The sequence below is a fragment of the Schistocerca serialis genome, chromosome 5 (genome assembly GCF_023864345.2).
Source record: "Schistocerca serialis cubense isolate TAMUIC-IGC-003099 chromosome 5, iqSchSeri2.2, whole genome shotgun sequence".
NCBI classification, from domain to species: Eukaryota; Metazoa; Arthropoda; class Insecta; order Orthoptera; family Acrididae; genus Schistocerca; species Schistocerca serialis.
Genome location: NC_064642.1, coordinates 322,446,749 through 322,590,927, shown reverse-complemented (window position 1 = coordinate 322,590,927; position 144,179 = coordinate 322,446,749). Strand labels below are relative to the sequence as shown.

Genomic DNA, 144,179 nt, shown 5'->3' with positions numbered 1-144,179 from the left:
CCTCAACGGAGATTCGGCATAGATTCCTCAGAGTGGTTGATCGGTCACTTCGTCCATAAACAGACCTTCTAAATCTATCCCAGGGTTGTTCGATAGGGTTCATGTCTGGAGAACATGCTGGCCACTCTAGTCGAGCGATGTCGTTATCCTGGAGGAAGTCACTCACAAGATGTGCACAACTGGGGCACGAATTGTCGTCCATGAAGACGAATGCCTCGCCATTATGCTGCCGATATGACTGCACTATCGATCGGAGGATGGCATTCACGTATCGTCCAGCCGTTACGGCGCCTTTTATGACCACAAGCGGCGTACGTCGGCCCCAAATAATGCCACTCCAAAAATCAGGGAACTTCCAATTTGCTGCACTCGCTGGACAGTGTGTCTAAGGCGTTCAGCCTGACTGAGTTGCCTCCAAACACGTCTCCGACGATTGTCTGGTTGAAGGCATATGCGACACTCATCAGTGAAGAGAAGGTGACGCCAATCCTGAGCGGTCAGTGAGGCGTGTTGTTGGGCCCATCTGTACCGCGCTGCATGGTGTCGTGGTTGCAAAAATGGACCTCGCCATGGACGTCGGATGTGAACTTGCACATCATGCAACCTAATGCCATAATCCGTAGGTAGCGGTCATCTACTGCAGTAGTAGCCTTTGGGCGGCCTGAGCGAGGCATGTCATCTACAGTTCCTGTTTCTCTGTGTCTCCTCCATGTCCGAACAACATCGCTTCGGTACACTCCGAGACGCCTGGAGACTTCCCTTATTGAGAGCCCCTCCTGGCACAAAGTAACAATGCGGACGCGATCGAACCGCGGTAATGACCGTATAGGCATGGTTGAACTACAGACAACACGAGCCGTGTACCTCCTTCCCGGTGGAATGACTGGAACTGATCGACTGTCGGACCCCTCCATCTAATAGGCAGTGCTCATGCATCGTCGTTTACATCTGTGGGCGGGCTTAGTGACATCTCTGAAAGTGAAAGGGACTGTGTGATACAATATCCACAGTCATCGTCTATCTTCAGGAGTTCTGGGAACCGGGGTGATGCAAAACTTTTTTTTTTGATGAATGTATTTTGCCGAACAGTACCAAGAAAACATACATTGTTGTGAAAAAGGTTTTAAAAAGTTGGGTGTTTCTATAAACTTTTTCTGTGTTTATCGAGAGAGCATTTTATACGCTGATAATCTATTGCAGGATGGCTCAATTACAATTATTTTGTCGATGCTGCTAGTGGGAGTGTGACACAAGCTTACTGAGATGTTAAAAATGGAATAAACAAACTGTTACTGGTATCCAATAATTTTAATTCGTTAACGTAGAATATTGAAGCACACAACGGGTGGAGAGTAAGGAATTATGACCACAAATGGTACTGAAAAGCGGAAATGGAAAGAGGTATGAAGAGGCAAGCCTGTCCAGGGGGAGGTGATGCTGTTGGCACTGAAGTAGTACACAATTTGGGAACCAGAATTGGAGGACAATAAATGGGGCTGAAAGAGGGAGCAAGACCTTGTCAAGACTGGCGAAACTTCAGGGTATTTCGGATAGTGTACAAACCTGGATGAAAGCGGATCACACACAAAGCAACTCAGGGAAGTACCCAGCAAGGAACAGGGAGAGGGGCATCCAAACCTCCCCCCCCCCTTCCCATCCGAAAATAAATCTTACTAAACTGAACTCGCATCCTGTCTAAGTATAACACCAACAGTTATTAATTTTCAGTTGTGCGTGAATTTCTAAGGGCTCAAACTGCTGGGGTCATCGGTCCCTACCCTTACACACTACTTAAACTAACTTATGCTAAGAACAACACACACACCCATGCCCGACGGAGGACTCGAACTTCCGTCGGAAGGGGCCGCGCAATCCGTGACATGGCGCCTCTAATCACGCGGACACTTGGCGCGGCAACAGTTATTATTAACGAAAGTACTGTCATATGGCGTATAATAAAAAATTAGTGTGTGGACTGGGTGTGGACTTCCTAATAAGGAGGACGCAGCACGTTATCTCATATGGAGAGTGTAGAAACAGCTTCAGTTTGGCCCACCGATGCGTGTTGGACCTTTACTTTTTATGTTGCATATTAATGATCTGGCATAAATATTAATAGTTGGCAAATATGGACATATTGACTTCAGAAAAGCTTTTGATATTGTCCCGCGATGACATCTAGTGAAAAAAGAAAAGAAAGTACGAACTTACCGAGTACTGAATCCGACTTGCGACTCTGTTCAAGAGTTCCTCTCAGATAGAATTCAGCACCTCGCTCTTAACGGAACAAAATCTACAAACGTAAAGATAATTTCAGGACTACCTCGATGAAGTGCGATAGGGCCGTTACTGTTTACAATATACATAAACCAAATGGTTCAAATGGCTCTAAGCACTACGGGACTTAACATCTGAGGTCATCAGTCCCCTAGACTCTGAACTACTTAAACCTAACTAACCTAAGGACATCACACACATCTATGCCCGAGGCAGGATTCGAACCTGCGACCGTAGCAGCAGTGCAGTTCCGGACTGAAGCGCATAGAACCGCTCGGTCACAGCGGCCGGCTATACATAAATGATCTAGTAGCAATCGTCGGAAGCTCCAGGTTGAGATTCATTGGGAGAGTCCTTAGAAAATGTAGTCCATCAACAAACGAGGTGGCTTACAAAACACTCGTTAGACCTATACTTGAGTATTGCTCATCAGTGTGGGATCCATACCAGATCGGGTTGACGGAGGAGATAGAGAAGATCCAAATAAGAGCGGCGCGTTTCGTCACAGGGTTATTTGGTAACCGTGATAGCGTTACGGAGATGTTTAGCAAACTCAAGTGGCAGACTCTGCAAGAGAGGTGCTCTGCATCGCGGTGTAGCTTGCTCGCCAGGTTTCGAGAACGTGCGTTTCTGGATGAGGTATCGAATATATTGCTTCCCCCTACTTATACCTTCCGAGGAGATCACGGATGTAAAATTAGAGAGATTAGAGCGCGCACGGAGGCTTCAGACAGCCGTTCTTCCCGCGAACCATACGCGACTGTAACAGAAAAGGGAGGTAACGACAGTGGCACGTAAAGTGCCCTCCGCCACACACCGTTGGGTGGCTTGCGGAGTATAAATGTAGATGTAGATGTAGAAGATTGTTTCTAGTTGATGAGTTGTCTATAAGACGGTAGCGATGTCAGCAGGTTGTATGGATCTCCAGAAGGACCTACAGAGGACTGATGTATGGTGGAGACAGTGGCAGTTGACCCTAAGCGCAAGTAAATGTAACATGGTTCGCACACACAGGAAAAGAAATCCACGACTGTAGACCTACACTACTGATGACAAGTTGCTGGAAACCGTATCTTCCTTAAAATATCTAGGAGTAACCACCCACAGCGACCTTCAGCAGAATGAGTGCGTAAAAAACCTAGGAAAAAAAGATGTTAGTCTGAGTTTCATAGGAAGAACGTTAAGTAAACGTAATTTATCTACGAAAGAAGTGGCTTACAGAACACATGTTCGACCGATTCTTGAGCATTGCTTATCAGTCTGGGACCCTTAACTTGTCGGGATTAATAGAAGAGGTAGATAAAATCCAATGAAGAGCGGCGGGTTTCGTCACAGGATCGTTAGGGCGGTACAAGAGCGTTACAGATATGCTCAACCAACTCCAGTGGTAGGTGCTACAAGAAAAACATTGTGCATCACGGAGAGGTTCACTACTGAAATTCTGGGAGAGTACGTTCCAGGAAGAGTCGGACAACATATTACATCCTCCCACATACGTCAACTGAAATGACCACAACGAGAAAAAATCGAGAAATTAGAGATATTACGGATGTTTACCGACTCTCATTCTTTCCATGCGCCATTAGCGAATGGAACTGGTAAGGGGCGACTAGTTAGTGGAACCATAAGTACCCTCCGACACACACTTCACGTGGCTTGCGGAGTATTAATGTATTTGTCACAGGGAGTTATCAGCGATCTTTATTTATACAAAATAGACTTACATTCTGTCTGTACATCACTGATTATTTCAAAATGACAATTTGTCCATCTTCAGATCATATGCCGTAGTAACAGAGTAATTTTGTCCCAGTGGAACTGCCAGTTCACTATCACATAAACAAAATAAGTCTACTTTCAACATTAATCGTAACCCCTGACTGCTTTCAGGTTAAGAATGTATGTATAATGAAGCAATGTCTGAAAATAAAACTGCAATAAATATCCAGTGAGATAGGAAAATATAGTCCTAAGACTACACTGTTCACAGTTAGGAACAGTCAACTCCAGTTAACTCCGTCCCAAGAAGTCTAGGAAGTCTCAACTGTACTGAACCACCGCCGTGTCATCCTCAACCTATTGGGGTCACTGGATGCGAGTATGGAGGGGCATGTGGTCAGCACAACGCTCTCCCTGCCGTTGCCAGTTTTCGAGACCGGAGCCATTACTTCTCACTCAAGTAGCTCCTAAATTTGCCTCAAAAGGGCTGAGTACACTCTGCTTGCCAACAGCGCTCGATAGACCGGACGGTTACCCATCCAAGCGCTAGCCAAGCCCAACGGCGCTTAACTTCGGTGTTCTGATGGGGGCCGGTGTTACAACTGCGGCAAAGCATGTTGGACAGGTAGTATTGAAATGCGTTCCAGGAGGTATGCAAGTCGATGACCATGGCTGAGGAGAAAGAGGGGGGAATACACGGACGGAGAGCTGGGAAGGAAGAGATATAAGTGATCATGGGTGAAGTTGTGGATAAAAAGCTAATGTATTATTTAAATAAAAATAAAATCTCATCAAAATGTTTAAAATCCATTGAGAAATTTTTCACTCATAACACAGAGAAGCAATAAATAGTTATTTAAATAAAAATAAATTTTTATTGTAATATGCTTATAAATAGGACGAAATTGTATAAAACATTTCTCCTTGCCTCATACAGATAACTAATCCCATACAGATAACCCCGATAACTTTTGCTTGTTAATTTTTAATAGCCATAGCATTACAAACAGTAGATAACAGAAGTTGAACTATAGTTGCATTAGTTATGGATTGTAGTTGCCCCACATTTTTCGTGATAAATGTTACAACTATTGTCGTATCTATTAAACATTCACAAACACAAATTTTCAGGACTATTTGTATGCAGCTTGGACTGTGTATAGGCTAGGAGAAATCATAATATGCCTTTTAGTTCGATTTAAAAAAGGCTTCATGTTAAAAAATTTATGTATTTAATAATTATTCTCAGCAAAGGCAAAGAGGAAAAATATCTCAATGCATTACTTGATTAGAAAAAGTACCTAGGTACAACACTGTTCCCTGTTTCCCAGTGGAAAAAATACTCCATGTAGAAAGATACATAATAAAGTTTCGATGGACGGTACCTAGCAGTCTTGACGTGTAATGTAATCAGTATAAGATAAAGCAGAAACAAATTAAGAAATATTTTCATACACACCTAGTGGTATCATTCAGCAACTACCTCAGTAAACGACTTTGTTTGCTCATGAAGGTTCGACATTCTACAGCCAAGCATTCTGTCTCCAAGTAACATGCTAAAGTGGAGTTAGGAATTAAGAGTCCCCCACTTAAGTCGGGTGGCCATGGCGCTAAATAAATAAATGCTAGAGCAGTGTAATTTTGGTTGTGTGTCAGAAGCATCGCCGATAATCTCTTTTGTTGCTCTTTGTCCTAAGCAGTTTCATATCCCATTTCAAGTTGGTGGAAATTTGGTTGGCAGGGTCCTAGCCGCCTGTCTCATTGTATGAAAAAGGATTAGGGATAATTTGAGACAGTACAGAAAAATATTGTGTGATGTTGTAAAACCTGAGTCTGTATTATGCCTAGCCCTATATTATTGTGAAGGCTATATTTTTTACGTACATAAAAAATAAATAACATTGTGACATTGATTTTTTATGTCGAAGTACTCAGATTCACGTCCTATAAGGTCTGAACAATTTTGATCTTTAAGGTTTAATACCAATCGGAAATTATAGAAATTCTAAGAGTTACGCTCAGTTTCGACGTTCCTGTAGAAATGAGTATGTTGCGTTTTAACTCCTGCAATTTGCTATCATGATAAATAACAACATTTCAGCAATGGAAATAAGAAAATTGCAATTTAACTCAACACTCTTTTATGATTATATCTTTTATCATATTATTACGAATCATATAATGAAAGTATTTACACGGACCGATAGTAAGCCAAAAATAAAAATAAAATGTGCAAAGGCAAAGGCTTGGATTTTTGAGACGAAAAGGTCAAGACGCTTTCATCTTCATAAGCAGCGGAGATTTCGCAAAGGAGACTGCCGGTATATCGATATCGTCGTAGTCACTTTTTCCTGGATTAATACTGCGAGTCCGTTGTTGCAACTGCCTTGCAATTTACACGTGTGTCAGAGCAGTTTAACAATGCTTTCCTGCAACCATACGCCCCACTGTCACATCCTTTCCTGCATCAGCAAAATATAATTTTCAAAATTTCGTCAGGAGCGGGATCTATTCTTGAGTGTTTCGGAACTAGTATGTCATTCCTCCTCTTCCCACCCCAATTCTGCACCACACCATTTGGTTCCTCCCCTAGGAGGGAGTGTTGAGCGATCAGACTTCATGTTTCCAGTTTGTAGTGGAAGTCGTTGAGGAATTTTTCTATGGCTGGAGCGCCATACTATTGGAGATTACTCATGATGCCAGCTGTCACAATGGTGTCAGTGGAAGAACAACCGCTGGCAAATGCCCCATCAGCGGGTTGTATGATTTTGGACTTCTGATAACAGTTCGACAAAGCCCATTTTACTTTTTCGATACACTACGGTTATTGTGTCACAGCGTATGAATGCATATAAGAATAACAGATGGACATTGTACTTCATTTTAAGCTCCTGCAACAGCTGTTGTGAGAAATATACACTCGTCTTGACCTTTCTACTTCCAGGTTTTACCAGCGGAATGTCGCGATCAGTTGGGGTTTTGGGTGCCAAGAGAACAGCCAAATCGACGTCCTCTCCAGTAACAACAACCGAGGAATTATGCGATTTGTTGATAGCTGTGTTCACAATATCAACGTCAGCATTAGATGTCACTTGGTGCTTAGGTGGAGCGTAGCTATTTACCCCATTTTTCTGCAACTACAGCATCAACAGGTTTATCAGCTGGCTCTTATTATGAAAGTTGGAAAGGAAATCCTCTTGATTGACTTTAACTTGACTTTCCAAACTGATGTTGATGTCCACACTATTCCTGAGCCGATATCGTTGACTCCGTTCAGCTACTTTTGTGCTCTTTGATGTGCCAGTGTATTATTGAAAATCACTGTACATCTCCGACGACAATGGGTCTTCAGAAATCTAACGCAACCATCACAAATAGTTGATACTATTACCTTTTTTACCGAAGAACTTTGTGGATTAGGAATCCCCATCAACTACAAATTCAGATATAATTACATCAAAGTCCTCACGAGGACGCAGTCGGGGGGAGTGGGGCGCTTTTACGAGGCCTTCATACAAACAGTAATTGGTCTACAAAATTAAGCAAGAATACAGAGTGAAGTTATCATATTACCAAATATATGTATATTTGTATGTTAACAAAACAGTTCATTCTTACCATATAATGTTCATTATTGCAGAGCAGAAGAATCTTAACGTTGGCTTGAATAACTTAAAAGTTAATCGGGTTGAAATCTTCTTTTATAATAGCTCTCTTCCTCATACTACAGTATTGTATTTAAATTTATGATTTATCTGAAACACACCAAAGTAATCCAAGTTCCTCAATACAGCTTGAAATTTTATTGATGTTTCATACATTTTATTAAAATTATTCACTCCCAAGTACAATTTTTGGGATCTTAGCGTTGATTTGCTTACTAATTTCAGCTCAAAAATTAGTTTGCATTTATGCATGATAATGTAGTTATATTAGTCTTTGATGCTAATAAACTCCTCTATGTCGTTTGTACGACGTTTATTTTCAAATACCCTAGACACGTGATGGTCGGACCCATTATCCCAAAGATATTCCGAATAAGACGTTTCACAGCATCCCATTGTCCTTGTAGTGAAATTTGAAGACATGATATGTTGCCAATCCACAAGTGAGCCATCATCGTACATAGATGCATTGTACACAATGACGATCACTGGACGTCTTCCCATGTAAATATGGCTTTTAGTGTTGGAGTCTCCAAAGACATGTTCGATGCGGCATTGGCGTAGCTCTTTTCATTTAAGCAGAGAGGTTGCATCTTTATGGGAATTTGAAATTGTCAGTAAAGCAAGGAATGCCAAAGGAATCGGCTGTGGTCTATAGCAAGGGACCAACCAGGCATTTACCTAAATTGGAGATGGGAAACCACAGAGTACCATTTTCAAGTTTGCCAGCGGCTGGATCAGAGCCACCTCGCCTCCCGAATCTAGGGATTGGTAGCTCGACTCATTGAGCAGAGCAACTCCAGTCGGCGGTGAATTTGGAAAAAAAAACATTTGACAGTGCATGCATATTTTAAGATTTAATAGTATTTGGAATTCCTGGTTTCATTTATAATAATATATCAAGAGTATATATAAATTTTGGACGAAAAAGGCGGGGGGTGCAGGTTACAGTCAGCTCAGACGAATTCAAGCAGCTCCCTGAAAATTTTTTTAGACACGAGCACTGTCATCACATACCCTTGCGATCTCCACAAACTCCTCCCCATCGTTCTGTATCTGAACTGGTTTTTGTAATTGAGTACCTCGTGGGTGGCCAGAATGAATGATATTTTGCCATTTGGGCTTATAATGGTAGAATTTTGAGCAAGTTTTTTAAAGAAATGCAACCATCACCGTTTGGGCGATAGTTTAGTTGATCAACACGAATTCTGTGCGACACAAGCAAATCCAAATGTATTTTTATACGCTGACTTTAATGTAATGTTATTTATAATGATGTTTAATGCTGAAATATTGCAACCCTAAAGTTCTACCAGTCTTCAAATAACGTTTGCAGTCTAACACTAAACTGCTGTAAATAGGTAATTAGGATACTATAATAGCATGTACATATTTTTAGCTTACCATAGCTAGTGGACAAACCAAAATTGGTTTTCCTCTTCTTTGTTCTACTAACTCATCCAAAATCAGAAATTATCACAACAGCACACTGCACAAAAACAATAAACGGCAGCACTTACATTAAATTAAAATGCAGGTAAGAACTGAGCTGATTAACAAAACAACGGCTGAGCTCAAATAAGCCCAACAATGTGCAATAGTTGGTCTTGGCTAAAATAGGGATGGGCGATAGCTGGTAGTGCTGTAAGTATATCGATATTCTAAATCTTTTGATGGCCTTATTGATTATCGATAGTGCTTATCCCTTTTTCATTGAATGATTGAAAAATCGAAATATCCTTCCATAGCACTACACAGAAACAGCAATACACCAGTGGCTGTAACAGTTGAAATAATAAGAAAGAACCTATTGAAAAACAAGACAACGAGCAGACCAGAAATAATAAAGGTTGTATATGTACTTACTTTAGTAATCTCAGATAATTACTTACCTCTCAACAACAAAATTTACAAACAGGGCCTAGAGCTAGCAGTGTGAAGCCTTCTCAGTGGCCTAATAACAGAAATATTTAGCAACCATAAAGAGAATAAAATACTGACACTAGCAGATAAGATCACAAGTAAAGTTAAATTCTATAAAAGGTATGTGGATGACACCCTCATTCTATTTGCTGGTGCAGATGAAGGAGGAACAACCTTTCTCTACTAAATTCAACACTACATAAAAAATCCAGTTTATCTTTGAGCCTGAAGAAAACAGCACCATACTCCTTTCTTGACATGAATTGTGTGAAAAAAGAACCAAAAGATGTCTTTCAGTATTTACTGAAAACCTACTGGTACAGACAGCACTATACCAAACTCCTCTACACAATCTCCCTCCCACAAAAAAAAAAAAAAAAAAAAAAAAGAGCAATGACACAATGAGCTCACAAATTTCCACTTCAACATACAGAACTCCAACAAGAAATAGAAACCATAAAATGTAACCAATGCACAATGGATATGTTCCTTCACTCATTAAAAAAGTCTCACAACAGATAAAAAATAAACTGTACAGGCACCTACAGGTGACAGCACCCTAGCAGTTAAATATGTAAAAATTCGTGTCTGACAGTCTGGGATTAGTTTGCTTCACATTTTCACATGTTAAATCTATTGCATTAGAACTAGCTTAAGACTACTGAAGAATTTTGAGTTTTTGAAGTCGGTTATCTCATTAAGTATATTATCTCCATATTTTGTATTATAAGCGAAAATTTCCATTTCTTCCATGATACCCATTCCTTTAATTTTTCCATTTCGGCGCAAAATTTCCAGATTGTCTTCGATTTTCAAAGGATGGCCTTTGTCTTTAATGTGTGTTGCTACTGCTAAGTTGGCTAATTTTCTACATTTACTTAGAATGTAGTAGTCTATATGGCTTTAAATAGAGTTCTGACATCTCTGCCTGTTTGGCCTATACAATATTTGTTGTCTTCGCTGCAGGTATCTTTGTAAATGCCAGATGCAATAGGATCTGTATGTGGCCTTTTTATATTATGAATCAGCTACACACTTAAGTTGTTGTTGGTGCTCAAGTTGGTATTTATATCTGTATCTTCGAACAGCTTTTCTTATTTGTCAGACAATATACCAAGGTATGGAATTTTTACATATTTAACTGCTAGGGTGCTGTCACCTGTGGGTGCCTGTTCAGTTTATTTTTGTTTATTGTGAGATTGTATTAATGGGTGTAGGAGCATATCAACAATTTTGTCCGCCAAGAATCACTCTGCAGACCAAATAGGGACTCATCTCTGAAAAGAACATTGGCCCACCGTTCGACCGTCCAGGTGACTCCATCCTAGACGTTCCCTTCTGTGAAGACAACCCAGAGGTAAACAGACAGCAGATCTCTAACAATAAAGGCCACTCTGCTGAGGCCTTCTGTATACCGTTTGCCTCGATACAACACATCCAGTGGATGCTGCGAGGTCAGATACCAGTTGCAGTGCAGTACTAAGGCGGTACCGTCGTGCCCTTACAGAGAAATAAGATGTCACTCGTGGTCACTCCTGTCCTGGTCTCCGGGATACAGTTTCGGTCTCTATAAACTGTCGCCACATGCGAGAAACAACAGAAGATTTACTTTAAGCTACATCAGTTTGTTACTCCCCTGCTTCCATTATTGCTACGGCCCTCCACAGCAGAGGGACTGTAGGCGTCTTCTCTGTGCCATACTGCACCGTCTGTAGGACTGTGTACACAGCGATTGTGGATAGGGGACTACCCTGCAAAACTACCACGCTTGATAGGTGCCCTGCCGTCATTGCTGGCGTAATTGTCCATTGATCGAAATGCCATTTTCCGTGCAGAGCACGATCGTAACGACATCTGTTGGCAGTTCGTATAATTATATCGTAAATTAGACACAGATTGGGGAGATAGCAGTTTGTTGCTTTAATTTTAAACACCAGTGTATGAAGAAAAAATTATGCAGTGAATTACATAAAAAACAGTGACAAAATAAATAGTACAATAGTGTAATGTTACACAATCGCTAGTGTACCAAGGATGAAAAACGAAGCCTTAAGACACGAAAATCGTAAGTGGAGAACTGTCATAGAAAAAAGTGTGTCACACGATTTTCGCAACGTAATGCAAAACTCTGCATTCCACACAGGCTGTGGCGCCAATTATAATAAAAAAACGAAGGAAAGCTCCACACCAACAGAAGATATCACTTGACAAGGCCTTGACAAATATCACAGCAGGCACCCCAGCAGCGAACAGTAAATAAAGAGTGCTTGTTAATTTAGTTTAACACTATTTAGTTTGAAGTAACAACTTTTTTCGCATAAACGCCTGAAGATGGGCAGAACATATTCGAAACTCGTTGCAATAGGTTAACTTAAACATGAAACAAATAAAAGTGACTGGTAGCAGAAAATACGAATAAATAATAGGTAGGTATTGTGTAATTGCATTTAGGTTACAGGAGGTGTGGACCCCTATGTGTAGAGCTGTCTTTCTGCACTTCCTCATTCCATTTTCATTGAAGAATGCCAGGGGGATGGAAGCTACTTCATACTGCATGTAAATCTTCAGACCCTCGCTCGATTTCTTTGTGATGGAGATTCACCGAAAAAGCAAGAATGAATTCAAGACAAGTTTTTCATTGTCGAATTCACTGAGAAAAGAAGAAGAGGCAGCTTGATATCTGTGATCAACAAGTTTTCCATTTTTGCCATTACTCGTTTGGTAATTGTAACTGTATCATGACATAAGGTTGTATCATTTCCCACAAATTCTGTCGCTATTGACGTTATTTTATCGGTTCTCAGAAGAGGAGAGTTATTATCAAACCAATGTCTCTCCTGTCTCGTCTTCAGCAAGCTTCACAAAAATTCTTGCGGTGCTAACTTGTCGAAAACAAAACACCACAATATTCTTCGAATGAAGCACGCTGCCATCCCAATTACCCATTTACTGAGAGCTCTATCTGTCATACCCCTACTACGTGTCATGTCACCTCGGCATGAGAGTGACCGTATCAGAGTTGTCTCAATGGTCATGTCTGACCACATACAATTCCTTCTCATAGTGAAGTAGCCTTTGTTCACAAACTTCTCGTACTTCTTTGGAGTCAATAGAGTAGATAGGCTTTCAATATCCTGTACATATACATGGCAAGACTTGACATGTGGAAGGTGTCCAGCAGCCTGAAACTATGGTACCATTCACCTACAGCAGCTAAGTAAGAAAGCAAATTGACAAACCTCTCTGCATGGATGTACTCCTTTACCATCATTTGAATCATTGAATCCATAACATTGCAATGGGTCCATTGTTGCTGATTCTAATCGTCGTTTCACCAAAGTTGATACCCACTGATTCAAGTAATTTGTTTTGGTTCAAAGAGTTAACTGAGGAAGGCTAGGAGATGTAAGGGTACTGATGCATGTCTGCTCTTCATCTGAGCTCTTGAAATTATCTAACATAATCTTTGAAAAGGCATTTTCAACAAGAAAATGTCCCTGCACTGTTCTGGCAAAAGCGTGCCCATTCAACAATTTTTTCACTGGTATATGGATTATATACAATGGATAAAACTTCTTTCAAACCAGCTCTCATCATGAGATACCATACGCACCCCACAAATGACAGATGATTTCCGAGTAGAAGAACAAGACAGCTCGGTAGCTTAGAGCGTGATGTATTCATGGCAGCTGCAACAATATCCCTGGCTTTCCAATGTAGGGGTTGCTCAAAAGTTACGAATACATATTTTAGATCTGTTTCGTCATACAAATTAGGTGCATAGTACAGTGCTGTATAAAGTGTGTCATATTCTGATGAGGGGGCATTTATAAAAGGAACGGTAACCACTCAAGTCTTTTCACTTGTTTCTCCTATTGTTATACGATATGCATTCAATAAGTAATGCAACACATTTTTTTTAAAAAAAGGACGTTGGTTTTTTTCAGTGTTCCAAAAGACCATATTATTTCCCACTCTTTCGGCTACAAAACGCTATTTTTCATCACAATCGCCGTTAAATGTGACGACCTTATGCCATCTGACTGGAAGGGCCTTTATGCCCACATGTTACCACTCTACTGGTCGACGTTGCAGCCAACATCGTTCTGTATCAGTAATCTCCCCATCATCGTACTGCTTCCCACAGAGTACTCCCTTCATTTGGCGAAACATATGGAAGTCGAGAAGGTGCGGGATCCTGGCTGAGAATGAGAAAGAGTCCATTGAAGTCTAGTGATCTCCTTTCAGGTGAACAGACTTATGTGAGGCTTCGTATTGTCATGGATAAGGAGAAGTTTGCCTGCATTTTTGGGGAAACAAACACGCTTGAGTCGGTTCTTCAATTTCCTGAGGGTAGCACAGTACAGAGTTGACTGTTGACCGTGAGGGAGGATATCAAACACAATAACCACTTCAGAGTCTCATAAGGCTATCGCTATGACTTAACCATCTGAGGGTGTGACTTTGAACTTTTCTTTCGGAGGAGAGATGGTATAGCGCCACTCTATGGATCCCCATTTTGTTTCCAGTTCAAAGTGATGAAGCCATGCTTCGTCACCCGTGACGAAGTTCGACAAAAAGTTTTCACGATAGCCTCGTAAAGCGCATGCAATTCCGGACAGATGGTCCTTCGTTGCTCTTTACGGACCTCTGTTAGGCAGTAAGGAACCCAGATGGTACAAACATTCGAGTACCCTCGAATGGGAATATCCACTCGTTCTGACACAGCAGGAGTCAGAGCTGTGTGCGCCCAGCTGGCATATGGCAGACTGGACAGGTCTGTGCAACCTTGTTGCGACGATGATGTACACGTCGCAAAATGTCCCACTGTGCTTTTGTTTACTGCCAGGTCTCCGTAGACATTCTGCAAGAGCCTATGGATATCTGCAATGTTCTGGTTTTCGCCAAAAAGAAACTCAGTAACTGTTCGCTGCTTGGCAAGCATCTCAGTTACAGATGCCGTTGTGAAGGCCACATATAGAGCCGCCACCTATCAAATGGCAGGCCTAGGGATGACAGTGGAAGGGGAAGCAAGAGAGTTGGCAACACGTAGGCAGAATTGATGGAAACGGCCAAAGACAGAGATGGATGTTGAGTTTTCCTGGATGCCCTATGCTGGCATAGGAGCCAAACGACTTAGTCAAATAACTCATAGTGTGGAATGTATTAAGCCCTTCTAAGGTGTAAACACTGAAATCCACGTTATCAAAAACAAAATTGGTTGAATGCAGCTGGCTTGTAAATTACCTGAGCATGGGCCATCTCAGATAATTGCAATTTTTGTGCTTAATAGTATGACAAGCAGAAACTCAGATCTGCTAGAAGATCATAAAGTTCTTTGAGGCGCATTCCTCGCCGAGCAGAAGGGAGATGCCTTTAGTATTGGTACCAAGAAGGTATGAGACCTGACAACTGATGTAATGGCATGTCAAATGGCAACACACAACATTTTTTTAAATCCTAAGTCTATTTTTTTTTCTTTCAACATAAAGAAAGGTTTGGAGGGATTGGGGGAACGACTTTGCATTCTTCAGGAAATTACCTCTTCTCAGATATCACAATTTTATAACTGTTCACTTCACACTGAATATTATGCCTTGTTATCTCAGCAGCTTTTTGGATGGCTAAAAGTTGCTCTTCTTTCTCATTATTTTCGTTGTTATAATACAAAATATTGGTTAGCAACTTGTATCTAGTGTCTCTAAAACAAACCATTAGCACCTTGAATCAGTTGGATTCTGTGATCAGGATAACATGATCGTCATACCATTTCAACAGTTCTATTTTGATAGTCCTCCACTCAAGTTTTCTCTCAGAAATAACACCCATAATTCCGATTATAGTAAACTTACAGTCACTATTTATCTCCAATAAGTCACATTCTGTTTGAAACATAGTCTTAATACATGAATGTTTAGGGTTTCTGGTATAATGGCTTTACAAAGTCCTACCGACATTCATTGTGGTTCACGGCTCCCTCTGAAACTAAATCATTTAAGGAAGAAAGACAATGCATCACTTCCTGTCCTCATTGATCACGTCTAGCTCGAGCAGCATCCATACTCGTTACCTGAACGTCAGTTTTGTCACGTCCCTTTCTGATGTTACTATCTGAAAACATCGTCCTACATCTCTCCTTGGGTTTCTTTCACTCACCTTCAACATTTTGGGCACAAGAGAAAAATTTTGTTTTGAAATTGAATTGGATCTCAAAATTGGCAAGCTCAGGTTGTTCAGTTGACGATGAAGGTGCCTGTCTCTTTGAATAAACCTTGATGGATTAGAGTCTGATGTAATTGTGCCGACATTCAGTATGAATGGGAAAGGTGTCCAAACCTCTAACGGGGAGCTATTGCTATCTCCATTTCCCCTACATGTTTTGATAATTGATAACATTTTTTTATCACTGTGTAAACACAATCATCTGGTCCATCGATTGTTTTATAAAAAAAATATAAAAAATGACAATGAGTGGCCACTGTGTGCACTACAAGGTCAATGTTCGCTTAAATGTAAAGGAGGAAAATCCACAAAAAACCGACCCATAACACCGAAACATAGCTCGACAAATGTTTGAAGTGAACTGAAGAAAAGAAAGAAAGTGAGTGAGAACATGCGACCCCTCACCCCTCCCCTCTCACCGTCAGGTCATTTGGGAGAAGCCAGGTGGGTGGCTTTTGTTGTTCCTCGAGAGGTTCCCCCACTGTTACCGGCGACCTTGACGGCATCTGCACTGCTGACGAAGAAGAATGTGCCTCGATCCTTCCATCTCAAAAAATCCAAGCTGTTGCTGTGAACACACAGTTTTTCCATTTTTGAATTACTATCAATCCATGTAAATACTTTCTTTATTTGATTTCTAATAATATATTAAATGACATAATTATAAAAGAGTGTTGGTTTCAGTTGTAATTACCTTATTTCCATTGTTAAAATGTTGTCATCCACCATGATAGCAAATTACAGTTTTTCATGGAATTTATATGGCTTTCAGTTTTAAATGGAACTTTTTTTTCTACAACGAAACATTTCTGAGATATAAGTGAAGAACCAAATAGTGGGACGTTTCCACTTCCTTCCGCCTTTAGCCCACTGCTCAGGAATGGGGACTTTTGGTGTATTTACCTCCTAACTATTCCTACCAAAGTCCCGAAGTCAAAAATTCTCGCATTTTCGCATTTTCCGTGCATTCTACACCACCACTCTAACCCTTTTGAGCGCTCATTGACTGGACTACTAATAATTTAAAGCTTTGGCCTTGGCTGGCAAGGTGATGCTCACCTTCTTTTTCGATGTCTGAGGCCCGATGTCAGATACTTATCGAATTCCTCGAGCACGGAAAAACCATTAACAGTGAAGTGAACTGTGAGACACTCTGTAACCTACACAAGTCTGAGAGATTGCAGGGCACTCTCACTTCCGATTCAGTGTCATGCCACTTAATGTTCTTGGGGAAGATGATATTTATTATGATCTGACTTCATACATCATGATGAAATGGTGGGCAATAGTTAAATCTCTTGCTTGTGTGATCTAGTGAAGGAATAGCGGTAAGCTTTACCTGCGTTCTAAGGAATAGGGTGCCGATTTAAACGACTGCAGTAAAAGCGTACGGCAACTGAGAGCTGAGGGGAGGGCGTTTTTTCTGCGGAACCTGGGTGAAAATATTTCCGGACTGCTGAGTTCCACAGTCTCATTGTGCAGAGACATTGGTTGGTGAGGGTCAGTTGGTAGCTGCGTCCAGGTTGACTGACTAGCGCCGAGAAGTCGGCATTGCAATGGGCAGCACATTGTAGACCGGCAATAAAGCAGAGGATGAGCCCTTGTTAGGCAGGAAGTCAACGAGACAACTGTGAGCTTTCTGCGAATGTCCGTGGGGCAGGTCACTGGCGCCCAAAAGTCCAGACTCTGTTACAAAACATATTTGTGAAGGCACGAGGCTTTTAGCGAGTTTGTGGTCGTTCTTTTGAAATTTCGAAATGGACACAACAGGGGAGATAACAATCTTTTTATGGAGGGCTGTGGTTCCATCCTGGTCATGTTGTTAGCAAAAGACAAGGCGTAAACACCTGGGAAAGAGGCTGTGAAGCTGAATCTTTTTTTTCTTTTCTCCCAACTAACATTAAAGTCTCTTATTGGTAAAATCTGTGCATGCAGAGCAAGGATCAGTCTCCCAGCTTCGAATGCCACGCTCCAGCTTGTGATTGACTTGTGCTAAAGTGGGAGTAGTCTAAGATGTGAATGTGCTTTGCTATCGAACTGGCGAGGAAAGCAGAGAGGTCACTCTTGTACTGGCATTTCGCTAGTAAAGAACTGCAGGTCTCTACCTAAACGGTGAGACTTGTGCCCTTTGCTACTGTGCCACTTAGAGCCTGTGCCAGTCACCTTCCGAACCATCGGAGGTACTGCTTCTATCATCACGCACACAATGAGTGATGCATGGGTGTACTTAATTTTTCTTGAGTCTGCCATCTAAACATTTGTCATCTTGCGTCACGCATACTCATGGGATGGAGTCAAATTGGCTTGGAAGACCAGCAGACGGGCCCACCTACGCTCTGGAATCCACCGGGGTTTCAGAGGATCATAGAGAATTACCTGCATTCCGAATTAGCCGAACGCGAGACCGCCTACTTGCATTTTTCGGGCGCGCGCTATTAATAAGAGATTGCTGCCGTCCATGACTTCAGTCGCTGAATGCATCGTGGTGTGCCGCCCTAATCAGGAGAAGGGTAACGTATTCACTGCTACAGCGTAGGGCTCCAGTATACACTTCTCAGCACCCTGTTCTTTCGAACCACATTTTTGTTTTTGGAACAGTAGAGTATAGATTCTGGATGGTGGTGTAGTTTTTGTGCCATAACCCGGATTAACATGTATGAAGTCAGATAAAGCGATTAGTGTTCTGGTTAGTGTCGTGGGTCAATCCTCAGCTGATCACTTTTTCCACCATAGACCCCATATTAGTCAAAGCGTTTGTCAAATAAAAATGATTAGGTGACGTTTCTTTAGCCATTTCTTTGTCTTGTGAGATTTATAATGAATAAATCCATTGTTATTTAGACAACAACTCCTCCCTGTCTCCTGATTAACATTATCTTTGCCATTTTTATTAAAGTCTTGATTACAAAAGAAAGTAGCAAGCTTGCAAGTCCATCAAGAACAAACGGCTTGGGCTGCTCACTGAGGGAGTGATTCTGCTCGACGACAACGCGGCTATCACTCTTTGTGTGCACTTGGAGACGTGTGAACCAAGTTCACATAGGAGCGGCTTGAGAATCCACTCTACAGCCCAGACATGTCACCCTGCGATTTCCGTGTGTTAGGTTCGCTAAAAATATCTCAAACGGAAGCGCTTCAGCTCTCGGCTACGAACTGAAGAACACAGTGAAGGACTGCCTCCTGACACAGCCACATGGATTCTGGGAACAGGGAATCCTTCGGTTCGTGTAACAGTGGGATAGCTGTACTCAAGCCTCTAGTGATTACTTTTGAATAATCAATTATATCCACAGTTTTGTCTTAGACCTCTCTATTTGAACACACTCGTTCTTCTGCAGCAGAAAACACACACATTCACACAAGCACAACTCACACATATGGCCGCTGTCTAAGGGCGCTAGAACAATTTTTAAACAGTCTTTTTCATTGTGTTTGGCTGAGACTGAGAGCCTCCACTATATGGAAAGTATGCATCTCTTCGTCCAAAGTTAATCGAAGACCATGAAAGTCTTTTTTTCAGGGATCCAAAAATATGGAAATCGCATGGGGAGAGATCGCTACTGTATCGAGGATGTGAAAGAGCTTTCCACCATAATTTCTGCAGTGTTCTCACAACAGTCTTTGCTACTTGTGGGTGGGGCATTATCCTGCAGCAGAATGATGCCGCTCGTCAACATTTCTGGCCGCTTGGTCTTGATGGCGCGCTACAAAAAAAAAAAAAAAATGGTACAAATGGCTCTGAGCACTATAGTACTTAACATCTATGGTCATCAGTCCCCTAGAACTTAGAACTAGTTAAACCTAACTAACCTAAGGACAGCACACAACACCCAGCTATCACGAGGCAGAGAAAATCCGTGACCCCGCCGGGAATCGAACCCGGGAACCCGGGCGTGGGAAGCGAGAACGCTACCGCACGACCACGAGATGCGGGCGGCGCGCTACAGTTTTTGCAGTGACCACGTACCGCAGTGTGTTAATTGTGGGCCCGTGTTCCAGTATGTCAATGAGTAACGGATCCTTGCAGTGAAAGAAAAAGGTTATCATGACTTTACCTTAGCTGGGGTGCCTGTTGTTTCAGCTATGCTGCAGAAATTGCACTGGAAAGTCCTCACACATTCTCCACACAGTCCAGATATCTTCCCATACGATTTTCTTATTTCTGGGGCCCTAAAAAAAATCATTCGTGGCTGTCGATTTGCTTCAGACGAAGAGGTGCACACCTGGGTACAATTATGGTTCTGTAGAAAGGCAACTGCGAATATCTTTCCAGGAAGGCATAGACCATGTTGTCTGACAGTGGAAAAAATTATTAACATTTACAGTGATTACTTTTGAAAGAATAATGTTTACTGGCATTTTCCATCTGTATCATTTTAGTTTGACTGTCTTTTGTGTGTACAAGAACCAAGAAGAAACAATAGGAAAGTGAGGGTCAGAGAAAAGCACTCAAATTAAAAATGGCTTGAGGCAGGAATGTAGTGTTTCTCTCTTCTCTTAAACCTGTTCCAATCATTGAAGGAACTAAAAGGAAAGTTCTGTAGCGAGATTACAATTCAGAGTGAAAGGATATCAATAATAAAAACTCATGTACAACATTCCTATCCTCTGTGAAAATGAGAAAGAATTCCAGGACCTATTGATTCGAATGAAAGTTCATTGAACAAAGAATGTCACTTATTTGAAAGACGAAAGTATTGATGAAGAGTAAAAGTAAGACTAACTACAACCTTAACATCAAAATTAGAGATCACTCACTAGATAAAGATAATGTTTTCTTCTACCTTGAAATCAAATTCAGAGCAGTCTGCTATCTGAAAACTGTACTATCAGAAAATGGTGGAATGATGGTAATGACCATGAGGACAGAAGGAGCTGGCTAACTCAGGAAAAGAGAGCATTTTGTGCCAAAAGATTCCTCATGGTATCAGACATAGGCTTTAATTTGACAAAAAAAATTTTTTGAAAATTATATCTGGAGCAAAGCATTGTATTGCAGTAAATGATGGAATGTGAGAAAACCAGAAAAGAGGTGAAACATTTGAGATACAGTGTTACAGATGAATGTAGATAAGTTAAGTGATGAGATAAGTAACGAGAAGGATCTTTGCAGAATTGTCGCTACGACATCAGAGAATAGCTTACATTGACTACAGCGGGCCATAGAAGTCAAATAAATACAGTGTGTTTCATCTACCCCTCCTAATAGGTTTTTTGCTACCCACAACGACTTCAAAAACAATGTGGGGCATTTTCAAATTTTCTCGCTTACAACGCACGAACTAGTGGTCCTACAAAAAAAAAAAATGATCAGGACCTTTTTGTAAGAAATTTGATGCTGTAGTCTTCAGTCTGAAGACTGGTTTGATGTATCTTTTAATGCTACTCTATTCTGTGCAAGCCTCTTCATCTCCAAATAGCTACGGCAGCCTACATCCTTCTGAATCTGCTTTTTGTATTCCTCTCTTGGTCTTCCTCTACGATTTCCCCCCCCCCCCCCCCTTCCTCCCACACACACAGATGCTTCCCTCCAATGCTAATTTGATGATCCCTTGATGTCTCAGAACGTGTGATGTCAACGAATCCATTCTTTTGGTCAAGTTCTGCCACAAATTACTTGTCTCCCCAATTCTGTTTAGTATTTCCTCATTAGTTACGTGATCGACCCATACAATCCTCAGCATTCTTCTGTAGCACCACATTTCTAAAGCTTCTATTCTCTTTTTATCTAAGCTGTTTATCATCCATGTTTCACTTCCATACATGGTTACACTCCAGACAAAAACCTTTAGAGAAGACGTCCTAACACATAAATGTACATTAACTGTTAAAAGATTTCTCTTCTTCAGAAATACTTTTCTCGGCGTTGCTAGTCTACATTCTATATCCTCTCTACTTCTGCCACCACGAGAAAAACTCACAACTACTTTGTCTCGTTTCCTAATCTGATTTCTGTAGCATCACCTGATTTAATTCGACTACATTCCATTATTCTTGTTTTGCTTTTGTTGATATTCATCTTATACCCTCCTTTCAAAACACTGTCCATTCCTTTCAGCTGCTTTTCCACACCTTTTGCTGTCTCTGACAGAATTATAATGTCATTGGAAATCCTCAAAGCTTTTATTTCTTCTCCCTAAGCTTTAATTATTACTTCAATGTTTTCTTTTGTTTCCTTTACTGCTTGTTCAATGTACAGATTGAATAACATCAGGGACACGCTACAATAATGTCCCACTCCCTTCTCAACCGCTGCTTCCCTTTCATGTCCCTCAACTCTTATTACTGCATCTGGTTTTTGTAGGAGTTGTAAATAGCCTTTCACCCCCTGTATTTTACCTTAGCTACCTTCAGAATTTCAAAGAGTGTATTCCAGTCAACGGTGTCGACAAATATTATGAATGTTGGCCTGACTTTCCTTAACCTACCTTCTAAGACAAGTCGTAGGTCAGGATTGTCTCTCACGTTCCTACATTTCTTTGGAATCCAAACTGATCTTCTTCGAGATCTGCCACTATCTCATTTTCCATTCTTCTGTAAAGAATTCGTCCTAGTATCTTACATCGGATTATTAAACTGATAGTTCAGTAATTTTCACTAGCGTAGTTAAATTTTATGCCAGAATATGTTTTCGCTAAAGGCCAAAGTTTTCAAATTATTCAAGAATAACGTATGAAAGTGACCTTCAAAAGCGTTTTTCTTAGGTAAGTCGAGAAATGTGGCCTGCAGCGAAAAGACATCCCAATAAAAAATTGAAGTACCGGTCAATTTTCTCTGCAGGACTAATATTTGCACAATGCGAGCGAGAGAATATGAAAATCTCCTCTGTGGTTTTGAATGCATTGCGGGTTGCATAAAACCTATCATTAGGCGCACCTGAATCATGCTGTATACTAGGAGAAGACAAGGAACGAAACGTATACAGAGCATGTTCTAGTTAGAGATGAAGAAATAATATGAAGAAATCGTGGTTTGTTACATCAAACAAATCATTAGATTTTTGACATCTAACCACTCCCCGTATTTTAAAAGAAACGGGTTCTTCCTTCCCTGTATTTTACCAAGCACAGTCAATATTTCAAAACTCATAAATTTAAATGTTACTCGCATTTGGGAATGTCAATACTCGAAAGCCAAGCTGTATCCTTGTCAGGCGATTTTCTTTCTTACCTGCCAACAATGTTACGAGAGCGCCATGGGCAGTTGGTAGAGGGTCCTTGTTGTGCACTAGCAAATTCTGTTACCTCTATCTTCTAAAATAAAAAGCTCTCCATTATTGAGAACTTATTGAGAAATCTAAACAGATAGTACGTGTTCTGTTACTATACGAGCGGTAGTCATAAAGTTTTGATTATGTGTTCGGAAAAAATAAAATTACGTGATTCATTTTTCATTTCTTTACAGGTATATGTCCGCAGTCTTGGTATGCACTGATGAGGAGGTTTGTAAGAACAAAAAGGATAATACGGGACCTGCTGCTCAAGTAGGTGCAGGTAGCTTCCAACTGGTGATCTACATTGCGCCCAGCTGAGAGCTCTAGGTTGCTGCCCCTGCAGAGACAGGTAACGTATTTGATCCCATGGCAATGGGAACGAGGAGAGCCGTGGAGAATTGCCGAAAGAAAGAGCGGCCTCATCGGTTGTCGACGGCTTTAAAGCTGTAAAGAGAAGTACCCTTAGTTGTACGACCTTGCATCCGCCACAGCCAACGCGAATTTGAAATCTAGAGCTGCCAGTAGAAAGCTCTACAACGTCACACTTTGCTGCCTCCAGGACAACAATAAGCTGACGACTATCTTCCCTGGAAAAATGGCATTCCTTCCTGTATGTTTAGCAGTCGAGAAGACAAATTCTAGACGGTGGTTTTCCATAAGTTGCCTCTCATTTTGTGATAGTGAGTCTCAAGAAGATACTATAGACAGTGGACTTTGTTGGGGAACGAGAAGAGATACTTTCGGCATTGCTGCCATTTTCTAGTAAAAAGCAGACAGTTCTGTCCTCTGCTGCAAGTTTCTGAGTGTGATGTAACATTGTGATGGATCTGTGTAACAAAGTTGCATGTGCTGAAGTTTACTGTGTTTCCAATCCTCATTAACAACAATAAGTAGCAACATTTTGATGCGAAAAGGTTAACTGTTACAAAACGTTAAAGAGGATTTCACGTCACCGGCGAAGATTTCGAGCGGCTTAAATCTCGTCATACGATTACGACAAGCAACAGTCAGGTCGCTCAGGTAAGTCATGGGCGGCTGTACAACACTTGCACAAATGTTACTAATTGTTTGTTTACTGATGATGTTACTTGTTACACACATTTTGGTCGTAGAACAATATCGGGCAACAGGCATATAAATGCATAGTGCAACAAAGATCGTAAAACTGTTCGATCTATTAGACAGCGGCACTATCTGTAAGTAACAGCAAATATTAGTAAGTCGTGTAGATGGCGATTACTAGACAGCAGTGCCATCTGTCAGTCGACAGCGAGCAATTTTAAGGGTGGTGACCAGTACAGAAACATCCTCCCGAAGTTAGCAAAAAACTATATGTCTAATTATCGCAGTCACGATTCTCTCAAAACTAGGACCAAGCTCCAATGCGTCCGTTGTTTCTTCGCCAGAAGAGGGTTGGATTGGGTTGTTTGGGCAAGGTGAACAGACAGTGACGTCTTCGGTCTCTTCGGATTAGGGAAGGACGGGGAAGGATGTCGGCCTTGTCCTTTCAAAGGAATCATCCCGACACATTTGCTGGAGCGATTTAGGGAAATCACGGAAAACGAAATCAGGATGGCCGGTCGCGGGGTTGAACCGTCGTCCTCCAGAATGCGAGTCCAGTGTGCTAGCCACTGCGCCACCTCGCTCGGTGCCAGAAGAGGAAATTCGACATTATGAAGATCGCCTGCAGCAAACCCTAGAGGAGCTGAACACACTAAGTGATTCAGTACAGAATATGTTTTATGATACCGAATACGAGGGCGACATAGAAGCTTGCGACATCTTACAGACAAATGTAACGTGCCGTTTGAAAGGAGAAAGAGCCTTTCGGAGGAACACGTTCAGGTGACAAAAATACTGCTGACACGCGTTTGACAACCTAACAAGTTCACCAATACGTCTCTGTGGACATCATGAGGCCTACCATCAAGCTGCATCCTTTCTCAGATGACATAGGAGCAATGGCTTGATTTTGGTAGCATTTCACTGCTTACGTATACCAAAGTCCGATTGTGTCAGTTATCAATAAACATGTATTCCTCCATTGACATCTAAATGGAGAAACCAAGCATTTGGTTATCGGGACTGCTGTTACAACTAACACATATGAGCAAACGAGATAATGTGATATCCAGAAGAGGATTATCCAAAGCAGTCTTGACTTCTTGGAGAACCTAAGCGCTTCCACTTCAGCCAGTTCAGAGGCTCTCAACACCACCGCACTGTGTGCCATTAGCGGATCGATGAACTACGAGGACTAGGAAAGGATGTGAAATCTTAAGGAAGAGTGCTCGCCCTGAACTGCTAGTGCAATGCCAGAAATATTTTGGAGACGCCGGTTTATCCAAACCGACGGCAAAAGATCCAAGAAAGGAATCTTACACACCCTGGAGTTTAGAAACGAAGCGATCGAGGGAGCTATCACCACACGCAAGATACAGGAAATACCGCTACACAAGAGAAGTTTGTACCCACAGCATGTGAAGATTAAAACAGAGGGGAACAAGAAGACGAAACAGCAGAATCCAGAACATTTCTACGTGTTCTGCGAAAAAAAGGAGCACTCGTGGTTGGCTAGAATAGATAGCCTGAAGAAAATGCACTACTGCCTCTTATGTCTTACAAAGGGCCACCACAAAAATCAGTGTTTCAACTGGGGAAAAGCATCTGTCCGAAATGTAAGGGTGATCGCCACATACACAACTGCAACAGCCTCTTCCCAGCAGTGTACAAGACTGAAATAACGACTCCCAACTTGACATACTTGTAGATTGATCATGCGAGTATCAGAGGATTGGCTGGTAGTGGTAAACTGTGTCACGTAACGCATATTTAGGAGAGCTAACCGATCGCCCAGTGCGGGTACGAGGTAAGACGAATTTGTTGAATGTCTGAGTGCTGGCGGACAGCCGCAGGGCAGCCAAAGCGCCGCGGTCAGTCCAGAGATAGCGACCGTCGCTGGCGAGCCCAGCTGCGGGCACAGAGGCTCTGCCGAAAATGCAAAAAATCCCGGTATGGGGAATTTTGACGCTTAATAGGACAGACAATGTTCCAAAAATGACAGAGTGTCAGACAAGATTAAAGATGTCTTCTTATAGCTCTTTGAGAATTTATGATAATTAACAAACAAATTTTAAAGTAAATCTGAATACGTCGGCGACCCGAGAAAAATGAGGCGCATCCAGTGACACAATAATAATTTCAAGATATTTAAAACGACAAAAGTTAGCAATTTACAGTAACTAAATGTTGTCACAATGAGCCTCTGAATTAACAATTTTTAAACACTTCATGGGATTCCAACACACAGTATCTCAGATGATAGCATTGCACTATAATTACCATCGCAGCTGATAGCTACTTACCTGTATCTATTTTATTTCTTGACTTATTACGTTTTTTATACCTTTTCAGTATGCGAATCTTTGTTAGGACGTTGTATTCTCTACACTTACACAGCAAATGAACACAGCATCGGTAACTTATATTTTGTCATACTTGTGTTTTTATTTAGTGAAAAGTTTACTATTTTTCCAATAACTTTATTTAAATATTGATTGCAGGAGCTATTGGAAATCTGTGCTAATTTAAAAGTGGTCAATTTCATGTGTTAGCGGGCACCACAATTGAAAAGAGAAATGAAAGGCGCTTTTGTTAAGAAGGCATAAATAATAGTTTAATAACATTTAGCGATAATCTGTAGTTATTTAGTATGAATGTACTTCTGCAAGAATACTGGCTTATTTATTTATTAACCAACTATATATTTATCGGAGGTGAGAGGACTGTAACCAAATGTTTGGCATTTCTTTATTAAAATATTATTGTACTTTGTTAGGTTAGTCTGGGAAGTCGTCATGTTGAGTCAGATCATGCCTGTACAGCTTAAGAACGACGTGTTTTTGGTGGGGACGGCCTTCAGCCATCATCTACATTATATACATCATACTCCGCAAGCCACCTAATGGCGTGTGGCGGAGGGTTCTTTCGGTACCTCCAATCCTGCTCCACTCGCGAATAGTGCGTGGGAAGAATGATTGTCGGTAAGCCTCTGTATTGGCTCTAATTTTTCGAATTTACTGCTTGTGGTCAATGCGCGAGATGTTTGGGGGTGGGGGGTGGGGGGGGGGGGGAGTAATATGTTGTCTGACTCCTCCTGAGAAGTGCTGTCCCGAAATTTCAGTAGTAAGTCTCTTCGTGATGCACAAAGTCTCTCTTGTAATGTCTGCCAGTGGAGTTTGTTTAGCATTTCCGTAACACTCTCTCGCCAGCTAAACGATCCCGTGACGAAACGCGCCGCTCTTCTTAGGTTCTTCTCTATCTCCTCTATCAGTCCTACCTGATAGGGATCCCAGATAGATGAACAATACTCAAGAATCGGGCGAACAAGCGCCTTATAGCCCACTTCTTTCGTGGATGAGTTACATTTCCTTAAGATTCTTACGATGAATCTGAGTCTTTTCCCACTATCTGTTTTATATGGTCATCCCACTTAAGGTCGCTCTGGATAGTTACGCCTAGGTATTTTACGGTAGACGCTGTCTCCTTCTGCTTGTCGTCAATAGTGTAGCTGTACAGTAGTGGATTTCTTTTCCACCTTATGCGCAATATGTTACATTTATTTACATTCAGGGTCGATTGGCAGAGTCTGCACCATTTATGTATTTTCTGCAGGTAGTTCTACAAATTCTTACTATTTTCTGGCGTTGCTACTATCGTACAGACAACTGCATCATCTGTGAATAGGCTTAAAGAGCATCCGAAGTTTTCTACTAGATCATTTATATATATTGTGAACAGCAACGGTCCTATCACACTGCCCTGTGGTACTCCGGATATTACCTTTACATCTGTCGATTTAGTTCCGTTAAGAGCGACGTGTAGAGTTCTATCTGCAAGAAAGTCTTCAATCCAGTCGCAGGTGTGCTCCGATACTCCGTAAGCTCGTTTTTTTTATTATTATTAAACGGCAATGCGGGACGGTGTCAAATGCCTTACTGATATCAAGGAACACCGCATCAGCCTGAGCGCCGTTGTCCACTGCGCTGTGGGTCTCATGGAGGAACAGAGCGAGCTGAGTTTCGCAGGATCTCTGTTTGCGGAATCCATGTCGACTTTTACAGAGGAGCAGTTCATTTTCAAAGAACGTCATAATTTCTGAACATAAAACATGTTCCATTATTCTACAACAGATTGACGTCAACGATATAGGTCTGTAATTTTGTGGATCTGTCTTACGGCCTTTATTAAAAACGGGAATGATATGCGCTTTTTTCCAGTCGTTAGGTACCTTTCGTTGCTCAAGCAATATACGATAAATTACTGCTAGACGGGGAGCAAGTCCTTTCGCATAGACTTTGTAGAATCTTACAGGTATCTCATCTGGTCCTGAAGCCTTTCCACTACTAAGCGATTGTAGCTGATTTTCAATTCCGCGATCGGTTATCACAATATCTGCCATTTCGACGTTCGCACGACGATTGAAAGGAAGGACAGTGTTACGATCTTCCGCGGTGAAACAACTTCGGAAGACCGAATTAATTAGTTCGGCCTTCTCTCTGTTATCTTCCTTTTCGGTGCCGTTGTGGTCGCTGAGAGAATGAATAGGTGATTTTGACTCGCTTACTGATTTTACAGCTGACCAAAATCTCTTAGAGTGTTTACTCAGGTCGGCTGACAACGTCTTACTTTCGAAATCATTGAACGCTTCTCTCATTGCTCTCCTTACGCTCATTTTCGCTTCGTTCAGCTTTTGTTTGTCAGTTAGGTTTTTACTTCTCTTGAATGTGAGATGAAGTGCTCTTTGTTTACGTAGTGCTTTTGTAACACGGCTATTAAACCATGGTGGATCTTTCCCATCCCATAAAACCTTACTCGGAACATACTTGTTTAGGGCATATTGAACGATACATTTGAATTTTTTCCATTTGTTCTCCACGTCTTCGTCCTCATGACCGAATATTTGATGCTGACTGTTGTGATATTCTGAAATTTGTATCCTGTCACCCTTGCTGAGCAAATGTATCTTCCTACCTTTCTCAACATTTCTTGTAGGACCCGTCGTCATAGGTGCCGTCACAGCCTTATGATCACTGATACCTTCCTCTAAGTTAACTCGATAAGTTCAGGCCTGTTTGTTGCCAGGAGGTCTAAGACGTTACCCTCACGAGTTGGTTCTCTATCTGCTCAAGGTAATTTTCGGAAGTGGAAAAGCAGACAGTAGCGGAAAACTAAGGGAGTCAAATGGTGACTGGAACTTTTCGAATGTAATGCGGATGCTTCAGTTATATACGTGATTGATGCGGAACGGTGAATGGCGGCTACCATACTTTAACTTCTGAAGCGACTTTATATTTCGAGGGCTGAACGTGATCCAAAGTAGAACTAAGTTTTCTCGCTTGCATTGCAGAAATGAGGGTAGACAAAGTATGAGTTACTGTTCTTCGTATCACTTGTGTTAATTTGTGCATCATCGTGGTGAACTCCGAACTGTTTTGTGCTGATGAATTTTTTGTGTATTGTGATCACAAAATGGACTTACTTTACGTGCATCTTTGATGGCTATTTCTTTTTGTTAATTTGCTACCATTATCATAATGCTCTCTACGTAACTTCATTGCATTTGATAAGGGTATTTTCCATCTGCAATTTAAATATCTTAGGAACCCTTCCTGTTTATTTGAGAAGACTTTTCTTGAATAAATACTATTCAGCATAATTCTCTGTCATAAACATAAGTACAGACTTTGGAACAGAATCTTTGATATTAAATTATTCATTAACTTTTATTTTGCATTTATTTTCTATTTCATTGATTCACAATTCTATCTAGTACATAGACTATTTGACGGCAGGATCACAGCTACAGGTAATTATTTTCTCCGAACTTGCTGTGGCGCATGAAAGCAGACTTGTACGCCACAGACCTATGACAACATTAAGCTATTAGTTTTAAACATGGCCATGCATAGCCTAAGTACCTAAAGTACGAGTAATGAGAGGTAAGCAGACAGCTGGATTGCTTGTATGAAATGCTGTTTGGAAGAGCAACTACACTAGCAGTAACAGACAGACACTGTCACGACTGACATGTGCAATCTTAGACACAGGGAGTTGGTCATATTTTATCCATCAGTCGATGATCGAACGATCGAACTCAATGTCACCTAAACCTAAAGTTTGTTTGAGTCATTCTTGCTTACAATCCTGTGAACGAGGAAGTTTTATTTTGATATGATGGGATACTGTACCAACGCCTGCAGCCCTGTGACAACTTGCGAAAGCGGCAATAAAGTCTCATAACAATCAACAGTACCACAAGGCGTAGGAGATATGGGCATGAGAGAGGAGACTGAAGATTTCCCTATTGATTTCTTCATCACAGCAGATTAATACTGGAAAATTGTAACGTCGGAACTAACAGTTAATGTATCTCCTTCTGTGGTTCTTACCAAAATCTCAGGACATGTTTTTAGTGGAAACAGAAGTGATACTGCAGTTAACCAGATAACAGTCGCTTTCAACCAGGGGAACTTCAATGAAACGTCTGATGAGCCAATGCACTATTTTCTTGAACTTGGAGATAATCGACATAAAGGAGCATCAAGAATGACCATTGACACCCGTCGTCAACACTGTCTGGCGACAGTTCCGAGAGCCATACAGCATGGAAATTGGCCATAGAGTAGTAGGCAAGCCTCGGAAGGAGGACATTCTTTTCTCCAGCAACTTCCTACTGTTGGGGCACAGCTTCGCTTTTTACAAGGAAATGAAGAACTGAAGCTTATTTATCACAAGAACACGTTAAACTACATTAAGAGGGATCAGGTAAAAATTACAAATAAGAGCTATAATGTTGGAACTGTCACATTATATCGTCAAGAAATTCAGTAAGGAAGTATCAAATGTAGGCTCGTTAGAAACTATCAGAGCTCTTCAAAATAATCCAGCACACTAAAATCCAGTAGTATTGTGACTATAATGTAATTACCTGGAAGTAGATACCATGGACGGCTTGGTGAGGCGGGTGGCGGTGGCAACATGTGATATCATCCTTGAAGTGCTGCTTGATGCAGGTGCTTGATCGCTCTCAAGTGGCTGAAGAGAGCCTTAACACTATTTACCTAAAAATAAAAACTGCAGTAAATTGGAGGCCCGTCAATCAAGAACAGAGTTGGGATTGACACTTGTCCACGTCCTAAATGGTGGCAACCTGGTTAAATGGTTCCAATGGGTCTGAGCGCTATGGGACTTAACATCTGAGGTCATCAGTCCTCTAGAACATAGAATTACTTAAACCTAATAAATTAAGGACATCACACACATCCATGCCCGAGGCAGGATTTGAACCTGCGACCGTAGCGTTCACACGGTTCCAGACTGAAGCGCCTAGAACCGCTCGGCCACCCCGGCCGGCCAACCTGGTTAACATTCCGTGAGGGCCAAGACTACCTACTAGGAAGGATTTACCTAGGGAGTTCTGTCTGAGACAGATGTTCAATGAGGACGTTAGGTGTAGATTGGGAAATTGATACCTTTTGGTGCTAAGACAGTACCATGAGATGAAAGGATATCCATCAAGAAGAAGACCAAGAACTGGACTAGTTGATCTACTTCAGGAGGACACTTGTGGAAGAGAGCTGCGTTAGAATAAATGCAGCATGTCAGAGACGACAAAATCAAGTGCATCGTTCTATGGCAACTAAATTGAGCAAAGATCTGTCAAGTAGTCCATTGGTCATCCCCCTTGAGATAGACCATTAGTTGTACTGCCCTTTCCAGCAAGTTTATGTGTCTAATATAGCACTGCGATGGATACTATGATATAAAATTTTGTGTACTTAAGTTCACTACGTTTTCCTTTCTCTTAAATACAGTAACTAGCAACAGGCTTCGGCATGTGTTCTGTCGAGTGCCTGAGATCTTAAAAGATATGGGAGGAGATGCCGCTGTACATGGGCGTTGCTGGTAAGAAAAACACAACAAAATACCGAAAAGCCACATGCGAAACGCGGCTTGCCGCAATGTTTGTGGTGCCGAAAGCCTACACACACAACCAAGTACTCTCATCCCTGAGAAGTGTGTGAAGTGCTTACTTAGGTGGACAACGCAGCAAGACTTGTCTTCTTGCTCGATCCAGTTCACACCTAAGTGCGCACTCTATGGAGAGCAGCAGGTGGCCGCTGGGCCGGCTGCGTGATCTGTAAGCGCACCTGCGATTTACAAAGTGACCAGGATATTACACTGTAGGGTGAAGGCGGTGTGACGAAAGCTCTTTCAGTTATGAGCTCTACCGTAGAGGTGAAGCAAGGTAGGACAGATGAATCAGTTTTTCAAGCTCATTCAGTGGAAGCTAAATACAAAAGAGGAGCTGACTGGTCCATAATTGATACAGGCAAACCCCAGTGGGCCAAGACTTCTAGACCACAAACGTGGGACGCAACGACTCACATCAATTGTGTTACCCAGATACCAGGGTCAACCAGCTAGCAGGCAGCTGTACCAGTTACATATAGCTGCTATTTACCACGACACCACTCCCAGAGGTGATCGGCACCATCGCTAAGTCACAGCAGACCCCCCCTAAGGTATGTAATGCTCTTGTCGGTGACTGTGTGTCACGTAACGCTGCCAACGTGCGCAATTCTCACTACGACTGCAGAGATGTTGCCTGCGTCCTGGAGAAACACTCCACTCCTCGCGTCCATCACAAACCTCATTTCGAGATTGCCACATCGTACTACCGCCACAGTCCCTTCAGCTGTCATGACTGCCACCAGGTATCCCATAGAAGACCACGGTGGCAGAAAAATTATACAGAATCATGGTCTGGGTGTGGAAAGACAGTGGTGCCTGCACACAAGCCACAGAATTCCCGCAGGTTCTCTGTGAGGAGGTTGTGGACGTGTGATTCACACTAATCTCAAACTACGTTTGCTACCGCACAGACAAGGAGGCAGGTGGTGGCTGGACAACAGTCTATGTGTGTGCTTTACTGAGTCACTGCCGAGTAACCTTACACTCTATCCCTGTGATCAAAGCCACGGCGATGGCAGTTATCACTTGCAGTCGCAAGATCAACTTTATCGCTGCCTGCGGTATTTCAAGGGTCTATTGGATGTGGCAGACTTTGAGGCGATTCTGTCACTAGATGACAAGTTCCTTGTCACTTGTGACTTTAAAGCCAAACATGCTGCCTGGAATTCACATCTACGCCACTTCATGGCACGAAGCATTTGCGATGGCTCTGTGAGATCCTACACAGGCTACTTCTTCATATAATGGTGAAAGAGTGCATGACCTAGATATCGCAGTTATTAAAGGCGTACCACATCATGTGACGCCAAGCCCACACAATCCCTTGTCGTTGGATCACGTCCCTGTCATATCTGATGTAGACATCGATGGTATGGTGCCTTGGCAGCACGAAATCTGCACGAAGGGTGTAATCCGGAATGCATTCCGAGAAGACCTCACAGAATCAATGAGGGCTATGTCAGATCCCTAGGCAACTCTGGAACATGTCACCAGTTGTCACCGATTGCGTGAACTCCTGCGGCACATCTCAGGTCTGTTTACAGTTACAGTTACGGAGCACAGAATACGGGAGTGGGCTGGCAGGGTAGCCACTCTCTGGGCGCTGACCCTTCGTGGAAAAGCACATACGCACTTCTGCACCGTATGCAGAAAATCTCGCCGCTCTAAGAGGGCTGCAATGTGGTCTGTGAGCCAGTCACCAAGTCTGATGTTCTGACAGCCAAGTTCGCAGAGAATTTCATTTCTATTGACGCTCAGTCGATACTGGATACATAAAGCATGTTGCTGAGCGCTTCTCAGTACCTTTCTAATGGTGTTAAAGCACTCTGAGTTTTGGGCATTTCTAAAGCTCGTATCCTGTTGCTTGCGCTGTCTCAGTTTTCAAGGAGCTATATGAAAGGAGCCTCCTTCACTATATGCACTCCTCGAGAAGCAGTTTGTCTTCAGAGAAGGCCATGCCGCTTCTTATCTACTTCTGAAACTCGTCAAGGAAACAGTGGGAGCAAATGAGTGTCGAACTTACTTCAGGACGGTGATCGTGTACGTCTCACGTGCATTTGTTTCCTTGTGGCATGACAGTCGCTCACACAAACTTTTTACGTAACAAAATCCAGGAACGCAAGTGCCCTACTTCGAAGGTGTAATCTTCCATCCAGGGCATAGAATGGCTTGTATCGGAGCGTTAGATCCGAAAGGGAGTCTAGTAACGTATGATGTACGTTCAACTGCTGTACATAGCAGAATTGTCAACGTGTTCACAAGCGCAGGTGCGCTGTAATCGGAAGATATGGTACTTTTACTAGCTGAACGAACGTCCAGCTTATGTAAGGCATGTTGTAGGCCGCGTGCAACTTCCCAGTGACGAGGCTGGCAAAATGGAGTTTGGACTTCAACACCATGAAGAGCCAAGCACGTAGTGAGACAACCAGTTTCCCTTTGCCCTTAACCCGCTATTTCTTTAACGTTTCTGTCCACTATCAACTCCGGATGGGCCCGTATTAGTGAGTAATCTTACCCAAACGTATGGACAACACCGCAGCCCCGAATCCTGTGAACTCCTCGATTTGAACTACTGACCATTTGCAGGTGTGGCAGTACAACCTTTTGTGATGGCCACCATGCTAGTGCAGGCATGGAGGGGCTCCCCTCCGCACAAAAAGAAAAAATCCTCGTTACTCAGAGACAGATCGACATCGTGGATGGAAATGTGCTTTGGGGAAACAGTGCCAAGTGTCCGTGTGTCACTCTTCACAGACGTCAGACAAGGCCAGACACGCCGAAGAACTGAGAGCAATGGGAAGGCTGTTCCAACTTCTCCCGCTGCTGAACCTAACGTCAATTCTTTCACAACATCTTGGTGTTGTTCTGTGTAAGAAGCTACTGCACTGTTTTGGGGTATGTAGTTTGTCATACGGGGAAGCATGGCTGATTAGCGTACGAGGGCCTGCACAGTGTGAAAATCACTTTCCAGCTACCACTGGATTTCCCGATAGCAGAGCTCCACCAGGTAGTCGAAGTACCTTATCTCCAGGAGGTGATCGGGTAAATGATCAACCAAAGAACCAGTGTGCAGCAAGAAATTGTAGTCGGCGAAAGAAGATCCGTAACATCTGTAGTGTACTTGGCACAGCTGGTTCGGGTGCATGCGTCAACCAGTCATGTAATACGATTTTGTATATATCTCAATGACAATGCCTCAGTGTTGTAACTCCACAGACGACTATCGTTTCGCCTGCTGGCGATTGTACTTTGCAGTTCAAATCTCGCAACAGCGCTTCTACCTGCCAAGGACCTTCTTTCGTTGACTCTACTATAGCAATGGAGCTGTGAACGTGTGAAGAAACAGCCGAAAGGGCTAAGCCTTCACCGAAGGTTGGGAGAAGAGGATTCTTTATTAAGGAGGGAGCATCTTCATCACCACTGGAGAGGAGGGCCTGTGTCACGGATGCACCCCAGCAGAGTTGTGTTTGTTGTTCTAAACTGTCGTTATTTTTGTACGCATCATAGGCAAGGTGATACACTGGGGACAGGGAAGGATTCTTAGAGAAATAAAGGGACCCTCGACGCCGCTGCCCACCGGGTTAGCCAGTCGACTACCTGACACTACGGCTGAGGATCGACTGACTTACATTTGGCTTAAATCGGAAGACGAATGGTACAGTTCTGCTGAGCAGACACGTAGGTCGAATATGAAACTAGATGACTTTTTGCATTTGCACAGAAGACAGGCTGCAGCTGTCAAACGATCCTAGGATCACTGAGCAGAACAACTGAGAACTAAAAGCGTCTGCTACAGCTTTTTGTATACGATACCAGGGTGGATACTGGATGAAATTCCACCATGATCTGTTAAGATATCGCATCCCCCGAGCCCAGCGTAAGCGTCTTGACAATGAAATGTTGCTGCAGATGTAAGCATGCTGCTCACACGACTATAAAGCTCTCGTCAAGCGTGTTATTATAGTGCTAGAGAAGAGTGTTCAGAAGAAGAACGTATTGACAGTCAGGGTACTTATTCGGGGACAGATGTAGCTGTGTTACGAGCTGATAGTTCCGGTGGGGCTGCTTTATACCAGGTTCAGAGATGTGGTGGCCAAACTGTATACCTGGACCAATAAGAAGAGACAGCTGCTGTTGAGTTTGGCTGTGGATATAGCTTACAACAAAGGACGATAAAAGGACGTCGACGGAATCTTCAAACAGAGTAAGCTTATATTTTATACAACTTACCATCCTTCCAACGGTCCATAACTTCAAATTCAACAATATTTGCCAATCCACTGATATTGTGCCTAACTGCATCAATATAAAAGTTAACCAGTTGGACCACTGCTCAAAAAATAATTCATATAGCACAGAAAGTGTGGCTAAAATATGAAAACAAATCTCTTCACAAAAAAATAAAGCCTTCAATACAGAACCAATCAAAACCTACCTAAAACATGCATATAACATTAAAAATGTTACTGTTTTCGTGTATCTGGTTAACAACATTGAAAGTTGTAGAAAACTTCCATGAAAGAAATGAAAGGTAAAAGAAAAAATGTAAAATAGCTTCCTATACAACAAGCACAATAACTAAACATGAACAACCAAAGCAACACACCAATTTTACTCCAGACCGACAAATCTCACAGACATGCAACTAGACAGCAAAGAGGATGAGCTGTTACAAAAAGAACTGAAGTATAATGCAAATACAAAAATAGATAAGACTACACAGAACACCTCAAAATAAAATCAAAAAGCTCTTTAACCCGAAAAGACAAAAGGGAAAACAGCAACTCAACTTTCACAAAATTGTAACAAATATGGCAAAGTTGAATAATAAAAACAATATGAAGACATAACCCACTACATTCAGAATACTCGGAAAGAAACTCCAAAACAAAGACACCATTACTTAAAAACCAGACAACCGAAATACTTTAGTTCTTTCAGACAAAATGACGTACCCTGGCCTAATACAAGAATTTACTTAACAAAAGAGTATTAAGAAATTGAAATCAGACCCAACAAACAGATTCGAGACCAAGATAAAACACTATTTACACTAGATGCCAGAGAAAGAACGAAACTAATGCAGAACAATCCCACTGAATTAGCCCTGACAAAACCCTTATAAACTTCGGGAAAGCTCACCCTTACACATTTGTAGCACTTATGTTGAAACTGCTGTCTGAAAACTAAGCAGTAGAAGAGGACAGGACTTTATACAACATCACATAGTTAATATAACTCATAAAAGGCATAAAAATCCCAGAGACAGCTTCCTCACTCTCCTTTGATATAGAACATATGTAATCTGACTTACCAGCAACAGAAGCAATAAACATCATAGACCAAATTCTAAAAGCCAACTTCCAGATAAACACATCAGTACCGATCATAAGAAGTAACAAACATAATTTCAGTTTAATAACGAATACTATTTGCAAGGAGAGGCGCAATCAATGGGCTGCCCAGTGTCAGGACCGTTAGAAAATATTTTTATAAACTATGTAGAATAACTTATATTTAGAAATATTATTGCAAATAGATGCAACACATTGTATTGGGTCAGATACACGGATAATACCCCATGCCTAATAACTTCACCATCAACAAAAACTAAACACATGGCCCAAAAAGATTGTATCCCAAAAGAAAAAAAAAACGGAAACAAATCAAAAAACAAAACAAGCAACAGGACTGACACAAATAAGTTTGAGATATGTACTCCATAGACTCAGTACAGCACCATTCAGCACAAAATATTGCCAAAAGGAACTAGACACCATTACACAAAACTTCTAAAAAATGGGTACAATAATCTAGCCTTAAAATTAAACAAAATTAAAAAAGAAACTAAATCTGTAAGAATGGGACATGTGGGGCCACAAACACCAGCATAACATGACTCCACACAGACAAGCACAAACAGTCAGAACAGCATAAAACACTCGTGATACTAACAAAGAAGAAATGAGATGGTATATAGTGACATGCAATCACAATTCACACATAAAATAATGGAAAATTTCAAAGGACAAGATATGAACATTGCTTTCCATACAGAGAGTTAAATCCAGAAGTACATCCCAAAACTAAAAAGAGAAAGTAACATACCAGAAAGCAGAAATACATTAATTACAATGTAATACATGAGATAAGAGATATATGGGACACACTAGTAGAAAATTGAACTTTCGATGCAAAGAACATATCAGAGCCTGGAAATATGGAACAAGCCTCTCAATATTTTCAGAGCACTTGATGGAAACGAGTCACAGGTCATCTACAGAAGAGAAAGAAATGAAAATAATTAGACTACATAGTAAAAGTCACATCATAACTCTAAAAGAAAACTAACATGTACACAAAACACAGACAAAAAGTGTAACGCCCCAAGGACAGAAAACCCCAATTAACAAACTTTGTGGTAACTTAAAGTAGGGAAGTGAGTCATCTTGACAGTGACGGCAGCTATTGACGATAAAATCTACACAATATTTGGATTAACACCTATATCATTCAAATACTGAGAATACCATACAAAAAGGGGAGATAAAAGGTAAGGATTATCATAGGTTCTTTATCAAACATCTACAGAATAAATTCAAAATCATATGAACGAAGATTAAATCCAAGAAAGTAATTCAGTCAAAGATAACATTTACCATCGAAGAGAGTTGCAGCCCCATCGAAAAGGAAATTCAATGCGACTACAATGAAACTTGGATATAGAAATGTTCAGTTAGTTAGTTTCTCTTGAGTCGCTCTAGAGTACTGTTGAGATAATTGTCTGAACGCAAACGCTATTAGATTGTTTCAGTTTTGGAAGTTTGATAATTCGTGAGGTAGAGATTGAAGTATTGCTCAGTCATTCGATTGATGAAAGTTAATCTTTACCGTTCTCAACGCGACAGTATAATAAGACGAGTGTTAGACTTCGATTGAGTGATATTGGTTTATCGGACTTAGTCCTCGTACTGATGAACAGTTACAAATCTTGATAGCAATGGATCAACGACAGAGAAACAATTCGTAGTCTTGAGTAGGACAAAATAAAACGAAGACACGAAGAATGACAATTTCGCCGATTAGTCAGAAGTTGTCGTCAACGTCACGATTTATGAACTGAACAGAAGTTAATCTTGAATGACACATCGGTGTGCGTGTGCTGTAGGGACAAACAATTAATTACAGAAAGAACAGTAAAATCTGAGTCAAAAGGTAAATATTACGTGTCGCCTAACTCTTTAAACATTTTAAGTGACTAAGGGAGTACATGAATAATGGACAGTGAAGAGTGATTAGTTTAAACCAGTATTACGGCGTACTAAAAAAAAAAACATTTACTCCAACATAAGTTATCTCTGGAGTTACGTCGGACCGTTGTTAATAACTGGACGTAGCAACGGCATAGCAACGGAATAGTGGATAGCAAATTTCATCCTCGCTATATATGATGTGAAAAACGACCGTAGTGATGAAATCAAGAATCAATATTTTATTTCATCACGGAACTAACCGGGAAAAAAATAAAAATAAACGGTTGCAGTTTACGAGTTCACGCAAACTAAGAAGACTGCTGTGAACAGATAACAATATTTCTAACCCACGCGAGCAGTTGTGTTCTTACGACAGTTACAGGTGCTGTTCCACGTCACACCGACGGGGACGACCATCGTTACGAGTCGCGTCTCTTCCCGGCGAGTGAAGAAGGAGGGAAGGGACGCCACAAAAGGGAATTGCTGTTAAATGACTAGGTGAACACGAAAAACAGCTCACTGTATACACTAATTAATAGCATAGTAAATAAACAAAACAAAAGACAATCATTCCTCCTTACCAACCCTCTTCCCAATATGTAGTCAGCCACCCATCTCTTACCACACATCTACCATCAAACTGAACAATATGCTGGCCATAACCATATCTGCTATAGTGATTAACCCCTGTTCTGTTTTTTATATTATTATTGTGCACGTTGCACGTGCTTAATGACACACTAGGGATCAAGAATGGCACGTAAAGTTGTGTTTACTATTAAAGTGAAGTCAATTACAGTGAATCTATAGTATCAGCCACAGTATGTGCAAAGAGTTCAGGGAAAGCGAAAAATCTCTACTAAAATATATTAATGACTTGCAAAAGAACGGAAAAATATGTAACTCTGAACATGTTACCATAGGAGTGAAAGCAGCACAGTCATCAAGAAATGAGGCAGATTTAATTGTAGGTGCCCTTGCATTTGCATGAACTGCTTTAAGTCTAAAATCAATGCTTATAAACAAACATAATATGGCATTCCCGGAGACACATTGATATTGACTTGTTAACAAAGGCGAAACTCATCTGAACGATTTAATACACTCATTCATCCAGGCAAAAGGTGTTTTAATTGACACAAATCAGTAACTCTAACCTAGATTTTAGGAAATTTCCCCTGTCCGCAAGGTGATTACAAGAGCTGTACCCAACAATTTACTCCAAAAACAGGATCAGTAAAAAAGATGTAATAATTTAATTATATTTTATCTCATGAAATATAAATGGGGTATGAATAATTTACACTCGTTGAAAAAGGGATCTAAGGTTTCGATTACCACTATTAGTGGCCGCTAAAGTGCTCGTGCCAACAGACAGCTAGTTTGCGTCAGTTGTGAGTAACATGGTGTAACATTACGAGTCAAGACAGCTGTAACGGAACTTGAATAGCGTAAAGTTATCGTTAAAAACGCACGCCGCGCGATTTGTTATGATTTGGTCGATCATAATAGTAGTAACATGCTTTTGAATACAATTAAAATATAACGGCGATACCTGTTTAGCGTTATTGGAAATAATATGTAATAAATTAATGATGAAGGTAGCCGATCCTATAAGAAGAGGTAAAATTGGGCATATTAAGGTGTTTTGCTTTATATCGACTAAGCCGATGATGCGGCGTCTTTTTTTTCCCGTTTACTCTTAGGAGAAGAAGAAAAAGAAAACCAGTAACTAAGTGCTAATTGTGCGTTGTGAAAAATATAGGGGCGAATTTTAAATAGCTACAGTGTATAATCAGACTAACAAATGGACATTCAGTTCCGCGAAATAGCGGACAGTGAAGTGTGGTCATTAAATTGAGTACACCTACAGGGCGGTCAATTCCAGGATAAGTCTATTCGCGTCTCACGAGGCACGCGGTATTGAGACCGGTTTTTTTTATTATATCACGGAGAGCGGGCTTCAATTTATAAAAAGGAGAAAAGCTGTATCATTATCATAGACTGTTGGTGTTAAGCAACCAAAACTGTTCATCAAAGGGTTTCGGTGAATGAGTGGTGCATGCGAAATGAAACTGTGAACGAAGTTATGTTAAATAAAGCAGAAGAGACAAGACAGTTTGGTCGTATCTGTTATTATTCCATAAATCGTAACATTTATTCTCGTTGTACGAAGCCTTTATAGACGATCGTTATGACAATTTGCTTTGAAGGGATCTCGTTACGAGTTAAGTTTTGGGGACCTAGTCAACAGGGGATAGTTCGTAGATCTTAACTACTGCAGCTATTCTGGAATCAGGTGCTACCGTGACCGTTGTGTGTTGTCAATGGCTTAAGGTCATCATATCTCATGCTCTAAGATCGACGTGCCTTTCCTCTTCGTATAACGGTGTCTCACGGTAACCACGACAACGCCGACGGCGAAGGAAGATACGGTAGAATGGTTACCATCGAGTATAAGGTTTCCGCGCTTTTAACTTCGGAGAAAGTGAGTCGAAAATGTAAGTGCAGAAAGCATTTGTCTCCAATCCGGTATTGAACCACCAACTAAGAAAAGCATTGGCCGTTGGTTGAAGGAGTTTCAACAGGATATCTCTGCAGGGGCTGAGACACACACCACACGAGTATGCTTGCAAACTTTAAAACCTGACGGAATAAAGTAACAACATCAAGAACAAGTTGTGAGACATAAACGGAAGTTGGTAGCCGTGTTTCTACGTCAGAAAGATGATATCTGTTCAGTTTTCTCTCCGGATGAGGATGCAAATCAGGTTAGCTTTAAATAAAGTTTAATTTAATAAACAGAGTGGATGTCACCGCTAGGTGAACAGTGAACCATATTGACCGTATATCAATCCATGATCTGGTCGGTAGGCTTACTAGCAAACAGCTCAACCAGAAATTATTCTCGAAGTGGCCAAATTTAACCAATAATGCCGACTAAGTAAGTTCAAAGATTGATGAAACCAAGCGCTTATGAACTATAAAACAACCAAGCCTAGTAAACCACTGCAGTATTCAAACCAACCTTTGGGTTGAGGACAGCTTCATACAAAAAAGTAATATTTGAGGTAATAGCAGCAGAATGAAGGCGAGTCCAGTACTTCAGATATAAACATTCACAGCTCTGGCAATAATAGGCGAATAGGCATTATGTGTGTAATCTGTTTTTTCTTCTCTGAAATCCTCAAATTATTGAGATCTGTTGTGCTTTAACACAAAAAATGCGGACTTGAGTCCTTGACAAATTCGGGCGGTTGTAATATCTAGAATATCACACACAAAGAAACCGCTTACATTTCTTTTCGTGAGTGCTGCAAGACACATTTGGTAACTAATATGCCTAAATATAAATCTATAAACTTATACAACTATGACATCCTTAAATATTATATTACCTTCACAAGCCAAAGAGGAGTGCAACAACTACAATTTAGCAATCAATCCGTGTAGATATTATTTACAAGACGTATTTCACATCGTTCGAGGTAAATAACTGTCTTTGTATGGTATTAAGTAACTGTAATATTCTGTCAAAAATTCTATCAAAGCCACTAACTAAAGAAAGCCTTTCCTGGAAATACATGAAGAGTGAAATCGGAAAACACTCCTGGAAAATATACTCTTCTTATATCTGAAGAGTGTTAAGTAGCCCTTGTGATGTTCGTCTCTTATTTTGTAAATACTTCGTGTATTGGACATCTATCAGGGATGATGGAGAAAACAAAGGAAGCTGGAGATCTCAACTGAACTCAATCTGAAATGATTTTCGGAACAATTTTTATGGTTGGTTTTTGAGTAAAGCTATCTAGATCGCGTAGCATATTTCTTTATTTAGGACGAAATTTCGACAACTATCATCTCTAAGTCTTTAATTAAGATCAAAGGAACATAAGAGTGAGAGGTGTTAGTTATACATTACCAGATGTACAAAAGATAAAAAAACTAATATGTTAAACATACGGAAAAAGAGTACATCACCAAAATCTGAAATTTTTAAAGCAACGTTCACGGTGTTCAGTGTCAGTTTCAATAAACTCTATGCATAAGTTGGGCCTCAACTACCAACTTGCCTTGAACGATTACAGAAATACAAGTGCTAGTCGAGAGTTGGTACCTGGGGAGATATAGTGTCTTCATTTCTCAGGTCACACACATATACAACGAATCTCTAAAGTTGTAGTACCTTAATTTGCAGTATAAAACAAGATTAAAGTAGATACAGCTGCTTACTCAGTGAAACCAATAACTACATCCGGAGTTCACATAAATATAACACATGCATTCGTTACATATGCTTCAAAATTAGATAAAATACTGAATTCAAATTGCCACAATCTTCGCACATTTTTGTTGTGTCCATGTTACTAAGTGGTGCGCACAAACATTATAATTCTTTACAAACACTGGAAAGTAGTTCAGATTTCCACGGCGAATTTCATTGATAAAGTCTTCCCAGGTCACCAACGGAGCCGTCGTGTCGTGACGTCCCGGCGTTTCGAAGAGTTTCGTACTCGTTATCTTCAGGCGACAACATGACGTCACGACTCGATTGATAACCCAATAAGATTTTATCAGTCACTACAGTTTTTCATACGAGTCTGGCCATTTGTATTTCTCTTCGTAGCTATAGATAAAAGCTAGACGAAACACATGATTTGTGATTTACCATCACACCATTGTTAAGTCTCGGAAACTTGTGTAACAATTTCATACCTGTAAGAACTTACATATATTGAATGACAGATGCTGTAGCGGCTAAGTAGTACTCGTTAAAGCACATGGCTGGCGTATAGCTGCTAATGCTTACAGAATATGCCCGGCTTTGTTTGATTCAAAATGACACGTTTCAGTCGAACGGAACAGTACCAGGAACATCTTCTTATTTCCTCATGGTGTCGCAGCTGCACCTGAGACAGGTTAGGGTTCGCTCTTCCACCCAGCGAATGTTATACTTGACAGAAAAACAATACGATTAATTATGCACATTTTACGAGCACGAAAGAATTGTTTCGCGTAATGCTACAAAGGAGTACATTCCTTGTAGCAAACATCTGCGTCATACCGATCTTTTGTTTTCTGTGTCGTACTTGTACCTGTGCATAAACGATTCTGCTAAACAACAAAGGGTAACAACCAGTATTATAGACAGTTTACTGATTCTAGTAAACAATGTTTCTCGAACATAAATTACAAAACAGAAGTTCAAAATGACTCATTAATTAGCTTACGAGGCAGACCCAGCTCCGTAGGAGTACGCTGTGTTTACAATCGGCTTGCAATTACGAATAGTTTTAATGGTCTTTGATTAACAATTCAATCCTAACTCTCCTCGTTTGTTTCGTGAGATGAGAAATATAATTTCTATCGAGGGGAGTATTCTCTTTGAAATACGATTTCTACAGAAGACTGGCCACGAGGAACTAGCCACCAGAATGGATTACTTATTTGTCGGTGGTGTTTAAATCCGGTAGTGGAATATTAGCGATCCTGAGTAATTGACGTAGAGCCGATGCTGTGAGGTGTGCACGTAGCAGTGACGTAAAGGCAGTCTCTTCTCTGCCTTGTGCGAGATTAATTACGGGATTTTGTTACGCTAATCAAGAATTCTCTGTGATCTCCACTGAGGTTAGTCCAATCGTCCGTAAACAGTGTTACAAATAACTACGTCGGTACCTGTATTGATCTGTGTTGCTCGTTATAAGTACCACAGACGTGGCAGGGAAGATCGTAGGGACTTGAGAGAGCGCGTCCGTTCTTGTCATTTGTGACACTACCGGTGAGATTTAAGATAAGAAGGGGTTTTCTAAAGCTCGGTAGATTCCGTTGTGAGCTAGTTTTTCACCTGTATTGTCTTTGTCCACTAATGGGCTGCGATCTGGAAGAGACGGAGCCGCTGACGTGGCAATACACGGCGCACTCAGTACTCAAGTACGACCTGCGCATCCTTCACCTCCTTTGCTTGTGGCCACTCCCAGGCTCGCTGTTATTCCGAACTTTGACAGCGTTCTTTATCGCGCTGTGCTTGGGGCACTTTGCAGAAGCGGTGGTCAACCTGTGTACGCTAAGAGGCGACATGGAGGCCTACACGCTGGCGCTGTCCAACGTTTCGGTAGTCATAGTAGGCGTTCTTAAAGTGACATTCTTCCTGCGTCACGAGCGCAAGTACTGTCGCCTGGTACGTTGGCTGGACGCGTTAGTGGCAGCCGAGAGGGAATCCGCTCACGGGCGGCCGTTGCTTGAGGCTATATTCCCGGCAGCCCAGAAACGGGCCGTTCGCATAGCGAGGGGCTTGCTCTTGTACAATTGTTTCCTGCTCTCTATCTGGTTGACGGCACCCCTCGCCGCCCCACCGGAAGCTAGAATACTACCCCTGCAGCAACTCCCTTTCACGGACGCGAACGCTTACCCCCTGTATGAACTCTCATACGCGCTACAGGCTCTATCCGTAATCTTCGTCGGCTTAATCAACGTGCATATGGATTGCTTCTTCACGGTGACTATGATCTACACTGCCGCACTGCTCAGAAGTTTGGCCTCGCGTCTTACCGACCTGCAGGCGCATGACACTCTCCCAAGAGCAAATGGCTACGGGCGGGGGCAGAAGACTGCGACAGCGGACGAGATGTACGGCGAATTATGCTTTTGTATCAGGACTCACCAGGAAATCACAAGGTAAGCAGAGGTGGAGAACATGTGCTAAAAAACAATTTACGAGGAAACGCTTCTAACGAAAAAACCACTGAGCATGAAAGGGTCAGGTTTTGGAGGAAGAAGGTTATTTTCAATCTGAAGATTATGGATCAGTCTTTTTTTAATCCTCCTAAATGGTCGGTCGTCGAAGCCGACAAGGTTGATTTCAAGCGGGGGTAACTCTCCTGTCGGAAAGATCACAGCTCGTGGTAGAACATTTTCCATTACATGATGGGACGATACAGCAGTCAGTGATAAACGTTTCAAAGAGGCAAACAGTCTTGGCTGTAAAACAGGCTTTATCGTTTTATATTTTGCCAATAACGCGTTTCTTATCGTTTAACGCGTCGTCAGATTGGCTGGCACAGCAGGTGTTAAACACATAGGCTGCCGTCCATGCAAATGTGCCAGCAGGAAAATACCGTTCTCAATATTTTAAGAACATTGCGTGGTTGCCTGATGTAAAATAGTGTTGGTCTAAAATACATAAAAGACCTCAGTAGGTACTTGCCCTTGTCGAGTTTTAAGAGACTTCGCGCAGTGCCCTTGCATAAAGCGCAGTGGAAGAGACGCTTAAAGCTGGATCAGGCACACAGGGATGCATCAGAAAATGTAAACATGGCACTGTGCGATATCTCTTAAAACTCAACATGTGCAGCTACCTCTTGAGGTCTTTCAAGCATTTTAAACGTGACTTCCCGTATACTCCACACTATTTTACATCAGGGCACCACGCAGTGTTCCTAAAGTATTGACAACGGCGTTTGCCTGCTAAGACATTTGCAAGGACTGCAGCCTATGTGTTGACACCTGTTGTGAAAACCAATATGCAGAGCCCGTAAACAAGGCGAAGCTCGTTATTGGCAAAATATAAAATAATAAAGCTTGTTTTGCAGGTAAGACTTTATCTCTTCAAAACAGTTCGTAATAATTGGCAGAAATCCATCAAACAGAAATTATATCTGGCGCTGCCCAAGGAAGTATTATAGGCCCTCTGCTGCTCATAATCTATATTTAGGGATTTAGCAGACAATCTGAGCGGCCCTCTTAGATTGTTTACAAATGATGCTGTCGTTTTCCGTCTGCTAAACCGATGAGAAGATTATAAGTAATTGGTTCATAAAATGGCTCTGAGCACTATGGGACTTAACATCTGAGCTCATCAGTCCCCTAGAACTTAGAACTACTTAAACCTGACTAACCTAAGGGCATCACACACATCCATGCCGGAGGCACGATTCGAACCTGCGACCGTAGCAGTCGCGCGGTTCCGGACTGCAGCGTCTAGAACCGCGTGGGCACCGAGGTCGGCTCATAAGTAATTGTAACAAACATTATTGTAAATGTTTATTCTTCATGCCTACATATTTGCAACCCTCTGCTGCTTTAGGGCTCCGAATTGCAGCGCGTAACACGGCGCTGTGTTCGTGACCATGTCGGTGTGTGAGCAACAGCGTGATATAATCGAGTTTCGAATTCTAAGAGTTGGTCCACATATGGAGCAACCTCTCTTTTAGCTTGACAATGCCAGGCCACGCTGCGACGTCTGCAACAATCCGACGCCTTCGGTTCACTGTCATTGATCATCCTCCATACAGTGACAGCTTGGCCACATCCGATTTCCATCTGTTTAAAAATACCTTCGGGGACTTCACTTTGATAGCGATGAAGAGGTACAAGCAGAGGTAGGGCTATGGCTTCGTCAAAAAGGACAAACATTCTGCATTGACGGTATCAACAAACGCGTCTCTCCTTGGTGTTTATGTGAAGTCTTCGCCTGGGCTACTACGTCGAGAAATACATATGCAGAATGAATAATAAAGTTGTAGAACGTTAATAACGTTTGCTTTATTTGAAAAGCTTTGAGAGTTTTCATCGTTATGTTCCCGATGTCGTTTGAACTGTGTGGCAGGTAGCGAGAGTCCTTGCCGGAAAATCCTGTTCAGACTGGATAGTTAACTCGTAAACGAGACTTGTCGCGTGGTCCACACAAGAAGAAATCAAGTACGGTGCGATCAGGTGACTACGCTGGCCACGAAACAGTATCTCCTTTGCCTATCCACTTTTCAGGTGTTCGTGAACCCTCAGTCCAAAGTGAGTTGGGGCTCGATTACGTTGGAACCACATCTGCTGACAAATAACAAGTGGGATATGTTGCAGGAAACCTTGATAACACGTTTCTGATAAACATTGTGCACGTTGGTGGATTTAAGCGGGGAGGAGGAAGAAACGTTTTTCGCTTACAACTTTCGGATCGGTCTTTTGCGGATCAGGGTCCCTTACGTCAAACTGATACACTAACCCTTATCAATCGTCTGTGAACGCTTTTAACATCGTCAAGGAATCGTACTGTATACTCCGCAAGTCACTGTACGGTGCATGGTGGATAGCACATCACGCCAATATTCTCGATTTTCTTTTATACTCCACTCGCATGTTGAGGGAAGGATTCTCTGTATGCCTCTCTCATCTCATTCCCATGACCGCAACTCGAGATACACGATGGTGGTAGCGTAATGGTTGCACAGTACTCTTCGAATTCAGCTAACGAGGTTTAGAGAGAACTACATCGTCTTGCTTTCGAGTATTCTCATTTAACTTGCCCAATCATTTCTGTTACACTGTACACTGTACCTGTACAGACGTGTTAGGATCCTACCAGTGCATCTGTCGTTTCTATTCGCTTTCACAAAACCTGGTTTAACGTGATCGTCCCATTTCATATAGCTTTCCAGTATTACCCTTATTTGCTTATGCAATTCGACGTGCTCAAGTGGACTTTTCGTCATACTAATAAGCATTATATTACATTAAATTAATCTACAATTAAAGAGAGTCCTTATTCATTACGCCAAGCGAAAACTTTGTGCAAGTCTTCCTGCAATGCCCTACGATCGTCCAACGGCGCTACTTTCCTGTACACAACTCCATCTTGAGCGAAAAACCTTATAGTGTTGCTGATCCTGTCTGATAAATCCTTTATTTAACCTGAGAACGCTAGACATTCTAATACACTTCCTGTGCCCTCACCCAGTGTTACTTTCGCTTCTGTGGAACATTTTCCGTCCAAGGTAACGTAATGGGTTCTATTAGTGAAGTACTTCTCGAACACTTCACATATACTTTCTGATCAAAAGTGTCTGAGCAGCCCTGTGTAGTACGCAGTTGACCACTAGATGTCGCGATATGTGGACCCGCTAGTAGAAAAGGAGGTGGAGACTATTGTGTTGTCAGTAGGAAAGTAGTAAAAGGGGAATGGGTCGATTAAGAGGTCTCAGTTACTTCCAACGTGCTCTAGTTTCTGGATGATACCTGAGCCACGAACTTATGAGAGGTCTTTTACACCCTCCTAAAGTTGCCAAACTCGGCAGTTGATGATGTGATTGTGTCACGTGGAAACATGAGGGAACAACCATAATTAAATAAAGATGGACTGTGCTGAGGGACAGGGACCGTCGAGCATTGCGGAGGGTGGTTGCAAAAAAATTAATGAAATCAGCGTCAGGAATCAGGCGAGAGTTCCAAAATGCTAGAAAGAGTCCAACTAGTACAATGAGTGTGTTTAGGAAGTTAAAAAGAATGGTGTACAATGGTCGTTAGCTTCTCAGAAGCCACACATTTCTGTAGTCAACGCAAACTGACGCTTGATGTGGTGAAAAAAGCGACACCACTGCACAGTCGATGAAAGGAAGCGAGTTGCATCGAATCACTCTATATTTGGTGGCATTCCGATGGCAGGGTCTGAGGCTTGGAGAGTGAACCGAAAATGTCACCTGCCGCCATGTGCAGCGCAGTCACTCAAGCAAGAAGGAGGTGGCCTTATGTATGGCGTAGGGGTGTTTTTCTTCGTTAGGCTGTAGTTCCTTTATTACGCATAAGAAACTATTGTATTCAGATGTGACACATTTTACAGCATTATGTACTGCAAAAAGCAGAGGAAGAGTTCAAACTAAGGAAGATCAGTATCCAGTTGCCAGCGCGGTGGAAGAGTTCGGAGACGATGATTTTTTGAATCATTATGACAATGCACCCTGTCATAAAGCATTTCGGTGCGTTATTCCACAATCATTAACGTCAAGGACGCTATGCGTTTGACTTTAGCCGCTAAGAGCGCTGCCGTCGAGTCAAGTAAGTGTGTGAACACGGCACGCGTGTCGCCAAGGATTCCCCATGCCTTGGCTCCGGACTCCAGCGTTCAACATCACTAGCTGCACTGGCTTCGACTCTTGAGGAAGAATGGGCTACCATTGCTCCGACGATATTCAAGCGCCTCATTGAAAGTGTCCTCAGCAGAGTTCAAGGCATTATAAAGCCGAGGTTGGACAAATCTCGTATTGATGTCCACTAGTAGGTGCCCGGATGGAACTGGTCAGATAGTGTATGTTTTTTGCATATTTTCTAGATTTATTTCCTAACTAATTGGCTACAAATGGTTCAAATGGCTCTGAGCACTATGGGACTCAACATCTGAGGTCATCAGTCCCCTAGAACTTAGAACTAATTAAACCTAACTAACCTAAGGACATCACACACATCCATGCCCAAGACAGGATTCGAACCTGCGACCTTAGCGGTCGCGCGTGGTTCCAGTTGGCTACTCTCTATTTAATCATGTGATGATATAATTCCAGATCTTTAACTTAACAAAGGTGACATCTATAATAATATTAATAATATAAGAGAGATGTGTTTTGCATACAGTTCTGCACAGCGTTTTTGTGCTGCTCTTCGATTCCCTTAAGTAGAGCCATGTACGAGTTGGGTATCGTCCAACTACTCCTCAGTAAACCTATCCAGTAGTGCTGTGCATGACTCTTAACGTACAACTAACCCTGCACGAAAAACAAATCCGAGGCAGAACCGAGCAGATTCCAAGTTTGAGGGCGAAGAGTAAAGTGTGCTTTTCCGTTGTCAGCAGCAGTAGCGTGACGGGCTTCGAATGAATTTCTATCCAAACAAGATATGAGGAGTCTTCAACCGACATTTGCACTGGTGCGTAGATATTTCCAGTTAAACAGAGATATAAAAACAAACGGGCGTAAGGTATAAGAGGAAACGCAACTGCTCTGTTATGAACCACATGAGACCACCGGTACCTTATACCAGAATACTAAGGAAGTATCCCTGCACAGCTTTCTAAATTTTGTTAGTGGAGTTCCGTTTGGCCTTACACACAGTCAGTCCAAACACCTTGAGATGAATAAATAAGACGGTTTCTTCTCCTACTTCATCCAAGTGAGAAGTAATGATACCGTCGTTCACTGAGCGTGAAACACAACAGGAGGAAGTATTATTGCTTCTCACATGATCTACAGTGATCTGAGTTGCATGATTTGTCTATGATTTCAATCTGCGGAGTCGAAAGACGCGACGATTAAGTGATCAGGAAAACAGTAAACTTACGAAGTATTTCGACGCAATATATGCAGAGAACAACTGCACAGCCACTCGCGAAAATGTCCTTTAACTGATTTAAATATCCTGTATTTATGTCTTACACAATATTTTCATGTATATGAAAATCCTGTGACTTTAATATTGAACGCATTTACTGTCAAACATCGAAGTTGTCTTTGGAAATTGTAAAATCTGACGTTACGAACTGAAACTCGACTTGCATCTGTTCTAATTTTAAACAATTGCCTTTTGCTCTTAAAACACTTACACCAAAAATACGCAGTGAGTACGGAATTTAATCTGAAACAATTCAGTATCTTCCTTTAGCACAGGTGGAACAGAGCCTGTCGCCATAAACAGCCTTACTAACAATTAAATGTGTAAACGTTTAATACAAGCTTCTGCTGCATATGAAGCTCTGTGGATGTTTAGCTGAAGTTGTCACTCAACAAAGTTAATTTTTCATTGAATCCTTTGCTAAAAATGTTGTACTTACAATGTCGTTGCCTATTTCTAATGTTTTTCTTTTTTCAGTGTTGTAAGAACTATGTAGTAATAATAACATGTCTTCCTTCATCTAACTGTATTATTTTTATGAATTGTGCTACAGACTTAAAAGACATGAAATGTAATGACTGATACATATACGTACGGTAGATTTCATGTAACAGTTTTTCCATGAAGATACTAAAGATCTCATGCTCTGACTATGGTACTAGTGTGGTCACTATAACTAAATGCAACGGTTGTGACGGTGAAAAATACAGTATCGTTGTTTTCTAGATCGAGGAAGGAAAAACAGTTGATGACGAAAACCATATACAACACAATCTTCTTGCTACATTTAAACTCAACAATCTATGATAGAGGAACGCTCTATGGAACGCTACGGATTTTTCACAGATCTGAGGAAGTAACCTAATACAGCATTCTTGCAGGTACGTTGTGCTGCCACCTATCGCCAGGTACTCCATATCAGCGACCTCAGTAGTCATTAAACGTCGCGTGAGAGCAGAGTGTTCGCTCCGCGGAACTCACGGACTTCGAATGTGGTCAGGTGATTGGGTGTCACTTGTGTCATACGTCTGTATACGAGATTTCCACACTCCTAAACATCCCTAGGTCCACTGTTTCTGATGTGATAGTGAAATGGAAACGTGAAGGGATACGTACAGCACAAAAGCGTACAGGCCGACCTCGTCTGTTGACTGACAGAGACTGCCGACAGTTGAAAAGGGTCGTATTGTGTAATAGGCAGACATCTATCCAGACCATCACACAGGAATTCCAAACTGCATGAGGATCCACTGAAAGTACTACGACAGTTAGACGGGAGGTGAGAAAACTTGGATTTCATGGTCGAGCGGCTGTTCTTAAGCCACACATCACGTGTGTAAATGCCAAACGACGCATTGCTTGCTGCAAGGAGAGTAAACATTGGACGATTGAACAGGGGAAAAACGTTGTTTGGAGTGATGAATCACGGTACACAATGTGGCGATCCGATGGCAGGGTGTGTGCATGGCGAATGATCGGTGAACGTCGTTTGCAAGCGTGTGTAGTGCCAACAGTAGAATTCGGAGGCAGTGGTGTTATGGTGTGGTCGTGTTTATCATGGAGGGGTCTTGCACCTCTTGTCCTTTTGCATGCCACTATCGTAGCACAGGCCTACATTGATGTTTTAAGCACCTTCTTGCTTCCCTCTATTGAAGAGCAATGCGATTGCATCTTTCAACACGATAATGCACGGCCTGTGGCGGAGTGGTTACACGACAATAATATCCCTGTAACGGTCTGGCCTGCACAGAGTCCTGACCTGAATCCTATAGAACACCTTTGGGACGCTTTGGAACACCGACTTCGTGCCAGGCCTCACAGACCGACATCGATACCTCTTCTCAGTGCAACATTCCGTGAAGAATGGGCTGCCATTCTCCAAGAAACCTTCCAGCACCAGATGGAACGTATGTTTGTGAGAGTGGAAGCTGTCATCAAGGCTAAGGGTGGACCAACACCATACTGAATTCCAGCATTACCGATGGAGGGCGCCACGAACTTGTAAGTCATTTTCAGCCAGGATACTTTTGATCACACACTGTAAATCAGAATACTTACACTAGGACTGATCGTTTCCGAATAACATGTGTCATCGTTTGCGAAGGTAATCATTGAGGAACGGAGGATCATTAGCAAAAGAAAACGAGAAAACTTTTTTAAAAGTATTAAACTTGGTGGCTTCCGGCACTCCTGCGACAAGATAAGGCCACGTAGGATTGCTCAATGCCGCGTACTTGGTTTTTACTCATCTTGTCTCACGCGTTATCTCTGAAGTGTAGGTAAGCACATTGCAACCAACTTGCGGTAGTATTTTGGAAACGATTGCATCTTTTCTCTCTGATGGATGAAACATGAGATGGGGGAAGGAGGAACTCAGAAATCCGAGAAAAAGTATCCAAAGCTCGAAAAATTCAAGTGCATGCAAAGAAACTAACGAGTTCTGCATACATAGTAGTGTGCCTAACAAGGGCGTGTGCAGCGGGGAAGACGGGAAGACAGCTATACCCCCGAACCTCCAGAAAAATAAGCTTCGAAATCGAACGCAAATACTCGCCTACCACACAGGCAGACGCATAAATTCAGTATCAGTTTGGCAACAACCTGTAATGGTTATAAATTAGTAGAAAGTTTACGCAGAGCCACTTGACGTGAAATGTCAAAATATTCGACCGTTTGCCGGTATTCCGATTACACCTGAAGACAACAGTTGGCACTGGATTCTATAAGCCTGGTGTAGCATTGTTCCTTCAGTTACCGTTGTTTCGTAGGAGTCCGTACGTCAGTGGGGAAAAAGGGAACCCTTATATCATCACTTTGTCGTCCCGTCCGATTTCCTGTCTGTCCGACTGTTAACACCTTTGTTTCTCCGGAACGGGTAGAGATATCAGGTTGAAATTTATGTAGCGTACTAAGGTTTAAGGTCTTTTGACAACACGAAAAACTTAACCTTCTAGGTCAATGCAGTCAAAAGGTACGATAATTTATGTCTCCATATTTCGAAACTTGCAAACTGACTCGTCAAGATATATAGGGTACTTCCCGTTGACTTAGAATGGTAAAACTTGGCAAAAAGCAAGGTTTCGTAGTACAAGTAAATAAAAAATCCAAGAATTGTTAATTTGTAATTACATTACACAAAAATATTCTTTTGCCATTTGTTGTCCGTTTGCCTGTTAAGTCTCCATTTTCTCATGGACGGGTTAAAGATATTAATTTGAAATTAATGCCAGATACTAAGGTCAATGGTCCCTCGGCGTTGTGAAAAAGTTAATTAGAAAAGTCAAATGGTTCAAATGGCTCTGAGCGCTAAGGGACTTAACATCTGAGGTCTTCAGTTCCCTAGAACTTAGGACTACTTAAACCCAACTAACCTAAGGACATCACACACAGCCATGCCCGAAGCAGGATTCGAACCTGATACCGTAGCGGTAGCGCGGTTCTAGACTGAAGTGCCTAGAACCGCTCGGCCACCATGGCGGCAAGTAGAAAAGTCTCTGCGATCAAAAGATACGCCCATCTGTAAATACCCTCTTTTCTCAGTAATGGCTATAAGAATCAAGTTGAAATTTATGCGAAATACTAAGGCCTACAGTCCGTTGGCTATGCAAATAATTTGAAGACAATGCAGTCAAATGATACGGCCATATGTGTAACATATTTTGATACTCGCAGACTCACTTATCAAAACCTTTTGATGAACTATCTACACACGTAAATAAATTTGTTCGGAAACTTCAGAGCGCGAGTCCTTCTCGCACTTGTCTGGTTTTTCTAGTTTTACTAGCTACAGTGAAAAACTATTAAAAATGTATGTACGAAATGAATACGCATGTATCTGTACGTTAACTGCGTGAGATCAAAATCGTATGCACGAAACTCAAACGATTCACCTGCAATTAAATACGTTGAACGTGGCTGGTACCTATTATAAAGTAGAAATATTAGTATATTTGGTGATTAATATACACAGTTTTGATTCTTACTTTGTAAAAAATTGTATTTCATTTTCTCCACCCATACCTTTCCCGAAACTTATATACAATAGTTGCTTCCTTCCGCTCCCCCCCCCCCCCCCCAATCCCCTCTTCCACCACACCACTCAGGTCAAAAAAATGGTTCAAATGGCTCTGAGCACAATGGGACTTAACATCTGAGGTCATCAGTCCCTTAGAACTTAAAACTACTTAAACCGAACTAACCTAAGGACATCAAAGACATCCATGCTCGAGGCAGGATTCGAACCTGCGACCGTAGCAGTCGTGCGGTTCCGGACTGAAGCGCCTAGAACCGCTCGGCCACAACGGCCGGCCACACAAGTCAGCTCGCTTTAGTGCTCTTTGCTCTTGATTAAGAGTTTCTAACATTCTGTGTGGTGTCTGTTTGTTCTAAGTCGTGTCTCCCTACCACTTTCGCGCAACGACGCTCTGAGCGTGTTTTTTAGGGAATTGACTAGTTTGAACCTGGGACCTGTTGCTGGTAAAGAGACGCCAGACCACACATGACATGTAGAGTTCAGAAGAGTTCAGTGAGACTAGCGATGATATAATCAAATACTTAATGATTTCAGCGTCAGCTCCACTGCACTCCCTGTAAAAGAATCTTAATACTAACTAAATTTAGTGGAAGGGGTTCAAGGCTTTCCTATTTTTAATTAGCTGGTAAAATAACGTCGAAAAAGCAGTTAAGTTTACCATTGGAAATTTTATTCTACTCACAAAACATTGTTTATAAATTGCACTATTGATAAAAGGAAATATTTTAATACAGGATGATAAAAACCAAATGCGTTCAACAAAAATTTGAACGAATATTCCCTGAATGGGTTTCCAAGTACTACAATGTATCGAAGGATGACCTATGCCATATCACATCTATAACCTAAATTTAAGTTAAGTTTCATAAAAGAGAAAACTATCAAAATGGTCTACAGTGACCCTCAATTATCTTTAATTACTTATCTAACTTGTCGTAAATTACAGTGGCTGATGTGGTTTCTTAATAATTATATAACAGAAAAATCATCGCGTTTCAGATTTTTTACTTCAAGTAGCAAACGTGAACACCGTGAGGTTTAATTGACGATCGACACTAGTATTACGTAAAAAGAGGATGTAACAGATGAGACTTCTGCAGTTCTGAGTGAAGCCTTATGCGCTCAAAAATGCGGCATCGCATGCGTTCATTACCTTGTCGGTGTTTAGGCAGGGTCAGGGGGCGGCGGGCGGCGCAGCTCCACACAGCTCGCCGTCTCGGAAGCAACTCTCTCCTAACTTCTCTTTACTACAATTTACCGAAGTTGGTTTAAAAAAGCTATCTGGCTGTGTTTTCAACTGACCAATCAGGGTCTCAATGTTAACCTTAAGCTCCATCTACAAAAATTCTGTCCATCCAATGAGAAACGTTATACTTTTCGTGGTGGGGCAATGTTTTTAACATTTGCAACGTAACAGAGACGCGAAAAAGTCTCACGCTAAAACTTGCGGGTGTTGTGGCCCTTTTAGTGTTATCGTAAGATCTATACTGTTCTTCTGGAGGGCTCTATCTTTTAACATGGGCTGGGGGTGATCTTGGCGGTCGGCTGGCGACGTGGGTGTCCGTCCCATGTCCTAGGGCCTTCTCGCTTACACGACTCTGCTCTCGGCTTCTGTTCTCATTTATCCCCTCGGAACTGCGTCTGTTTCACGGTGGGAACGTATGACATGCATTTAGGCGTTCTTGTGTTAGTCTGTGGTATTCCATTTGCTCACTCGTTGATCGTATTACTTTGGTTAATTTAATGTCAGGATTTATTCGGAGCTATGTGACATACTGCTGGATTTGCTTATCATGTCAGGGTTTTCATGGAAGGTGTTGGATTTGCCTGACACCTTACAAGTTGCCCCCTCTAAGCTCGTTATGCCTAAGGTTCGGAATTCATTTCTTGAGATTAGTGCAGGGAACAAAATTGTAAAACATGCACTGTCGGAAAAAAATAAGTGCACCCTTTTAGAGGTTTCAATTTAGTCAAGATTTATAGTTGTAACAATGCATATGAAATACATGAAATGATTACAATTACAGATCAATAGCAGAAGTGGTTCTGAGGAATCAGGTATCGAACCACGTTCAAACACCAATATTAGTATGTTGTGTGCCCTCCAAGGACGGCAGTGCACATACTGACTCCGACATCTGGTCATTCGGACAGTTTGCGAGTGATGATGATGATGATGATGAGCGTTTGGCGTCATTGGCCGGGAGGCCCCTCGCGGGGCAGGTCCGGCCGCCATATCGCAGGTCTTATTACATTCGGCGCCACATTGGGCGACCTGCACGCCGGATGGGGATGAAATGATGATGAACACAACACAACACCCAGTCCCTGAGCGGAGAAAATCTCCGACCCAGCCGGGAATCGAACCCGGGCCCAGAGGACGGCAATCCGTCACGCTGACCACTCAGCTACTGGGGCGGACAGATTGCGAGTAATGTCCTGGGATACGTCACGCCACGCCTGCTCAACCTGTTCACGTAGTTCTGTGAGGGTTGTTGATTGACGAGCCGCACGATTTACTTCTGTCTCATCATACCCCACACATGCTCGATTGGAGACAAGTCCGAAAATTGTGCTGGCCAAATTGCTGCATGTCTCGCAGAACACATTTAGTTTCACGTTCAGCGTGTGGTCGAGAAGTATCCTGTTGGAACAACATGTCACCTTCCTGTTGCAAGAAAGAGTGTAATAACATTCTGGACATACCAAGCTCCGGTTAATGTCTCCTTCAGAAACACCAAAGGCGAACGAGAGTTGTAGCTTCTCGCACCCCTGACCGTAAGGCTCCGGATGGGGGCAGTGTGTCTTGGAAGGACGCACTCTGCAAGACAGCACTCACCAGGTCTATGTCGTACGCGCAAGCAACCATCACTTGCGTGCAGGCAGAATCTGCTATCATCGCTGAAGACCACGGCGAGTCATTCCATTTTCAAGCGATCCTCAGACGGCGTCAGTCGAGCCGTGGACGTCGATGCTGTGGTGTGAGTCGAAGACGGGCTATAGGTGTGCGGGCCCGTAGTCCTACAGCTAATAACCAGTTCGCAACAGTTTGTGTTTCACGTCTGAGCTCACAAGCCGTTTTATCTGTGCTGTGGTAGCTGTATGGTCTGCCACTGCTGCCGTTACAATTCGATCCTGGCGGGCGTCTGTGCTGCCTGGACATCCAGAACCTCGTCTACGGGTTTGAGAATATTCACATGACGCTACTAAGCATCGTTGCCCAACTGTACCGTACTTGTGTGGTAGTTTTCCGAAAGGATCTTCCTACCACTTCGAGGGCCACAATTTTCACCCCTTTCCTCAGTTAGCTGTAGCAAGCGAGTGCGTCTCCCTGGCATAGTTGCCTGCTGGCTTTACGCGTTTGTGCAGTACTGAGCCTTCTATCTGTGAGTATTCCCTATTAAGGGTAGACACAGACGGGGCTCTGGTAGCTATGCCACTACGCTACTGCTGGCGGACGACGTTGATACCATTATCAGTACATCCACTATCATCTAGGTGGCGTGTGCCATCATCGCATCAAAGGCGACGTTGTCTTTCTAGGTGTACTAACTTTTTTCCGGTAATGTATTTAGTGGTATGGTATCAAGGAAAACAACTTTTACATGATATGCTAGGAAACAGCATTATAGCGACATAAAACATTAATCAATGACGAAAATGTGTGACTGTTACTTTGCTCCCGAATCAGTTTGAAAAACGAACTAAAGAATCGCCAATGTTGATCTCAAATAAAAAAGGTGGGGTGACTCGAGGTGATAACATAATAATCTGCAACGCCTGCTTTATAAGGCAGAAAGACTGAAACGTAATTTTCTAGTATTTGTTCATTTATTAACAGAAATTAACCTTTTTCAGATTTGTCCAGCACCTGGAAAGCGTCATGAACCCCATTGCAATGATGCAGTTGGCTCTTGGTGTGTTCGACGGCTGTATGTTGATTTTCCCAGCGGCATACGTAAGTACAATGGTGTTCATAATATACGTTTTGTGGCTATAAGAGCAATCATAGGCACGAACTCGCACAGGAGAATAACAATGCTTTCAACAATGGTATACAGGCCTGAACATTAAACCTTATCATGAGAAGATCTAGAATTCCCCATCCTTTAAATGACCGACGATCAATGTCAGAAAAAAGAAGTCCTACGAAATTATTTTGTAAGGCCTCACACGTGCTAGAGATTCAAAATGTGTTGCATGTGCTATCTTTAATATTTAATGTTTCGAATACACAAAGTAGAATCTTGTCAAGTTTTGGTTTCCAGTTACACAGTGTTTCGATGTGACTTTTCATTTGCAATGTATTAAGGAGACGTGTCATCAAAGCAAAGTTATGTGGGATGGGAAAGACCCACCATGGTTCGACAGTCTTGTCAGAAAGCTACCTCGAAAGCAAAGATTGCTTGAGTACAGATTTAACTGCAGCAAAAGCCTTGTAGACAAACAGAAAGCGAACGAAGCCAAATTAACTTACGGAGAGCCAAGCGCGAGGAGTTCTACGAATTCGAAAGTAGAGTCCTATCAACCGACCGGGCAGAAAATGGTAAGAAATTTTGGTTTCATGTTAAATAAGTAAACAGATCAACGCCCTCTGTCCAGACACTCTGTGATTATACCGGCATCGAAACGGTGGATGGCATAGACAAGGCCGAAATACCAAACATATTTGTTTCAAAATTATTTCATGAGGAAAATAGTACGACACAAACCTATAAATGACAGAGAAAGCGAAATAAATGACCGCGGTACATTTCAGTAAACTGAAATCGCTCGCCAGATGAAAGGCGACTGGACCTGAAGGTATTCTTGTGCGATTTAACACAGAATATGCGAAGGAACTTGCAGTCTACCGTAGGTCTCTGGAGGAGCGAGGGGTTCCCAGTGATTGGAAACATATGCTGATCATTCCCGTTTCCAAGAAGGATTGTTGAAGAAAGGCACAAAACAAAAATTCTACGTAGCTGTCGTCAATCTGTTTTCAGAATTTCGAAGCACGTTTGATGCTCACGTGTTATGACATTTATGGAGACCGAAAAATATTCTTTGTAGGAATAAACAGAACTAGCGTGTGAAGTCCAGCTCGCACTGTTAAGGCACAGAAAGCAGTAAATGCCGGCGCCCAGGTTGATGCTGTGTTTCTCGATTTCCAGAAGGCGTTCGATACAATTCGGTATTGTAGTCTAATTAATAAACTACGAGCAATACGTGATACGAGACCGGGTTTGTTATTGAACTGAAGAGTTCTTGGCAGACAGAACAGAGCATGTCATTATTAATGCAGAAAAATCCGCAGACACAAAAGAAACTTCGGTCGTGCCCCAGGGAAGTGTTTTGGGACCATTACTTTTCACAATACGAAGAGTGATAAAAAAGTAATGGAATTCTTTTCTAGGTATCTCTGTTTTTTCAGCTTGTCCCCTTCAAAGAAATCCCCCTCATATATAACACACATGTGCCTGCGCTTTTTCTAGTCTTAGAAGCACTTCTGGAACTCACTTTTCGTTATGATGTTCAGCGATTCTGTTTTTATCTCCTTTATCAGCAAAACGACGTCCTTTCATTGTACTCTTCAGTCTCGGGAATAGAAAGACGTCGCAGGGAGTCATGTCTGGCGAATACTTCGGCTGAGGCAAGATAACGGTTTTTTCTTTTGCAAAAAAATCACGAGCAAGCGCTGAGGTGTAAGTGGGAGCATTATGAAGCATTTTCCACGAGTGGTTTTGCCACAAAAATGGCTCTGAGCACTATGGGACTTAACATCTTAGGTCATCAGTCCCCTAGAACTTAGAACTACTTAAACCTAACTAACCTAAGGACATCACACAACACCCAGCCATCACGAGGCAGAGAAAATCCCTGACCCCGCCGGGAATCGAACCCGGGAACCCGGGCGTGGGAAGCGAGAACGCTACCGCACGACCACGAGATGCGGGCGTTTTGCCACAATTCTGCTCGTTTTCTCCTGATTGCTTCACGCGAACACCCATGTATTATTTCTTACCGACTTACGACCGTAAGGTAGGAACTTAAGGTGCACTATACCATTGTAATCGAAGGAAACAGTGAGAAGAACCTTAACATGCGATCGATCTTGTCGAACTTTTTTCGGTCTTGGCTCTTGAGTCAGCTTCCGATGGGACGATTGGGCCTCGGTTTCGACCTCATACCACTATACTCATGTTTCATCAACTGTTCTTTACGAATTCTGGATCGTTGTCGACTTCATTCAGCAATTACTGAGCGATATCTGCGAAACGTGGTTTTTGTCGAAATTCAAATATTTCGGAACAGACTTTCGTGCTACACGTTTCGTGCCCTAAATGTCCGCAAAAAATGCTTATCATGAGCCAGAGGATATGCCGCATCATCAGCAACCTCTCTGATGATGATTCGTTGATTTTCAGAACCATTTTCTTTACTTCTTCCACATTGTCGTCAGTAATTGATGTGCTAGGGTGCCCAGGGTGTTCGTCGTTTTCAACGTCTTCTCGATCCTTTTTGAACGTTCATGCCACCGTAAGCTCTTGTCTTACTCATCAGACCAGCCAAAAGCCACAGTCAACATTTAGAATGTGGTGCTGCACTTTATACCATTTTTTCAAGCAAAACTTAAAGCAAATTGTTTTATTCATCTTTTTCGTAAGTAAAAATTCGCCGAGCTCCTTTGACTGTCAGCAGTAAAATAAATATTCAAAATAGCTGTGTACGTTCAAGATGAAAAAATGTTCTGAAACTTCAGGATCAAGTTTTTCAATAAATTGTCAGTAGCCATAAAAACTCTAGCTACTAACAAATATTCGGTTTAAGAGAAGCCTAATTTATTTGTCGGTGGTCAACTTCGACTCTGGTTCCCAATTTCTTAGTAGAACTGGTTACTTTATTTATTATTAATAATATCAAATAGCATGTTACGTAAAACCTGACTCCTTCACGTCTTCAGTGTAGTAATGCCATCAGTTTCACCTCTGTTCCTTTACAGGTACCTTTACGTACACATACATACTCTGCGAACTACTGTATGGTGCGCGACGAAGAGGTCCCGAGTTCGAGTTTTAATCTGCCAGGAAGTTTCAAGAGTACCTTGTATCACAATTAGTCACTTATTTTCTTTTTGTACTAGCATATGGAGCGAGCAGAAAACGACCATCTGTATGCCTCCCGACAAGTCCTAATTTCCCTTGTTATCGTAGTACTTATGCGAAATGTACCTTGACAGCAATAAAAGTGTTCTGCTTTCAGCTTCAAATGTCGGTCCTCTAAATTCTCTCAGTAGTGTTGGGCGAACCTACCATTAACAAATCTAGTAGTTCGTCTCTTCGCACGAACGTCTTAAAAATTTCATGCCCAGCCGATGTTGTGCTCGAACTACTTCACTTCCAATCACTAAAATAAGGATTCATTCTATGTTTCACCTTTGTTGTTGCTGGATTTATGTGAAATGATATTTTTTACAGTGATTTTCTTCTTCCACTTAGAATTCTTTGTTTATGCGACAAATCGTTTGCAACATTATTCTTTAGTATCTCAGTCATTTAACGTGTTCCGCCCATTTTAAATTTCTTCCGATTTGTTCGTCCACTTTTGAGTATTTATTCTTCGATCATCAGACATTGACCTTCGAACATGTAAATATCACAGTGAGCTGAAACATCACCACTGCCTGGTTAATACCGCGTTGGTCCATCTTCGGAATGCAATATTGCAGAGATTCTGTATGGTACTGGTTCGGCAAGTTCTTGGTAGGTTTCGGGAGGTATGTAGCACCAGATGTCTATGCAAAAGGCACGATGTTCCCAGAATTACGGGATGGTGGTCTGTGAGTGCCGTAGTGACTCAGATGTGTTTCATCGGGCTCAAGTCAGGTGAATCTGGTGGCCAAGACATCAACGTTGAGCTCACCATCATGCTCCTCAAACCACTGTGGCATGATTCTGGCCTTTTGACACGCTCAGTTACCCTGCTGGAGGATGTGATAGCCATCGGGGAAGACATGTCACGTAGAGATGCAAATTGTCCGCAATGATGTTCACATTGTCCACAGCGGTCATGGCGCCTGCAATTACTACCACTGGGCCCATGGAAGCTCAGGCGAATGTCGCCCATAGCATCATAGCAGAAGGCCGCAATACCACAGGGCATTAGTCATAATGTTTTGGGTCATCGATGTTGTTGTGCTCGAAAAGATGCTTCCACCATTTGATTGTATATAATGTGTTTCTTTCACTATCTGTATTTTAGTTCAAAATGGTTTAAATGGCTCTGAGCACTATGGGACTTAACTTCTGAGGTCATCAGTCCCCTAGAACTTAGAACTACTTAAACCTAACTAACCTAAGGACATCACACACATCCGTGCCGGAGGCAGGATTCGAACCTGCGACCGTAGCGATCGAGCGGTTCCAGACTGTAGCGCCTAGAACCGCTCGGCCACCCCGGCCGGCTGTATTTTAGTCTTAGGCCATTTTCAAGTGTTGCGGCGTCAAGAAGCATCCCAAAAATCATGGTCGAAAAATAAATATCAGGTTATGTAAACCAATTGTCTCGTAATTAAAAGTCTCGTAAGTATCTACAATACATAAAAAGAGTGGAAACTTGGATGTCTGACAAATGTAGTGAAGTTGTAATGCAAATTAGACGTCCGAAACAAAGGTGTAAGCTTCATTTCATTGTATATAAATATCAACTTGATATTTAGATGTGTCTACTTTTGATAGTTTGTGTGTATTGTATTCTGTGTATTGAACCGGGACCCTGGAAACGAAGGAGAGGCTTCGTCTCGACATAGCCCTCAGTGTTTTACATCCCCACAACAGGCCACAGCAGTACACCTACCCAACCACCGTCCTACACCGAACTCAGGATAATTGTGCGGTTTGGCGCGCAATGGACCCCCCCTCCCGGGGAACGTCTCACACCAGACGAGTGTAGCCCCAAATGTGTTCGCGGTAGAGTAATTATGGTGTACGTGAACGTGGAGACAGTGTTTGCGCAGCAATCGCCGACATAATGTAACTGAGGCAGAATACGGGGAACCAGCCCGCATTCTCCGAGGCAGATGGAAAACCGCCTAAAAACCACCCACAGGCTGGCCGGCACACCGGACCTCGACACTAATCCGCCGGGCACCGGCACGCCTTCCCGCTCAGGAAGCAGCGTGTTAGACCGCGGGGCTAGCCGGGCGGGCCTTTGATAGTTTACTTATGTGAAATTCCAACAACACAAAAATAATTTTACACCTCAGATCAAATTTTACGTACATAAAAATTTTGTATGTACTTCATTTCTCAGGGTTCTCAAACCCATTTGATGATAACGGAGACACATTGCAGCATATTTCTCTGTGCTACGTCACTTTATAAACTACGTGTGCGCCTCACACGGGATTTTACGTGCATATTTTACGAAGAAATATGACAAGAAAATTTCCAAACTTTTCCGAAATCGGAATCTTAGAAATATATTGTAAAAATGACATCCACTTTATGTGCATAGCGGCCTTGGAATCCGCGGCTCTATTTAATACCGTAAACCGTGTTTTTCGGGTGTTTATGTATAGCGGATAAAGATATTTGAAAATGGGAAGACGGCACTTTTAGATAAATGCGCAGAGAATATACTGTTAAAATGTGGGCAATTTTCTGCGGATAGTTTTTTAGATATTCGCTGCACACGGTTTAAAATGATGAAAAACTCTTTTTTCAGATTTTCTCATGAACCGATCGTGAACTAAATGGTACCTACATAAGCCCCTTAAGGTGCACCGTAGACCACATCTAATGCAGAAGGAAGCAACGTATCTCCTCGATTTGCCTAAGCTATAGGAAGGGTGTAATATTCATTCTTTGGCCCTGTACAGTAGGATAGTCACAATAAGACGATCCTTCTTTAGGATATACAAACGGTCGTTACCCCAAGGGCTATCCAAAACACTTGACCCTACCTTTCTATCACCAACAGAATCCGAGGTATGAGATCCGTAAAAATTCCGTTTTTCTGTGCGGTGTTTTGGAACATATTGGTAGCGCATGTTATCTCATGCCTACCGACATACGATTACAGTGATTTGGAGGCAAAATCTTTTCGAAAGTCTTACATGTTTGTGGTTCCAGGAAAAGAAATGCTCATCAGGTGCTGTTGTTGTGGTCATCAGTCCGCACACTGATCTTATTCAGCTCTCCACACCAGTCTGTGTTGTGAAAGCCCTATCATATCTGGATAACTACTGCAATCTGCACCCTATTGAACTGGATTACTCTAATCAAGATTTAGTTTATCTTTACAATTTTTAACCACTACACTCCATTCCATTACCAACTGACGATTCCTTCATGTTTAAGGTTGTGTTCTTTCGACCTATTCCTTCATTTAGTCAAGTTGTGACGCAAGTTTCTATCTTCAGGAGCTCGATTCCGTACCTCTTTATTACTTACTCGATCTAGCCATGTAATTTTCCACAGTCAGTTGTAGCACCACATTTCAAAACCTTCTACTCGCAACGTTTCATTTCCATGCAAGACTAAGCTTTGCTCCAATACCTTTAGAAAAGACTTTGTAACACTTAAGTTTACGTTCATTGTTAACAAATTTATCTTTATCAGAAATGCACTACTTCCTATTTCCAGTCCGCATTTTATATCGTCTCTACTTCGATCATCGTTAATTGTTTTGCTACCCAAATATCAAAACTCACTGAATAGTTTTAGTAACTCGTTTCCTAAAAAGCTCTACCTGCAGCACCTGATTCAGTTCGATTAAATTCCATTAGCCTCTATCTACTTTTGTTGATGTTTATCTTATATCCTCTTTTCGAGACACTACCATCCTGTTCAACTGCTCATCCGAGTCTTTTGCCGCCTCTGACTATATTAAAATGCCATCGGCTAACGGGAACGGTTCTCGTTCTACTCTATGAACTTTAATAATTCCCTTGTTGAATTTCTTCTCGGTTTCATTTAGCATTTGCTCAATATACACATTGAATAACATAGGCGAGAGGCTACACTCCTGTTTCTTTCCCTCGTCAACTACTGTCATTCGACCCTGGTAACTTCTGTATGATTTCTGTAGAAGTTGTAGATATCTTTTTACTCCCATGCAACCAACATTTAGAATTTCAAAAAAGTTTACTGCCGACAACGTCGTCGAAAGCTTTGCCTTTTTTCAGTTTATCTTCTATGATAAGTCAAGAGTGAGTTTGGCATCGCGTTTTACTACATTTCCCCGGACCTCAAACTACTATCAGTTTTTCCATTCTCCTGTAAATAATTCATGTTAATGTTTTGCAACCATGTCTTATTAAACGGATAGTACGGTAGTGTTCATATATGTCAGTACGTGACTTCTCCGCAATCGGAGTTGTTACATTTTTCTTGAAGTTTGAAAGAATTTCTCCTGTCTCGTGTACCTTGGGAAACATTTATGAATAAATAAAATATTGGACTTGAGTCTGAGAAACAAAAACGTCTACAATTCATGGCATGGGAAGTGCGCTACTTACAGACCAAAGGCGCTATGTGAATGTGATGCAGCTGTGTTATACCAACACCACATAGGTTGTGTTGCTTATACGGCTCGTGCACTAGGTTTTATTCCTTGATGTAACAGACGGTATCCATTATCATAAAAAGACGGTATGTCTAAGGATAATTCTTGGAGAGAAAAGACGTGAACTAACTAAGCATATTGCTCCGGTAGTTGAACTATGAATATGTAATTATTCAGAAGCAGTACAGATTTTTAGCATGAAGTGACATAATATTACACTGGAATATTGTGAAGATACTAAGAAAAGGTTTCTCCATAGAGGCGACTGATATTCTTTCGCTATTTACTTCATTAATCTTGTGTTAGATTCAGCAGTACGTTAGGACGGAGGGCGAACAGCTTGGATCTGCTTAGACGGTCGAGCCTGAACCACACGGTCTGCGGAAGATTCTAAGCCTCCGCAACGAGTAGCAAGTTTCTATCCCTGGCCCGTATTGCACTGAACGAAGGCTGACGATTGATTAACTAGCTTTCTATTTTCGCACGAATGTGGATAAATTTGTTAGAAACTGTCTTAATTCGTTGTTGTAGGTTTCACCGAGGACGGGTGCAAGTAACATCTTGGAGATAATTCTGAGGGGCTGTTGTCTGTTTCAGAGGACTTGTTTCGGCTTAGGTCTGTCAGAGTTCTCTCAAATTCTTCTTGCAGCATCATATTTTCTATGTCGTCTTCATTTGCTATCTGATATCACTCTATAATATTATCTTCAAGCTTGTTTCTCATATATAGACCTCTGCGTATGTATTCCACCTTTAAGCCTTCCCATTTTTACTTAGTATGATATTGCCACCTGATTCACACAGACGTTTCTTCAAAGGTCTTATTAAATATCCTTTATTGTCCATCTGCGTTTCCCATATTCGTGCGTAGTTCTACAAGCTTGCACTTCTTGTCCTGCCTTTTCTGATTTGCCACTCCTCTCAGTCTCATTTCCGTATCCGGATGTATTCCACATTACCTGATTCACTTGCTGAATTTTTTATTTTCTTCTTTTGTCAGTTAGATTCAATATCTCTTGACAGATACCATCACAAGGCTTTGAATGTAAATTACGAAACCAAACAAGGCTTGGGAACCTAGATGAAGAAGCTCATTCGTGGCTAGTAATGCATTGGCCCTATGGCGACCACATTATCGGTTCATGTTCTTTAACGTGTAGTGACAGGGTCATCATGGACCAACGAAAAACAGTGAGATGTTACTTGTTAATTTTAAAACAGAAAACACAAGCAAGAAAATACACATAACAGATTGCTGCAATGTAGCCTGTTGCCGTGGTACATTCCCTCAAGTTTTTCAGTCATTTTGAGGTATTGTTAGCGCACACTGGAAAATTGAACATGATTTTGTGGATGTTTGAGTATATACTCTTTCCCACTCTGATTAGTTTGAAATGAATTATGGAAAACAAATTTTATAAAGGCGAATTGAATGTGATCTATTTTTGTAATTTTTACGGAAAAAAAGTTTGAACTGATTTTGTGCAAATTTAGAAAGCAGTACTTAAACGATATTTTATATTGGAAAACCTGTTGCTAAGCTGTTGCGCCCGAAGTTACACAAGATAATGAGATAACATAAAAAGGCAAATTTAAAACTTTATACATTTGCGCGATTTTTCCAACTACTTTGCCTCAGTTCTCGTAGTATTGTTAGCCCATTTTGGAAATTAAATCCAGTGTTCTTGGGGGGGAGGGGGAAGGGGGTACAAAATACGTTGTTTCGAATAAAACTGGTTTTGAAAGTTAAATAGAGAAAGTTATTTGTAAAAGAAGTGTCTCAATACCCTATTTTCACCGTTTCTCAATATTAGATGAATTATTGGTGAATAGTAGGTGAATGAAATTTTGTATTCCACATTTTTGTGCTACCGAGATATTCATATTCGGCATGCGTTCACTGTAAGAGATACAAGTATCGGAAATTTACATTTTTTTTCCGTGCCACGATTTTTGCGCCCGACTGTGACTCAAATTATCTACTATTGCTAGACTACGTCACGTAATCAGTTGCGCTTTTCCGGATAAAACCATAGTTTTTCTAAGGAGATCAATTTGCAAAGTTTTGTAGAGCATAGTTTTCCGCAAAATCAAGTAAAAAACAGTGCATTTTATATCTTTTTACAATATCTTCAATTTTACACTTAATTTAGTCAGTATTGGAAGGTAGTAGCCAAAAGAAACTTTATATTTGAGAACTTTGCGTTGTTAGGTTACTACATTCTATTTTTCATGGTCGTCACACCTTTAGACCCTGAGATATAAGAAGCCAAACTTTGACATTTTTCGGGACCCGACTTTTTCGGACGATTTTGCTTAAAATTTTATGGCTAAATGTCGTAAAATTCTTTTCATTATTATACTTAAGAGAGCACAAAAAGTTGTACAAGATGGACAAATTTCATTTCATTCAAGGAACTGTTGCCCTTGATATAACACCTCAAAGTTTCCAGACATTCACTCTCGCTTTGCACAAAGTCGTTGATGGAGTCAAACGAATGACTATATCTTGGTCAGTATTGATTCGAAGAGCGTTAAACCTTACCAAAGTTCATAGGGGACTTGTGCGAATCTTAACACAAATTTCATGGAAATCCGTGATGGTCCAGCAGGAAAATGTTCCGAAATTCCGCGATTTGACATGGAATGCAAAATTGATTAATTGTAGTCTGTGCAAAATTCAACCAGGTGGCTTTCTCTTTCATTGCTCCCTCCCAGTCCAAGGTTTTTTGCTGTTTTTCTTTTCGTTCTTTCCCTGCCGAGTCCCAGTTCCCGATCACGATTAATTTTTCGTCTCACTTATCTACTTGAATAATTTCTTTTATATCATCGTAAATTCTTTCAATCTCTTCATCCTGTGCGGTGCTAGTAAATATGCCAACTTATACTACTGTGGAGAGTGGTGGCCTAGTGTCTCTCTTGGCCACTGTAATACGTTGGTTATGCTGTTCATAGTAGCTGACACGCATTCGTGTTTTCTTATTCGTTATTAGACTTACTCCTGTATCACCTGTATTTCATTTTGTGTTGATAATCCTGTATTGACCTAACCAGAAACCCAGCGCATTTCGCTAATTCTCAGTACACACAACTTGATTTCCCTTTTTAAATTCTCCAACCAACCTACTCGATTAAGGGATCCAACACTCCACGCTCCATTTCATAACACGCCAGTATTGTTTCTCCTGGTGACATCCTCATGCGTAGTTCCCGCTCAGAGATCCAAATACGAGAATATTTTATCTCTGAAATATTTTACCCTCGAAGATGCCACCATTAATCCTCTGGAAATGTATCGGCTGTAGTTTCCCCTTGCTTTGAGCATTTCGCAGTACCTTCAGGAAGCACATATTTTTGCGGCCTCTCCAGAGATACCTCTCCGTTGTAGTTGCACCTACGATATGACTTTCTGTATAGAAGAGGCACGCAAGCTGCCCTATCCCAGCAAGGTACATGGTTAGTGGTGGACATCATCAGTGTATGATTCTTATAAATCTTCTTTGCACGAAGAAGAATAAATCAAAGGATCAAACATTTTACGTCTTTCGTAGTCGCATAATATTCAGCAGTCCTTCACTGGAAATAAGTATACCTATGTCATTAGGCAATTAGGACAGGGGAGGTACAGGCCTTTTTCTCATTACTGTCTTCCTACGAGTGCATTTCTACAGATTCCTAGAGACAGAACCCAGATTTACTTTTGTGCACTATTTGATCAACAGTACTCGGAAACCTGTTAGTCCACGTTACTATGGTATGTGTCGATCTTCGCCTTTATGACAGTTCGAACTCTGATGGGAATACTCTGAATGAGGTGTATGAAAGCCTGTGGAGGAATGGCAGTCCCATCTTCCTCAAAAGCTGAAAGCTGAGGAGGTAGTGATGTTGGACGCTGAGGTGTGGAGGGAAGTCGACGTCGTTCTAAGTCATCCCAGATGGGTTTTATTGTATTCGTGTGGGGATTTTGAGCCGACTAGCCCATTTCACGAATCTTATTGTTCACAGTTCATTGCCTCACAGATGCTCCTTTACGACAGTGCATTATCACACTGATACAACCAAGCATCGTCTTCGATTTGTTTTTGTTCTGCACGCAGTACAGAATGCCGCAAATGTTTCTTATGCTTCCACATTTAATATTTTCTTAAGCGCAACAAGGAACCACACCCTAACCACGAAAAACGCTCCTGTACTGTAACACCACGTCCTCCGTACCACACTGTTAGTGTCACACATAATGGTAAGTAGCGTTTTCCAGGCATTCAGCAAATGCATACCCTTCCATTGGATTGTCACAGGGTATAGCGTGATTTGTCACTCCAAATCCCACGTTTCGAGTCATCCACTGTCCAGTGGAGTTGCTTTTTATCCCACCTCTAACGTAGCTTAGCATCGACTACAGAAATTTGTGGTTTATGACGAGGTGCTTGACCATTGTACCCTATTCTTTTTAACTTCCTACGCTTAGTCATTGCGCTGTCTGGACTGCTAGTCACACTCACGAGTCATTTCTTCCGCTGTTTCCATGCGATTTTTTTACAACCGCTATACGAAATCCTCGATCGTTCCTGCCCATCAGTAAATGATGTCTATCTAGTCTTGTTATAGCTGTCGTTCGCGTTCCCACTTGACAGTCTGATCACAAGCACATGACTTGGGCAGGTTTAGAAAGATCGAATTGCTCCTAATAGACTTGTTACTCAGATGGCATCCAGCGACTTGTCAGCGTTCGAAGTCATTGAGCTGTGCTGATCGACACATTCTGCTGTTACTGGTTCTCTATTGAAACGAAATGAAATGATCGTATGCTTCTATACTGACGCGTCCGTTTATTGTTACATCTAGTGGTCAGTTAGGCAGTACGTAGGAGTCTGGATACTTCTGGTCAGATACCGTATCTGCACTGATCTGAAAATATCTGCGCAACAGTGCAAATTTAGAAGGTGCGGGCTAGTTAGTTGTACTTTAACAGTGATACCCATCAAAATTTACAGATGCAAAGGATATGTGGTGTTGTTGCTGTCGCTACGGGACACGTTCATAGTCACTGTGCTGTTACTCCATTGCTCTCACGAGAGACGTCTCTCGGCTTGAACAGAAATTTCTATTTAAACGTTTGTATACAGACCCAATCTCAGATTTATAGCCACGCCTGTGATGGCGTGTAACATGTTGCTCTTGTACACAACAGCAGTTGCAGTCTCTTAGGAGGAGGGGTAGGGAGATGATTAACAGGCAATCAGCTACCTCAGCGAGTGCTTGACGTTTTTAATATACGTGTGTCAGTACTGTCATACGTATACAGCAAAAATGAAGGTAACTATTACTGTTTGGCATTTTTTAAATATTGCAGAATCCAAGTTAAGAAGTTGTTATCTAACGGAGGGCATTGTAGAAAGAGATTATGACACTTTGGCAATATTTTTGGTGGATCTGATTGATCAGAAACATGGATATTCATTTGACTGCTCAACTGAAGTTACATAGCGATAGGATTGTGGACATTAACGCAATTAATAATATTTGTGTTTGTTGCAGTGCTTTTTTGGTGATTGTAGCGTTAGAAGCAGTAGCGGAAACAGTACTCCTAAAAGAGAAGCCAACAGTTCTAATGACTATGCACCTTCACCACAAAACAAATCCGGTACTGTTAGTACTCAAACAAAATTTTCGGAAGAACTTCTGGAACGTATTTATGATGATTACCACACACATTCACGAAACGTTGCGACCTACAGCCCATTATTGCAGAGACATCCATCTGTAAAAAGCACATCGAACATCAAAGTAATACCTGATTATGTGGAGAAGAAAAGACGTAATGAACAGGTATTTCAAGGAAACAAGGCAATGAAAGAACTGGAGATAAAACAAAACATTCTATCCCAAACTGACATAGCACGGAACTAAGGAAAATCTGTCCATTACTGGCACACCGAAATTTTGGACCATGCAAAACGCAAGAGAAATTGGGCACAAAAGGTTTAAATGTTCTGCGGCTTTCTTAGCACGTCTTAAGAAAGAAACAGAATGTTCGTCAATGATTTGCATGACATCCAGAGATGTACAGAAAGACCGAGATATTTGTCAGTCTGGGACCCATTTTGTTGAAGAACTGCAAGTTTCCACATACTGCCACTGATCAAAGTGCATTTAACTATGAACCAACTTCTGGTGTAACACTATCTACACAGAGGAATAATCAACAGTTGCCGTGGTCCAGACAGCACGCAATACAACTGATAGTTGTACAGAAGATGCTGGACTTTCAATGAGTAGACACCTAACAAAACTGTATGTTTGTCTTCGGGAAAAAATTCTTCACCCGAAAGTTAAACAGGCTGTTTGAAAACCATCCTCCAGCAAACATATATTTGTGAAAATGTCAAAAGTCTGGTTAAAATCGTTTTTCATGAATGTTATTAATGAAAATATAGCAAATAATCAGAAGTGTATACTCTTTATGATTTCTGGAGTGCTCACAAGGCCACAACAACAGTAAATGATTCATTTGCGGGTGTAGATACTGACTGTTTGATCATTCCACTAAAAACAACAAAATTCGTACAGTCCTTGCATGTATATTTCTTCCGGCATATGCATGAAAATGGTTGAAATGGCTCTGAGCACTATGGGACAACATCTGAGGTCATCAGTCCCCTAGAACTTAGAACTTCTTAAACCTAACTAACCTAAGGACATCACACGCATACATGTCCGAGGCAGGATTCGAACCTGCGACCGTACCAGTCTCGCGGCTCCAGACTGAAGCGCCTAGAACCACTCGGCCATAACGGCCGGCCCATATGCATGAAGGCTAACAAGCTCTATAAGGACTCTCTGCAGTGACTGACACTAAATTAGGAAGTAGAATTTTCATAATGAAAATACATTCTGTTACCCATAACCAGCTGTCTGCTCCAGTATATCAGCCTATGCTTCAATATTCCTGGCAAGCGGCTGGGTGCAGTACTCCCACACATGTTGCTGTATTCAAAAATATGAGTCGAGTGGCATAAAATTTTCCAGCTCAAGATTGTGGTTCTGAGGAATAATAGATATTGCTTTCACCAAATGTGCCTACTGTGATTCTGCATATTGTTTCACTCATTTTGTTAAAGAGTCCGATAGTGGGCAAACTAGGAATAAAACATTCGAATGTTCACCATCCCAATCACAGTAAGGCTTCTAAATACAATTGGAACGCCGAATTCCTGTTCAAGCCAAGAGATCTCCATTGGCAGTGAACGCACGCCCTAAGTGCATAACGGCCATTTATACCATCTCTTCATCATTAGATCGATTCCTCACCGCTGTGACTCACTGTTAACTGACACTGCAGGAAAAAAGAGACCCTAGACAGAATCGAGCAATCTCCTCACGAAATTCCAATCACAAACTTTCTCCTCCGAATGCGAAAATATTTTGTTGACACCGACCTACATAGCGCGGAACGATCACCATGATAAAATAAGGGAAATCAGAGCTCGTACGGAAAGATATAGGTGTTCATTCTTTCCACGCGCTATACGAGATTGGAATAATAGAGAATTGTGAAGGTGGCTCAATGAACCCTCTGCCAGGCACTTAAATGTGATTTTCAGAGTATCCATGTAGATATAGTTACAAAGATAAATGACGTAAGTAATCAAACGAGATGGAGTTACTCTCTAACGAGCCAGCAGAGATCACAGGTCACTTGCATCAGAATACTAAGGAAACATCCCCGAGTAACCTCCGACATATTGTCATTGGAATTGGAACTCACCCTGTATATTAGTAGTCTAACCGTGATTACGACTCTGGTTTTATCTACACATTCCAGTTGGCCATTGTGGAAACAGTTCCAGTTTACTTAGGGAGAACATTTGCAACTACAAACCGTTTCTGTGGACAGGCTGCGAGCAATCGTGTGCTCACCAGAGTGAAACAATGAGCGGTCTATTAATACCGCTCCGTTAAGCAGGCGCTTGCCACACGCAGTTATTAGCAGCCGCCGTAGCAGCCCGTGGAACTTCTGGGCATCGCGCCATACTAGCTACTGTTGACGGTGAACTGTTACTACAACAGTAGGTTGTAAGCGAGACCCCTCGTTCTCAAATTGCCATCCCATTCAGAAAGAAAAATTGCTGTAATAGAATTCCACCCCTGATCAATGGAACAGTCAGTCAACCACTAACCCATAGTCTAGTTTTCCGGAAACTGCTGTTGGCTGAACATCTTGCACGGTACAACATAAAGAGAAATAGGCATATGACATATTTCTGATGGACTGGTCGCCATGATTTTTTGTGCGACAATAACAGATACACCGTTATACCTCCAAGTGTTATGTTATGTCACAACTATTCACTAAACACTTTGATGTCGTTTATTTTTTTTAAAAAGTGCTGCTCTCAATAGCATTTTAACAACGCTTTACCAACATGTTTTGACTGCAGCCCAAGTATGTCCGTTTCACGTATGATACCATACACCTGAAAATGTCTTCGCAACTGCAACTTTCCAGCATCGAAAAAGACAAAACAAGGAGATAGTCTAATGCAAGTTACGACAGCCAGTAAAGCAGGTAATTGTCCTTCAAATATTTTTTTCGGCTGTGAAACCTGTAGCTGCTAAAGCCTATCATGATGCTGCGATCCAAGTAACAGTCCAGTAAAATCTGTTGAAGGATTATTTCAAATGTAATCATTGGTCATACACGACCAAATGGCGAGATATCTCGTGCAAAATATCCAGGTATATGTGTTTTCTTGTGTATTCGGAAAGTAAGGAACTATCGGTCGTGAAATGGAAACCACAGTGAAAATCCGATGGAGTTTTGTGCAGGTGTGTTGGGCAGTGTTTCTAGTATGCCCTTCGATCGCGTTATGATCGCGTGAGTATGCGCGTCGATCTAAAAACCTGTGTACCCTGATTGATTCTAGAGAAGAGGTGTGGAGAAGGGAGGAGGGATGGGAGGGGGGGGGGGCAGGGAATGGAAAAGGGAGATTACAATGCTACAGAACGCGTATGTAGTGTGATCTTTCATTTGTGACGAGCAGTTCGCCTTTACTATATTATTCTATAAGTCTCGCTTATCTTTAGATATCAAGACAAGACGCTTCAAATTACAAATTTTCAACGACTGGCAGACTTCATGGATGTTAAGCAAGCTGGAAGTTGTAACAACAGTTCTCCATGAAGTGGGAGACTTGGAAACTACCTCATCCAAAATAAGAAAATTATAACTTCTTTCCAGCATAAAACATTACACAGTCTTGATGATAGCTTCAGTACAACACTCGTCAAGTGTTGTCACCTAAAAGGAAAAATAAAATATTTATGGCATCTCTCGGTTAGCATATTCTTCTTTTTTTTTTTGGTCATCAGTCTACTGACTGGTTTGATGTGGCCCACCACGAATTCCTTTCCTGTGCTAACCTCTTCATCTCAGAGTAGCACTTGCAACCTACGTCCTCAATTATTTGCTTGACGTATTCCAATCTCTGTCTTCCTCTACAGTTTTTGCCCTCTACAGATCCCTCTAGTACCATGGAAGTCATTCTCTCATGTCTTAGCAGAAGTCCTATTCATCCTGACCCTTCTCCTTATCAGTGTTTTCCACATATTCCTTTCGTCTCCGATTCTGCGTAGAACCTCCTCATTTCTTACCTTATCAGTCCAACTAATTTTCAACATTCGTCCATAGCACCACATCTCAAATGCTTCGATTCTCTTCTGTTCCGGTTTTCCCACAGTCCATGTTTCACTACCATACAATGCTGTACTCCAGACGTACATCCTCAGAAATTTGTTCCTCAAATTAAGGCCGGTATTTGATATTATTAGACTTCTCTTGGCCAAAAATGCCTTTTTTGCCATAGCGAGTCTGCTTTTGATGTCCTCCTTGCTCCGTCCGTCATTGGTTATTTTACTGCCTAGGTAGCAGAATACCTTAACTTCATTGACTTCGTGACCATCAATCCTGATGTTAAGTTTCTCGCTGTTCTCATTTCTACTACTTCTCATTACCTTCGTCTTCCTCCGATTTACTCTCAAACCATACTGTGTACTCATTAGACTGTTCATTCCGTTCAGCAGATCACTTAATTCTTCTTCACTTTCACTCAGGATAGCAATGTCATCAGCGAATCGTATCATTGATATCCTTTCACCTTGTATTTTAATTCCACTCCTGAACCTTTCTTTTATTTCCATCATTGCTTCCTCGATGTACAGATTGAAGAGTAGAGGCGAAAGGCTACAGCCTTGTCTTACACCCTTCTTAATACGAGCACTTCGTTGTTGATCGTCCACTCTTATTATTCCCTCTTGGTTGTTGTACATATTGTATATGACCCGTCTCTCCCTATAGCTTACCCCTACTTTTTTCAGAATCTCGAACAGCTTGCACCATTTTATATTGTCGAACGCTTTTTCCAGGTCGACAAATCCCATGAAAGTGTCTTGATTTTTCTTTAGCCTTGCTTCCATTATTAGCCGTAACGTCAGAATTGCCTCTCTCGTCCCTTTACTTTTCCTAAAGCCAAACTGATCGTCACCTAGCGCATTCTCAATTTTCTTTTCCATTCTTCTGTATATTATTCTTGTAAGCAGCTTCGATGCATGAGCTGTTAAGCTGATTGTGCGATAATTCTCGCACTTGTCAGCTCTTGCCGTCTTCGGAATTGTGTGGATGATGCTTTTCCGCCTTTAGGGGCAATTTCCCACCCCTAGGACAAGAGAGTGCCCTGAACCTCTACCCGCTCCTCCGCCCTCTTTGACAAGGCCGTTGGCAGAATGAGGCTGACTTCTTATGCCGGAAGTCACGGCCGTCAATGCTGGTTATTTATCAAAATTTAAGCAGTGGCGGGGATCGAACCCAAGACACTACTCCTAGACCACGGGTCCTTCTATGAGGACTAAACCACGTCAATCAATCAGTCAATCATATTGGTGATAGATGACCCTGTAGACCACGCGCCGAAATCACAATGCTCCTCCATAGATGGCAATCTTGTGCACTTTGATCCAGTTGTCACTGACTCCTAGCTGGCAACTGTCCTTCTGTAGATCATCCTCCCATCGCTTCCTGGGTCTTCTGATTGGGCGGGTTCCAACAGCTCTTCCCATAAATATGGCTTTTGCCCGAAAGGTGTCTGGTCTTCTAGCAATGTGGCCTGCCAAGCTTATTCTCCGCGCTTTCAGTTTTTGAACGATGTTCGGTTGCCTCATCAGCTCATACAATTCTTGGTTTTTTCTACGTATCCAAAAGCTCTCTTCCTGGACAAGACCAAAGATTCTTCTCATAACTTTTCTTTCGAAGCCAAACAAGTTTTCTTCATCCTTCTTTGTTATGCTTGGGGTTTCTGTCTCATACAACAATACTGGCACTATCACGGCATTGTATGCTTTAAGTCTGGTCTTGATTGACAGATTCTTGGATGACACTATCTGCTTTAGACTGAAATAAGTGTTAGACCCGTTCACAATACGTTGGTTTATTTCCTGTTTTAAATTATTTTGCCTGTTGAACCACGTAACAAGGTATTTAAAATTTTCCACTTTAGCATATTTCCATATCCCTACCTGTAATGGGATGTCATTAGGGGATTCTCATGATGCCTCAATTATCTCGGTCTTTTCCGCATTAATCCGTAACCCGATCTTACTTGAATTTTGCGTTCGGTGCTCTACAGTTCCTGCCATCTCTTCCTCTGATTCTGCTAGAGCTGCGATGCCGTCTGCATAACATAATAAATCTGTCCTACCATTTAGCGTCACTCTGATTTTGTCCATTACAAATGGTTTTTCGGACGCCTGGTTCGTTCATAAATAACCTTTCCGCTACGAGACACGATTTCCTTTAGTTCATATTGTACACGAAGCTTTTTGGGAAATGATTCCCGTTTTCAAGTATGTTTTCTCACTGTATTATGTCATTTTTACGTAATTTTTTTCGATTTGTGGGGTTCCGGCTGGTTTTGTTGACTTACTGCAACAAATAAAAAACGCGCCATTTTTACTTAGTTATCGATTTTATATGTAGCTAATAGCGAAATTTGGATGAAATTGTACTTACAGTTTCCTTATAGTCCATTTATACAGTGTCTCACACATGTTAAACATCAGACAAAACTTCCACTGCACACTAAATATCGAGAATAACTTACGTAATACATGATACGCTTTTATACAGAGAATAATTATCTCTACAATATGAATTATAATTTGTTTATATCCATTTTACAATGGTGTTTATTTCCATTTGTTACAATTTTTATTTAAGTGTATTCTCAAAACGTCTGATTTCTTTTTGTATTTTCTGTAATGTGAATCTATATCCAGTTCTTCCAACAAATCCATTTTATGCTCTTCGTTTAATCGATGGAGTACTTTCACATTTTTCTACTTTTCCAAATGGGTGTTCTGTATTATGTACGTGTATGGCTATTGCTGATGTTGGGTGTCTGTTGTGTGTGTAGGCTTTAATGTCTCCTGTGTACCTGGTGTTGAAATTTCAATCTGGTTGTCCTAGGCAGAACACGAGCGTTCCTGATATGTCACTTTGTGATTCTAGAGTCTGAGTCTGCGTCATAATTACACTTCATATTATGTATTAGTTTTTGTTGTGGTTTATTTGACGTAGAAAGACCAATTTTTCTTTGAGATTTTTGAAAATATTTGCAATCTTCTGTCATTTATTGCCAACGTATGAGATGCTAGATAAACATTTATTTTTGTCTTCTTTCTTCTGTGTGCACTCTGTGTTTGTGTCTTTCTTCATTTTATCTAGGACTGTGACTACCATGGAAGCAGTACGATCATTGGTAACTGTAATCTGTTTCACTATATTAATTTCTTGTTGCTTGTTTTCATGGTTGGAAGGTATTTTAGTTGCCCTACGTATCAATGACCTGTATGCTGACTGCTTATGGATGCCCGAGTAACAAGAGGTTGCTGGGATTTTGGTGTCGGTCACTGAATTTTTCCTAAAAAATTTGAATGCGCATGTGTTGTTGTTTCTTGTAATATTAAAGTCCAGGTAACTGGTGCTTTTGTCTTGTTTATGTTCCACTGTAAACGTAATTTTCTCGTATAGATTACTGAAGCAATGTAGAATGTCTGTTATGTCTTTGGCATCCCCTCTCACTAAGAGTCGTGTGTCATCTACACATTCCCTATAAAATTCAGTTTCCTCCATGCAGGGTTCTTGGCTGCTAAATAACTTTTGTTCCAAGTGATTTATGTGTATGTCAGCTATGGTATCTGACATATATGGCGCCATTGCTAAGGCATCTGGTTGCTTATAAATGTTGCCTAAGGTAAAGTAGTTGTAACTTAGAGTTATCTGGAGTAGTGCCATAAATTCAGTAATATCTGTGTATGCAAGTTTCTTATGTACCGTAAGGTTCTTTTGTATTACTGTTACAGCTTTTTGTATGGATATGTTTCAGTAAAGGTTCGTAATGTCAAGTGATAATAACCGAGTATCTTTGGAAAGAGAATATGTTGTTTCACATGTACAATTTTTCGTAAGTATGTTATTCAGTTTCTGTGACATTTGTATGTTGGGCTATTTATAGAGTTCACCACAGGACGTATCGGATCACCTTGTTTGTGTATCTTTGGCTGTGCTCTTAAGCGAGTTGCCTTTGGATTCACGCATGTAATGATGCAATAACAATCGATAAATAAACCCATAGCAATCGGAATACGAACTTCCAAAACAGAAACGCTACGAATTGATACAGCTCCCTAACACAACATTTGTGAGTGACCATATTTCAGAGAAGGCCACGAGGTTTACATGTCACTTCTGAAACCGAATCAAAGCGTGCATCAAGGCCCAATGCGTTGGAAAAATCAAGTTGTGTCTGGCACAAGTAGTGTAATCGTACTCTTAGTTTTGTTCCTCATTTAAGGTGATTTTGTGATCACTGAATTGCAACCACATAAAATTTTGTCGCATAAAGTTTCAGTTCACTTCCTCAACTCTTTCTAGTAATTTAACTCGTAATACCAACAAGTGTATTTTCTGTGACCCTGACCAAGTTCGTACAGAGGATCTGAGCTGAGTTACAGGGAGCGGCTGAAGGAGCTGGAGGCTCATATTAGTTTCATGTAAGGGATAAGGATGGAGAAAACCAAGCACAATTTGGTACCACATCAAATTATAAACTGTCGAAAGACTGTGTTTATTAATCACCAAACGTATTAACTTTATGATTGGTATCTACTACCTAAAATCTACTTAACCGAGAGGAAAATGTTTGAGATATGCGCATATCATTTTGGTCTCAAGCAGGTAACGTTCTGGCGCATATGAATATTTGTTATATTCAACTTTTTGGAGAGTTTATTATTTCCTGGTGAGAGGAGAAAAAACATCGCTAACTGAAGGTACAACACTATTAGAAATGCAGAGCTACCTCGCATTTTCAATTGCAAGTAGAGTACCAAAACGGAAAATAGTTCTGACTGAGATTTCACGCCAAATGACGGCCATATTACAAATTAACAGGTCCATATGGCGAGGCAGAATGGGAATTCGATTTCTTAAGATCATAATTTTATTTTAATATGCAGAGGAATTCCAGGCATTGGCTGCTAGCAGGCACTGATTTAAATCAATGGGGAAAGTTGAAAATTTGTACGGTACCGGGCCTAGAATACAGGTCTCCTGCTTACTAAGCACAGGTTCTGGCCACCGAGCCATCCAGACACCCAGGGCATCGCAACTGCATGGTTTAGCACGACCCCGGTCAGACTCAATTTTCAACTTAATTACACACTGCTAATGTATTTCCCCTTACCCATTATCCTCACTGTTCGCAGCATTTCGCAGATTCCGTAAGAGTTCGAGCCTGGGGAGCATCTGTCCTGAAGAGATCATTGGCCATCCTCGCCTTAATTATATATATGTGGTGTCTGTTCTTTCAGACATGTCCGGAAGAACAGACGCCACGTATATATTACAAAATATTTTTTTTCTAATACGGCAGCGGGGGGTGGGGTGTTGGGGATTGACCGCTGCTGCCAGAGAGGCGCTCGCAGAATATGCCTTTCACTAGTAATTATTACATTTGTAAGCGATTTATTAATGCATTAGCAGTTCTCAAAGCTAACATTTGAGAAGCAGTGTGAGATTCTAACCATCAGAAGAAATTGGATACCAGAGTGCGTTAAGAATATTCTACCATTCGTCGGTACTTTTGCTCCGGGCAATATTACCGCGCTAGTTTACAATAAATAGTAGTTACCAGAACGCAGTAAGTCACTATCGCTCCTTCATCCACGAGGCATGAAACAAAGAAACACACAGTTTTACATTCGCTCCTACAGCACGGAAATGGTTCGTCTCCAGACAAGTGTTCCTTTTCTAAATTCATAGGAGCATGTAAGGGTAGTTTAGAAACACGCTTTATGAAAATAAATTTTGTTAATAGCCGGTAAACCGTTTCGTTATACAAGACAGTAAGGTTGGGGTTGGGTTGGTTGGGTTGTTTTGGGGGAGGAGACCAGACAGCGAGGTCATCGGTCTCATCGGATTAGGGAAGGACGGGGAAGGAAGCCGGCCGTGCCCTTTCAAAGGAACCATCCCGGCATTTGCCTTGAGGGATTTAGGGAAATCACGGAAAACCTAAATCAGGATGGCCGCACGCGGGATTGAACCGTCGTCCTCCCGAATAAGACAGTAAGGCTCACGTGTGTTCCATACGACGTGAATGATTGAACAGCTTTCGTGAAACTTGTACTGCTGCACAGGAAGCAAAACTGTTGTGTTTACCCCATTACAGTATTATAAACAGTACACTCCCTTTAGCATTGGGCCGTCAGTAGCTCCTGAAGCAGCCTGACATACTCGGTACAGCTAAGCTTTACCGGGTAACAAACGAGTGCCTACTGCTCAACAAAACAATAGCAATATATTACGTAAAATGCTCCAAGCAGCTACTCACAGACAACGGTCTGTCACTCTAGAAGGGTATTTCCTTAGAAAGTTTCAGTTGCAGAACTGAAACGTTGAGAAGCGGGAGTTTTGAAGAACAAAGTGAGTTAAAAGAAGATTTTATATTTCGTAAAATGTACTGATATTTTACAGAGTTCACTCTGTCTTGCACTTACAAAACACTAGTGTACAACTTTAAACGTGTCTTGCATTCTCTTAAGTCTCCTGTAGCCCTCGTCACTCATGTAAATACTCTTTCGAGAAGCAAGTAAATACATTACTCGCATTCAAAATTTCTGTTCTAATTGTACTACACGTACAGCGCTATTCGTGTACCAACTCTTCTCATCTAATTTTCCCTATAAAACGATGCATTGGTGACCTGTCCGTTAGTGAGTGTTGGGTTTGTGCTTATGTTCACAGAGTTCAGAAAGTGGCGCGTTGGTAAAGTGTCTGGGTTCCGGTCCTACAGTCGCTATGCAGCTCCTACTCTACTGCCTGGGCGCACACAGCGTTCGGGAGCAGGTAGGACACTTTTTAATCCCTTTAAATGTCTTACATTTTACCTAGTCTTATTTTCATTTATTGTTTTCCTTGCGTCAGAGTCGCACATGCTCCTAAAAGCACCATGTTGTCGATATTCCGGTTTTTACCATGCCACCTGCGAAAATTATCGCACGGCGACGAGACGCGATTTTGAGCGTGAAAAATTACTCTGCTATCTCTAGATGATTACACTGACTACGTCACCGCTCTCGTTATCGCGCAATCGCCACTGCTGAACAGTAAACATGGCTATTACGTAAAGCAAAGGTGTTACAGCATTCCACTCTTCGTACCAGTGGATCAGATTATTATATAACAGCAGCCTCACATGCAACGGAGGGCCTTATCTTTTATTTCTTTTGATATTGCCCTGCTCCACAGAACACCAATTAGCATCTTACGTGCTGCTCTTGCCTGCTGGATCCTGCTGGATAATGGAACAGAAGCCTTACAGCTGTAAGAGTTCCTTGCGGCAGTACTGTACCTCTTCCATCTCTTCCCACTACTAGATATTCTGTTATGCTCATATTTATTCTAAACGCGACTCGTTCAAATGCTTCCATTAACTTCTTTATCATCAACTTCACATTCTCTCCACTTTGTACTATCAAATACTTGATCATTGGCAAATAACAATTAGTAGATAGTATCGTGCCGGAAGGAGTTCCCATTCCTCCTCTCGACCAATTCCATCAAAGAAATTAAGAAGATTTCTTAAACAGCAGTGGAAAATGCACTAACATATGGTGAAGGAAGAGGGACCCTGGGTGAGAGGCAGAGAAGTAGACTACAGGCAGTAGAAATTTATGGAATAAGCGGAGCAACCAGGATGTCCCGAACGGAGAGGAGATGAGATGAGGAAATTAAGGGGATAATGGATATGTAACAACCAGTCGTGCAAAGAACTGAGAGCAGAGTTACAATGGTATGGCCATATACGGAGAATGAAGCAAGGGAGATGGCCAAAAGCAATTCTGGAATGCTCGCCCCCGGGAAGTCGAGAGTAACATGAAGAGTGGGAATTATTGGAAAGATGAGGAAGAAAGAGGAAGGCTACCTCGAATGTGAAAACTGGCGAATGGGAATACACACCAAATGCTGAACAGCGGAGAAGCCCTTAAAAGTAAATGTAAATAATCTTTTACTCCATAAATTGCCGCTTGGTATGTACAGACTGTCTAGGAATTGATTATAAATTATTACAGCTCGCATTAGAAAGTGAAACACGCTCTAATGCACACTTATGAAATTTATATCTCTAGATAGAACAAAATTTCGCGACACGATCCATAGTACAATGCCAAACAACAAAATGTCACGACACAATGGCTGAGAAAACCAGATCCACGTTGTGTTTAGCGGTGGATACTGGAAATCTAACACTTTCATACTCACTGGGACACAATGAGCAACTGTTGTATTTTGGTGTATTAACATTAAAGCAGCCATCACATTTGGTAGAAAAACACACTGTGGATGAACTTAAAATTAGTGAAAGTAGCATATAACAGGATCGCACAAGCGGCACCAACTGACCTATTAACAGATTATCACGAAATTCAGACGAAGAGCTGTCACACTTTGGTAGTATTCTATTTATCTGTTTCGGTGAATTACCTTTGTCATTCGATGTTGTAATCTTACCCTCCCATACGTCACCATTAAATTTCTCTTAGTCTCTTAAGTATTTTAAAAAGCGTCTAGAGGTGTAAGATATACAAAAGAAAAGCCTTTTACTTATTTTCATTTTCTCTTCGTGGTGTTGGCTCTAAGTCTTGCGTCTAGGGTTACATTCTTGCTGCTGAAATTTTGATTTAACGTTGTGGGCTCCCGATGACTAAATAACTGAAGAAGATTTGCCTGTATATTTCTTGAATTTTATTCTTTGTCACATTATTAAATATCAGACCGTTTTTAAAATTACCACTTTCAAAAAACCAATAATTACTTTGTTGTTGACAGACTTAGAAAAACGTCTACTTCCATCAGAGCCATGCCCACTACTCCCACATTCTGCGGTACTCACATTATTCCAAAGAGTTTACAAAACAAAAGAGATTACCAACATTCTTGACAAAAAAGAATCATCACCAATATATATTATTATTTTATAAACCAATCCAGAAATAAATTTAATAATTATCGTCAAATTGTTTAATTAATAATAGGACTTTTAAGTATGCCAGAAATTTCGTAATTTCAAATGTTTTTAAAAGAGGCGTTATTTTAACTGTTAGTACATATCGACTGTAACACATTAATTTCTTTTTATACATTTTAGCCTGAAATATAATACATTGTATACAAAATCATATGAAATTCTTTTAGTGAATCAGCCGAGAATGTGCACCTATACAAAAATCGACAGTATACATTGTATCGGTTATTTCTATAAAATAGGTAGTGTTAGAGGAGGGTGTCACATTATAAAGTGAAGGTATATAATCATCAAGTTTGAGTGAATTAAGTTGGAAATGTTAGGCAAACAATTTTAGTCTATAATGCTTGGCCAAATTCGTAATACTGTTCAGCATTATGGATAATGGTATTGGATCCTTACGAGATAGGATTGAGGGAGGACATTGAAAAAATTTATAGTAGAGCCGCTTGTTTTACACCACCACGAAATGGAGGAAGACAGTGTCACGGATATGATAAGCGAGTTGGGGTGATAATCATTAAAACAGCGGCAAGATCTTTCCAAGAAATTTCGGTCTTTAACTCCCCCCAAACTGAAAATATTTTGTTGACGCCCATCTACATAGGGAGAAATGATCATCGTAATAAAATAAGAGAAATATGAACTACACAGAAAGATTTAAGTCTTCGTTTTTCCAGCGCGGTGTTCGAGAGTGAAATGGAAAGAAACAGTGTGAAAATGGTTCGATGAAACCTCTGACAAGCAGTGTGAATTGCAGACTAGTCATGTAGATACGACAACCGGACAAAATACTGAAATAAAACGCAAATGACAATTTGTAATACACAGAATGTACTTTAATAAACGAGTATTAAATCGACGTAACTTCAAATGTTGCAAAACACAATTTACGTCACTGATCTACACAGTGTCTCAAAATAATGTATACATTTTTGACTGAATCTCTCTTTAATTAAAAAAATGGGAATAATTTTTTGTCTACAAGGAACAAAACCTCTTTCTCGAAAAACTCTGCAGCGATGCTCTCGTGAGACAGGAATCAACAAAACCAGTGTGATTCTTCAGTTCCTCCCGGCGTATTTCTTGCTCGAACAGTCCACCGGTGTACTGCCGGTTCATACTCTCCAATGGGCGCAATATTTCGGCGATCAGACATGTCGCCATTGTCAGGTGCGCTGACGAAATGAGCTCCTGAGACGCTGACGCTGACGCTGGAATGACGAGCCTGTCCTTGGCTCGTGGTGGTGCAGTTTAGGCAAAAATTTGTCGTTCCTGCGGTTCCTGTAAGAGAGAGAAAGATATATTACCACTCTTGTTGATTGGTCCTGTCTGGTGTAACCTGAAAAAGAGAAAGACACACTCTGTTGAGGGATTACTAAAACTTAATCCCTCAGCAGGTCAGGCCAACGCGTGGTTGGACTGTGATGAGGTTGTTGGCCCAGTCCACGGATGAGCCGGTTGCGGGAGCGTCCCGTCTTCTCGTAGAACTTCCTGGCGATGGCGCGAAACCTGTCTCGCAGAGGCAGGATCGCGGTGTCCTCGTGGAGTTGGCGCGTCGAGAAGCGCCCCGGAAGATGTATAGCAGTCTTCAGGGCGCGGTTCTGTATCCGCTGCAGAGTCACAATGTGAGCATCTGCGGCTTTCCCCCAGACAACGGCCGCATACTCTAACAGTGGACGAACCAATGTTAGGTAAAGCATGATGCCGTGTTGCGGTGGCAATGACGACTGCGGGTTTAGCAGCGGATACAGGGCGCGAAGGCGTCCTATTGCTCTCCCTTTCACATCACGGATGTGATGCCTCCAGGTGAGCCTGCGGTCTAGGGTAACCCCTAGGTATTTCGCCGTCCCACTCCATGGGATAGGTTCTCCCAGGATTTCGACCGGCGTAAGCCCTGGCGGCAGAAGTCTTCGGGTGAAGACGACTGCCTGGCTCTTTGTGGCGTTGAATTTCAACAGCCACTTTGTTGCCCATGAGCCCAAGGCGTCGCACCCGCGTTGGAGGCGGTTTCTCAGCACTTGGGCGTTCATGCTGCGAGTGAACAGGGCTGTATCATCAGCGTACAGCGCCAGTTCGACTCCTGCCACTTTCGGCGCGTCGGCAGTGTACAGGGAGTACAGCGAGGGGCCGAGAACCGACCCCTGCGGCACCCCTGCACGGTTGTGGACGTACCGTCGTCAGCCCTCACGTTGAAGGTTCGTTCGGACAGGTACGACCGCAGCAGCGTCATGTGGGACGTCGGTATCCCTTGTTCAAAAAGTTTGAACTCGAGACCGTCGTGCCACACAGAGTCAAACGCTCGGGAGCCGTCGAGGAACACTGCGCCAAGGAATTCCCTTGTTTCCAGTGCCCTCATCGCCGGTTCTACCACCCGCAAGAGCTGGTGGGAAGTGGCATGTTCCTCTCGGAACCCGAACTGCTCGTTCGGGATGATGCCTTCCTGGGTGACGTGTCGCATCAGTCTTCTCGCGTACAGCCTCTCGAAAACTTTCGAGAGGGACGGGAGCAGGCTGATGGGTCTGTAGCTCGATGCCTGGCGTGGGTCCTTGCCGGATTTCAGAATGGCGACGACCTCCGCGTGTTTCCACGCAGAGGGGTAGACACATGATCGGAGAAACTCGTTGAAAACATCGGCAAGTTACCGGTGTAAGCTCGGCGGAAGTTCCTTCAGCAGGAGGTTTGTGACGCCATCGCTGCCTCCAGCCTTCTTGGGGTTCAGCGAGCGAAGCTGCACAGCAACTTCCTCCTCCGTTATCGGCTCGATAACGTCGCCTTCCTCCCTTGCGGCGCGGAAGGTTGGTAGTTGCTCGTGCGCCCGCCGTATGTGGTCGTCGTCGATGACGTCGGCCACCGGTGTGAAGTTCGCTGCAAATGCGACAGCCAGGACGCTGGCTTTCGCGTCGGGGTCGCTGGCGAAATCGTTCCCGACCTGTAAAGGCGGTATTCGCTGTCGCCGGCATAGGAAGGACTTTACCACCCTCCGTGCACTGCCATCCTCAGGATTGAGGGTAGACACAAGGTCTTCCCATTCCTGGTTCTGGTGTTGCTCGACTGCTGCCTTAATCTCCCGTTTCATGCGGTTTAATCTGCGCTTCGTGTCTGGTTCGCGAGTGAGCTGCCATTCACGAAACAGTCGGTCCTTCTCGGTGATCGCGTCCAGGATAGGGCGCGGTAGCTGTCGCGAGAAGTCTCGTGGCGACGTCTCGGCCTGGCTTCCTCCGTTGTTCGGATTATTCTTCGGGTGAAGAATGCTAGGGCGGCGTCTGCCCCTACCACGGCGGGGTTTGGCGCGTCCTCGAGCAGTTCGAGGGCTTTCGTCTGAAACCGCTCGGCGTCGAGCCTGCGATAGCTCGGACGGCTGCCTGGAAGAGAAGCTCCGGCCACGTCGAGGCAAAAAATGACTGGTACGTGGCCGCAGGAGAGGACGTTGCGCGTCTCGGCGGTCGCGAAGTGCCCGATGCCCTTCAGAAGAGCAATATCGAGGACGTCCTGTTGTCCCCGTGCAGGGAAGATCGTGGGGTCAAACGGCCCCACGGTGATCGCGCCGTTGCGGTGAACAACGCGGGAGAGGTGGCGCCCGCTGCGGCTGACAGCTCGCGAGTTCCATTCGGTGTGTTTCGCATTGAAATCCCCGGCAATGAAAGCTCGCCCCTCCAGCGACAGCAGGACGTCGAAGTCGGCTTCGTCTAGCGGTCTGCTAGGCTGCAGATAGACCGACACGAAAAGAATCTTTCCAGCGGTGGTGTTGACGGCCACTCCTGTGGCTTCCAGCGCGTTGAGCGCCGGCACTCTGTGGTGGCGCAGTGACTTCTTCACGTAGATGGCAGTGCCGCCACCGTGGGTGGCTCTGTCATCTCGGTAGCAGAAAAATTTGCTGCTCGCACGTCGACCCCGGGTTTGAGGAAGGTCTCCTGCACAAGGCAGATGTCGACCGCCTCGTCCCGTAGGAATTGGCGAAACTCGCCCTGCTGGGGGTGGAGACCCCGAGCGTTGAACGTGCAAATGGTTAACCCATAAATATGGTCGTTATCCATTTAAGGCTGGCTTCTCCGGGCGGTGGCCTGGAGGGCCGCCGTCACTGCTCCCACGAGGACCGGTAGCTGCGTCATCAGTTGGTTGAGCGACCGCAGAAGCGCGGCCAGCTCGGTGGTGTCTTTCTTCGCCGTTTCGGGACGGTCTGACTCCTTCGCGACGTTTCCCGTAGTCGGCAGCGGAGCGGCGTGCTGGGAACGCCCTGCGCGGGCGGCAACCCTCCCTACAGCCGCGGGCGCCGGCAAGCAGATCTCCCCGACTGCAGGCGGTGCCGCCGGCGAAGGCATATGCGACGGCTGCGGTGCCGGTGCTGCCTCCCCTGCGAGCGGCTCTGGCTTCTCGGAGGAGGCGGCCGGCTCCCCCTTAGCAACGTCCGCGAAGCTGTGGCACGGGTTTAGGCGGCTGGCGCCTTTCCCGCTCTTGAATGCGGCGCATTCCCGGTAACAGGCGACATGGTCCCCGTTACATTTGCAGCACGTCGGTCGGTCTTCCTTCTTCTTCGGGCAGTCCCGCGACGGGTGCTCCTCGGCGCACTTGCAGCAACGCACAGGCATCCTGCAAAACTTTGCCACGTGGTCCATGCGTTGGCAGTTGAAGCACTGGGCTCGCCTGCCTTTCGCGCGGAGTGGCTCGACTTTCACGTCGAAATCGGTAATGTTTTCAACCTGAAAATTTTTCTGGTTGTCTACATTGTCGACCAAAACCACAAGGAACAAGGGCATATCCCTGTGAGTCCTGGGCGACCTCATCTGGCCGACGTTGCGGCTCTGGAAGCCGAGCTCACCATACCGTAACAACAAAGCCTCTGTACGTCTCAGTTAGCGTAACATAACGGCAGGTAACGTTCTCCAGGCATTCAGCACACCCAAATCCTCCCACTGGATTGCCATCAATCCAAATCGCTTATATCCAGTCAGCCATTGTTCGTGGCGTCGTTTTTTACACCAGCTGAAATGTCTCTTAGCATTGACTACAGAAATGCGTGCCTTATGAGGGACCGCTCGACCACTGGACCCCATTCGTCTTAAGTCCCTACGCACAGTCACTATACTAGCTGGACTGCTGGTAACACTTCGGAGTTCATAAGTGGTACCTTCCGCTGATTTCATGTGACTTTTCACAACCATCCTTTGCAATGCTCGACAGTCCCTCTCCATCAGTACATGAGGTGTGCCTGATCTTGGTTTAGCTGTGGTTCTTCCTTCACCTTTGCACTTCACAAAGACATCACCAACAGTCGACTTGGGCAGTTTTAGAAATATTTCTACATGTACAGTCGTGCTCAAAAGTATCCGAATAACCTGAATTGCATTTCGCCGGAATCACATGCAACCCACATAACGCAGCTGTCTAGCAGGTCTTCTAATCGCTCTCTGGTACAGTCGTTTGACTATTGAAAATGGTTCCAACAAGTCACCACTAGAAAACATTACTCTGTATCGCAATAACTCAAGATGTAAAGTAATACTACGATACTACAAATATCAGGGAACACCTTATCACAGATAAGACTGTCCTTAAGGATTATAAGCTCACATTTATTACAATAAATGACATACCTGAAATGTTACCACCCTAATTATTACGTCAGATAGGTAATGCACGTAGAAAGTTCGTCGTATTCATGATTTCCTCTTCAAAGTAACATACCGTACTTATTATTAAACACAAAATGACATTAAAAATTTAAGTAATTCACGAGCAGCTAGTTGAGAATATGTATGAACTTCATGACACGACGAACCGTCTCGTTCTGCATATGGATTCAAACCCAGGTCATGCAGACTAAGCAAAGATTTCGTGACTGACGGAAACTAACAGCCATTCCTGATTAGGCATACAGAGAGTGATATACCTCGATTTTAGTCAGTATCAATTAGCAAATACCAACTTTAAATTATATAACGCAAACATTTTTAACGGACGCGAATTCCTACCCAGCACCTATTGTCCCTGTTACCGAACTCCGAGAGATGTTAAATATTGTTTCTTAGCAAGTAACTTACTTGAAATGCCGTGAGGTAAACCTTTGTGTTGGACAGGGATTCGAACCCAGAACCTAATAAGATAGATATCGAAGCACAATCAACTGTGACATATCGCATTTTCTTGGCAGTAGCTAGATGTTTTAACTGAAATGACGAGACGAAACATTAATTATTTTCCTTCCAAGGACTCCAACCCGACACCTACCGCTGTTATATTCTAGAGAAAACGAACGTTAAATATGGGTTTGTTGCACCAGCAGCGACATGTGAGCATGTTTGAACTAGAAACAGTATGACGAAGAGTTCAGTGCTGACTGGGAATAGAGCTTCACACATATCGTTGTTGACTACACACAAAGAGACGCCGGCTACCAAATTTTTCTCCAACAGCAGCTCGGAATAACATCTTGAAATTACAGTGATCTCGCAAATAGTTCTGTGTTTCATTGGGAGTCAAAAACGACAAATATCGTTAGTGTGGACAACGAATGAAAATACATTAAACATCGAAATTATTATCCACCAGTAGATAGGTGTTCTCATGGTAGATCTTGATAATACATAATAAAATCTTTATTGCCGAGCCAGGATTCGAACCCATTCACGCGCAATATGTGGAGATGTTGAGGAATCTGCAGTTTTGAACAAACAACAAATTGTAGCCGAGCTGTATTGTCACGAAGGGAACAAATTCCGAGTTAAGGGCGGTCTGAGTTGCATTCCCAGTTCAGAACCAATTTTATCGACCTACAGAAGCTCAGATAAAAGATGTCCTGTGATCGTACATTGCGTTTGTCTCGTTACTAGAAATAAATAACTAATATAAGAAAGGTCTCGAATTCGAGTACATTCACTGCCATATTTTTTTAAAACGCAATTCTGCTGTCTGCTGAAGTTATCAAGCTAATGGAACTTGTAACATAATTCTCTTCACTTCTCAACCCAAAATAGTTGCATGTGGGAAAAGGGCTAACTTCTGCGACATTTTATTCTTTTCAGGTTTAATAGACAACCAGGCAGCAGCCGCATCTCGAAACTTTTGTATTATGTATGGGGAGAGCGCATTGTGCCAAAATACGTCGGAAAAGTATTTTCTACATTAGCTGTCGTCTGGTAGTGGCATTTTATTCTTCTTCAAACCTTGTTTGACAGGTTTAACTCAGAACAAGTTTTCTACATGCATGTAATCAATAAACCGCATGTGCATTTTCAGACTGTTATAGATAACATCTGAGAATTCGTATATATCGTTGATTATTAATTTCTCTCTCATGTTTACTATTGTTTTAACAACACTAAAGGAAACCTTAGGAAAATTGTGAGCTGTATTATAAGAACTGTAATAAAACTACCCACAATAATCTTACGACGAAAGTCTGTTTTTATAAAACTGAGTATCTGTTCACGAGCGCGCCTCTATCGACACGAATTGGTAAATTACTACTCACTTAGATTTTGATTGGGCCTGTGTTTAATTGGTATGCTGTGTCATACTCAAGAGGTATGCAAATGTGGCATTTCATAAATAAAGTTCTGTATTCCTAGAAACCCAAAATTTGCTTGTCAGCAGCGGAAAGAGGCGTTACCTGTTGCGCAGCATTGTAAGTTTTTCACCATTGCACTATGAGCCGAAAGTATTTCCTTGCGATTTCCTTATTGATGTTTGATCTGACTGTTTTTAGCTCTTTCACAGAAGGGAAAAAACGCTACACTCAGTGAGACTGGAACTGCGAACCATGACAGACGCTTTTTTCACAGGTCAGGACGTTACCACAGAACTGGCGGAGAAGTATGTGGCTTAGCTTCCTCTTACGAGACCAATAGGGGCTAGAACTCGTAAACCGCTATTTGAAGGACGAGATTAGTTGCGATTTCCACGTGCAACGACTTTCCTGGGCTGAAAACCGTAGATTTACAATCTTTTGTTACACCTCAAGCGATAATAACTCAGATAATTCAATGGAAATGACAGGTAAAAATCAAGTGAACTTTGAGGCTTAATTCCGTGCACTCCAGGAAGCTTTTTCCTATTTAAGATGCCTGTGAACATTGCTGCTTGAGACGATTTAAGACGAAACTAAATTCCTTCAGCTACGAAAATGTTTAAAGAAATCGACTTAACGGCACTAAATCGACACGATATTTCGTAATGATGTGGAACGTGTCATTTTAATGAATGATTTCTTTACATACCATGATTCAACTTCTTTACAATTTTTTACTCTCTCTCTCTCCCTCATTCTTTTTGATTTTTATCTCTCACTCTCTCTCTGTCTCTCTCTGCCACACACACACACACACACACACACACACACACACACACACACACACACATTCTTTTTTTATTTTTATTAGTTTGTTGTGGTCGACCATCGGCGAGGCCCGGAAACGTCTGTGAATGAGTTTCTTTGTTTTGAGTACACTTACGAAAGAAATATAAAAACAACTATGAGAGTTACTGATTTATGATGCTTAGTTTGCAGTCAGTTCTGAGTATTATTAGTAACTACGCTCCAGCCCCTAAACCTAGTTCGACTGATGACCTCAGAAGTTAAGTCGCATAGTGCTCAGAGCCATAGAGCCTAAACCTAGTTACAGAAATGCGAATCAGACACATTACGTATTCCAGGCCGTAGCAGCTGGGACTTGGAGACACCAGCTATGGTCACTTTCCGGCCCGCTATAAGATCACATCGGTTCGTCTTCTTCCTGCTGGTATTGTAACTGAGATTTGGTAACAAGGCAATGTATGTTTGGCAACTTTGTGATCGACGTGTTACTTCCTGGAGTGCACGGAATTAAGCCTCAAAGTTCACTTGATTGTACCTGTCATTTCCATTGAATAATCTGAGTTATTATCGCTTGAGGTGTAACAAAAGATTTTAAATCTACGGTTTTCAGCCCAGGAAAGTCGTTGCACGTGGAAATCGCAACTAATCTCGTCCTTCAAAAAGCGGTTTACGAGTTCTAGCCCCTATTGGTCTCGTAAGAGGAAGCTAAGCCACATTCTTCTCCGCCAGCTATGTGGTAACGTCCTGACCTGTGAAAAAAGCGTCTGTCATGGTTCGCAGTTCCAGTCTCACTGAGTGTAGCGTTTTTTCCCTTCTGTGAAAGAGCTAAAAACAGTCAGATCAAACATCAATAAGGAAATCGCAAGGAAATACTTTCGGCTCATAGTGCAATGGTGAAAAACTTACAATGCTGCGCAACAGGTAACGCCTCTTTCCGCTGCTGACAAGCAAATTTTGGGTTTCTAGGAATACAGAACTTTATTTATGAAATGCCACATTTGCATACCTCTTGAGTATGACACAGCATACCAATTAAACACAGGCCCAATCAAAATCTAAGTGAGTAGTAATTTACCAATTCGTGTCGATAGAGGCGCGCTCGTGAACAGATACTCAGTTTTATAAAAACAGACTTTCGTCGTAAGATTATTGTGGGTAGTTTTATTACAGTTCTTATAATACAGCTCACAATTTTCCTAAGGTTTCCTTTAGTGTTGTTAAAACAATAGTAAACATGAGAGAGAAATTAATAATCAACGGTATATACGAATTCTCTGATGTTATCTATAACAGTCTGAAAATGCACATGCGGTTTATTGATTACATGCATGTAGAAAACTTGTTCTGAGTTAAACCTGTCAAACAAGGTTTGAAGAAGAATAAAATGCCACTACCAGACGACAGCTAATGTAGAAAATACTTTTCCGACGTATTTTGGCACGATGCGCTCTCCCCATACATAATACAAAAGTTTCGAGATGCGGCTGCTGCCTGGTTGTCTATTAAACTTGAAAAGAATAAAATGTCGCAGAAGTTTGCCCTTTTCCCACATGCAACTATTTTGGGTTGAGAAGTGAAGAGAATTATGTTACAAGTTCCATTAGCTTGATAACTTTAGCAGACAGCAGAATTGCGTTTTAAAAAAATATGGCAGTGAATGTACTCGAATTCGAGACATCTTATCTACCGCGCGCGATACGTAGCATTACGCTACTAGCTGACACGTAGTTCTAACAGCTCCAGAAGTCAAGAACAATTCTTCCAGAACTTCTGCATTCCACAGCGCTGTGGGATAATGCATATGGCCACGCCAATACTAATGAGAGACAAACAGTTTTACCTTTTCTTTTGCACTGCACGACGTTTTCAACAAACAGATAGCGCTCAGTAGCTCAAGTGGAAAGAAACACTTCCTATTTAGATTTATGCATCCTACACTGTTGGCAGTTCTGTGTAGGTGGCAGTTACCTGATTTTATTTCGGTGATTACAAAATAAAGTTGAATGTATGCTCTGGGTAGCCGAGGCATCTAGTTCATGGTGATTCGGTCAACCAAGTAAATGAATTTACTGAACATGCTGCAAATTGATACAGGCAGTCTGTGTGTCAGAATTCTCAGCAAGTGTGGCACAACGGCGTTATGATAGAAAAATGAGCCAGTAAGGAGACGAGTTGGTGGTCTGTTGGGCTGATGATAGGTTTATATGTCTATGGTCTGGGTTCGATTCCAACTTGGATCAGTGATTTTAGATAGGGAGAGACAGATTCCATTCTCTTCTGGCTTCACCAAGTGGCGAAAATATAACAGCATTGTGGTCTGAAATTCACCTTAAAAATGATGTTCCTTCTCCACCAAGTAGACGTTAGGTTGAGCCACAATAAAGTCTGGAGTGACGACATATAGAAACTCTATCACCAGTAACCTTTCTTATACTAGTTATTTATTTCTAGTAACGAGACAAACGCAATGTACGATCACAGGACATCTTTTATCTGAGCTTCTGTAGGTCGATAAAATTGGTTCTGAACTGGGAATGCAACTCAGACCGCCCTTAACGCGGAATTTGTTCCCTTCGTGACAATACAGCTCGGCTACAATTTGTTATTTGTTCAAAACTGCAGATTCCTCAACATCTCCACATATTACGCGTGAATGGGTTCGAATCCTCGCTCGGCAATAAAGATTTTATTATGTACTATCAAGATCTATCATGAGAACACCTATCTGCTGGTGGATAATAATTTCGATGTTTAATGTATTTTCATTCGTTGTCCACACTAACGATATTTGACGTTTTTGACTCCCAATGAAACACAGAACTATTTGCGAGATCACTGTAAGTTCAAGATGTTATTCCGAGCTGCTGGTGGAGAAAAATTTGGTAGCTGGCGTCTCTTTGTGTGTAGTCATCAACGATATGTGTGGAGATCTATTCCCAGTCAGCACTGAACTCTTCGTCATATTGTTTCTAGTTCAAACATGCTCACATGTCGCTGCTGGTGCAACAAACCCATATTTAACGTTCGTTTTCTCTAGAATATAACAGCGGTAGGTGTCGGGTTGGAGTCCTTGGAAGGAAAAAACTAATGTTTCGTCTCGTCATTTCAGTTAAAACATCTAGCTACTGCCAAGAAAATGCGATATGTCACAGTTGATTGTGCTTCGATATCTATGTTATTAGGTTCTGGGTTCGAATCCCTGTCCAACACAAAGGTTTACCTCACGGCATTTCAAGTAAGTTACTTGCTAAGAAACAATATATAACGTCTCTCGGAGTTCGTTAACAGGGACAATAGGTGCTGGGTAGGAATTCGCGTCCGTTAAAAATGTTTGCGTTATGTAATTTAAAGTTGGTATTTGCTAATTGATACTGACTAAAATCGAGGTATATCACTCTCTGTATGCCTAATCAGGAATGGCTGTTAGTTTCCGTCAGTCACGAAATCTTTGCTTAGTCTGCATGACCTGGGTTTGAATCCATATGCAGAACGAGACGGTTCGTCGTGTCATGAAGTTCATACATATTCTCAACTAGCTGCTCGTGAATAACTTAAATTTTTAATGTCATTTTGTGTTTAATAATAAGTACGGTATGTTACTTTGAAGAGGAAATCATGAATACGACGAACTTACTACGTGCATTACCTATCTGACGTAATAATTAGGGTGGTAACATTTCAGGTATGTCATTTATTGTAATAAATGTGAGCTTATAATCCTTAAGGACAGTCTTATCTGTGATAAGGTGTTCCCTGATATTTGTAGTATCGTAGTATTACTTTACATCTTGAGTTATTGCGATACAGAGTAATGTTTTCTAGTGGTGACTTGTTGGAACCATTTTCAATAGTCAAACGACTGTACCAGAGAGCGATTAGAGGACTTGCTAGACAGCTGCGTTATGTGGGTTGCATGCGAATCCGGCGAAATGCAATTCAGGTCGTTCGGATACTTTTGAGTATGACTGTACATGACCACTCTGCAATTCACACTGAAGTGTCTGGCACAGGGTTCTTTGGGACTGGGCGTTTGTGTTGCACTCATCATTTCGTCATCATCATCATCATTATTCGTGACAGTGGCTAGATTGGACTGTGTAAATAAATTGGACTGTCTAAAAATTGGGACTCTGTACGGGCGCTGAAGACCGCGCAGTTGAGCGCTCCACAAACCAAACGTCATCATCATTACAGGATTGTTTGAACCACTATCACACTATTTTTCTACCGCACCAGTGTCGAACAGCGAGTGAGAAACATGAACACTCAAATAATCCCGTACGAGATCTGATTTCTCTTATTTTATTGTGATGATCCTCTCTCCCTATGTAGGGAAATATTTTCACATTGAGAGGATAAAGTTTGTGATTGAAATTTTGTGAAAAGAACTCGCCGCAGCAAAAAATGCCTTTGTTTCAATGATTGCCGTCCCAACTCACTCATCATATCCGTGGCACTCGCGCCCCTATTTCGCGATAATACAAAAAGAGCTGATATTCTTTGAACTTGTACGACGTCCCCCATCAATCCTATCTGACGAGTATCCCATACAACATAGCAGTACTCCAGCAGAGGAAGAACAAATATAGTGTAGCCAGTCTCTTTAGTAGACCGATGGCATCTTGTAAGCGTTCTGCCAGTAACACGTAGTCTCCGGTTTGCCTTTCACACATTATCTATGTGATCGCCGCCAGTTAAGTTGTTCGTAATTGTAATTGTAATTACTAGGTATTTAGTCAACTGACAGCTTTTAAATTTGTGTGATTTATCGTGTAACCGAAATTTAACGGATTTCTTTATGTAGTCATGTGGATGATCTCACACTTTTCCTTATTAAGAGACAATTGCCACTTTTCGCACCATACAGATATCTTGACTAAATCATTTTGCAGTTGGTTTCGATTATTTGATGACTTTGTGTTGGATGGTGAGGAGGCGTGTGTTCAAAGTTGTTCTTCCGTCGAAGGTTAATCCCAAATACTTCAGTGCGTTTGTCAGAGGGATGGGTTGGTTGTAAATGGAGAGGTGGAGGTCTGTAAGACGGAAACGCCGAGTGGTAGGTACAAACATGATGGCGTTTCCACGTAGTACACTACTTGTCCACGAGATTGAAGTGGCACTAGAGGAAGGCATGGGCGAGTTGGAGGGTGTGGTTAGTGGCTAGGTAGTCAGTCTCGTCAGCATTTTGAAGGAGTTGTGTCGGGGGGAGGTTTAGGGAATGTCTGCAGTGCACATGATGTAAAGGTGGGGGAAAGGACAGAGGCACGAGGCAGACCTACAGTGGTGTGAAATATTCATATGTGAGAGTACATGTGGTTGATTATGACATATGTATACCAGTGGAGTTGGAAGGATGCCACAAGGTAGACGTTAACTGGGAGAGCCCTAGAAGTCCCTTGTCGCTTTCACTTATAAAATGGAGTTTTTTCCACGCTTGTGCCGAAGAACCGGATTTCTTGGATAAAATTTTCCAGCTACCAGTGGTGGGCCATCGTCATTGGATAGCTAGCGATATCTCACAGAGAAAGCGATAGGGAATGTTTACCAAAATATTACTATCAAGCTGCAAGCGTTACTTCTCTGTAGTCTTTTGCATTTGTCGCGCATCGTGGTTTGATGGCGAGTAGCCGTGAAGATGGAAGACTACGAGTATATCCATCATCTCTATTGAAATTACTTTTGTTCTTAGGGATATCAACTGCGTCTCAGACTTCCGTCTATAAATGTTTCATTCTGAGGCTCGCGTTCGTACGTTGTTGAAATATACACTGGCTGCTGTTCTCCAGACGTTACTCTAGTGCAGATTTCACACGTCGTTTTAAACACATGTAGCTTCGTGCTCTTTGAACCTTTCTTTTGCTGCTTGCATGTCTGGATGAACAGAAATTGACGACGATGCACAGATATCCGAACTTACTTCGAAATAAATCCGATAAATGCGTACAAATTGGCTTTGATTTGTTAGGTATAGACTTCCCGTGTATTGGTGATATATGAAAATTTTTGCCGGAGCAGGACTTGAACCTGGCTTTTCTACTTATCGCGAACAGTCGCCTTAACTATTTTTTTTTTGTTCTTGATCTCATTTTGCTCGTTAATGTTCGTTGTATTTGTTCGAGGCGAACGTCCCATGTCGCTTATTCAAGTTTTATCGTTGATCCATTAATTCAGTTTTTTTCTTACAGAGGGCAGCTAACCCTCTGACCGCACACGCTGAGCTACCGTGCCGGAAACTACTAGGCTATACGTGGGCGGTTCCCGGACCCACTCAAACTTCCACATGTCGTAATGTCTACGTCCCTATACCATAGTCTCCTACCTCCATCTCTAAATGCTCGCAGCTACACTCTGTTTTCCAGCCCCGGTGAGAATGAGACTATGATGAATCGAGACCTACGGTGTTAGCGATGAATGTAGGAGATTATGGTTTGGGGAAGTTTGGGTCTGTCAAGTAGGAGTGAGCGGTAGCTTATTGGTTCGGGCGGCCGCTCACGATAAGCGGGAAACACGCATTCCAGTCCCGTTCCTCCAAAAATTGTCGTATTGCACCAATAGGTGGTACATATACACGTAACACAGCGAAAGACAAGTTATTCGCATTTAGCGAATTTATTTCGATGTACTCTCTTTTACTGTTTTCCTTGTTTCGTCTGAATGCACTTTGCCACAGCCAAGCGTCAACTTCACAGATTACCGGAATGTGTAGGTGAACTGGCGCGACCGTGTTGCGTCGAAAGTCTTTTATTTTGCACTGAATGAAAATATGGTCTTCACACTATTCCTCCGAAGAATTGTGCTTATGCTTTCAGTAACTCCAGAAACTTTACTGAGTGAGAAGGCGGTTCCTCGTTCTTCTTATTATCATAATTAGCACTACTTCATTCGAAGGTCCCAGAGAGAGGTCGGAACGTCGATTTCTAAAGAGGAAATCTGAAGAGGATCATGATGTGGCCTAACAAACCTACAAGATCCTACACTCCTGGAAATGGAAAAAAGAACACATTGACACCGGTGTGTCAGACCCACCATACTTGCTCCGGACACTGCGAGAGGGCTGTACAAGCAATGATCACACGCACGGCACAGCGGACACACCAGGAACCGCGGTGTTGGCCGTCGAATGGCGCTAGCTGCGCAGCATTTGTGCACCGCCGCCGTCAGTGTCAGCCAGTTTGCCGTGGCATACGGAGCTCCATCGCAGTCTTTAACACCGGTAGCATGCCGCGACAGCGTGGACGTGAACCGTATGTGCAGTTGACGGACTTTGAGCGAGGGCGTATAGTGGGCATGCGGGAGGCCGGGTGGACGTACCGCCGAATTGCTCAACACGTGGGGCGTGAGGTCTCCACAGTACATCGATGTTGTCGCCAGTGGTCGGCGGAAGGTGCACGTGCCCGTCGACCTGGGACCGGACCGCAGCGACGCATGGATGCACGCCAAGACCGTAGGATCCTACGCAGTGCCGTAGGGGACCGCACCGCCACTTCCCAGCAAATTAGGGACACTGTTGCTCCTGGGGTATCGGCGAGGACCATTCGGAACAGTCTCCATGAAGCTGGGCTACGGTCCCGCACACCGTTAGGCCGTCTTCCGCTCACGCCCCAACATCGTGCAGCCCGCCTCCAGTGGTGTCGCGACAGGCGTGAACGGAGGGACGAATGGAGACGTGTCGTCTTCAGCGATGAGAGTCGCTTCTGCCTTGGTGCCAATGATGGTCGTATGCGTGTTTGGCGCCGTGCAGGTGAGCGCCACAATCAGGACTGCATACGACCGAGGCACACAGGGCCAACATCCGGCATCATGGTGTGGGGAGCGATCTCCTACACTGGCCGTACACCACTGGTGATCGTCGAGAGGACACTGAATAGTGCACGGTACATCCAAACCGTCATCGAACCCATCGTTCTACTATTCCTAGACCGGCAAGGGAACTTGCTGTTCCAACAGGACAATGCACGTCCGCATGTACCCCTTGCCACCCAACGTGCTCTAGAAGGTGTAAGTCAACTACCCTGGCTAGCAAGATCTCCGGATCTGTCCCCCATTGAGCATGTTTGGGACTGGATGAAGCGGCGTCTCACGCGGTCTGCACGTCCAGCACGAACGCTGGTCCAACTGAGGCGCCAGGTGGAAATGGCATGGCAAGCCGTTCCACAGGACTACATCCAGCATCTCTACGATCGTCTCCATGGGAGAATAGCAGCCTGCATTGCTGCGAAAGGTGGATATACACTGTACTAGTGCCGACATTGTGCATGCTCTGTTGCCTGTGTCTATGTGCCTGTGGTTCTGTCAGTGTGATCATGTGATGTATCTGACCCCAGGAATGTGTCAATAAAGTTTGCCCTTCCTGGGACAATGAATTCACGGTGTTCTTATTTCAATTTCCAGGAGTGTATTTTCAATGACAAGGCCACACAATCTTGCAGACTTGTGCATATGTTATGTTCCTTTCCCCGTTTATGGTGCAGGAGACAGATAGGCACATTAACGGTGCTTCTGGTGGTTACCTAAATGTTTCAGGGAGAATCTGTGTCCCTAGCGGCGTACAACTGTGGGTGGCCAGACGCCGGCGCCCGCTTCGGGAGGGCAGTGCAGCTGGTCATCAACCGCGCGCAGCAGCCGTTGGCGCTCACCGCTGGTGGGGTCTACCCCATCCAGAGGGCCACCTTCCTGTCAGTAAGTTTTACAGCACATTACCACACCCTACCGTCACCATTCTATCTGCCCTTTCCGACTTTTTCAAACACTATACTTTTTCATACACCATAATACATTGCCGGAAAAAAAATTGGTACTCCTTTTTAGAGGTTTCCAGTTCACTCAAGATTTATTATTGCAACAGTGCTTAAAAAGTACATGAAATTGTTACATTTACGAATCAGTGGCACAAGCGGATCTGAGGTACCAGCTGTCGACTCATGTCGAAACACCCCTCTTAGTACGAGGCATAGTCTCCACAGACGGCAATGCAGGTGCTGAGTCTGGCTGGCTCCCCCCGTCGGAGGTTCGAGTCCTCCCTCGGGCATGGGTATGTTTGTGTTGTCCTTAGCGTAAGTTAGTCTAAGTTGGATTAAGTTGAGCGTAAGCTTAGGGACCAATGACCTTACTAGTTTGGTCCCTTGGACCTTACCACAAATTTCCAAAAATCTTCTGACTCTGGCATCCAATCGATCGTACAGATGGTGAATGCTGTCCTGGGATACGTTATGCCACGCCTGTTCGACCTGTTCATGTAGTTCTGTAAGAGTTGTTGGTTGCCAAGGCGCATGAGTCCTTTGTCGTCCCTTCATAGCTCACACGTGCTCGTTTGGAAACAAGTTCTGAGATCGTGCTGGCTGCGTCTTGCAGAGCATGTTGAGTTTCATGGGCAGCGTGGGGGCGAGCATTATCCTGTAAGAACATCACCATCGTGTTGCAATAACGGCAAAAGAACGGGTCTAACAACATTCCGCGTGCCGAGCATTTGTAGCGTCCCCTCCAGAAACATCAAAGGTGAACGAGAGTTGTAGTTTATCGCACACCAGAATGCGAATGCACTCTACGAGACAGTGCTCACCAGGTCTACGTCGTACGCGCAAACGACAATCACTTGCGTGCAGCAGAATCTGCTCTCATCGCTGTAAACCACTGCACATCATTTCATCTTCCAAGTGATGCTCTGAGCCGTTCACGTCGATGCTGTGGGGTAGTGGAAAACATGCTAGAGGTGTGTGTCCCATAGTCCAACTGCTAATAACTATTTCGCTACCGTCTGTGTTGACACATTTGAGCTCACAAGTTCTCTTATCTGCTCGGAGTAGCTTTACGGTCTGCCACTGCTGCCCTTACAGTACGACGATCCTGACGGGGGCCTCTGCTTTTATGGATTCAAGAACCATGTCCAACTTTTGTAGCAACTCTCTGAAAGGATCATCCCGCCACTCAGAAGGTCACCATATGACCCCTTTCAAACACTCTCAGTTGGCCTGTTGGAAGCCTGAGTGTGTCTCCGTGGCACGACTGCCTGCTTACTTCACACCTTTGCACCTCGGTGGGCCTTCTGGCTGTGACCATTCCTTATTAGAGAGTAGACACAGACGGCGCTCTGGTATCTATGGCACTATGCTATGTGTTGGCGGACGACTCTGAAAGCATTATCAGTACATCTTCCAACCCCCAGGTGGCATATGCAGTCACTGGATCAAAGTCAACTTAGTCTTTCCAGGTGTGTCAATTTTTTTCATGCAGTACACTTTCGACTGACGCAAACAGGAAAAAATACATGTCACCTCCTTAAAACAATACACAGGTCTCTTTGAAGCACTTTAGATGGTGTAGCATGTGTCCATCCGCCACTGACGTAAGTTTCTACAGTGAAGCGGTGTATACTGGGTATAAAAGAAAGGTACCGCCAGGCTTTCAGTAAACATTCCTCACACATAGAGGAATAAAATGTGTTACATGGACCTGGATCCCAAAACGTTTTATTTCCATGTTTGACTTCATTTTCTACTTCACTTCACAATCACATTACAACGTCTGTAGGCATTATCAACAAATGATTTTCCTGCACGGTTCAGTAATCCAAGATGTTATGTAACTTTTTTAGGTTGCAGAGGCTTACGATACCTCTTTATTTTCAACCATAATATTTTCGGGTATATAGTATCTTATTCATGTTCTTAGACATTTATACAATGTTTTATAGTTTGGCGAAGTTGTTCTGTACATAAAGTTGGTTGAGTTTATGTATTTGGAGGGAATCCTAATTCAGCTTTACAAAGAGTACCCTACGGCATTGGCCCCTTACTTAGGTTGCGTTTATCGGGAATCTGCCGCCCAGCGCGAAGTCCTAAGCGACTGTAAAAAAGCACAGGTGACTCTTGTACGTAAGAAGGGTAAAGGAACGGACCCGCAAAATTGCAGACCAATGTCCTTAACATCGGTTTGCTGAGAATACTTGAACGCATTCGCAGTTGGAATATAATAAATTTCTTCGTGAGGGAATAGCTTCTGTTTACAAATCAGGACGGTTTTAAAAAGCATCACTTGTCTGAAAGTCAGCTCGCCCTTTTCTCACATGATATACTACGATCTATGGATGAAGGGCAACAGGCGAATTCCAAATTCCTAGATTTCCGGAAACCATTCGAGACGGTGCTCCACTGCAGACTGTTAATGAAGATACGAGCATACAGAGTAGGTTCCCAGATATGTGAGTGGCTGGTGGACTTCTTTAGTAATAGAATCCAGTATGTAGTCCTCTACGGTGAGAGTTCATCAGAGACAAGGATATTATGAGGGCTGCCCCAGAAAAGTGCGATAGGACAGTTGTTATTTTCTGTTTATGTAAATGATCTGGCGGATGAGGGTGCACACAACATGTAGCTGTTTGCTGATGATGCTGTAGTGTATGGGCAAACGTCGAAGCTGAGTGGCTGTAGGAGGATGCAAGATGACTTAGACGAAATTTCTAGTTGATGTGATCAATGGCAACTGGCTCTGAATGTAGAAAAATTTAAGTTAATGAGGATGAGTAGGTAAAATAAACCTGTAATGTTCTAATACAGAATTAGTACTTTGCTGCGTGACACAAGTCACATTGTTTAAATATCTGGGCATAACGTTGTAAAGTGACATGAAATGGGACGAGCATATGAGGATTGTTATTGGGAAGGCGAATGGTGGAAGAGTTTTAGGAAAGTGTTCTTCCTATGTAAAGAAGACCGCATGTACGACGCTGTTGCAACCTGTTCCCGCGCCTAGTCTGATCAGAGGGAGACATCAAAGCAATTCAGAGGCGGGCTGCTAGATTTGTTACCGGTAGGTTCGAACAATATGCAAGTGTTACAAAGATACTTCGAGAACTCAAATGGGAATCCCTGTAGGGAAGGCGACGTTCTTTAAGTGGAAAACTATTGAGAAAATTTAGAGAACCGGCATTTGAAGCTGACTGCTGAACGATCCTACTGCCACCAACATATACTTCGCGTAAGGATCGAGAATGTAAGATATGAGAAATTTGGTCTCATACGTAGGCATACAGACGGACGTATTTCTCTCGCTCTATCTGCGCGTGGAACAGGAAAGGAGTTGACTAGTAATGTTACAGGGTTCCCTCCGTCACATACCGTACTGCAGCTTGTGGAGTATTTATGTTGGTACAGACGTAGATATTGATATGACCCTTCAGGTTATGCAGTCTTCAACGACCCTCCTCCACACTGCTTGATATCAGGCGCTCCACTGTGACATAAGGGAAGGAACAGCAAGAAGTTCGACATTAAAGAAGGGCGCCGCAGGAGATGGAATGCTGCAACAATAAAACATCAACGTGTTCAAGTTCCATCTACCAATCAACCCAAGATTTGATCTGAAGAGAAGAGAGTGGACAAGAATGAACAGGATAAGAACCAGTCACGCCAAGTGCATTCCTGTGATGCTCACGTGGGGATTCTGAAACTCTCCAGCCTGCGATTGTGGCGCCCAACAACAAACCGGTCAGCATATTGTGAGAGATTGTCCTCTCAGTAAGTAGGGCCTATCCAGGACATTTCAGTGACTTTAGTAATGCTCCTTCCTCTGCTATCAATTGGCTTCATTGAATAGATGTTGAACTCTGATTAAATGTATCTGTTTTAATTAACAGTGCCAAATTTGTAGTTTAAATGTTCTCCTTCAAGTATTAATGAATTGTTAATTTTCAGAATTTAAACGTATCAGCTTTGGACCTATATACTCAAATGTATAATTGTAAACTATATGTATTTCTAAATATTTGCATGAGTCGCCATACGATGAATAAATAACATAAAAAACCGATATTAAATACATCATCCGGTTATGCTACGAAAATTAGTCTTTCTATAAAAAGGCCACAACAAAATCTAAATTACTACTTTGTTATCAATTTTATTTTATAAAATTAAAAGACTGCCATTTAAGAAAAACGTAACTTAATTTTTGGTTAATTTACCAATTTACTAATTGTATGGCATAACTCAGCATCTGTATTTTTGAACACCAGCTGATTTGTCTTGTCAGTTTCATCTTCATAATAACTTTAAAATAATTTCATTTCATGTGTGAAACACGTTAACTATCATGGATTTATACCTACTCTGAAAAGCGAAAATGTGCGTGACTTTTATTTTGAACGACAAAAAGTTCTGGAAGCTTCGAGAACATTATCTGTTTGATATATGGTGTAAATTGACATCAAAGCACCACCATTTGCTTACTAGTCTTTCGACCACGCGCATGTGCTGTGCACTCAAGGCTCTTTGATTTGGGAGTGGTATAACAAAGAAAAATGTGACTTTATTTCATATAAAAAATTCAGTGACGTGTTTAGTGCATCTGGAAGTATGGGGATAGAAAGTGAATATGTCAAAATTAAAGCGTTACACTTCAGTCTCATCGGAAAAACAACACCGGATCATTATTCTTTTTCATTAAGGCTATCCACGAAACAAGAACTTTTGACGCTGACGCCAATTGCAAGATAAGTAAAAGATTTATTTTCGTTACAAAGCTACCCTCTTAACTGCTTACTAGAAATTTTGCTGTAGCAGTGCTTCGCGGTAAAATAAAATGTGTGGGCGCGAGACTTTTTAATGATTGCGATTTGGATTTGATTTTGAATTGAATTGAAATTATTTTTGAGATTTTACTTATACTTTTAAGTTTATGCTTTTAATAACTGGCTGGTTAATAAAGATTAAGGTGAGCAAACTTTTTGTTCACGTTAAAGTTACTTTAATATGAGCCTGTATAGAAACACATTGCATTTAAATTGAAAACTGAAATAATATTTTTGTATTTTCATCGGCTAACATTTTTAACAAGCATGAGTTCTTTGTTATAATTTGCAACTGCCCACACACGCGAGAGAATTGTTCTTACCGCCGTTAACAAACAATTGAAGTCCGAATCGTGGCTCTGGATTTCGGTGAGTAACTGAAAATAAAAATCTTAACGACTATGTTGTCTTCCGCTGCGTCAGGCGGCTGTGGAAAAAATATTTGTTATGTTTTGAGTTGGCGATCTCTTCGCTTCCGTTAAATTCGTGAATTGAAAATGCCACATAATGGCGTCTGTTGCAGCAGCGGCGGCTGCAACTATTGAGCTGAAAATTACTCAGAATACTGTTTTTAAAAGGAAACGGACATGACACAGGGCGGAGTGTACCCAGTGGCGGAGAGTGGTAACTCATCAAAAGCCGAAACATACTCTACCCACTTGGTGTGGCGATTAGGGATATAGGTTCGCATGAACCGGTTCAGTTCCTTAAACGTGCGTTCAACCAGACTACTTTCTGGATGAAAGCGAGATACAAAAATATGTTTAACACTCAGTTCTTGCAGAAAAGTTTTCCATTTCATACTGCTAAAGTATGTGGCATTGTCTTATACAATGATATGTGGTTCAAAATGGCTCTGAGCACTATGGGACTCAACTGCTGTGGTCATCAGTCCCCTAGAACTTAGAACTACTTAAACCTAACTAACCTAAAGACATCACACACATCCATGCCCGAGGCAGGATTCGAACCTGCTACCGTAGCAGCAGCGCGGCTCCGGACTGGAGCGCCTAGAACCGCACGGCCACCGCGGCCGGCAATGATATGTGGTTTACCAATTTTAATAAAGTAGTCGGTTCGTAACTTTTGAATGAGGGGTGTAACAGCTGAAGTTTTCACTGGGTATAACTTTAAGAATTTGGAAAAAGCATCACACACTGCAAAGATATATTTTACACCTCCTCTCCAATACGTAGCGTTCCTTGGATATCCATTGAAACCAGTCGTAACGGTTTGTTGGGTACAGTAGGATGAAGTTCGCTTACAGTGGGCAGATTGATATATTTCGCCTTCTGACAAACTACGCATGTCCTCACTAGGTTCTGAATTACTCCTTTCATGTTACTGAAGTGACAGTGTCTTGCCAGAAGGGATCTACATTTGTCAATTCCTACGTGTCCCCACCAGAGGTGCACGTGCCGTATCAAATCAGTAATCCATATTTTAGGTACACAGATGCACCACATATCCTTGTTAATATCCTTTCTGCAATATAATATATCATTTTGTATAGAATAATTGCTTCTTACTTCATTTTCATCAGAAGTCTGGAGTTCTTACTTGATTCTTCCTAACACAGGATCTTCGTCCTGTAACCATGGCAGTTGCCTGCGTACCTGCAGGAACTTTTTTCTATAAGTATGATCTTTCATGATCAAGATTACATACTCTTATGCCTGTTCCAGTATTGCTGTCAATTCTGGTAGACCTTGCGGCAAACGTGATAGAGCATCGGGGATTACATTGTCACTACCCTTAATACCTGCCGGCTGAAGTGGCCGAGCGGTTCTTGGCGCTACAGTCTGGAACCGCGCGACCGCTACGGTCGCAGGTTCGAATCCTGCCCCGGGCATGGATGTGTGTGATTTCCTTAGGTTAGTTAGGTTTAAGTAGTTGTAAGTTCTAGGGGACTGATGACCTCAGAAGTTAAGTCCCATAGTGCTCAGATCATTTGAACCTTAATACCTTCGGAATTGGTATTCCTGGAGTGCAAGTACCCACCTAGTCAATATATCATGTATCAGCTTACACGTCAACAAGAAATCGCAAAAGATTTTCACATTCTTCCCATACACATAGTATCGGAACTTTTTTCTGACCCACACAACTGCCAGTGCTTCGAGTTCAGTAACAGTGTATAAACGTTCACAACTCGATGACACTCGACTTGCGAAACCAATTATTTTTATTTCCTTTCTTCCTTCGTTCTCCTCAATTTGGAACAAACAAGCTCCTACTCCGACAGCGGAAGAGTCTGTGGCAAGACAAAATTCCTTCGACAGATCAGGATGCGATAGTAAGTTAGCATTCAAAGTGCTTGTCGCATTTGCTTGAACGCTCGTTGACACTGGTCATTCCATATCCATGGTACATTTTTCCTCAGAAAGTTTAAAAGTGCATTGTTATTCAACAGATGGTCGGGTATAAACCGTCGAAAAAAGGACACTAGTCCTAAAAATGCCTTCAGTTGTTTCTTAATTCTTGGATGAGGAAAGTTCTCAATCGCTTTCATTTTCTTTTTATCAGGTACAATACCTGTGGACGATATTATGTGTCCAAGAAATTTAATTCTCTCTCTGTCACACTTGGCCTTCGCCAGGATTGCAGTTACGTCTACTTTGGAAAATCGTTTGAGTACGCGTGTTAGCATATCAATGTGGCTTTCCCGATCTAGAGTAGCTATTAACAGGTCGTCTACATATAATGTTGCACGGTCCAGTAAATATGGTCCCAACATTGTGTCAAGCGCTGTAATGAAAACACCTGCGCAGACATTTAACCTGAATGGCAAAACTTTAAACTGGTAAATTCTCCCAGAAAATACAAATGCAGTATATTTTCTTGACGACTCAGTAAGTGGGATTTGCCAGTAGGACGATCGCAAATCAACAGAGGTCGAATATTTGACCCCGAAAAATTTTTGAATTTGTTCATCCAGATTCTCTGGCCGTGTTTTCACAGGTACGATTATTTTATTGATGTCTCGTGCATCAAGCACGAGATGTATACTACCATCTGCCTTTGCTGCTGCAACAAGCGGGCTGTTATATGGAGATAAGGATGGTTCAATTATCCCTCATTGCATCATTCTTCGGATCTCTTTCGTAACTGCCTCCTTTTTGGACTATGGGACGGTGTAATTGGCATGGCGAAACGTATCATGAGGCACTACCTCAGTGTTATTAAGTGTAGCCTTTTGTAGCACCTGGTTTCTCCGAGAACACATTCTCATAACTTACGAGCAGCTGAGTTAATTCATTCTGTTGTGCCACAGACAAATATTCTGATTCCATGGCCTTCATGTTTATCAGATTTCTTTTCTCTTCACAGTCTTCGGTAATAGATTCATTATAATATTCTTTTCTTCCACGTAAGTCTGAGTACAAGTTCATAACCTGTAGGCCTTCAAATCTAACCTGAGAGCTACGGCAATACTTTCCGTGCATATCTCGTGTTCGTAACATTGGCAATGTCACATGTTTACTCTTGTTCATAATGCTCAATTCACCGCACAAGAGGCCGATATGTGCGTCCCTCTGATGTAAGAATTCTATTCCCAGAATGCAAGCGACCATCAATCCTTTAACAACAAGGAACGAGCTTCTTATTGCTTCATTTCGTAGAACAAATTCAACTTGCACCTGGTGTTTTATGGTTTGGGACTGTGCATCAATTGCACCTGTCACTCGACAATTTTTTACAGGCAATACAGGTATGTGATTGTTTCGGCTTATTTACTTTTAAAGTTCTAAACTCAGGACGTTAGTTGACGCACCTGTGTCAACTATTATTTGAATCGGTGCACCGTATATTTCGTCTTGTAATACCGCTTGCACAACATTTTTATCTGTTTGTTTACATTTTTGGGGTACATTTACTAATTCCTCCTCTATTTTCATCCTGTCATTATACCTCAGCATACAGAGATTGTTATTGTCATTATAGAACGTGCCCACACTACACCATCTCACAGCCAACAACGGAGAGCGGATTGGTGCTGTCTATAGTTTGGCGGGTGACAGACATTGGGTTGACGGTTATCTGTCACCTCCACTATCCTCACACTATGATTTTGATTGTTGCTACTATGGTTGGGTTGGCTATCCTGCCTACCCGATGGTGGAGTTTGATATGTCGCGTTGTTCTCATTATGTGGCTGGCGGTTATAGCCTCCAGTGTGCGGTTCTAGGCGCTTCAGACTGGAACCGCGAGACCGCTACAGTCGCAGGTTCGAATCCTGCCTCGGGCATGGATGTGTGTGATGTCCTTAGGTTAGTTAGGTTTAAGTAGTTCTAAGTTCTAGGGGACTGATTACCTCAGAAGTTGAGTCCCATAGTGCTCAGAGCCATTTGAACCATAGCCTCCAGCCATGTTTTGTTGTGGACCTGAATTTGAATTCCATTGTGGCGCTGCATTTTGTTGCCATTGTGTTGGTGGTTCGTTATATCCGCGCCACTGGTTCCAGTTATTTCGCCACCGCAGGTTACCGATACCATTGTAACCATTACTCATTCGCCCGTCATGATGCGTTTTTCTGTTATGATTAGTATAACCCTTATGTTGTTTGGCCCACGATTCGTTTGTCTGTATTCTTGTCTGTCCCAGTACCGTTTGGTATTGGGTTATTATTACTGCAGTTGTAATCAGCTTTCTGCTGATTCAACTTATTTTCACTTTTCATGTCCTCGATTAATAGATCCACGCCGGTCGGTGTGGCCTAACGGTTCTAGGCGCTTCAGTCTGGAACCTCGTGACCGCTACGGTCGCAGGTTCTAATCCTGCCTCGGGCATAGATGTGTGTGATGTTCTTAGGTTAGTTAGCTTTAAGTAGTTCTAAATTCTAGGGGACTGATGACCTCGGATGTTAAGTCCCATAGTGCTCAGTGCTGAAGCGCCTAGAACCGCTCGGCCACATCGGCCGGCAACTCTGCCGACACACGTGACTTTATCCTGGCTACTTCGACTTGTATTGCGGCAGCGCTGGCGTCAGTGTTTACTTTCATAGATGTTAATCAGGGAAGAACTGGGCCCCGTAGTGTCTGAAGAATAAAATAAAGTTGGTGATAAAAACCAGTAAATTTAATGCATTGAAATCTATTGAAAATTGTTGTAACCGTTAAAGGGGGGGGGGGGGCACCAATTAGCGAAAGCAAAAAGCGTATGCTGCCGGTCAAACTTACCAAAAGCTGACACGCCCATGTGTATTTGCCTCCAACATAGTAGCTGACAACGTAAGCTACGAGTGTGTTGTCGAAGCGTGTGCTGTGGCTGTCATCCGGGTACTAAGACAACGACGGAAATTGAACTAACGTGCGCAACACGGAAAACAGAAAGCGAGACGCTAGTGTTCTCCTGAGGACTTACGGTCACCACACAAACTGTTAGACTCGCCTCTCTGTATTACATAAAATTGAACATGAGTAATCCTAAATATAATAATGTTGCTAAGATGAACTAATTATTTCTTAATCACTAAAACTTATTTCTGAATCATTAAAACAGTGTAGACATTAAATGGAGCAGATGACCTCCAAGTGGGCCAGCAGTGGGAATAAACATGAATGTTAACATAAAAAAGCTGCAGTAAGCTAACCAACTGATTGCATGTTGAGACGCCTAACTTCAAAAATTTAAATAGTCAAAAATGGTCAGTGAAACGCTGTGCCTTAACTCCGTTTGGTTACTGAGAATTTTGTCAGGGGACTGTCTTATGGACTTTATTAGATATATTTCCTCAAGCACGTTTGAAACAGCGCCGTTTTCCTCTTTATGTAGCATCTAGAAGTTATTGTGGAGATCTGAAATAGAATGTTCGTTATTACGTAAGTCGGATGTTAACGCGGATTTCGAACTGCACAAGTTGAGATGTTCTTTAAAAGCGAATTTCTAAATCCCTACATGTCTACCCAAAGTAATTTTGAGAACAGTCATTACAGGAAATTGAATAAACCCCGGTGTTCTTATCTGGGTTCCTGATCGACTGTCCCTTGTGTTTGTAATTGGAACCTATATTCTGAGGAATAAAAAACGCTGGATTCTTCTTATTTTTTAAAAATGTTTACCTATTCTTTCTGAAAGGGGTCCGTAGTAGGGAATGCGGTGGTGGTTCTTGCTGTCCTGCCTAACAGGAGATAAAGTGGTAGAAAACGTGGAGCAGTCATTGCCAGAACTTGTCGTATTCAGTACTTCCTTATTAATAACGTGAACAATATTTATATCATAACCTTTAGCTAGTGCAGTACCTTGTGTGACCTGGTATTCCCGGTCGAAAGCCTGGGGAGGTTAGGGGGACTTGCTGGAGGCGGTAAAGCAGCGAACGAAAGGCAGCCGTTTTAGATATCATGGGACGGTTAGAAGAACGATGGAGCACCACGTCAGTGGTTTGCGGTTTACGGTCAATACCAAAAACAAAAGTGCTGTCACTTAATGCGATTAAAAGGTCAAGGTAAGAGGGTGTGTCGTTAACACTGTGTTCGATTGTAAATTGAATACCAGACTGGTGCGAACTCAGGTGGTCCACCGCAAAACTCATCGGGGCTTTTAAACAGAAAGTCATCAACGTAACGAAATCAACGAAGGATTTTCGGACCCATCCGAGGCGATCTAGTGGGTAGCACAATTCAAATGAATTCAATTTATTGCTACGAATTTAAAAGCTGTCTCCTGGAAACTCTAAACATGTCGTACATACATCTACATCTACATGATTACTCTGCAATTCACATTTAACTGCTTGGCAGAGTGTTCATCGAACCACAATCATACTCTCTCTCTACCATTCCACTCCCGAACAGTGCGCGGAAAAAACGAACACCTAAACCTCTCTATTCGAGCTCTGATTTCTCTTATTTTATTTTGATGATTATTCCTACCTATGTAGGTTGGGCTCAACAAAATATTTTCGCATTCGGAAGAGAAAGTTGGTGACTGAAATTTCGTAAATAGATCTCGTCGCGACGAAAAACGTCTTTGCTTTAATGACTTCCATCCCAACTCGCGTATCATATCTGCCACAGTCTCTCCCCTATTACGTAATAATACAAAAGGAGCTGCCCTTTTTTGCACCCTTTCGATGTCCTCCGTCAATCCCACCTCGTAAGGATCCCACACCGCGCAGCAATATTCTAACAGAGGACGAACGAGTGTAGTGTAAGCTGTCTCTTTAGTGGACTTGTTGCATCTTCTAAGTGTTCTGCCAATGAAACGCAACCTTTGGCTCGCCTTCCCCACAATATTATCTATGTGGTCTTTCCAACTGAAGTTGTTCGTAATTTTAACACCCAGGTACTTAGTTGAATTGACAGTCTTGAGAATTGTACTATTTATCGAGTACTCGAATTCGAACGGATTTCTTTTGGAACTCATGTGGATCACCTCACACTTTTCGTTATTTAGCGTCAACTGCCACAGCAATCTTTTCTAAATCGCTTTGCAACTGATACTGGTCTTCGGATGACCTTACTAGACAGTAAATTACAGCATCATCTGCGAACAACCTAAGAGGACTGCTCAGATTCTCACCCAGGCCATTTAAATAGATCAGGAACAGGAGAGGTCCCAGGACGCTTCCCTGGGGAACACCTGATATCACTTCAGTTTTATTCGATGATTTGCCGTCTATTACTACGAACTGCGACCTTCCTGACAGGAAATCACGAATCCAGTCGCACAACTGGGACGATACCCCATAGGCCCGCAGCTTGATTAGAAGTCGCTTGTGAGGAACGGTGTCAAAAGCTTTCCGGAAATCCAGAAACACGGAATCAACTTGAGATCCCCTGTCGATAACGGCCATTACTTCGTGCGAATAAAGAGCCAGCTGCGTTGCACAAGAACGATGTTTTCTGAAACCACGCTGATTACGTATCAATTACATAATCGTCAATCATGGTGACATGCGATGTTGTATATTACGCATTTAGTAGTAAATCATTTTAACGGTAGCCATTGGCAATATTAATGCAGAAATAAAACAGAACATTTGAAAAATAAGAACCAGTAAAGAAAAGCTTATTGGACAAAGAGTCCGACCGTCGTGACTTACAATTCAGGGAAATATTTCTGAAGGGCAGCCGCATTATGGCATTGAAATGAATCAATGATGCGATATGAAAAGTTGTGCCGCACCGGATGTCGAACACGGATGCTCCGCTTCTCTACAACTGTTGCGTTAACCATCTCGGCCATCTGGACCTAGATTCCCAGCTCGCCATACTCGTACGCCAATTGGGCGTCTCTGTCCACACACACATGTACCCCTCGATCACCTGTATTCCGTACTCCGCAACCCGCCGTACGGTGCGTGCGGAGGGTGCCCTGTACCACTGCTGGTCATTTCCTTTCCTGTTCCACTAGCAAATAGAACGACGGAAAAACGGCTATCTATATTCCTCCGTATGAGCCCTAAATTCTCGTATCTTATCTACATGGTCCTTACGCGCAATGTACTGTATGTTGGCGTCAGTGGAATCGTTCGGCAGTCAGCTTCAGACGCCGGTTCTCGAAATTTACTCAATAGTGTTTCTCGGAGAGAACGTCGTCTTCCCTCTGGGGATACCCACTTGATGTCTTGAAGCGTCATCGAAATACTTACACGTCGTTCAAACCTGTTGTTGTTGTGGTCTTCAGTCCTGAGATTGGTTTGATGCAGCTGTCCATGCTACCCTATCCTGTGCAAGCTTCTTCATCTCCTAGTACTTACTGCAACCCACATCCTTCTGAATCTGCTTAGTGTATTCATCTCTTGGTCTCCCTCTACGATTTTTAGCCTCCACGCTGCCCTCCAATGCTAAATTTGTGATCCCTTGATGCCTCAGAACATGCCCTACTAACCGGCCCCTTCTTTTTGTCGAGTTGTACCACATACTCCTCTTCTCCCCAATTCTATTCAATACTTCCTCATTAGTTATGTGATCTACCCATCTAATCTTCGGCATTCTTCTGTAGCACCACATTTCGAAAGCTTCTATTCTCACCTTGTCCAAACTATTTATCGTCCATGTTTCACTTCCATACATGGCTACACTCCATACAAATACTTTCAGAAACGACTTCCTGACACTTAAATCTATACTCGATGTTAACAAATTTCTCTTCTTCATAAACGCTTTCCTTGCCATTGCCAGTCTACATTTTATATCTTCTCTACTTCGACCATCATCAGTTATTTTGCTCCCCATATAGCAAAATTCCTTTACTGCTTTAAGTGTCTCATTTACTAATCTAATTCCCTCAGCATCACCCGACTTAATTCGACCACATTCCATTATCCTCGTTTTGCTTTTGTTGATGTTCACCTTACATCCTCCTTTCAAGACACTGTCCATTCCGTTCAACTGCTCTTCCAAGTCCTTTGCTGTCTCTGATAGAATTACACTGTCATCGGCGAACCCCAAAGTTTTTATTTCTTCTCCATGGATTTTAATACCTACTCCAAATTTTTCTTTTGTTTCCTTTACTGCTTGCTCAATATACAGATTGAATAACATCGGGGAGAGGCTACAATCCTGTCTCACTCCCTTCCCAACCACTGCCTCCCTTTCATGCCCCTCGACTCTTATAACTGCCATCTGGTTTCTGTACAAATTGTAAATAGCCTTTCGCTCCCTGTATTTTACCCCTGCCACCTTTAGAATTTGAAAGAGAGTATTCCAGTCAACATTGTCAAAAGCTTTCTCTAAGTTTACAAATGCTAGAAATGTAGGTTTGCCTTTCCTTAATCTTTCTTCTAAGATAAGTCGTAAGGTCAGTATTGCCTCACGTGTTCCAACATTTCTACGGAATCCAAACTGATCTTCCCCGAGGTCGGCTTCTACCAGTTTTTCCATTCGTCTGTAAAGAATTGGTGTTAGTATTTTGCAGCTGTGACTTATTAAACTGATAGTTCGGTAATTTTCACATCTGTCAACACCTGCTTTCTTTGGGATGGGAATTATTATATTCTTCTTGAAGTCTGAGGGTATTTCGCCTGTCTCATACATCTTGCTTACCAGATGGTAGAGTTTAGTCTGGACTGGCTCTCCCAAGGCCGTCAGTAGTTCTAATGAAATGTTGTCTACTCCCGGGGCCTTGTTTCGCCTCAGGTCTTTCAGTGCTCTGTCAAACTCTTCACGCAGTATCGTATCTCCCATTTCATCTTCATCTACACCCTCTTCCATTTCCATGATATTATCCTCAAGTACATCGCACTTGTATAGACCCTCTATATACTCCTTCCACCTTTCTGCTTTCCCTTCTTTGTTTAGAACTGGGTTTCCATCTGAGCGCTTGATATTCATACAAGTGGTTCTCTTTTCTCCAAAGGTCTCTTTAATTTTTCTGTAGGCAGTATCTATCTTACCCCCAGTGAGATAAGCCTCTACATGCTTACATTTGTCCATCCCTGCTCAGCCATTTTGCGCTTCCTGTCAATCTCATTTTTGAGACGTCTGTATTCCTTTTTGACTGCTTCATTTACTGCATTTTTATATTTTCTCCTTTCATCAATTAAGTTCAATATTTCTTCTGTTACCCAAGGATATGTACTAGCCCTCGTCTTTTTACCTACTTGATCCTCTGCTGCCTTCACTACTTCATCCCTCAGAGCTACCCATTCTTCTTCTACTGTACTTCTTTCCCCCATTCCTGTCAATTCAAACCTACCGGTAACAAATATCGCAACCAGCCTGTGAATTGCTTCGATGTCTTCTTTCAACCCGACGTGGTACGGATCCCAAACACTCGAACATTACTCAAGAATAGACCGCACCAGCGTCATACGTATATGCGGTCTGCTCTACCGGTCAACCACTCTTTACTAAAATTCTCCCAAGAAACCGAAGCTGACTGCTCGCCTTCTCTACCACAATCTTCACATGCTCTTTCCATTTCATATCTCTTTTACGCCCAGATATTTGAACGACTTGACTGTGTTAAGCAGGACATTAGTAATACGGTATCCGAACGTTACAGGTTTGTTCTTCCTACTTATCCGCTTTACCTTAAATTTTTCCACATCTAGAGCTAGCTGCCATTCATCACATCAACTAGATATTTTGTCCACGTAAGTCGTCTTGTGCCTTGTTACGTCATTCAAGTTCGACACCTTACCGAACACCACGGAATCTTCAACAAACAACCCCAGATTGTTGCCCACCCTGTCCGCCAAATCATTTATGTATACAGAGAACAACACGATCCTATCAAATTCCCATGGGGCACTCCTGACGATACCCTTGTCTGTCGAGCCACTCACATATCTATGAAATTATTCCATACGCTGCTAACTTCGTCAGCAGCCTGCAATGGGGCACCGTCTAAAATGCTTTCCGAAAATTTGAAAATATGGAATCTTGCTGTCGCCCTTCATCCATAGTTCGCAGTATATCATGCGAGAAAAAGGCAAGCTGAGTTTCACATGACTCATGACATAAGCTCCTCAGTATGCAGAAAGCTTAATATATACGAACTGAGAATATGTTCAAGGGTTCTGTAGCAAACCTAAGCTTGGCATATTCGTCTGAATTTTGCGGGTCCATTCTTTTACCCTTCTTACACACTGGAGTCACCCGCGCTTTTTTCAAGTCCCTTGGGACTTCGTACTGAGCAAGAGATTCACGATAATTACAGGCTAGGTAATGAGCCACTGAGTACTCTTTGTAAAGCCGAACTGAGATTCCATTCGGACCTGGTGATGTATTTGCTTTCAAATCTTTCAGTTGTTTCTCTACACCAGGGATGCTTATTACTATGTCTTCCACAGAGCAGCCTGTCCGATGGTCAAATGGTGGTATGTTTGAACGAATCCCCTGTGTGAACGATTCCGTGAACGTCAAATTTAAAACTTCGGCTTCCGTTTTGCTATTTTCAGCCACCACACCAAACAGGTCAACAAAGGACTGAATGGGAGCCTTAGGCCCGATTAGCGATTTTACATAGTACCAGAATTTTCTCGGGTTCTCTGGTAATTTTTTGCTAAGGTGTGACGGTGGTAGTTGTTGTGTGCTTCGCGCATAGATCTTTTCACAGAAGCACGAGTGTGTACTAACCTTCGCTTGTCGTCATTTGTACGTTCTCTTTTGAACAGTGTGTGCAACAGCCTCTGCTTCCGCAGCATCTTCCGAATTTCGTTACTAAACCATGGCGGATATTTTCCATTCTTTATCCATTTATTAGGCACAAAACTCTTCAGACCTCGATTTACAATCTTCTTAAATTTTGCCCATAATTCCTCTACATCGATCTTAGTGGAACTAAGTGATATCAGTTACTACAATGGTTCCTTTGAAACGGCATGACCGGAGTTTCATTCCCCATCATTGAAACAATCCGAGCTTGTGCTCCATCTCTAATGACCTCGTAGTCGATGGGACGTTAAACCCTAATTCCTTACTTTTCGGATCCATGTTCGTGATATGAACTGTTTGCTCTGTTTTGATGTCAAGAACTATTCTCTAAAGTTTCTGATACAAGATTTTATACACCTCGTTGTAGAGGTGAAATATTATAATATGTGGTATGTGGCTGAGACACTTGCATGCTCACTTCCTAACATGAAACACTCTTTTCTGTGGCACGTGACGACAAAGCTGCCAATACTGTTGCAGCTGCTGAACGCAGGGTACTCCTACTACGCAGTGCTGCAGAACTTCAACGGTCGTTGACTCGCAGCAACGGTATGGCCATGCATTACGGAAGACGGGTCACTGCCTTGGGAGCTTACATCGCTTCTTGCTGCTGTGCTTCTCTTCTGAGCATTCTTCCTTCAACAGATACTGGTCTTGTATTTTGAAGGAGTGTGGTTAAAATATACGTCCTGCCAACCATATTTAAATGTTTATTGTTTCGTTTAATAGATTTAAGAAAGTGCCAGGATGCTTCAGTTAAGAAAGAAATGATAGATATCTTGCATTCGGAATCCTTACTCAACCCCAAATCTTTTCGTTGTCAACGGCAGTTTCAAATCTAATGTCCCTTCCTACGTGCAGACAGATGGCTAGCATCTGGTTAATGTCAGTTAGCTGCAGTATTCACGGCGCGCAGCTTGTATCAGATCACGAAAAACATTTGTGGTTATAACTGTTCCTTCGCTCTATTCAGTCTCTCTGTATAAGTTAAAGTAACTGACTGTAATAAGGAATCGGGCTTTAAAATTAATGTTTAGTTTTGGCTGATGTAACACTGCAACTCAAATAAACGCTTTCGTATCATGATTACATCAGTTCTTGTGTTTCGTCTATGTGGTATATCGTGAACATCGATAAAAAAAATTAACGTCATCTCACACTTACTAAAACAGTCGCCATCGTTTCAATGCCGTTGCTGGGACAATCTTCAGGAACTGTGAAAATTAATCCCGAAAGAAAGACATTATTTGAAAAAAAAAAAATAAAAACCTTCAACAGTGGACGTACAGATTCCCGGCTCTAGCCAACATTTCTTGATGCAGTACCAGTTCATCGCTGCATTTAAAGATAGGCACATACACTCCATTGTTCCATCGACTACACAATAGATTCGAAATAGATGAGCCTCGAGATTTCAAACTGACTACACAGTTTAGTTGTGGGTATGCACATCATAGACATCCGCAATGGAGGGGTTTAGGGAGCAGTCCTGAATGGGACAAGAGACATCTGGCACTGAAACTTTTAATTCACTGCAGAATTCTCATAGATTTCTATAAATGGTTGTCTATATACCTATTCAGTTACAGATTTCGTGGTCTTCATAATCACTACATACGAGGGATCGTCATAAAGTTGTAATTATCACCTCAAAATTATAAAGTTAGATTATTATTGTTTTTGTTTTTGCTTCCAGGTACATGTATGGAGACTTACTGCACGCAGAAATTCCAGCGTCACAGTAATGCCGCTCTCTAACATACCATGAGGTGACAAAAGTCATGAAATACGTCCTAATATCGTGTCGGACCTCCTTTTGCCCGGCGTAGTGATGAAACTCGACGTTGCGTGGACTCAACAAGTCGCTAGAAATCCCCTGAAGGCTTACTGAGTTATGCTGCCTCTGTAACCCTCCATAATTGCGAAATTGTTGCCAGTGTAGGATTCTATACACGAACTGACGTCTCGATTATGTCCCATAAATGTTTGGTGGATGGCCAAATCATTCGCTCGAAATATCCAGAATGTTCTTCGAACCAATCAGGAACAACTGTGGCCCACTGACATGGTGCATTGTCATACATAAAAATTCCATTGTTGTTTGGCTGCAAATGGTCTCCACGTAGCCGATGATAAGCATTTCTAGTCAGCGATTGGTTAAGTTGGACCAGGGGATCCAGTCCTTTCTATGTAAACAGAGCCCGCCCCTTTATGGAGCCAGCATTGGCTAGCTCAGGGATTCCCAAAGTGGTCGATATCGACCCCTTGGGGTCGATTTCGGTTTCCTAGGGGTCGACATAAACGAAAACTGATTTTGGGTGTCGACGAGGTCTAAAAATCGACCCCTATTATATTAACACAAGTTCTTATTTAAAACTTTCAAGATGGGTAGGTACTGTATTGTTTATGTTGTGTTACGTGTACTAAGAATAATTAATATTTTTGTAGGAAATAGCATTGTTGTAGTAATGTAAAGTCTCAAGTTCGTACAAGATGAAAAACTCGGCAAGTCTGTGTGGACAAGTTTGTGCAAGATAATGAGTTCGAGCGCACGTCTTTCAGGCGTGTTTTGACTTGCTCTCTATTTGACGCTTACGCGATTTAACACGAACGAATTCATGATCAAGTCCAAACAAGTTCCTGATATTTTACTATTTAACGAGCTTGCACTTAGGTTGAAAGTTCATTTGCGTTTTGAAATTCATTGGAGCTTGAACGATAGTAACTCATATAAGTACTCATTTATTTCAAGAGATTGCAAAGTTATGACATAGCTAAATTAAGTGAAGTAAAGTGACTGAAAAAGTGGTAAACACAGCATACAACATATTTTAAATAGGTAGGTATAAAAGTATTCGTAAAAATTACTTACACTTAAGTTGTTAAGTAGGTAGGTACCTAAACTTTGAAGTGTTCAGTTTGCTTTGGTTTTCGTTCTTATGCTGATAGGTACCTACTTACCTAATAGGAATTTTCTATACCTAATTACCTACTATAGTTACTTACCTAATATAGGTATCCAAATTTATCAATGAGTAAGTCAGTAATACCTAACAAAAATCCATTACCTGGGTGTGATAAAAATAAAATAGTGTGCAAATTTAACAGTGTATTATTGTTTTTTATTTAGGTAGTTTTTTATTTGCAGGATTACTGAGAGTTTTATGATGGCGGACACGAAAAAAAAAATGCAGACAATACCGTTTGGACTACTTGAAGTTCGGATTTGTTGCATAAGGGGGCTGATCTTAAAAGTAGGTGATTTGGGGTAACAGTTCATTTTGGAAAAGGGGTCACTTGTCCAAAATAGTTTGGGGAATTCTCGCTAGCTCAATGCCTTGTTGACAACCTGGGTCCATGGCTTCGTGGGGTCTGCGCCACACTCAAACTCTACCATCAACTTTTACCAACTGCCATCGGGACTTGTAGTATCTGACAGGGTCACGGTTTTCCAGTCGCCTAGGGTCCAACCGATACTGTCACGAGCTCAGCAGAGGCGCTGCAGACGATGTCGTGCTGTCTGCAAAGGCTTTCGCGTCTGTCGTCTGCTGCCACAGCTCATTAACGCCAAATTTCGCCACATTGCCTGACGGATACGTTCGTCGTGTGTCTCACATTAGTTTCTGCCATTTTTTCGCGCAGTGTTGCTTGTCTGTTAACACTGACAACTCTACGCAAACACCTCTGTTGTCGGGCCTTAAGTGAAGACCTTCGGCCACTACGTTGTCCATGATGAGAAGTAATGCCTGGAACGAATTATTTTCGAGCCACTCTTGACGCAGTGGATCCAGTAGTATTGAATTGCCTAGCGATTTCCGAAATGGATGTACCGTTCGTCTAGCTCCGACTACTATTCCGCCTTCAAAGTGTATTATCTTCCGTCGTGCGACCATAATCATGTTGCAAATCTTTTCGCATGAATCACCCGAGTACAAATGACAGCTCCGCCAAAGCACCGCCGTTTTATATCTTTTGTACGCGATACTACCGTCATCTGTGTAGATGCATATCGTTATCCACCTCAGTGTAGAGTCGTGGCATTCTTCTGTAAAAGTTGTTATTGTCTGACAGTTGAAAAGACACTAGCACCCGTGGCAAGCTAGCCAAGAGATTAATGTTCGTTTTTCATTATATTACTTCTACTTAATTAAAGAAGTATTTATTACATTTTTGCGTTCTAAAATCACTAAACTATCAATATAAATGAAGATCGTGAAATAAATGTAAAAAGAATGGCTCTAAGCATTATGGGACTTAACATCTGAGGTCATCAGTCCCCTAGACTTAGAACTACTTAAAGCTAACTAACCTAAGGACATCACACATATCCATGCCCGAGGCAGGATTCGAACCTCAGACCGTAGCAGCCGCGTGGTTCCGCACTGAAGTGCCTAGAACCGCTTTTTTTTCATTTTGTTTGTTTTCGTTCGTTGTATCTGCTCGGGGCGGACGTCGTAAGACATCCGTTTAAGTTCCTTGTCGATCGATTAACGCAGTTTTTTTATTACAGAAGGCAACTAACCCCCTGACCGAACACGCTGAGCTACCGTGCCGGCGCGCTGGGCCACAGCGGCCGGCTGTAAAAAGAACCGTACGTCTCTGATTCAGTGACACAAGTTACGACATATTCATGAACAAATGTTTTCGAATATGTGTATAATTGCAATTTACTACGCTGAGAGCAACAGAATATAAACACAGTTATTCATGCAAGAGAAGCAAATATTTCTGCTGCTGTCTGTTCTTATTATGTTAGGCAGTTATCTTGACACTAACAACTCTGCATAGAGTGTAATAATTCATATTTTCTAACACATCACTCAAATGTCTAATATCCAAATATTTTTGTAAATAGAATTACAATATTTTTTCTTTAAAATGACGATTACATTGAAGATTCTTCCCTGTTATGGCCCAGAGGTAGAAAAAATTTTAGAATTGGTTTCTTTTGTGTTGGAAAATAATTTTATTGCTTAACGACGTTTTGTTATCACTACAGTTGTAGTGGCTTATTTTGTACCTTAAATAACGTAGGTTTTGTGTTCCATACAAGTGTCCTACGTTTCGCATGCAGTGATTTCGTTTGAAGTGTAACGAAGAAAACTTCACGTTTTTGGCTAGATATATGAAGTCTTTTTGCAGAAGGTACGGTCTTCTGCTGTATACCAGCCGTCTTTTTTCGTGAAGGAAACCGACAATCATCACAAAATATCTCTATGTTATAAGAGAATTCTAAATAAACTGTCCCGTAATGTAATGTTTCGTATCTCCCAGGGTCCTTAGGAAACTAATTAAAGAGAAATGTGGCCTAATTTTTAGTTACTGCCCATTTTGTTGCACAACATACTCTCAGTTTTGTAAAAACTATTTTACAAATTGATATAAACCGTACTATTCGTATTCATCAGATATCGTGTCCAACAATGTAGCTTTACTGTCCACTTGGCGCGCTGCTGTCGCATGTGCTGTATAACATATGAGCAGGAGTGTCATTATATATTAGACGAGAAACACGGACCTCGCAAAGAACTTCTGACGTCACATTAGTCACCTTGTACGCTATGCTTCGTGAACAGTCAGTTCCATGCAGGGTCCACGGGAAATCAGTATGTCAGTAAGAAGGTAACTGAATCGTGTGCTATCAAGAGCTTGCATGCATATAAACGGTTAGTTAAGAATTTTTAAACTCGTCTGAATTAGTTACATGCTCTTTGCCTGATTGCTGGAACTCTCAAGACCTACAGTCACGTCCTGTGGCGTACGTGCTGCAGTGTCTTTCTCGTTGGCCTCCGTTAGACTGTGGTAATGCAGCACAGCTCTAGAGATTGCTTAACGAAATGATGCAGCCCATTGATGAAGTGGAATATCACGTAGTAGTTTGTTTTCTCCATTTGAAGGGAGACAATGCTGCAAAAATCCATCCTGAGTTTGTGAAATTGTGCAGCAACAAAGCACGATTACATGATCCAGCAGTTAGGTACCGCCTCACAATTGAAGAGCTTTATCCGCCTCTTGTATGTCAATTTGAACACGATATAGGCCGGCGGCCAGTGGATTCCTCGACTGCATACATCCATTTAAAAAGTTCAGCGATCTGAGTCAGCACCGGAATTGTGACAGCTATATGTGGTCATGGATATCACATATAATGCACATGTCTTACGGTTCATCTCCTCTTCCCCCTCCTGCCTATCACCTCCTCATCTCACTGTCCATCCATCTCCTTTTCCCTCACCTCTTCCTGCCAACCTCATCCACCCCCTCCCCCCTCTCTCCCTACATCTCTTCCTCTATTCATCTCAACCTTCCCCCAAGCATGCCCATCTGCACTCCAATGTCAACCAGTAGATTGATACCATGTGGGTCTACAGGCCCTCCCAGTAAGATGGCATAATGCCACCGCATTGTAAATTGTTATAATGAAGATAAGGCTATATACACAGGATGTTATGATAGTGGATCATAAATACTGGATAAGAGCAGAAGAGGTTGGTTTGTTTACAGAAAGGTCATAAATTAGGTCCTAAATATACATGGTAAGTCTGGCAGCCATACAGCCTGTGCCAGCTCTCCTGACCAACAGGTCAATGCCCCTTTTAATTTCCTGCCATTTATACCTCACCAAATTAGCCTAGAAAAGTGGATGAGGAGGAGGATAGTGGGTGGGAGAGGGTAGTGAGAAGGAAGGGTGGATGGGGACTGATGTTTGTTTACATAAAGACATGTGACAACAATGCAGAGTGTGCTCATATTCACTTTGCACCACTACTTCTGCCCACACCCAACTTGACACAGATACTACCTCTGATGTTGTTTTACTTTGTCTAACCACTTGTGAATGGTTTGTTTACGTGGAAAGTATTCTGGGTCATAAATTACAATAATTAAGTTAAAGATAATGTATATATGCTGTGTGACAGACAAATTTCAGGTCATAAGTTATAGTAATTAAGATAGGGCTAAACACATAGAATGTTATGATGTTGTTGTTGTTGTTGTCTTCAGCCCCGAGACTGGTTTCATTCAGTTCTCCATGCTACTCTACCCTGTGCAAGCTTCTTCATCTCCCAGTACTTACTGCAAACAACATACTTCAGAATCTGCTTAGTGTATTCATCTCTTGGTCTCCCTCTACGATTTTTTCCCGCCACGGTGCCCTCCAATGCTAAATTTGTGATACCTTGATGCCTCAGATCATGTACTACCAACCGGTCCCTTCTTCTTGTCAAGTTGTGCCACAAACTCCTCTTCTCCCCAATCCTATTCAACACCTCCTCATTAGTTATGTGATCTACCCATCTAATCTTCAGCATTCTTCTGTAACACCACATTTCGAAAGCTTCTATTCTCTTCTTGTCCAAACTATTTATCGTCCATGTTTCACTTCCATACATGGCTACACTCCATACAAATACTTTCAGAAACGACTTCCTGACACTTAAATCTATACTCAATGTTAACAAATTTCTCTTCTTCAGAAACGCTTTCTTTGCCATTGCCAGCCTACATTTTATATCCTCTCTACTTCGACCATCATCAGTTATTTTGCTCCCCAAATAGCAAAACTCCTTTACTACTTTAAGTGTCTCATTTCCTAATCTAATTCCCTCAGCATCACCTGACTTAATTCGACTACATTCCATTATCCACGTTTTGCATTTGTTGATGTTCATCTTATATCCTCCTTTCAAGACACTGTCCATTCTGTTCAACTGCTCTTCCAAGTCCTTCACTGTCTGACAGAATTACAATGTCATCAGCAAACCTATGCATTTTTATTTCTTCTCCATGGAGTTTAATACCTACTCCAAATTTTTCTTTTGTTTCCTTTACTGCTTGCTCAATATACAGATTGAATAACATCGGGGAGAGGCTACAACCCTGTCTCACTCCCTTCCCAACCACTGCCTCCCTTTCATGCCCCTCGACTCTTATAACTGCCATCTGGTTTCTGTACAAATTGTAAATAGCCTTTCGCTCCCTGTATTTTACCCCTGCCACCTTTAGAATTTGAAAGAGAGTATTCCAGTCAACATTGTCAAAAGCTTTCTCTAAGTTTACAAATGCTAGAAATGTAGGTTTGCCTTTCCTTAATCTTTCTTCTAAGATAAGTCGTAAGGTCAGTATTGCCTCACGTGTTCCCATATTTCTGCGGAATCCAAACTGATCTTCACCGAGGTCAGCTTCTACCAGTTTTTCCATTTGTCTGTAGAGAATTTGAATTATTATTTTGCAGCTGTGACTTATTAAACTGATAGTTCGGTAATTTTCACATCTGTCAACACCTGCTTTCTTTGGGATTGGAATTATTATATTCTTCTTCGCCTGTCTCATACATCTTGCTTACCAGATGGTAGAGTTCTGTCAGGACTAGCACTCCCAAGGCCGTCAGTAGTTCCAGTGGAATGTTGTCTACTCCTGGGGACTTGTTTCGACTCAGGTCTTTCAGTGCTCTGTCAAACTCTTCACGCAGTATCATATCTCCCATTTCATCTTCATCTACATCCTCTTCCATTTCTGTAATATTGTCGTCAAGTACATCGCCCTTGTATAGATCCTCTATATACTCCTTCCACCTTTCTGCTTTCCCTTCTTTGCTTACAACTGGGTTTCCATCTGAGCTCTTGATATTCATACAAGTGGCTCTCTTTTCTCCAAAGGTCTCTTTAATTTTCCTGTAGGCAGTATCTGTCTTACCCCTAGTGAGATAAGCCTCTACTTCCTTACATTTGTCCTCTAGCCATCCCTGCTTAGCCATTTTGCACTTCCTGTCGATCTCATTTTTGAGATGTTTGTATTCCTTTTTGCCTGCTTCATTTACTGCATTTTTATATTTTCTCCTTTCATCAATTAAATTCAGTATCTCTTCTGTTACCCAAGGATTTCTACTACCCCTCGTCTTTTTACCTACTTGATCCTCTGCTGCCTTCACTACTTCATCCCTCAGAGCTACCCATTCTTCTTCTACTGTATTTCTTTCCCCCATTCCTGTCAATTGTTCCCTTATGCTCTCCCTGAAACTCTGTACAACCTCTGGTTCTTTCAGTTTATCCAGGTTCCATCTCTTTAAATTCCCACCTTTTTGCAGTTTCTTCAATTTTTATCTACAGTTCATAACCAATATCAGAGTCTACATCTGCCCCTGGAAATGTCTTAAAATTTAAAACCTGGTTCCTAAATCTCTGTCTTACCATTATATAATCTATCTGAAACCTGTTAGTATCTCCAGGCTTCTTGCATGTATACAATCTTCTTTTATGATTCTTGAACCAAGTGTTAGCTATGATTAAGTTGTGTTCTGCGCAAAATTCTACCAGGCGGCTTCCTCTTTCATTTCTTAGCCCCAATCCATATTCACCTATTACATTTCCTTCTCTCCCTTTTCCTACTACTGAATTCCAGTCACCCATGACTATTAAATTTTCGTCTCCCTCCACTATCCTAATAATTTCTTTTATTTCATCATACATTTCTTCAATTTCTTCGTCATCTGCAGAGCTAGTTGGCATATAAACTTGTACTACTGTAGTAAGCGTGGGCTTCATGTCTATCTTGGCCACAATAATGCGTTCACTATGCTGTTTGTAGTAGCTTACCCGCACTCCTATTTTTTTTTATTAATTATTAAACCTTCTCCTGCATTACCCCTATTTGATTTTGTATTTATAACCCTGTATTCACCTGACCAAAAGTCTTGTTCCTCCTGCCACCGAACTTCACTAATTCCCACTATATCTAACTTCAACCTATCCATTTCCCTTTTTAAATTTTCTAATCTACCTGCACGATTAAGGGATCTGACATTCCACGCTCCGATCCGTAGAACGCCAGTTTATTTTCTCCTGATAACGATGTGTGTCATAAATACTGGATAGAGCACAAGACATATGTTCATTTACGTATGGGTCATATATTAGGTCCTAAATATACATGGCAAATCTGGCAACCATACAGGCTGTGCCAGCTCTCTTAACCAACAGAACAACACTTCTCTCAATTTCCTATTGTTTATACCTCACCTAATTGATGGAGAGAAGTGTGGGAAGGGGATGGTAATGGGAGAGAAAGATCAATGGGAAGATAGGGTGGGTTGGGATAAGTATTTGATTACATAAAGAGATCTGGCAATGACATAAAGCACATTCATATCCACTTTGCATCGCTACATCTGCCAACATCTGATCTGGGACAGACCTCCTATGCTATTATCGCTTGATCTAACCATTTAAGGTGCACCAAAGTAGAAGTCCTAGGTCAAACTGGGAAACATCAAAAGTCTTACTCTTTCTAAAACGAGATAAACTATCCTCACAGATCTCATTCTGTTGAACTACCCGTATCACATCAGTTTTAAGCAAAATCCTTGAAACCACCTGTACCAATCAAATTCATCAGCACCTTGAAAAACATCAACCCATTGTTAACACCCAGTCTAGATTTCATCCCAATTATTCCACTGACAATTAACTTGTATTCCTTACCCACATTATTTCCCATAAATATAAATGTGACTACTTGTGTTCCTTGATATACGAAAACCTTTTGAGTGGCCATGACATTCTAGACTGCTCTTCATACTACAAACCAATGCCCTCCTAACTATCTGCATACACCTTACAGTATCATTCCTCCATCACCACACTACATAACTGCTGCCACCTTTTTCACATCGCTGCCAGTGTGCCTGAAGGCTCTGTGCCCTCCCCCCCCCCCTCCCCCCCCCCTTCCGCTGGACATTCTGAATCATCCACCTCATATCTACCTAGCTATCTACTATACAGTTTTCCATTGCTTTTCCATACTGGAAACTTCAAGGAAATCCACAGAAAACCGAAGACAACATCTTTAGCCACACTTTAAAGGCACATTTACATGCTGAGCTTTTCTTAGCAGAAAAAGAAATTTGAGCTATAGATATAGTCCATGGGTGTATAAACATTGTATGCAGCTTCTGGAAACTTTTGAAGATTTTTGATCGTGATTTGTTAGACTAAGAGTCACCTTTTGTTTTCTAGGTCTTGTCCAGATCAGATGTATGTGGCACACCACCATTAATACTACATTATTTTATTAATATTTGATGAGTTGCAACCAAATGACACTCGTAATTACGTAACGTAGAGTAGCATAGAGAGCTGCATCAAACCAGTCTCAGGACTGAAGACCACAACAACGACAACAACAAGTGTTCTTTTCATTGTGTTTTTAATTCCGAATATATTGTTATTACTAACCTATGTATGTTTTATTTTGTGTCTTTAGTTATTGTAAGTCTGTTGGGTGCCTTGAAATGTCAAAAGGTTCCGACTTTTAAGCAAAAAGTCATCCAGCTCAATCCACCATTGTCTTCGGGTGCTGTCTTATTATGAAGTCTGATTTTAATGAAAACACAGAGAGAAGCAACACGGTTAAAAATACAGGCATGGACCTTTAACGAAAAGTCCATGCTTGTGTGCCAAGTGTTTGTATGAAACATATTATACCTATTTGTAAACTTAATTGATCTCTATTTAATATTCATTACTATAATACATTGCCAACGACCTTGCTACAGCGGTAACACCGGTTCCTGTCGGATCACCAAAGTTAAGCACTGTTGGGCTGGGCTAGCACTTGGGTAGGTGACCATCTGGTCTTTTGAGCTCTGTTGGCTAGCGGGTGCACCCAGCCCTCATGAGGCAAACTGATGAGCTACTTGATTGAAAAGTAGCGACTTGGGTCTTGTAAACTGACACATGCCCGGAAGAGTGATGTGCTGACCACATGCCCCTCCATATCCACATCCAATGACACCTGTGGACTTAAAATGACACGGCAGCCAGTCAGTACCATTGGGCCTTCTAAGTCCTGTTCCGATAGAGTTGTATAATACATTGTATGGTCTCAATCCAGTTCCAAATGAGCCAAAAAATTAATTAAAACACCACTTACTGACTCACAATTTCTGTCATTCTGATTTGCACTTCTTCATCTACAAAGAACCCAACCCTCTGACTAAGTCAGCAAACTAACACAGAAAGCGCACCTCGATACCATCCAACATGAATCTCAAAACTAATACTATTAAAACTATCAACAGGCTGCACATGGGGTATGTAAACTACTGCATATATCCTCATCTATAAATCCCTCACCTGACACATTCCAATATCGATCAACATTGCTTGGATCTCCATGTGCCCTAAATTTTACAAATTCCTCGAAATTCTGGAAAGCCGTATGCTCTTTCTCACCTACAACATCCATCTATCTGCCAAGTAGCATTCTACACCAGTTAATTCATTTCTCTAACTTTCATCTCCTCTTGGAGCCTATTTGGATGAAAGACATTAACAGCAGAACCCAGTCCCAGCACCCAAGATCCTATCAATAATCACCAATAGAGGAAACTTGCCGTACCGCTTTGATTGTACCCCACCTTCTGTGCACCATCATGCTTTATCCATCCTCTCCAACAATTACTTCAACAAACTCCCAGTACCAAATAACCTCCACTACTCAACGACAAAATCTCGCCCGCAGATATGCCTCTCTTTTGAGCCCCAGTCAAAACACTGCACCTCACATCATTCTTCCACTTTTCTCCCTCCATGTTACTTCCCCTCAGTGACTTTTAGTTGCTACCTGCAGTTCCACAAACCCCATAGCCATACTCATCATCCCTCTTCTATAACGAACTTGAGTATTTTCATGCACCACCAGTATCACCATTATAATATCATAGATGTATTATCATAAGTGATCATATGTCAACTATAATATAAAATCATCGAAAATGCTATAAAATCATCAAGCCGTGCTTCAAGCTGCATTTTTATAATCATAATTTATTTTTCCCTCGCTTTCTACATATTTTAGACTTTTAATAAACAGATTAAAACGTTTGGTTGAATAGCAGTTTAGTCCATGGCCAGTTGCCTTTTTCATAATGAACTCAGTAGAGCATTCTCCACCAGCGTTTTGATTATCTCTCATGATGCTCTGAAATGAGAAATGTCCTGCCCACTATCCTTCTCACCCCTCACAGTGGTATTCTGCTGTCCACCAAACCTACTCAATGTACCAATATACTCGTCCATCCTTACACAACCCCACTCTCAATCCCTTACCTCATGGCCCATACCCCTTTAATAGACCTATATATGAGACCTGTCCTATACATCCTCCAACCACCACCTACTCTAGTCCAGTCACGAACATCAGCTATCCCATCAAAGCGAGGGCTACCTATGAACCAGTCACGTGGTCTACAAGCTAAGCTGCAACCAATGTGCTGCATTCTATTTAGGCATGACAACCAACAAGCTGTCTGTCTGCATGAATGGCCACTGACAAACTGTGGCCAAGAAACAAGTGGACCACCCTGTTGCTGAACATGCTGCCCAACATGACATCTTTCATTTCAATGACTGCTTCACAGCCTGTGCCATACGGATCCTCCCCAGCAACACCAGCTTTTCTGAATTGCTCAGGTGGGAACTTTCCCTGCAATACAACCTACATTCCCATAACCCTCCTGGCCTCAACCTTCGTTAGTCACTGTCCTGACCCATCCAGCCCCTTCCCTGTTACCATTCCAGCACTACACAGCCATAATTCCTCCACCACATCCAGTCATTTTATTTCTCTCCTTTTCCAGTACTTTCCTGCCCCCCTCACAGCCTTTTCCCTGCCCACCGTCTGACGTGCAGCACTTCGCTGTCTGCTACCCCCACCACTCTATCCTTCCCCATACCTGCCCCAGCTTCCTCCTTATCCCCTCCTAGCCACTACTCCCATGCACTGGTGCTGCTGCTCGCAGTGTAGTTTCGGTTGCCTGAGACTGTAAATGTGTGTAAATGTGTGTGTGAGTTGCGTTTGAGTGTGTGTGTGTGTGTGTGTGTGTGTGTGTGTGTGTGTGTGTGTGTGTTTAGTGCTGACAAAGCTAGCTGAAAGCTTTCATTGTGAGAGTCATTTTGTTGTGCCTATCTGCAACTCAGCATATCTGCTATATGGTGAGTAGCAACTTTCTTTCTCATAATTGTTACATTCTATCCTGGATTTTCCATTGTTTGATTTGTCTTTCAAATGTAAATTGTGCAACTACTCTGGATGTGGAAGTCTTAATTTATAGTGAAATTTCCTGTTTGCCTTGTTACACTATTACTAGGCTAGGGGCAATTTTTATGGTACTGTGTACTCATATTTTGTAGTCTGTATTCTCTAATGCATCTCTGCTCACTTCAGTTGGGATGCTAGAAGATGTGAGCTATCATGTCTGAGACTCTGTTCTCTTCCTGATAAAAGAAATTTTCATCTTCAAGCCATTCAATAATAGCAGATCAAATATTTAGATCACTTGTACTGACTTCTGGTGATATTCTTTGTGTCTGACAGTTCTAAGTAATCAATAAAAGTAATTTCTGTAACAATTCTGTTTATAAAACTAAAGTTGTGCTAATTTTAAAGTATTTTTTCGCTGAGAAATACACATACCTTCAAAAGAGTGTAGGATAACTGTGCAGAACTGATAACTCTTACCAGAAACTTGCTACTTTAAGCTCCATTGGAATTGATGATACAAAACTATTGGAAAGATGGATTTTTGTAAGAGATTTAAACACCCCCTGTCATGCAGGACAGGCATAGGATTACAAAATTCACACAATAAAATAATTGCTTTGACTGGGAATGAATAATAACTTTTCAGAAGAAAGCCAGTTATATTTCCATTGGATATTGTGGGCATCAACTAAAAGAAACTAATTTTAAGACAATTTATTGAGAAAATGAGAGACTGTCAGGCCCTAAGAGACCCCTATTATGCATCCAAGGGTTTATTATGATGCCATTTTCAGTAAGTACATTGAAAAATTGTATGAGGTGAGATGCATGTGCATGATTGTCCTCAGAACAAATGAGGATATCATCAAGATGAGTGTAGCAGAAGGGTAGCTTAAATAGAACACAGTGACTTTGATGTCATATACCATGAAAAGATACTTGAATAGGCTGAAAGTAGTAATGATTTCTGTCTTTTACACGTATTCTATATACTCAATGGTATTTGATGATATACTTGTTTGCAGTACAGCACAAGACAGTTGCACCTGCAAGATAGTGAGTTAAGTCCTCAGTAGTCCATATCAGGTGACTGTCAATTATGGTATGTACATTAAACGTTCTGTAATCACCAAATAAATGCAAAGTACTATCTTTCTTTGCTGCTATTTAAATAGGTGAAGCCCATGAACTGTCCAAAGGTCTGACTATTCTGGCTTTTTAAAGTTAATCGACTGCCACCTTAGCCAAGCAAAATTTGTCTGATGAGGATTGGTGAGGTCTCTGTCGTACCAAGGGGACCTGGTATGGTGGGGACCTTGTGTACTGTTTAACTAGTGATGGCACTGGGTGAATAATACTCAAGGGGAATTTGTGGGTGATTGGGTACTCTAGGTAAGAGCAGGGAGCATTAAGGCATTTGATTGTGTGGATCGAAATATTCTTGTAGATAACTGGTTTTATGTGATTGATGGTATATCCAACAAATTGATGTCATATCTAACCAAAATAATGCAGGAAGTTGTACCTGGCAATTCAATGAATTTAGTCTGGGGACATTATTTTGACTTGGAAGAAATTGGCTTAACATTAGGTCCACTATTGCTCCTAATGTATGTAAAAAATCTTCCAACTAATATACAACAAGCAGAATTATTCTTTTTGCAGATGACACTAGTGTTGTAATTAGCCCAAGTTGATATACAGCAGAAGAAGAAATGGTAAAAAGGTTCTGAAAAGTATCATTACTGATGTTCTGTGAATGGTCTTACTCTAATTTTAAGAAAGCACATATTCATTTCTGCATGGTTTGAAGTGCTACACAAATGAAAAGTGTGAAATGTGTTAAGGAAGTAATAAATAGTCTGGAAACTTCAAAATTCTTAGGTTCCATATTGATGAGAATTTAAACAGGAAAAAGCACATTTTGGATTGCCTAAAACAACTTAGTTGAGCTACATTTGCAGTTAGAACCACAGCAAATCTTGGAGAGAGAAAAGTCGGTAGTCAGCTTACTGACCTGGCTCTCCCCAAGATTTGCAGTGCAGATTTGCAGTTATTGCTCAAAAATGTGCTGTAAACACAATATGTGATGCTCACCCATGATCATGTTGTAGACATCTGTTTAAGTAGTTGGGCATTCTGGCTCCTGCTGCACAGTATATTTATTCTGTCTTGAAGTTTTATGTAAAATACCCACTGCAGTTCAAAAGGAACAATTATTACATGAGCAGAAGAAAACATGACAATCATTATGCCACATTAATGTTGCCTGTAGCACAAAAGGGGTGAGCAGTGCACCAACCAAAATTTTTGGCAATTTACCCAGTGATAAAAAAGTCTGACAGGCTGCACTGAACACTGAAAACAAACTGAAAAAGTTTCTCCTTGACAGTTCCTTTTATTCCATGGAAGAATTTCTATTATTGTAATGTGTAAAAGGTGTTGGGTAGAAATTACTAACTCACATAAATATATTTGGTAGTAGTAGTAATAACATCAGCAAAACAGTGCATACAGATGTTCAGCATGAAGCTATATATACAAATTAATTTGCAATGAGTATAAAAAATGACTCATTTCACAGCATTGTGATTGATCATGCAAATGATTCTTGGAACATGAAAATAACTATCATAGCTGTAATTATTTTACGAGATTAATTACTTACCTCACACAACTTGGATGTGTAGTTTATTCCCATTTGTGTCTACTCCATCTTCGTAACCATACTATTCTCTGATTGTTTTCTGTTGGAAATATGGATAACCTGATTCCTTTTGCCAAGTTGTTATTACAATTTGCTGCAGCATAGTATCCCATTTTGAAGTTTTAAGTACCAGAAATTTACTCTCTCTACTGAAAATTATAAACAAACACTAGGTGCTACTGTCCTGGCAAAACCCAAAATGGCTACATTTTGCAATGTACCATAGGAGCATGGTCTTACCTTATTGGTTTGCTTCACATGGTACATCTGTTGGCGACTCCTTTCAATAGTATTACATAGCTGTTTATGACACTTAGAAGTCAACAAGAATGTAATACCTTTCTAACAATTCATTTATGGAAATGGAAAGGAAAGTTAAACTTACATTAACATTCAGTTAGAAGCACATATTAATCTCTATGCACTTTGTAAGAGCCTTACATGTTATACAATCATCACCAATAACTGAGGCAAATGAAGACATTCCCACTACATTTCTTGATAACATGGTATATACTTCACCACCAATTTGGTTAGAAAATAAAAATTAATGTAGTATGAAAAATGAATAAATTTTTGGATGACCTAGGTCATTTACAATTATACTGATAAATGTAATTAGAAAGAAGTGTTATCAAAAAATTGTAACTGATATCTGATTTAAGTAAACTTAATGAATGACTAAAATGAGGAAGTGCCACTGCTTGCAGTTGGAATTAGGTTGAAATTGGAAATCAGTCACGTGGCGTCCATCGCCCACTGTGTGGTGTGATCCTTGTCTGAGTGTGGAGGGGGGCCTTGAGTGTGTGTGAGGTGAGTGAGCGAGTATAAAAACAGGGGTTGGCAGAACACTGGGGATTTTGTACTGTAAATGATAAATTTCCTGTACTTTTTTCCCCACTTAATAAATTGCGTGTTTCAAGTTCTGTATTTTTCTCTGCATTGTTGGTCAGTGAGGTTAGTTAGTAAGAAGTATTTTTTTTAATTTTATAAATTTTCTTTTTATTATGTTGTGCGAAATTGTGTTTCCTCTTTCAGGGGCCCTATTTAGTTAGATGATCTGTTTCATTATTTTTGAGCTTACATACATAGAAAATGGTATTTTTATGTGTCTTACCAGGAAAGAGCTAATAGGTCAAGTGAAAAGGGAGCATGGAATGAATATGCAGACAAAAAAATGTAGTTTGATTTGCAGGAACATAAGAAAATGAATACCAGTCTTTCCAGTGTAATTTTGGAAAATAATATATGCATGCAGTAAACTTGTAACTGTGCTTAGTTTTTATTTTAAGAATTTCTTCAATGTAAAACATAAGATGCAAGATGATCAGAAAGTTTTCTTCACAAAGAGAACTGGTGAATAGACAACTGGCAGTAAGAAGTCCTGTTTATATTAAATTTGCCACTGTCTGGTAACTCTCATGAGTAGTAGTTTGGCCAAAAGATTGAGAGGTCCATCAACCAAAATTGACCAAACTTGTTCTGCATTTTGGACAGTGACAAAGATATCATCAGGAAAAATCAGTATCAAGCTCCACATGATGCATTCAAGTACATGGGATCTCTCTGTGAGGTCTTTCCATCTTACTCAAGCTGATATGGCAATGGTTGCTTGGGAAAATATCAGCAGAGATATCAGAGGCCAAAATTTTTGAAGAACGAGAGTGAGAAAGAGTGAGAGAGATTGAGAGAGAGTGAGAGAGAGAGAGAGAGAGAGAGAGAGAGAGAGAGAGAGAGAGAGAGAGAGAGAGAGAGAGAGAGATGAGGAGTGGGTCTGTTGGATAATAAAGATATTTTTGTAATGTCAGAGAAGAATACTGGCTTGATGATTGTATGGTACATGGTAACAACGCAATCAATGTGCATCTTTGGGTTCAGCAGCAAAGGCTTCTTTGAGAAGATTCTTCCATAATTTTTTGAAGCCCGTAGGGAAGAGAATGAAATGTAACTAATACCAATTTTATGCTAGTGATCATGACACCATTTCAATTAGAAGTGGCAAAGAGCTTTGTGAAAAATAAAGTCCTGACAGAAACAAATTGTGCTAACAGATGAGATTTTTATTTAACAACGTAATGACAGTGGATGAGTTGAGAGTGGGATGCCCTGTGACATTTTGCCTAAACGTTCACATTAATTAATTTTGATGGAAGTTTTTATATGGGCAGTTAAAATACATGTTGGTATCATCATAACACAAGTGAAAAACTGAGAATCATTTGTCAAACTTTCGTGCATTCTGTTTGTTGAAGTATGTTGAGCTGTAATTGTATTTTTGTTTGTTTACAGGTGTTCATGTTAGATTATTGTCAAAATTATTATTCTGCTAGAAATGCTGTAATTAGCCGGTGTAATCACTGATTACTGTGTACTTGGCATGTTGATCAGGCAGGGAGATAGAGCTTAACCCTTTCAGACCTTAATTTTTTCAGACCTTCATTTTTTTCTGAAGTAATGACATTTTTTTAAATGCTCTAATGCTCTTAGGTGGCTTTTAATGGTTCTAAAAACAAGAATTATACAACTAAATGCACATATTTTTGAAACATACTTTGTACACAATTATGAACACTGGTTTGTCAAGCAAAAACCTCACCGTTATTCATGTGACCTTGCAGTGTTGTTTCAAACACCAAGCAGCCATTTGCAATATGGCTGTTTACACTCCAGGCTGGTGCATAAGCTTTGGAATGGTATACAGCCTGTCCAGACATCCAGCATAGGAAGCACAAATTGTATGGAATTGGACCTCTGCCCCTACAGGTCTAATGGACTGTTGAGTTACATAATTCCACACAGAAAGGTTAATGAATAAAGTTAAAAATACAACAGCAAAGTGTAACATGTATAAAGTTCTCAAAATTTTGCACTTCATGAAGAAAAAGAGAAATTTTCTCTGATGTTAGATTTCCTAAGATGGCATGTAGAGGACCAACTGACGCAAGAGTTTTGCAGCTATTTCAGAAATGAATATTCAGGGTGGACATGAATGGGGGCTTAATGCTACAAAGGAAGGCTAGGCATTCCATAAAATTCTTCAGCATTGTTATTTCTATGCAAGAGGGACTGCCCCACCCTGCCCTGCTGTGTCCAGCCCCGCCCCCCCCCCCCCCCCCCCACCCTGCCGAGTTACATTGCATGTCGTTGCATCACCTTGTGTCGCAACTTGTCCCATCCTGTTCTGTCCTGTCCTGTCCCATCGCATCCCGTCTCATCGCATCATATTGCGTCGCACCCCGGTCCCATCCCGTCTCGTCCTGTCCTGTCCCACCTCATCTCACCTCAGCTCGCATTGCCTTGTCTCATCTTGTCCTCTCTCCTCTACTCCCCCCTTACCTCCACTCCCATCCTCTCTCCACCCCATCCCCTCTCCTCCCCTTCCCTCTCCCTCCCCCCCCCCCTCTCTCTCTCTCTGTGTCACCCCCCCTCCCCCCCCCCCCACATTCTTTTTAACTGTTATTTGTCCTGCATTAATTTCAAGGTGATGGACACCGTACATAAACATAGTTATCTAATTGTAATGTATGAGACAGGATAAATGAAGAGGATGCACTGCATGTGACATTGAAAATGGTAATACTGTAGCCATCTCTGTTGCCAGCACTCTGAAATGGTGAGCTGCATTATTTGATACAATGGTGAAGAGGAGTTTTGTGTTATAGCAACATTGGACAAAGTCATACAGCAAACTAGTGCAGCCATTTCTTTACATAAAGAGAACTTAGCTGATCAAAGAACAAGTACTACTCATTTTTCAGTGAATGGTCCAAGAGCTTCTGTAGGAAATAGAGAGAATTCTACTCAGTAAAGAAAAGAAAGATAAAGAAATGAAAAAGAAACAGTAAACAAGGAAACAATTTGTTGGTACCTTCACCTTCTGAAGTTGTGGTAACTGATGAAGGTCTCTTGCATGATGAAACTTTTAGCACTGGATGTGACTATACTTAATTTAATTCTAGCTTTTTGTGTTGATCTCAACTGATACAGAATCAAAAAGCTTTAATTAAGTATGTAATGAAGCATATGTGACCACTTTCCTTTTGTAATCATTGTGAATTGCAGTTAACAGGCTTTCTGCAAGTGTTATGGTTGATAGGCTTGGTAAATCCAAACTGGCTTTCATTTATCTCATTGTTATTCTCAAAATACATAAGTAAATCTAGATATGTAGGCAGCTCTGTCATTTTAGATGTTGTAGTGACAACTGATACTGGCCCACAGATATCTGACATATTTGTGTTACCCCTTTCATACACCTATATTGGAAGTGTAACTGTAAATTTAAATAATCAATAAATTTTATATAGACCAGGTGTATCCTGATTTCCTTAATTAGGAGTATGCATTTTAGAACATAGTTACTGAGCCGATAGTAGTCTTGTGTCCTGCTGTTCAGCTTTTGTAGCATTTTAGTGATCACTGTAGGACTAATTCTTCTGCAGGTGAATCTAATTTGCTTTATGCTATAACTGCAAAAGGGCATACTCAGCATCAGATGAACCATTACTTTGTGATACAAGATTACTTACATAGTTTACAAAATATTTATTGAGAGTATTATCGTTAATTGGGATTTTTTTCATTTCCCATTATTTCACTTTTTACTACATTCCAGGCTACTTTACATTTACTTGTGGAATTGAACATGTATGTCTCATTTGCTTTGATTTCAGCCACTTTTATCCCAAATTTGTAGATTTTTATTAATATTATATAGCTGTTCTTGATCTCTCAACTGTCAGTGATTTTATCCTACAGCATGAGTAAACATATACTGACTCTATTTAGGTGTGATGCATACCACTCTTCTGTATGTTACATGTGTGCCTACTGTTAGTGTTGCATCTCTTAGTAACTATAGGGGCTGTCACTGTCTTGTGTATTTTTTGCAGTGTAAATTAATGTGGAGAAGTAGTCATTTATATCTTTCTCACTGGTTAGCACATTAAGCGACACCATTAGTTTCAATTTGATTCTCATTCTTTCAAAGTTCTCGTCATTGAGAATTCTGTATGTAGGTAACATCTTGGAATTATGAATAGTTGGGTTTCCAATTTTCAGCCACATGCCATCCTGGGCAGATATTAATAATTTGATGGGGTCACACTCTACTCGATTTCTATATGCATTACTAATTATATTGTCAAATCATGCTTCCATCCTCCTTGGTTTTTCATTTAACCAGCGAAATTAATTGATCAAAACATACTTAGCAAGCTTATCAACATTTGTTCTATTTACTCTCAGATAAAATTTATTGTCTTCTATAATAACGGTATTACAATAATTACATTTGGTGGTCAATAAAATTAAAGCAGAGAGATTTTCTAGAAATTTTTTCTTCATTGGAAGCTGGCAGTTGGAAAAACAATAATAAGTTTGAGTTTACTACACCTTCTAAACATAAACTGATGAGATCTGTGGTTGAATATTCTGAATTAAGATTTTTATTGATGTAGATACCTACTGTACTATGGGCACTGTTTGGTTTACAGTCATCGTTGCCAGTGAGTTACCAAGTCAGTATATGTTTACTCATGCTGTAGGATAAAATCACTGACAGTTGAGAGATCAAAAACAGCTATATAATATTAATAAAAATCTACAAATCTGAAATAAAAGTTTTACTTTTAATCCAGTGTGCAGTTAATTTCATCCAGACAATACTGGAGTCCAGTAACTTTACTTCTTGAGGAGTACACATTTATATGTAACAGAATTACCTTATTTTTGCACAAGCAACTAAAACAAGTACTGTACAATTGGTGTTTGGTTGAAAGTGTGAAAATAATTTACATGAAAAATGTGGCATGAATGTAGACATTAGGCTGTGCTATAGGTTAATCTGCTACCACAAACGTTTTTGTTGTTCATGTTTGTTGGTTTCACAAACTCTCAAAGAAATGAACACCTTTTAACCTTATGTTGATGTCAAGTTACACTATAGATCAGTCTGTCACCACAACCCAATAGATTAATTTCAGACAAATCTCAGTTGTACAAAACTCACATTAGCTACTCATCAGTTTCAGTGGGACAATTTTCGTTTACTTTATTTAATTTTTAGAGCTTTTACTACACTAAGTACGGAAGCTCTTTTTTTTTTTACCAATACCAGAATCATAACACCTAAGCGCTGCTCTGCTTCTTATTATAAGTCTATTTGTTTTGGATCTGCATCCATCACACTTCTGTTTCCTATGGTTTTTTCCTCCCCTGTCAAAGAGTGAGATACTTTCCCACAAAAAATTACACAATATCACTTTTTACAGCTTCCTGACATTTTTGACAATGTTTGCTTGTAATGAGTCGAGTTATCTAATACTACATCACACATCACAACACACTGATGCCAATCTAGAGGGGGGGGGGGGGGTTGTAAAATGCCACCCTCAATAACGAGAGGAGGGAAACAATTTAATTACCACTGACAATGAGTGAGAAAAATATAAAAATATACAGTATCTAAAAATTCTGACTATAGCTGGAAAGTGGTAATAGTGAATCCTCAATCATGCCATTGGAGAAACTTAATAATTTGCTTCTCCACCATTCACAAGTATGAAGATGAATAACTCTAGAAAATTCACATAATAACATATCTGATGAGATACTCAACATTGATATCCTTGAGTGTTGTTGCTTTAGAAATACCTCAATCTTTGCATCACTGCAGAACTGATTTTGAAATAAAACACATTGTCTAATACTTTTCTTGGTATATATTGTTGCTGATTATCAAGTACAGAGGCAGAATATACGTTCAATACCTGACAGCCTCTGAAAGACTCTGACACAAACAGCTTTCAAAAGACAGTAATGCAGACAGATGAACCTCATGGCTCATGCACCACTTCCTTTTATACAAAACAAAACAGTCAAAAACATTATTAAATTTGAGATTTACAAAATAAAAATTAAAAATCTTGAGATAAGTTTGTTACATGTATCAAAAAATGAGCCACAAATTGCCCTATGAGTTCTGATGTATAATTAGGAAAAGTTTACATAGTTCCAACTGTAATTCAGAAGAATATAAAGTACAATAATATAAATTATATTTTAGTTAATTACAACCCAACTACTTTGAATAAAATATTACTAATAGAATTTTGGTTTGCTCTCAAGTACAGCTATCATTTTAGATGATCATAATGAATAAACAAACATCATAGGTTTTTAGAAATAGGGGAGAGGTTAATTTTAAAGAATATGTGATACAACATGACTGTACAGTTCATATCATGAAATTTCAAAATTGGGTTATTCATAAGCAGCTTATTCCCTTTAGTTGCTAATATGAATCAGATAGTATATTGATGCAAAATTTAAACTGAGATAGTAAACTCATTTGTACTTATTTTTTAAAGGGCAGTTTACTATTAGAACTGGGTATGACCTCTTCAGAGGATGCTGACATCAGGAAGAAATTTCAGACAAGGATGGGGAGGTAGTCCCATTTCAATAGCCCCCAAAGAGGTCTTATTAACCAAAAGTTAGTGAAATGCTCTTCTAGAGTCCTGAAGGTGGAATGTAGACAATTTGGAAAAGAATTACATTTCAGTAAGCAGGGGTATACTTTCAAATATAGATGTAAATACCAAAGATAGTAATATACACGTGGTGTGAAGCACAAAAAACACTAAGTCATTAAATTATACACTCCTGGAAATGGAAAAAAGAACACATTGACACTGGTGTGTCAGACCCACCATACTTGCTCCGGACACTGCGAGAGGGCTGTACAAGCAATGATCACACGCACGGCACAGCG

At 41.7% G+C, this 144,179-nt stretch overlaps 1 protein-coding gene across 1 annotated transcript; it reads left to right on the top strand.

Moving 5' to 3' along the window:
* The first annotated feature begins 45,597 nt into the window (after nucleotides 1-45,597).
* Nucleotides 45,598-120,237, top strand: LOC126480675 (odorant receptor Or2-like). Its single transcript, XM_050103899.1, has 5 exons — nucleotides 45,598-45,983; nucleotides 59,347-59,446; nucleotides 83,393-83,494; nucleotides 102,511-102,666; nucleotides 120,136-120,237. The coding sequence occupies exons 1-5, from the start codon at nucleotides 45,787-45,789 to the stop codon at nucleotides 120,190-120,192; spliced, it is 612 nt and encodes a 203-aa protein (XP_049959856.1). The 5' UTR covers nucleotides 45,598-45,786; the 3' UTR covers nucleotides 120,193-120,237.
* Nucleotides 120,238-144,179: the final 23,942 nt, after the last annotated feature.

Bases quoted from the DNA above. Each gene is read 5' to 3' on its own strand.
- LOC126480675 (XM_050103899.1), top strand. From the start codon at position 45,787: ATGGATTGCTTCTTCACGGTGACTATGATCTACACTGCCGCACTGCTC. The intron at 45,984-59,346 runs GTAAGCAGAGGT...AACCTTTTTCAG, and splicing joins ACTCACCAGGAAATCACAAG to ATTTGTCCAGCACCTGGAAA. The intron at 59,447-83,392 runs GTAAGTACAATG...TTATGTTCACAG, and splicing joins TGATTTTCCCAGCGGCATAC to AGTTCAGAAAGTGGCGCGTT.